Below are 112,283 nucleotides of genomic sequence, written 5' to 3'. Positions count from 1 at the left end.
CTCAGACGTTGAAGACGACCTTACAGAATAAGGAACAGTTTTAAAAAAAAATAATGACCAATGAATACTTGAATTTTTAAGTTGATATATTTAATTTCACCATAATGGCCATTTTAAATATATGTTATTATTTGCCTTTATAAAATTAGGGTAACAAAGTAAAGGGAAACGAAAAACGAGAATTTTTGGCCTGATGCCTATTATTGCCAGAATAAATATTGGATTGGGTAAAGAATTTTCTATATCCATTTTTCTCGCGAATACACCGGTTTATATGAATGACATAAACATACAATTGCCAGAACACTATACCTCCCCAGAAACAAAAAAAGAGATTTTTTTGCATTTCCCAAAATATGGATAGTGGACCAAATAATGCCATTTCTCGCGGTCGTAGCGCGGTCATGCGTCATGTTGGTAGAGTGACGCAAGTTTCAGATCCAAGATTTCGCGATTTGAGAAAAAATAATCTTTATATTATAGCGAATTTAATAATATTGCAAGCATTGCTTTTATCTTATAGAGAAAAATATAAATCAAATAGCGAAACTGTGATCTGAAATTTGCGTCACCCTTCCAACATGACGCATGACGGCGTATGACCTTTGAAGCTGGAAGGATAAACATTATACATACAGGACCAAGATTAGCTTCAAATCTCTTGAACAACTAACACACCTTTACAGAGTTATAAACTTTTCAGTGGGCCAAAAAAAAATAAACAATCTATTTGTTATTTTTCAGAATTTGGAAATCCCATGTGAAACCAACAACAGATACGTCATTAGATAATATTATTGGTGAGATTACAAATTTGTAAATGACAGATAATAATGTTAGCGAACAATCAAAAGAAGGGAAGGTATAATGGTAGATGTATATAATTTCATTTTCAACTTCATACGATCAGCCTGGTGTAGCTAGACTTGGGTTGATTCATTCAACCTATAAGTTTTAAACAATAGATTCCTGTAATAGTAAGTGCCGGAATAAAAAGCGTAGCAACTTTATAATTGTTGCCAGAAAATAATGAGACCATTTAAAACCTGCTAATTTAAATTTTTGACATTTATTTTTTTATAATATAATTTATCTGCTTTGTGGAATAAAAATTCCCAGGAAACAAGGTACACAATTTTAAGAGAATCATTTCAATAATAATCAAATCCTTTCAGCAAGTATGTCCTTAAGTATCCTATACTTAAACAATTTGAAACAATGTATGTACAATTTTGTTTAGACTTATAAGATATTATTCTGCTTAGGGTAAGGCGGGTTGATCTCTGTGTCGGGGCGAATCCGGTAATATTCGACACACTTTCATTAAATGACATTTTTCTCCATGTTTTAATCGACTGACAGAAAAAAAACATAAAACCAAAGTTGTTTGTTATTAAATTGCATATAAAAAAGTATAAATGAAATTATTGTGAGATGAATTTTTAGGGTACTTATTTGGTCTCAAAGTCGGAAGAAAACAATTTTTTTCCTGATTTTTTTGGGGTCGGAAAAAGATTGGGTTGTACAAAAACTGGTAAGAGCTAGAGCTTAGTCGTATTCAGGGGACTCAATAGCATCTAATGGGCTATCCATTTCCGTTGAAAACTTTAAAAAAGCTTGTATAGTTTTTTCACAAATCGACTTTTTCTGAGGCGGGGTGAATCCGGTTTTTGCTTTTTAAAAGCGAAGCTTTTCTATAATTAGGGTCGGTCCGTCCGTACGTCCGTCCGTCCGTCTGTCCGTCCGAGATAGTTAGCTTTTATTCGATAATTTAGGCATGTTAGAATTGTCCTATCGATTTCAAACTTTGCATATTGATTCCTTTAGTAGTTAGGTACGATTTAGAAAGCGTAGCAACTCTATAATCATTACCAGAATGTCCTTACGTCCATTTTAAACATGTTGATTTTTCTTCTTTTTTAACAACAAATTTTTATGTGATATAATTATCCGTTTGATCTGATTTTTGGTATATTGATTCGAAGGACAACAAAGAACAATATTTTAAGCGAAGCAACTCTATAATCAAGTCCTAAAGATGTAAGTATGTCCATAAACATTATCCTGTATCAAGCAAGTTTTTGACAAATTTACTTACAATTTTGCTTCGACTCTTATACTTTTATATTCTGATTATTCAGTTCAGACACTATAAATGCGTTAATGTCCGTTTGTCCTAAGGTTTTTGATTCCAATTTTGACAAACTTCCCAAAGTCCTAGGATAACATCCTTTTAGGACCTGTTAGACTTTTCCGAGAACTTTCTACTTTTTATCCCATTTTTAAAAGCGAAGCTTTTCTATAATTAGGGTCGGTCCGTCCGTCCGTCCGTACGTCCGTCCGTCCGTCCGTCCGTACGTCCGTCCGTCCGTCCGTCCGAGATAGATAGCTTTTATTCGTTAATTTAGGCATGTTAGAATTGTCCTATCGATTTCAAACTTTGCATGATGATTCCTGTAGTAGTTGGGTACGATTTAGAAAGCGTAGAAACTCTATAATCATTACCACAATGTCCGTACGTCCATTTTAAACGTGTTGATTTTTCTACTTTTTTAACAACAAATTTTCAAGTGTTTTAATTATCCGTTTGATCTGATTTTTGGTATATTGATTCCTGTGACAACAAGGAACAATATTATAAGCGAAGCAACTCTATAATCAAGTCCAAAAATGTAAGTATGTCCATAAACATTATCCTGTTTTTAAGCAGTTTTTCAACAAATTTACCTACAATTTTGATTCGACATTTATACATTTATGTTCCGATTTTTCAGTTCAGATACTATACAAGTGTTAATGTCCGTTTGTCCTACCGTTTCAGTGCTTCGCTTTTATGGATGTTGTCATCCTTGTTATATAACTTTTTCCTTAAGAGAGAGAGAGATAGTTAGAGAATAAATGTACTACTGTTGTAAGACATATTTTTGTTCTATTTTATTATCATCTTATAAAAAATCTGGTCAAATCCCTTATTTGATAGTTAAACCACAACTTCCCATAGAAAAATCTTCATGTTTAAATGGACAATGGACTAAGATTCAGATGATCTACAGGGATAAGAAATGGCCAAAAAAAAAGGATGGATATCCCCAAAGATAATACACAAAAATACCTCTTTAGATTATATTTCATGGAAACGATTGGACACTTAATTTAATGAACCAAACAATGAAAATCCAATAAAAGTCCACAAAGTCGTTAAGCCAACAAATAAGAAAACGTTATAATAAAATTTTATCAATCAAAGACCCTCTCTCCTTATGACTACATACCAAAACTCTATAATCATTACCAGAATGTCCGTACGTTCATTTTAAACATGTTGATTTTTCTACTTTTTTAACAACAAATTTTTATGTGATCTAATTGTCCGTTTGATCTCATTTTTGGTATATTGATTCCTGGGACAACAAAGAACAATATCATAAGCGAAGCAACTCTATAATCAAGTCCTAAAAATGTAAGTAAGTCCATAAACATTATCATGTATCAAGCAGTTTTTCAACAAATTTACTTACAATTTTGTTCGACTCTTATACTTTTAAATTTTGATTATTCAGTTCAGAAACATTTAAGTGTTAATGTCCGTTTGTCCTATCGTTTCAGTGCTTCGCTTTTGTGGATGTTGTCATCCTTGTTTTTCAAAAAACCCAAAAAACATCCCATTAAGTTTTGACACTTTAATGTTTGTTTGTCCTACCTTTTGCTTCGTTTTTATGGATGTTATTATGACATTGTTAAATTAAATCGTTTTAAAAAAAATTGCTATTTTATTCCTTTTTTATAATGATAACATAAATGGTAGCAATTATGAAAATATTTTGACCATGATTATACATCTTAAGGTAATTTCATAAAAATTCTTACAATTTAAGATTTTTAAATATAAGATAATTCAGATTAATTTAAACCTTGTACAAAATCCAAAATTGAAAAAACTTAAATTTAACAATTAATTATATTACTATTATGATTTTCTGAAATTCCGCAATTCCTTTTAACTGCTATTATCAAATGATAATTCTTCGATAAACTGCTAATCTTTGTTTTGTAGATAACTTTTGCTTCTTTTAGTGAACACTAAATATTGATTATGGTGTTTTCATAAAACAGTTTTTTACTCAACCTTATAATACTTAAGTTCTCAGTGTATTAGGCCTCTTATTTCATATTCTCAATTCGTTAAGCAAATAATTTTGTAAATATTACAATTAAGACTATAATCAATACAGCATTTGAAATTTAATTATGGAATAAAAAAAAAGATTAAAATATTACATTTTTTCTGTATTGCATCAACACTATTTTTTTTAACCCTCTCATCTTTTCATTGATTATTGATTATTGTACTAGTTTAAACCACCCCCCTCCCCCCACTAGACATTAAAAACCACTCCCCTTTCTTTAATCACCTGTGGATGGACGACGGACAACAACCAGGGAGGAGGGGGACATTGTGCTATTTATTAAAAAACTTTATAATAATGTTCTTACTCGTTAACTCACCAACATTGGGAACTTTTATTAAATTTTGATTGGTTGATACATTAGTCCAAACGTTTCAACTACTAATTGTAATCTACAGAAGGGGTGATTTTGTGTATCATTATTGGTGATATACATCAATTTATGAGCCATTGTATTATCCCTTAAGATACCTGGACCACAGCCCAAAGTTTCCCCCCTTGTTTCTTCCTCCCCTCCAACCTTTCTTCTATATATTTTGGCGGTATCATTAACCCTTGATGATGATTTTGCGATGCTTTACAAGGAATTTGAATACCTACAATGCTTATGATTTTTAATATAAAATATAAAACTTTTTTGATGTTCAAATGTTGTATATTTGCTAAAGATGAAAGATTCTTGAAAATGTCATTCAAGGACAAGTTAAGAGATGCTTTATTGTACCAGGAATCAATTTTTAAAAAATTCAAATTCATTGAGTGATCAATAAGATCATATCAGATTTTAAAAAGATATCAATGTAGCATTATAAAGTGTTTACATTTTCTAAATTATACCATGCCCTATTGTTTTAGAAATCTTCATAAAGAGAGGGGTAGGTTTCTGGTAGAATCCGTAAAAGTGTGTGTTTTAAGGCTTAAAAATAGTATTAGAACGACAATATTCACTAAATATGTGTATTTCTTATTGAAAAGAACTATAGACAAACATTTTTTTTAAAGTTAACATAAATTTTTGTCGTTCTACTACTGTTTTTAACTTATAACACATAAATTTTACGGATTTTACCAGAAACCTACCCCTCTCTTTATTAAAATCAACAGTACGATTTTTATATGTTTAAGACAAATGGATGGACAGAGAACATATATCCTATAAGTGAAAAAGCCTGGCTGTTAAATAAAATAGCAAAATCTTGTGCAAAAATTTATTTCTATCATAAAAAAAACTTTTCCATCTAAGACCAACCCATCCCCTCCTTCCTTGTCAACAAACCCAATTTAAACTTCTTTTGACCCCATTTATATGACCCTTAAGAAATTATTGATCTTTATTTAGATCTATTTTTAGAAATCTTTGAATTCTGCCGAAATTTGGGGATTTTATAATCTTTTCCTATCAAGTACTTAAAATTTAGCCTCGTTTCATTATTTTAAATCTACAACTATACCAGTATTTTTGATTGTTATAGCTTGATTATTACCAATTTTATCTCTTCTTTTTTTCATGTCTGTAAAATGAATTTAAAAAAGCCAAATTAAACTTAAATTTTGTATGCAAAATTGTTAAGCTAGGTAAGGATCGAAGAAAGAGAGAGTTAGGGCAAATGTTAATAAATATTAAATTGTATGTGTAGTATATATATATGTATATGTGCTTTCTCAATGTTTTCTCTAAGGAAGGAGAGCCATTGATCGTCGGGCGCATCATGCCGCCTTTGCACCACTGACACTTCATGGTGAGCCATTACTTCCACTTATTGTCATGTCATAAAAAGAATTTTTTTTAAAAACAAAAATTTTTTTAAATCTTTAAGTAGTAATTATTGTTAAGCTATCTAAAAATTTGCGACACTTATTAAATCTTCGAGATATTTTGCGGCAGTGATGACATTCCTCACTTAGTTTCTGTGACCCCCCTTCCCTCTTACTCCTTTCCAAAAGGTAAACCATCAGGAGATAAGGAAGGGAAAGAAGGAGAGAGAGAAATGGTTGAAATTATGGGGAGGATAACCAGACACTGTTTGGAATTTCTTACTCAGTTACTTCCAGAACCTTGCGCCAGTTTCTTGGCCATGGCAAAACTCTTTACAAACTATGCAGGGTGATAATAAAGTTAGATTTGTCCTTGTTTTATGTAGTAACTAATGTGTGCGCAAATAAATTGTAACATAATTTTTGTGAATCTGTGATAAAAAAAAAATAAAATAGTTTACAATGAGCATTACGAATTTTATTGATAACCATTTGAAATCTGTGTTTCGCCGGTTTGGTGAATTTGTTGCCTGTTACAAGTTTTGGTTTCTGATAATTCCAATCCTTGTTTGTGGCGTGCTTTCTGTTGGCCTTCTAAGGATCCAATACTCGTCAGATCCGGACCACTTGCTGACGCCGGATAACGGCGAGGGTAGGCGGGAGAAGGCGATAGCCGAAAAGTACTTTCCCACCAACTTCAGCCGGTTTGATGCTACGCGCAGCATCAAGTTCGGGTTGTATGGGTATGTGATGGTGACGGGTCTTAAAGGCAAGGACACTGTCTTGAATCCTGAAGAGTGGGCTGAGGTGCGCGCCATTCAGGACCAGATACTTAACATAGAGGTTGAGGACAGCAATGGCGTGGTGTACAAGTACGAGGATATCTGTGCCAGGTGGCAGGGGAAGTGCTATACTAATTCATTGCTGTCTGTCGCGGATACCTTTGCTGTCATCAATCAGGGAATATTTAGGCAAGAATCATAAATATTTTCAGTTATTTGTACTTGTAGATTTAAATTTTCTATGTGGCTCCAGTTTTAAAGGTCGCTTTGTATTTGTCCTAGGTACATTTTAAACTTTCAGGGCCTGCTTTTCCTTACCCTAACAATTAAGGTGATAAGACGAATATCTTACCAGGACTTGAGAAGCTACGCTGTGATGGAGAACCAAATCGGTTCAGTGGTTAGCGCGATCCTTTAGGACAAATAGACATGCACACAGACACATATACCCCTTTACAATCAAATTTTGCTTTCTCTTCTATCTGTAAGATATCCGATAATTATATAAATTATGGGAGGATGTCTGTGTGAATTTGACCATAATTTAGTGTGCAACTTTTACTTTTACAAAGATAACTATTTCCATAAGAAGCATAGCAATGACAGTGAACTAGATTGATTAAGATACAGTTATTAAAAGCGAAGCTTTTCTATAATTAGGGTCGGTCCGTCCGTCCGTCCGTACGTCCGTCCGTCCGAGATAGATAGCTTTTATTCGTTAATTTAGGCATGTTAGAATTGTCCTATCGATTTCAAACTTTGCATGATGATTCCTGTAGTAGTTAGGTACGATTTAGCAAGCGTAGCAACTCTATAATCATTACCAGAATGTCCGTATGTCCATTTGAAACATGTTGATTTTTCTACTTTTTTAACAACGAATTTTTATGTGATCTAATTATCCGTTTGATCTGATTTTTGGTATATTGATTCCTGGAACAACAAAGAACAATATTATAAGCAAAGCAACTCTATAATCAAGTCCTAAAAATGTAAGTATGTCCATAAACATAATCCTGTATCAAGCAGTTTTTCAACAAATTTACTTACAATTTTGCTTCGACTCTTATACTTTTATATTCTAATTATTCAGTTTAGACACGATACAAGTGTTAATGTCCGTTTGTCCTACCGTTTCAGTGCTTCGCTTTTATGGATGTTGTCATCCTAGTTAAACTTGAAAAGCAAAGTTATATTATTTAGGAAAAGATGTTATTCTTAAATTTTTTTCTTAGCGGGTATTGTCAAATAGTCAAGCGAAATAACACAGATTATTGATTTGATTTTGACCAATATGTTTTTAGTTTTTATAATTCTGCCAATAGACTATGTTACAGTCAACTAACTTAGGACGGGCGGACCATATGGTTATAGGGTAGCTACGCTATCAAAGATATTAATTAAGATGTCATTTTTTTGTGAAAGTTATTTTAGACTTTCACTCTCTCACAACCACTCCCCCCCTCCTCCCTTCTATATTTTAATTAATAAAAAGTCCGCAGTGATTTTTTCTTATTTTTAGATAAATTTGACGGGCTCTTTCCCTAAAACTGATTTTTTTTTCTATAAATCCAATAATTTTCTATAAATCATTTGCAATTTCATTTAATAAGATAGCCCATTTAATTAAAAATTTCTGAAACCCTAAATAAAATAAGTAGTTGACTAATTTTTCTCTGACTAAGTGACTAAATACGTATAATATAATTATTTAAAGAGTAGCTGAGCTTTCAAAATTTGTATAAATAACGGACAGAAGTTATTTAACTGTACTTTTTATATTTTAAAGAGGGAAACGTTTCAAATCATTTACTGACGAAAATTCTTGCCAAATTGATACAAAAACACAAAACTCATAAAAAAAAGTATTTTGTCCGATGTCTTTTTTTCACTCAACTTATATGATGAAAACAAATACTGATTTATTCTAGTTTCAAGATGTAGATATAGATTTTTATTTCGATTGAGCTTCCTAAAACCTGCACAATGAAAGCGTTTTTGGATAGTTAAAATTGTACTAAATCCTTGGATAAGGCTTCTATCCACTTAATTAAATTATTTAAATAATTGAAAATAATTATGATATTGAACTGTAGAGAACCAGTGGAGAGCTACTACAGCAGCCTGTACAACATGACCCAACAGTTCTCCTACCATTTCGGCTCCAACTTCACAGTGCAGGACCTGGTAGAATCCAAGAAGGATCTGCTCAATAAACTGGATACAATTGAGCAACTTACTAACTCTTCTTATGAGGATATTAACATTACTTTGAAGCTTTTCAAACAGGTAAACTTTTAATTAAAACAAAAGTTTTTTATTACTTATTCGTAGTAGGTATAGGTTCCTAGAAGTAATGCCAACCGTGATCACTTTTTCGATGTACTATTAAAGCCTGGAAAGGGATATTGGACTTGTATTGGTTACCAAAGTTTTTAAACACGTTCTATCATTCGTTCGAATTAATCTTTATTTAGTAGTACGAACTAGCTATATGTCTAAACTTTTTTCAACAATAATTTTTTTCTATATATAAAGCTTTAACGGGGTTATATAGTCTCTTTTAGCATCTAAAATATATAAAGATTGATATTAATGACGCAAGTATTAATTAACATAATTAAAAATCAAATATACAATGTATTAGACAGTAAAGCTTTTGTTTGTTAAAATCTAGCTGACTAGTTTCATTTATGTCTGTTTCCTGAGTGGTTTTATTTTATGTTTATTTTTTTATGAATAGTAAAAATAACTCGCATTGTCTGGGAAAAAAGTTGAACTTCCAATGTCAATTCAAATTAGTAAGAAAATTGCGGTGAACACTTTCATTTTTTAGTAGCATAGCTGCTCTGTCATTCCAAATATCTGTCTGTATGTCCGTCAGAAATATTTTTTGGGAAATTCTAAGCTTTAATTTAAGATAAACAGCTTAATACTCAATTAATATGCGATTTACTCGGCTGAATTTAATGATAAAGGGATGATTTTTTTTATTCAAAAACTCCTGAGAATATAGCCTTCAACTTTTTCTGTCCATCGGTGTGTTTTTATTGGTACACTGGTCGACATTGGAATATTACTCTGGTGAAATTATTTAAAGCGAAGCTTTTCTATAATTCGGGTTACGTTCGGTTTGTCCGCCCATGCGTAACAAATAGCTCTTTCCGTTAATTTATTCATGGTAAAATTGTCTTATCGACTTCAAACTTTTCATGATTATTTATTAGACAGTTAGGAAAGATTAGAGAACGTAGCAAGTCTTAAACTTCTGTTTATCTGATTTTGTCCAATGTAAGCGAAGCATCTCTAAATTTAAATCCTAAAATGACAGTATCCAGTATTTTACTAAAAATTTATATTCAATTTTTTAAGACTTACAAATTAACTTATTAAACTGCTATTTAAATTTTGACACTCTACAAGATGTAATATTCGTTTGTCCTTCCTTCTTATTTTACAGCTTCGCTTTTATGGATTTTGTCATAGGATTGGTAGAGAAGTTATTACACAAAATTTTTTATCTGATTTTGTCCCCGTTTATTTTGCATTATCTGACCAAAAACAAGTTTTTGACAAGAATTATAATAACCAGCGTTGCGGAGCCGTTTGATTTTGGTGCGGCTCCGGCTCCGGCTCCAGCTCCGGCTCCGACCTAAAATCAAGAAAAAAATCAAAATGTTTTTTTTTGCCAAGTCTATTTTTGACTTTTGAAGGTTTTAAAAGTTCAATTTTTGATAAAAATGGACTTAAAAAACTCAAAAGGGGCGTTTGCAAACGACACAACAGAGTAACCAAATTAAAATTAATAAAAAAATCTCTGTTTTTAGCTAACCCGGAGCCGGAGCCGTTTTTTAACGAAAATTACGGCTCCAGCTCCGGCTCCAGCAAAATATGGCGGCACCCGGCTCCGACTCCACAACGCTGATAATAACCATGTTGACTTAGCTCCATAAATGTCCAAAGGATACAAATATACATATGTGTATGTATATACTTTATGAGTGTGAAAGTAAATTGCAACAAGGTTGACAACACCCATAAAAGCGAAGCTCTGAAATAAGACTGAAGAACTAGCGAACATGAACAATTGTAGAGTTTCAAAACTTAGTAAGCTATAATGATTCAATAAAGGGTTTCTAAGTTTGGGGGGTGTAAATAATCTTTTACCGCCCCCCCCCCTCCACAGGACGTCTGCGTATGTACATTGTGGTAATTATTATTTTGCTACACTTACTAAATTGTATCTTATCGTTACAAGAATCACCAGGCATTGTTTAAAATCTAATATTTAAAAAATTTTATTTGTTCTGTACTTAATTATTCATAGTGTTGAATTTGATGTAAAAGACTTTTAGAAAACATAAAAAAATTTAAAAGTCATTCTTTTGCCATTATTTATTTAAATTAAATTTGGACACAATGATGTGATAAATATAAACTATTATTCAGTAAATTCATTATTTGATTAAAAATTCTGATAAAAAATAAACATTTCAAAAGCAGATACAACAAGAATGGCCAGGACAACATCATTATAAGAGAATCAGACGTAGTTGATATGTTTCTTCTGTATTATAAAGCAAAAGGTCAATTTTAAAATGATTTACAAATACAACGATTTCAGCTATGTGTTACTGACGGACTGGCTCTAAAGTTGGAAAGCTTTGCCTTAAAATTTAAAACGTTTAAAAACAAATAAATGAAAAAAGAACAACATTGAGTCTAGTCAAAGTTTCTTACATTCCAAGAAATAATTTTACTTTGTATTTTTTTTATTGTAGTTGCTAGTCAAAATTTGTGTCGTGATTTAACACAACAACAAAAATACTCAAAAAGAAAAAAATATTTTGCTTTTAAATTTTCCACCAGTTAAAAAAAATATATATTTGTTTGCAGTATTTTTTTGTATATACCAATTACATAATTTCATCGAATAAAAGATAATTCAGACATACCTATTGATAATTGAACAATTTAAAAAATACGTTTTTCTATAAGAAAATATTTTTGTATTTGTAGATCTCTGTACCATTAAATTTTATAAGTATAATATGCTTCAACAAACACAAGATTTTAAATACTTAGAACATCCACACTGAACTAACATTGAATAAAAAGATTATACCTAACAATTTTTTAATATTTACAAAAGTATAAAAACAGATTAATTTGGGCTTAAGGGGATGTAAATCTATCCGAGTAAAGTTTTCTTTCTTCTTACACTAAAAAAGAATTATTTCTTTTTTCAAATTTTTAATATATTCTCCAAAAATGTCCATTTTGAGCTATTGTGGAAAAAATAATCCAATTTTTACTTTGTTAAAAAATTATACATCTTAATGTATTTTTTTGTGGATTTAAAACTAGATAGAAATTATAAATGCCAAGAAAATTTATTCTAAAAGCGTAGAGAAAAAGCGTAGCAGGTAGGGAAGAGTGACATTGGACTGTTTATGACACTAGTCCCCAAAGTTTATAAAAACGTTTTCTCATCAACTTTTGGGTTCCATTATTGAATATTGATTGGTTGTTTCATTAAGTTAAGTGTTCAAACGTTTTAACCACTAATTGTTATCTACTGTAGGGATAGTTTTTTATGTATTATCATTAAACTGGTACACTAATTGATCGGCCATTGTCTTATCCTTCTAGATTCTTGGGGAAAAGGCATATTAAATCCGTTTTTAATATACAATTATCAACATGTATGAATGGTATTAACTTCCCCCCCCCCCCCGGACTTCATTGATTGCAGAGCAGCTGCGCTCTAAATATTGCGATCTAAATATCACCAACAAATCTAAAACACAAGAATATACCTTGCAAAAAAAATACATGAAAAGATCTGGACTCATAATATACCTCTGGAATTTTAATTGCGATTAAAGAGTAGCTTTTTTCCTCCAATAACCGAAAATCTAAATAGACTTAAATGTTCTAAACTTAACTCCCTCCAGTACAGAATTACTGACTATCATTTATATATCATTTACCCGCGACCGTGGCTCAACACGTAGCGCATCCGCTCGTCGTCGGAAAGGTGATAGGTTTGAATCTCGGTCCGACACCGCGTCATAACTGAAGATGTTAAAAAGGGTTCCTACTGCTGCTATGTCAGATGCGCAACATAAATAGTAGGGGGAATGCCTTTGCCCGAAACAGGTGCAACTCATTACCATGCACAGTTAGGACTTCTCAGACAAAGGTCGTGCAATCAAAGGGTTGGTTGTCTGATGGGTGTTGATACCCTAGGCGATTGAGCGCGTTACTCTGCACTTTAAGACGCAGAGTATGTTCAAAGGTGACGTGGAGAGGACTTGTGCCTGAAGCGTCACCATGCCCCTAGAGTCAATAGTCAATCATTTACATAGAAAAGATTAACTTTGAAACTGAAATAAAAGCTAGACTGTTGTAGTGGTTTATGTGATTGCATCATAGCGGATGATCAAGTTTTAGTTTTTGTACCTATTACATAATAATAATAAAAAAAAACATATTTATGTATTATTCTCACAGCTTCTTCGTTGTTTGTTCGTTAGTGCGTCTATCAGTATAAACCCCTTGGTCGGTTTGATAGTTATCAGGAAGGGAGGGGACATTTGAGCTGTTCCTTACACTAGTTTTTAATGAATTTTCATTGGTTGGTACTAAAAACCCACAAAAAAATTCTGATAAACATAGATTCATTTATAACTCGACATATGACAATTTCCTCTAAAGATCATTTCGGACCCTTCTAAAGAGGTGTTGACACCCCCCCCCCCACCCAAATTCTTATTTACATTTTTTTGTTTTAAAAAAAATTATTTTTTTTTGGGGGGGGGGGGGGTGGGCGTGTAATTTTTCTTTAGGGTCCATTTCTCTTGGGAGGGTGGTGGTACCCTCCTCCAAAATAGTTATAAACCTTCCTGGGACATATCAAAAGCTACCCTGTTAGGAGAAACCGATCGGTTCAGCGTTGAGCGAGATCCCTTGGTACAGATAAACAGACAGACATCCTGTTACTTTATTTTTAGGATATATGTACATATATTTAAATTCTTATATAGTATTTTCCCTCATTTTTGCAATGCATGTTTGCCTCGGAGTTAGTGAAAGTGTGGTTTGTCTTTTCAGGTTTTTCTAGCCAAGCTTTTATATGCACAGAAATGCAGGTCTATTTTTTATTATATACATGTTTTTGTATAGGGACTTGAGGACCTAGAATCCCTGACTATGGGGTTGTACGAGCAGTTTGAGACCCACTTGAAGCCAGCCCTGGAGGCCATGAACCTGCCAGCATACTTTGGCGGGTTAACCTGGATGAACAAAGGTCTGGAAGAGGCTGATTTGTGTGGTCTTCTTAGCATGCCTATATTCAATAATGAGAGCAGGTTATATGTCCTTTTTATACATTTATTATATTAATATACATTTACTTCTGCAAATCTAAACCAAGTCTACTTTTTGTCTGCTAAAGCCCTGCTAATAACTTATTATTTTAGTTTGTGCAACAGTAACACGCCTGTTGAGTTTGTAGAGACTGTGATGGAGGTTACTGGACAAATATCTGAACAACATGCCAATGTTATGGAGGTTAGACATTTAGATTTTTATTCCAAGCCTTTTTACATCATTTTTTAACTCTCGAAAATATAGACCACAAACAAATAGTGTCTGTTCATTTTGCAAATTCATAGTACAATTATGAATAAACTTTTTTATTTATTTTGTAGGGGACTCCAATTTTGTTGTTGTTGTAAAATTCAATCTTTTTATTGCTGTGACAATACTAACTAGAATGAACGAGATAAAAATTTTATGTATAATAGTTTAAGTACAATAAAAAAAAACTATAAAAAAAACTCCATAAATTGTATTTTTTGTTTTGATATTTAGATTCTGCTAAAGAAGCTGCGATCACGTCTAATGGGTGCACTAAAAACCATGAATGTCAAAGAATCAACACAAAAAATCCTAGAAGTTCTGAGAGAGCTAAAAGTTCAAACTTCAGAAGTAGTTAAAAGGTAAGTAAAACTGAAACATACATTTTTCTTAAAACAACGAGAATGATAACAATCATATTAGCAAATTCAAAGTATTTTAGATTAAGAAATAATAATAAACTAAAATAGATAGATTTAAATTTGTATTATATGCCCTGCAATCTGACGACTAAACAGTTCAATGATAGAAAACAAGGATGACAACATCCATAAAAGCGAAACACTGAAACGGTAGGACAAACGGACATTAATAATTGTATAGTGTCAAAACTGAATAATCATAATATAAATGTATATGAGTCAAATCAAAATTGTAAGTAAATTTGTTGAAAAACTGCTTGATTTAGGATATTTTTTATGGACATACTTACATTTTTAGGACTTGATTATAGAGTTGCTTCGCTTATTACATTATACTTTGTTGTCCCAGGAATCAGTATACCAAAAATCAGATCAATCGGATGATTAGATCACATAAAAATTTGTTGTTAAAAAAGTAAAAAAATCAACATGTTTAAAATGGACGTACGGACATTTTGGTGATGATTATAGAGTTGCTACGCTTTCTAAATCGTACCTAACTATTAAAGGAATCACCATACAAAATTTGAAATCGATAGGACAATTCTAACATGCCTAAATTAACGAAAAAAGCTATCCGTTACGGACGTACGGACGGACGGACCGACCCTAATTATAGAAAAGCTTCGCTTTTAAAAAATAAAGAAGTAGAACATTATATGTATCTATAATACAAAGTAGCTTGATGTCTGTCCGTCCGTCCGTCCGTCTGTCTGTCTGTCTGTCTGTCCGTCTGTCCCTTAAGATCTCGGTAACCACTGAACCGATCGGATTCTACTCTTTAGTTAATATACCTACTGGTCCTGTGGTGGTTTTAGGCTATTTTTTTGGGGGATGGGACACCCCTAACCTCCCCAAAAAATGAAAAAAATCCCCCCCATTTTTTTTCAATTATAAAATTAGTGTGGAGTGGGGGCATCTCCAGGTACTTAATTTTTTTTTTAATTATTTAAAATTACTGGGGGCATCTCCAGAGGTACTTAATTTTTTTTTCTTTAATTACCTCTTGGGGCAAAGCCCCTAGAGGCTCGGGGCGAAGCCACCAGTTAAATAATTAATTTAGAAAGTTGTCGAGTAGTTGCGCTTCAAAAGTCTTGAACTAAAATGTAAATTCCAAAAAATGAATTAAAATTCTTTCTTCCCCTAATAATAAAACAAGCATTTTAATTTTGAAACATGAGCTACAGTGATTCTCAAAATAAAACTTAAACGATGACAATTATTTCATATCTTAAAATGCAATAAATTTATTCTTCCCTGAGATACCAACGTAGTGAATACACAGAACTTAAGTATAGAAAAGCATCGTTTTAAAGATTTGAAAAAAATCTGTAAACATAAAAAGCAAGGATTTTTGTTTGGTACGATAATTTCAAATATCGTAAATAATCCTGTGACTATTGATAATATTCCCGTTTTACCGTCTAACACAACGGAATTTGTAAGCATATTTTTTTTGGCAAAATTGTGGTTGAGTTTTTAGCTTGCAAGAAAACTATAATTGAAATTTCTGTTGATTCTAAAATGACAAATACTGCTGCAATGTTTGTAATTGAATTTTATTTTGCAAGTAATAATGCGCAGCGCAACACTTTTTTACACTCAAATTATGATACAGCAAAAATACGCCAGTCATTTTTGGAAAAATTTCTGGAAAGTTGCAGAAATGCTATTTCTTCTTAAATATCATGAGAATGCTAACTGTGATCAACATTAAAAGAAGATTTTTTTAAAATCTGCCATACAATTTTGAACTTCTTTAAATAACGATTAAAAATACAGTACAAATATAAAAACTATTCATCTTTCACATTTTTAAGAGTAAGATTATAACAGATCCTGACTTTAAACAAACAATTAACAATATTGAAGTGTTCATTACAGTTTCAAAACAAACAAAATCGTATTTGTAATGTAAAATTTAAGTACATCGTTTGAAATCTGTATACTTGCCTTATTTAAGGATGGCATTAACTTCTTTAAGCAGATACCTATTGAGTAGATAAAAAAACCATATCATAGAATTTATTGATTCGAAGAGCATGAGAAAAACACCAACGTAAGTTATGGATAGATATTTTTAAATGAATCTCATAAAAAAAATATATTTTATGAGAGATTAACGTTGTTCTTAAACCTAACACGGTTTAATGGACAAAATGACCGTCTAAAATTGATAATAGAGTTGCTATCAGAAAAGTCATTAATAAATTGGATCATTCTAACAGGCCTGATATTATAAAATTAATTATATTTCAGATTGGAAAGTTTGGAACATTCTGGTTCTGGTTCTCCAATAAACCAGCTTGTAAAGGCAGAAGCTGTCCTTATAGGTAATATATTTACAGTAGCGCCGCTACATTTTATAGTTTTGGTTTTTGTAGATAATTTAGTTAGCAAGTTCACCCTGCAAAAATATACTACAAGAATCAGAGGTATTATAAATACTAGGTATCTTCTTTTCTTATCAATTATGTTGTAGAATAATTCAAACGCCATTGCCCTGTCTTTCCCATAACAAATATATTTTGTTATAATTTTTTTCTTTAATTTCACAATGGCAAATTGGCCACTCCTTTTTGTTACACATAACCTATAAACCTTATGAAAGTTTGTTTGTAAAATACAAGTTTTATTTTGCAAAGTTTCCTTTAAAGGCCCCATTACTGTGCTTAGTTTCGGACCAGAATAAAATAAACATTTTTAAAGTGCATATATATATATATATATATATATATATAATATATATAGACGAAAAATTTCTGGTAAACAAGCGGCTGCGCTCTTATTCTAATGTAATATTGATTTTCCCTACATTTGATTTTTGTTCTTACTTGGAAAAAGAAAGAATTTAGTTCAGTGAAATTTTTTCTCAAACGAGGTTATATTAACTTGCTTGGGCGACCTACTAACAACAACAATAGCTAAAAACCTGCCTAAGACCTTTATAATGTGTAAACTGCTTAGACGAGTGGTTCCATATATTACTAGACTATCATATAGACCTTCAGCTAATAAAGTATATATTTAGTGTTTTTATGAAAACACCCTAAAAGCCCAATGTGCATAATTATTGCTGGGCGCACTAAACACATAAATATGTCTAGATACAGAGTACACACTCTAAAAAATTCAATCCAACGCGACGTATGAAACTTTTATTTTAATTTTATTTTGCTAATCTTAAACTTATTACCTATATCGATCATCCTGTGATAAAAACTAGTGAGGTACTTTTGTCTAAATCTAAAGATCTCGTAAATTGTATTAGCTTTATAAAAGGAAGGGAGATAAACTTTCCTTTACAGATATAGATAAAAATTTGACCATGATTATATTAAAGCTTCTCTGATAATGTCTAGCGGGTAGTAAGTACCGACAGATACACAGACAGATAGAAACAACCTGCCTTATGTTGTTAAGAGAAGTTTTTTGAAAGGAAATATCTTTCAAGTGTAGCTTAGGGATTATATACTGCAATATTTTCTCTTTATACTTAAAAAATTTCATGGATAATTTATCTCAATTCATTATTTGAAACAAGTTTTTTAAATTATAAAATCTTCCTTAAATGGTTGTAATTTTTTCTGTGGTATTTAGCAAAATTCAAACTAAATAGGTTTCCTTTAGATAGGATACGCCATGTGAAAGGTAGTCAGTTGAATTTTCAGAAGTTAGGAATTTTTGCCCATTTTTGTGATTCCAGCTAATAGACTTATAGGTAAATAGGTAAAGTTCAAAAACAAAAACAAAAAGAATATGATTAAGCAGGGGCGTCCAAACTTTTTATTTTGGGGGGGGTAACATTTTTTTAAGGGGGGGGTAATTTGGTTTTGGGGGGTGTAAAATGGCGCGCGAAGCGCGCCGCAAATTGTTTTTACCCCCCCCAAAATTTTTACCCCGGGGGTAAAATTTGCTTGGGGGGGGTAATTACCCCCCCTGAAATCTGTTGGCAGGGGTAAAATTTGTTTACCCCCCCCAAAAATTACACCCGGGGTAAAATTTTTGGGGGGGGTAAGTTAAATTTTATCAAAAATTTAGTATTAAAAATGCGCGCGAAGCGCGCAAAATTTTTTTTTGTTAGAGATTTTCTATTTTGGGGGGGGGGGTATTTACCCCCCCAAAATTGTTTGGAGGGGTAAATACCCCCTCCTAAATAGTTGGGGGTGCCTACGGCACCCCCAGGGTAGGGGTAAATTTTAAATGGGGGAGGTAAAATGAAAAAAATTTTGGGGCTGCCTACGGCACCCCCAAATTCGTTTTGGGGGGGTAATCGCCCCATTACCCCCCCCCCTTGGACGCCTATGTGATTAAGTCATAATAAAGACATTAAAATGGGACCTAGTGCTGCTATGTTAGGCGCGTGATATCAATAGGAAGAGTAGGTGCAATGCCTTGGCCCAATAAACCTGCGCTACTTATTAACATGCATTGTTTAGACTTTCAGACAAAAATAGTGCAATCAAAGGGTTGGTAGTCGTTAAGTAACCCGATACCAATCGGTCGAATGGACGTATTTCACCTCCATTATAAAATGCAGAGTATGTTTCAAGGTGCGTGGAGATAGCTAGAACCCGAAGCGACATCTCTCCTACATGCTGAGTGCATTTCTTTTCGATTACTAATGGTTTCCATTTGAAGGTGTGCTTCTTGATTCTGACCTCTATCCTGAAATTGGTGAGGCATGGGAGGTGGAGTTTCTTAAGACCATCACAAATATGAAGCTGCAACACACATATGCAAATCCTCTCGTGTCAAACAGTCTTAAATATGAAATGATTAAGGTAAAAAAATTTGTAAAGAAATTACTTTATTTTATTGTTAATTTTATAACAATGAGGGATAGGACAATGCAAGATATATTAATAGATACCCCAAACTATTTTGTATTAAATTCTGCCTGTGTTAGCATTTAACTATTGTGGCGGAAATACTACTAAGTTTTCTCTCCCCTATAATTCTAGACTTTTTTTGCAATATTTTCGATCCTTTAAAATTACCTCTGTTGTTTTGATTAATTAAGGAAAACAGAGGCTAAAACTGATTGGAAATAAAATAGAGAATCAATGGGGGGGGGGGGGGGGGGGCTAATTCACTTGCAAATTAGAGCCTTTAGCAACTTTTCTAAAATTAATTTATTTCATTAATGTTAATTATAAAATTGTGATTTTGGGGACAGGAGGGCACCAAATTGGGTCCTCCTACCCAGCCCTTTAAGTATACAATCCTATCCTAGAGGAAACTAATGGCTATTTTAGAGCTCCAAGACGATCCAACCAATTTTGATTGTGAACATATTGTGTATGATAGCTTTCAGTATGGCAGTTTGTTGTACAAGAAATATTATTCAAAGCAAGGTAAAGTTTTATTACACAACATTGTAGATTAATAGAATAATAAATTTTAGAGCGTTGCTCAGATTCCACCTATTCTGACGGTTAACATCATTTGTATGATTGCCTTCAGTATGGCAGTTCTTATTAGAAGAAATAGTGTGGAGAGTAAGGTAATGGAATGCCTTAGAATGCCACAAATGCTTCATAAAATATATATTTATACTAATACGCCTATTATGTGGTTGATGGTTGATAATACAATTATAGGTCAAATATGTTTCTGTTTAATTTATTTAAATTTAAATTATTTATAGAAATGTATTTAACAGTTGTAGGTAAAAGTTGATAGTTTATTTCTTAGTTAAATACAATGAAAAGAAATTTTAATTTAAAAATTGTGATATGTAACTTTTTAAAATCTTTTGCTTTTTAACACCTAGCATGAAACGCTTAATTTGTTATTAAATCATAGTCTTGTTTATTTATTTCTGTCACTGTTATTATTTAAAAGGTTTGTATTTTTTATTTATGTTTACATACAGATGAAGGGTTCGAGCCCAAGCTTTAGGTAAACGTATTGACTTATGGTAATCGCAAAGGATCCAACTAAAATTTCACTATTTATTTTAACTAGAACAAGATTAATTATTTTCATAAGTAGCACAGAGAGATAACGAACACATAAATAAATTATGGTACAATTACTAGGTTTAAACAATATACAACTGACATTATAGATTTATCCCTGAAAATGTACCTTAAATTACTGTTATTACCCTTTTGATCAAAATCAATTAATAAACTACGTAATACATTGCTTAATTAAAAATTATTGATGGTTCACATAATATTTTCAAATTTGCTTAGCCGTGGCTTGGATTGGCTGGAGTAGTTTCAACAGTAATGGCCACCTTCTCAGCTTTTGGTCTACTCATCCTCTGCGGGGCAGAATTCACAAATTTTAATTTTGGCGCCATTTTCATCATGATTGGTATAGGTGAGTTTTAAATAATATATTATATCAGCTTAGTCAGTGAGGAATGTGTAATTGTATGTCATGACTTGTTGCATATTATATTTTTGAAGTTTCTTTCTCCTTTCCCTTATTTATCATTTAATACTTACCTGTTTATGTGGGTGGCCTCCTTTTAACTCTCCTTTATTTTTTACTAATATATATTATGCATCAAACTCAAATTCTAAAATTTGATTCAACAAACAAATAAAAAGATTAATTTTCTTCTGTATAATCCATGACATGCCGAAGGAGGTATATTGAATCCAATGACGAAAATAAAGGGGTGGATACATCCCTCTACGCCCCATTACACGACCTCGTAAGCTCGTTGCAATTCCTGTAGCCAAGGGGGTGTCAAGTTTAAAAAGTCCCCCTCCCAAAAACAAAATACTGTGCTCGTCACTGCTGTTCATAATGTCTTATTGAAGAAGAAAAAGAAGATTAAAGTCAAATGCTTTGTTTAGGTCTTGATGACACTTTTGTTGTGTTAAATTCATGGCAACATACTGACAGAAAAGCAAGTGTTTCAGAACGGATGGGCGTTTGTTTAGCTGAGGTAAAAAAACCTATATTTTTGTAGCGAAGCTGCTATAAAATTCAAAATGTTCGTTTGTCTCAAATATTTTGAGTTAAACGTGTTTTTTAATGCTCCAGTTAAATACGGTCTGCTATATAATAAGCTTCATCTATATTTTTGTATTCGCTACTTATGTTTCTTGTCGTATTTTTTTTAAATTAGAGATTACAAGAATCCTAAAATTAAAATTTATATTGAAACTTGCTATTTTTAAAACTTTTTAAAATTACTTTTTTACTTTAGTCTGGAGTCTCTATATTGATAACATCCCTGACAGATGCCCTGAGTTTCTTCACAGCTATTATGGCTCCTTATCCTTATGTCCAGATATTCTGCCTTTATTCAGGTAAACATTTTTCAATTGGAAATATTTAGCATCAGTTACATTAATCTAAGAGGTTTAGCATTCTCCCCCCCCCCTCTATCCCATTTTTGGGACAGAGGAAAATGACGTGTGACATCATAAAAAAGGAAGGTTAAGAGGAGAAGTGGAAAGGAACCCCTAAAAAAAAGATGGATAATAGACGTATTTTTATGACTTTACATATGACACTTTCAGTTAGGCCACTTTTTCCTTTATGAGGTAAGGTTTCTTACTTTTTTTGTGGTTTTTTTTTACCATGCATTTAATGTCTAATAATAAATATTTCCTTGAAGGCACCTGCATCGTTTTCCTGTTCATGTTTCAAATCACCTTCTTCAACGCGTGTCTGGCGTGGTCTGGCGAACACGAGAAAGATGGCCGCTCCGGGTTAACCCTAACAAAGGTGACCGGAAATGGAGATGTGTACAAAGGTTGCCTCTGCTTCAAATTCGGCGAATATCAGGTATTAAATATATTTGTTAAAGTAATTTGATTTTCAATTGTTCCTTTTTTTAAAGTTAACTTTTTTAGAATTAAGGTCTTCACTTTTGTCCGTACGTAACGTTTAGGTCTTTTCATTTATTTAGGCATGTTAGATTTGTCATATCGGTTGCAAACTTTCATTGGTGATTCATGAAACAATTAGGACCGATTTAGAAAGCGTAGCAACTCTAAATCGCTTAATCTTAAACATGCTGATTGTGTACTTTTTTTTACATCAAATATAGTATGCACAAATTATCCTATTCTCATCATTTGTGGAATAATGATTCCCAGGACAACAAGGTTCAATATTTTAAGCGAAGCATCTCAACTCCTAAAAATGTAAGTTTATCCTGAAACAGAATTCTATAGAAACATGTCATTCTTAATTACACAGTATTTATGTTCTTTTCATTGGTTTGAAATTATTAGTCAAAGAGTGATTTACATTTTTGTGCAACTTTGAAATATTTTAGGTTGATGTTCCTAATTCAGAGGAGAGAAAGATGAAAATTGATTTGGCTGAACAGGCTAGCAGGTATACAAGTATTTTGTTAAAAACTGTTCCTATCGAGCGCTGAACCCCCTTCTCTTGTTATTTTTAAATAAATCAGGGGAAATGTTTTTTTCCCCATACCTTACCCCTATAAAGCCTATGCCAGCTAACCAATAATCGATATAACTGTTTTGTAGATTTCAGGATATTCATGAGTAAAATTGAACATTTAATCAACTATTCCAAACTCTTTATTTAATTGCAAAAACGTTGCATTTTAGTTTTGATTTCATAATAGTTTTTACAAAAAAAAAGTACTTTATTTTTACAAATATTTCATATCGTCATCAAAGGGGAAAATATGAAATTATTGTTTTAAAATTTATTTTTAGCTTAAAATATGCAGATTTTATAGTAAAATTACGTTGCAAATTATGTTAAATTTTATAAAATAAATAGATAATATTGCTGTACATTTTTTGTTTACATTCCAAACCGGTTTCTATATCTTCAAACTCCTATAAAAGCACAGGTAGTTAGAGGTAAAATTGTAGTCTGATATGTAAAGTCCTCAAGGTAACAAGTAATTAGAGGCAATCAGCTATCACATTCTACTTTGGTTAGGTAAGTCCTTTTAGTTATAAGGCATGGAACCCAAATTAGTTTGAAATATTATTTATGATTAATGTTCATTTACCCCAGGACATTTGATTGAAATCCAAAAGCTTTACTAGTTTTTATTGTACTACTTTAGATTATTCTTTACTTTAAGCTTATTTCTTTATCTTAATAAGCATTTTCTCAACCATTACATTGATTCTTTTATATGTATTTTGGTTGAGTATATCAAAAGTAGTATTTGATATACTCAATCTTTTGCTACTAATTCTAGATATTTAGGTACAATTTTGTAGTTGCTGATTTTAGCTACAGCTTACTTTGAGTTAGGATATCTAGATGATACATTCACACCTATTTCTCACCTGGAAGGACTCATTTTAGGGTAAGAATAGTTTTGTTATTTGTGTATTATTTTAATTGTTGTTACAAGTATAGGTTTAAATCAAGTTCATTAGTATTTAGCCAAGTTAAGTAACAAAATTAAATCTTGCAAATAATCTTTATTTCTTAGTTTTGAATGTTTAATTTCAGTCATTTAAAATTGTTTAAGTGAATCTATTTATTATCTGTTATTGTTTATCATATTTATTAGCATTTCTTTTGCCTTTAGCGAATTAAGTGTTAATAAATCTGTCTAAACTGACCAAGCTATATTTGCTTGATTCACTTCACTAAGTAATTATAATTAATATAATTAATATTTCAGAAAAACTGTGTCTGACTGTTAAACCTAATGTTTCTACCTAGTGATTTATATAATTTCTAAATGTTTAATATGTTTTGTAAAACTTTAATATTGTAAATAAATTAGTTGAATTAATCTTGTAGTTATTTGATGCAAATATTAATACGTGGTTTATTTCAATTTAATCTTTAAGCTCTTTTTCAAAAAACCCCAAAACATTTTTCCTAAAATGAATTCACCCCTGGAAAAGAATTTTTTTTGTTTCAAAGATTAAATTAAATTTACTTGCATATAATATTTACATAAATAACTAGGATGTCAACTAATAATTCAATATTAAGTAAACTTTTGAGTTCAGGTTCAAAATCTGTAGAAGATGTTAATATATTTTCTACTGTTCACCTTCTTACGATTAAAAATCTTCAAAGTCTATATCAAGCTGATCAACTTAAGTTTTTGAACTACATGAAAATAAAATGCAAAAAGTATAAGAACAAAATTAATTCATCAGATTCTGTCCCATCAATTTTATTGGAGTGCCAAAGAAAAGAAGTGCTTATGATTGGTTGTAATCTTTCATTAATGGCTAATTTCATCCATTCCTGCTCTAATTTAGCAGATTGTTTAGTAAATGCAATGTTGACAGTGGAATCTGAAATTAGACATTTACATTGTTTGTGTAATGAAATCTCTGATGGACTTAGAAAGAAGATGGAAGAAAGTGGATATGTTTCTGTTGATGACAATGTAATCATCAATGGATTTACTGTTAGTAGTAAGGAAATTACTGCGGAAAGTGAGGTACTTGAAGATCTGTTCAAGAAACCTACAACTCAAATTGTTTCAAGAAGAGTAATGCATCAGGACATAATGAACACTGATGTTGATAACACTTATTTAAAGGATTCTTTACTTGTTCCTTTGATAGATATTGATGTTGATAATACAAGAGTTATTGATATTTGTAATCAAACTTCTAACAATGAATCACTTGTTAGTTTATTTACTTCAGGTATTGAGTGTTTAGTTCCAACACCTTTAATTTGTCATGAATCAAGTTCAAGCTATCCAGGAGGAATGAAACCTGAAATTAATAGCATTATAGATTCAAGCAAAAAGTACTTGTGTGGAGCAATTTTAAAACCTGTTAATGATGGCTGCTATGGATCTAGCACAGATGGTTCTGATGAAAAATTAGATGATACAATGATCAATAATCTTATTGATTTAGATACTGATACTTCAAGCATAAAGGACAATGGTTTTGGCTTCTGTAAATCTGTGTTAGCTGATTCAAGTTCTCAAAATGATTCTGATGAAATTACAAGTTCTTGGGAAGAATATTTTAAAGTAAACCCTTTAATTATGGAGAAGTCGTCTGATTTTTTTCCTGGAAGTTTGGATGAGGATCCTTTGGATTCTAAGAAGGATGAAGAATGGACAAATGATTCAGGATTTTTTACTGATCAAGACAGTAAAGATGATAGTATTACTAGTTTGATTGATGAAGATTCAATTGATGTTTCAAAGTCTGTTGAGAATGACAATACTGATCAACAGCAACAAAGTTCAAGTGTTCATATGATTTGCATAACAAGGTTGGAAAAACAGTTCAATGAAAACTGTAATGATTTTCTTTTAGGTCAGGCAAGAAGAATTAAGAGACTTGATTGCTATAAGAGTTCACCTTTTAATGAACTTGTTGAATCAAGGAATGATATAATTTCTATTCTTGATAACATTTCTGTAACTCTTCAATTCCTAGAAGTGGTTGATGTTTCCAATGATGACATTAAGCAACAGCTGATTGAAATTGAAAACAAGTTTTGCTTTCTTGAGTGCCAATACAAACTCCTTATTGATGTCAAACTTACTGATACAGATGATAAAGTTTCTGCAAGTATTAGCAATGTGTCTGGTGATAATTCCTATGGAATAGATGAGGATGGTGATGCACAAGACTCTGATTCCTGTTATTCTGATGCTACTGATGTTTATTTTGGAAAGGATTTAAATGGTTATTATCAATTGATTCTTGATAATTCAATTTTTAATTTTAACCTTAATCAGTGTTGCATTAGAAGCAACCAATATTGTAACTTTTTTGATTTCCACATCACTGATATATCTTTTATTCAAGAGGAAGATATATCTAAAACTCAAAAGAATTTTTCAAGAGAAGAAGATTATTGCAACAATCCCATGATGAATGTACAGAAGGAAGAACTGAATGATTTTATTTTCCTTCAAGATGATGAAGTCAAACATCCTACTGCTTGTGATGTTATTGATCATATTGTTAGTTTTACAAATTACAATGCTAACAGATTATTTTATGTCAACCCTGCTGAAGATTCTGATGAGAATGAATCTGCTGAATCAAGAAATAATTTCCTACAGAATGAATATATTTATAGGACTGTTCTTGTAGATATTTCAACAAATGGTAATAATCGAGAACAGAGGCCATTGTTGAAAATGCTTACAAATCAAATTCTTCAACCAAAGGATTTGATAAGTTCAAATATTGATATTACAGATTTACAAGATTCTGTGTTAATTCCAATGAAGATTAAATTTGATGATTTTCAAACTGATTCTAATCATGTTTTTACAAGCTCTACTATCAAGGATTACAATTCTAATATCTTAGAAATTTCATTTGCAGATAATTATGAAGCTGCTATTATGAAGGTCAACACAGTTGTTGATAAACTTATTCATCCAGTAAACATTGAGGATGAATTTACTTTGTCTGTCCAATCTACAGATCAAGAAACTGATTTTGCCAATTTTAACTCTTGGTATAGTTATTTCCAGGAGAATCCTATTTATCTAATCAATGAAGAGTCAGATTTTACAACAGATGTTCAAATCAAACCATCAAATTCACATTCTATGAAATCTGTTGATAAACTTTTGGAGCCTGTTGATGAAATTACAGATATTGCTGTTAACATATCTTCAATGGAAGAAAATTATGTTAATGAAAAGAAAACCAATGATGTAACAGTTATTGATTATGAAGATATCTCAGAAACCAAGTCTGATCATGTTAGCAAGATGATTATATGCTACATACCTATTCTGGCAATCCCACATCCTACTGATACCCCACCACCAAATCTTGTGGTATGCTTTATCTTGATGGTGGAATTGATAAAGCAAATTGATAATGCTGATTAAACAAAGGCACAATTTATTTAATTTTGATTACTAGATTACCAAATCTTTCCAATGATGAAAATTATTTCCTAAGAGTATATTCTTGTCTATAAGATTCAGCAGTAATATTTTTTTATTATTACAAACTTTGTTAATTAGAAGACCAATACAATGTTTCCCTTCAATCTTTCATACAGCAAAAGAGATCATGCTTACATTTTTGTTCATCCTGCTAATAACAAGTCTAATGAAGATTTCAGGTATATTGAGATGGGAACTGATTTTGTTGATTTTATGCAAGTTACTGTTGATGAAATGATTGGTGGATCTTGTACAAAACTGGTAATTAATCATACACCAGAACCAACTGATAAACCACCACCTTAAGGTATTTGATAACTTTGTAATTATCAAAGTTTAAGCTCTTGCTGAAAGTGTTGCAAATGATTAAATTGATTTAATGAAAAAACCAAATGAACACTTTAAACTTCATGTGTTGAACCATTATATTATTGTGTAAAATCTATCTTTAGATTCAGCAAAGCATTTCTTTTAAAGCTGCTGCAACTCAAACTTTGCTGCATCCAAGATCGTTTAATTATCTTTTCATAAAGCATTTAAAGATCATTTAATCTTTATTAATGAAATTTTTTATGTCAAATGAGATTTTAGCTGATTAAATTTATCCTTTGTTACTCTCTGTATTTTGAATTGTACATTATATTACTTTATTTGTATTATATATTCTTAATTATAAGTAATATAAACATCTCTGATTTTTGTATTCAAGTCACTTGACTTTTTTTATTGCTTATCTTGAAAACATTTTGATAATTTATTGAAAATATTTTGAATTTTTTGAAGATCCATGAGAATCAATTTCTTCAAAATAAGATTGGATGTATCTTACAAAGTTTGGTCATTCTCCTTGTATCCTTAGTATATTATGTTTTCTTATTTGTATTGTACAGAAGATTGGTCTAACAAATTTTTAATGGCCTTTAGCCTAAATACTAACAAATTTTTAAAGGTCTTTAGCCTAAACACTAACAAATATGTTTATGGCCTTTAGCCTGAACACTAACAAGGTGAAGGGTAAGCCAATCTTTTAGTGGTCTTTAGCCGCATATATTGATATTGTATCTATTCAATGCCTTTAGTGTTGATATTTTGTATTTTATATGTTCAATGTATTACAGAATTGAGATGTACCAACATTTGTAGATACAGGTTTGTTACTGGTCATTAGATTGATTCACAAGAGCATGATAATTTGTCTTTATCTCTGATTATTCTGTTTTAAATATTGTTTTGGTATAAGTACCATCAATATCTATGTTTCTAGTATTTGTATTTATACTTACATTATCTTATTTAAGAGATTTCTGATACCAAATTTCACTTTTAATTTATCTAATTTTTGAGAAATGTTTGCAAAATTTTAATTTTTACAAAAATGATTTTTATTTTGTTTACATTTATTCTTCATTGTTTTGATCACATTGAGATTTTAAGCAATGATCTGATGCTTGCGTTGATAGTTTATCTGATCATTTGATTTTAAAACTATTCTTCAATATCTTTATCATTGAGATTCAAACTAAGAGTTTTGAGTTATTCTCTAAAGAATTAGTTCTTATTTCTGATGTTAAATAATTCATTTAAGATGCTTATATGCAATATTGATTAAAATGTTTGAAACTCTAAATAATTGTCTTATACATAGTTAATATATTGAAAACAAATTGAGTTTGAGAAGACAAATCAAAGTGATACTGTTTAGTCTTGGCCATAATTCAATACTCCAGGAATTATCTATTTATATAAGCTAAACATGTTCAATTTTTCTCATCTGCTGTTGCCCAGTGTTTTGTAGATTTCAGGATATTCATGAGTAAAATTGAACATTTAATCAACTATTCCAAACTCTTTATTTAATTGCAAAAACGTTGCATTTTAGTTTTGATTTCATAATAGTTTTTACAAAAAAAAAGTACTTTATTTTTACAAATATTTCATATCGTCATCAAAGGGGAAAATATGAAATTATTGTTTTAAAATTTATTTTTAGCTTAAAATATGCAGATTTTATAGTAAAATTACGTTGCAAATTATGTTAAATTTTATAAAATAAATAGATAATATTGCTGTACATTTTTTGTTTACATTCCAAACCGGTTTCTATATCTTCAAACTCCTATAAAAGCACAGGTAGTTAGAGGTAAAATTGTAGTCTGATATGTAAAGTCCTCAAGGTAACAAGTAATTAGAGGCAATCAGCTATCACATTCTACTTTGGTTAGGTAAGTCCTTTTAGTTATAAGGCATGGAACCCAAATTAGTTTGAAATATTATTTATGATTAATGTTCATTTACCCCAGGACATTTGATTGAAATCCAAAAGCTTTACTAGTTTTTATTGTACTACTTTAGATTATTCTTTACTTTAAGCTTATTTCTTTATCTTAATAAGCATTTTCTCAACCATTACATTGATTCTTTTATATGTATTTTGGTTGAGTATATCAAAAGTAGTATTTGATATACTCAATCTTTTGCTACTAATTCTAGATATTTAGGTACAATTTTGTAGTTGCTGATTTTAGCTACAGCTTACTTTGAGTTAGGATATCTAGATGATACATTCACACCTATTTCTCACCTGGAAGGACTCATTTTAGGGTAAGAATAGTTTTGTTATTTGTGTATTATTTTAATTGTTGTTACAAGTATAGGTTTAAATCAAGTTCATTAGTATTTAGCCAAGTTAAGTAACAAAATTAAATCTTGCAAATAATCTTTATTTCTTAGTTTTGAATGTTTAATTTCAGTCATTTAAAATTGTTTAAGTGAATCTATTTATTATCTGTTATTGTTTATCATATTTATTAGCATTTCTTTTGCCTTTAGCGAATTAAGTGTTAATAAATCTGTCTAAACTGACCAAGCTATATTTGCTTGATTCACTTCACTAAGTAATTATAATTAATATAATTAATATTTCAGAAAAACTGTGTCTGACTGTTAAACCTAATGTTTCTACCTAGTGATTTATATAATTTCTAAATGTTTAATATGTTTTGTAAAACTTTAATATTGTAAATAAATTAGTTGAATTAATCTTGTAGTTATTTGATGCAAATATTAATACGTGGTTTATTTCAATTTAATCTTTAAGCTCTTTTTCAAAAAACCCCAAAACAATAACCTTACCTAAGTAATAAATAATAAAAGCCTCCCCCCCCCCCTCCCACTAACTTTCAATTAATTTAAATTGGAAGGTAAAGGGGTTTCTGTACTCAACAAGGCACCTATTGCCAAAAAATGTCTCAGACATCAGGACTAAAACATTTTAAAACTAAAACTTTTCATAAACTAATCTTTAAAAAATTAAATTAAGTATTGTATTGGCTTAAAAACCGATGTATCTTAGAAACCCCAATGTTAGTTAATATAAATAAATTTTAATTTAGAGTTTTGCGGTACATACTGAGATCCAGATCTGCAAGAGTTATTGTTTGCTTCTGCTTTATAGGTAAGCACATTTTTATTTCATAACAAGAAAAAGAATAAGGAATAACAAGATTAGATTAAATTAAAACCTACCTATGCCCTTTAAAAATAAAAAAATAAGTTTTCTTTCGTGTAGACATTGAACATCTAGAAATCAATTTTGAAACACTCTAAGTAAGCACAAAAAAAAATAAAAAATGGCCAAAATACGCAAAATATCTCTAAAATAGATTTTAATTTGAATTCGAGGAAAAGGTAAAAACTATATGCCTTTTTGAAAAAGCTTTATATAGAAGAAAGATACAATAATGTAATGACGTGTGGAAATTTGGGGGGTTCAGAACGAGTAGGCTAAGCTAACCCAACCAAAAAGAAGGGATAAAAATCAATAGTGCATAACATTACTGCCCAGATAAAGACCTAAAAACATAAATTATAATCATTTTAAACTCTTTGTTAAGGTCAAAAATGCAATAATTGTTAAATTTTATAATTTCCAGGTTACATGATTGTATCTATCTACGGAATCATGAACATCCAGGTGTACTTTGACAAGACCAAGTTGATAAACTATGATTCCACAATGACAGATTTTGTTCGCCTGGAGGACAGACTGTTCAGGGACAAGGCATTCACTATCAGGTAAAAACAATAAGATATCAAAAACGGACAAACATAGTAATGGACAAAGTGATTTATAACGTAAATACAAAACCATAATCCACATGGAAATCCCATTTTTCACAAGGCAGAATATACAGACAGACATGGACTGGCGTTTAGCCTATAAAAATAGCTTTGCATCCCAGATTTTTATAAAGATTCTTGTATTCAAATAGTTTTTACAAATTTTAGTGTGATCGTTGAAGGAGAGATGAACTACACCGACCCGAACACCAGGCGCCGCTTACAGAACTTGCTGCACGACCTCGAGGCCCTGCCCAAAATCAGCGATCACCTAACCAAATCGTGGCTTCAACACTTTGAGACAGTCGCCTCGGCCAAGGAAATATTTCTAAACGAGAGCCATTCGTATGCCAGCGAAACAGAGTTTGTTCGCGATGTGTACGAGTACTACAAAGACAGGGACACTTCGTTTTCGTTGGACGTTGCCTTCAACGAAAATAACACACGGATCGTGGCGAGTAGGTTTCTGGTTCAGGGAGAAAAAATTAGGTCAACCTCCGACGAAGAAAAGTTGGTGCTTGATATCAGGCGTGTTTGCAAACAACACACAGATGGTTCATTTGGGGTAAGTTTATTTGCGGTTTCCCACAATCTGCCTAGTCGAGCATCGAAAAACCTCCCTTTTATTTTTGAAAAATTTAAAATAAGGGGGAGGGGGTACATTATGGTGTGTTTGTATTATACCTTAGGCTAGGTTAGGTTATATTGGGTAGAGGGTAAGGTTAAGCCTCCCGTAGGCATTGTCAATCTAACTTAATATTAAACATTATTCATTGGAATTTTTTCTTTAAAGATAAAATTTTTACTTTGTATTATAATACTGAATTTATTTATTTCAGGTGACTGCATTTAACAGCTACTTTATTTACACTGACCAATACCTGACAGTGTTCAGCCAGACCCTCCAATGTGTCGCCAGCACTGGCATCATTGTTGTCGCCATCTCTTTACTGCTCCTGCCCGACCTTCTGGCCGCTGTTGCCACGGTAATCAGCATCATCAGCACTTTGATTGGAACCATTGGAATAATGTCAGTCTGGGGCATTGCACTGGATGGTATTACACTGATTAATTTGGTTATGTGTATTGGCTTCAGTGTGGATTTCAGCGCTCATTTCGCGTATCATTACATTGATATTAAGAAAAGCAGCAAGGACAGTGATGTTGTTGATAGAAGTCTTGTTTCGGTTTTCAAGCCTATTTCCCAAGCAGCTGCATCCACTATATTAGGCTTACTGGGCCTTGTGCTCGCACCCAGCCCTGGCTTTATTATCTTCTTCAAGATTATCTTTATTGTTATTGTTCTTGGAGTTATTCATGCGCTGATACTTCTTCCTTTCCTCCTACAGTTCCTGGTGGATTCACGTTCACGACTCAAGCGTTCTGACTCACCTGATCCGGCTGTTCTTCTCAGTGTCAAGAAGATCTCGGAGGAGGTCGTGCTCAAGGCCAAGATTGATGAAAAAGGAGCTTTTGATAACCACGCATTTGATCACTCAAAATTGTAATATTGGCGAGTTTAAATGTGCTCAAAGAGACAATAGATGAAAAATATTTTTTTCTTTTTAAAAAAGATATCCTTTATTGTATTTAAATCATAGCTTATTTGCTAAAGCAATTTCAAAAACTCAGAATAACATATTTGAAATTTATTTATGCATTACAAGTGCCATTTTTTTTATCAACTAATTATGTTAAAAAAAAAAATAGTAAAATTGACAATGCATTTTTCTTAAATCTCACTTTTCAATATATAGAATACTTATATAATATCATTTATATTAGGTATTCTTTTAGAATTGTATATTTAAAACATTTTTAAAAATCACATTGGAAAATAAGGAATTAAAACTGTATTTTTTGTTTTCTTTTCCTTCTGGCAGCTACAAAATTATTAAGCATATCATATTTATTATTTTTGTAACATATAATATTCATTGCCAACTTTAAAAGGCTTCATATTTAAAATTTTGTGTCAGTAACCATGTTAATTGTCATCTGTATACTATATGTCTTCCATTATGTAATCTTATTTCTGATTTATGTATAACATTGGGCTATTCATGCATTTTTATATTATGTAAGAAATAAACTACAAAAAATTGTTTATTATTGATTTTTTTTTATCTAGTTGCACATCCCTTTATAATGTCTTAAATCTTAAACGAATTGCACATAAAATTTGGTGATGCGGCTGCTACTCTATAATATACAAATTACAGAAGTCTATAGGGATAAGCCAGTGGTTGATAAATTGATGCATCACATCCTCAATCATGATACTCATAATTACTTCTTCTGTAGCTTACAATTAGTGGTTGAAAAGTTTAGAAACTTAACTTTAACTAACCAATCAAAATTCAACAAAACCTTTGAAACAATGGGAATTTTCACCCACCTAGTGCTTTTCGCCACTTGCCTACACCCTTCTTTGGTCCCTTAGTAAACTTCCCTGAAAATTGTGTGATGGTCGGTTAATTGGGCAATTTCTCTCGGTAGGGTACAGTTGTACACAGGGGTAGCTATTCTAACAATCAATTCTACAAAAAATCATGAAACCTTTTAAAGTAAGGTGGAAGTATATTTTTTTATGTTATTGAAGTGGGGTGGGTAAAAAGGGGAGGAAAAGGGGAAGGGGGTTGTGGGGAAATTTTCCTTTAGAATTGTTTGTCAGAATCACATTACCTTTCCTATGGGTTGTATCCTTTTCCAATACAGTGATAAATCTTCCAGGGGCTACGAAGCTGCAACTTTAAATTTTTAAGAAATCCATAACGTTCCAGCAATTAGTGAGATCTTTCACCACAGACGAGCATACCATTACTTGAAGTCAAGGACTTGCTACCCCTCTCCCCTAGTACCAAGTGACTGTATATTTGAAGCTGAAGGAGTGAAGTGGTAGAAAAATAGCATATATAAATTTCAAGATTTGAATTGAAAAATGGAAAAAGCTTATATCATCACGGGACCTAGGTGAAGCTTCCCTGGAAGGGAGAACTTATACGATTCATTGGTTAGCGATATCCTAACTGACTTACAATTAAATCTTTCTACTGAGGACAGTCATATATTTGGTTAAAGCACTTAAAAAGCTCCACTCCAAATGCATGTAGAATATACGTGGATATTATGAAAGAGGAAAAATGCTAACATAGGTCAGTTCGTTCATCCAATAGGAGGGGAGAGGTTGGAAGGGAGAGAATCATTATAGTTTAGCATGCTGCGAGTTTCACTTTATTTGTGAACATAAAAATTTGGCGTAATATTATATGTAATATTTATATGTGAAGCAAAATTAAGAAAAATCTCCCTAAAAATAGATAAAAAATCATTAAATCATTTATTTTTATTCCAAACACAATACACATTGATAAGAAATATGAAGAAAAAAAGAAGGAAATATTATTTAAAAACCCACACCAGGTAGAAAAGGAAAAGAGAGGGAAGGGGGGGAGTAAGTGAGTGGAAGAAGATGGGTAAAAATAAGATCAGCTGTTTGTGTGTCTGCTCGTACGTCAGTCTGTCAGTCTGTCTGGCTTTCTCCAAGGAAGGATATTTATTTCTGCTGTTCACTACACACATACACTGTGACTCTAAAACACTTGTAAGATTTTCATTAATAATTGTAACTTGACGTATAAATGATTTTTGAAATTACAGTTACAAATACATATTTTCATTATTTTAGGATTCTATTTAAGAAAAAGTCATTTAAATTTTATGTTTTTATTTAAAATGGATCATTAATTTTCATATTAAAGTTAAAACATATGGCAATTTATTTCATATGCAAATTCGACTTAATATATATTTATTTAGAACATGTTAATTATATTTAAAAATTTACCTAAATTACTCTTTTGTGCTCTTAAACTGAATGTTGTATATGCGCGCAGAACTGTTACTTATCCCGTCCGGCGCACTTAAATGCGCGAAAAGGTTATTTTTCAAGATTTATAATTGTATTGTACATTTTTAGAGTTTAGCTAATTCAGATTAATTGTGTGTTGGCATTATTAAGCCGGTTATAACTATAGTTATACATGTACGTTCAGCCGTTTTGCCGTACAAGCCTTTAAATTTATTTGTTAGCTTTTAGGAAATGTATCACAATATTAATTATCATCATACAAAATTTAAGTACTACCTAGTTAAAAGTATTAATATAGAATTTTAAATTTCAGAAAATTAGAAATGCCTTGAAAATGATGGAAGAATGTATAGAGGAAACGGGGGCTGTAGGGGATAAAGAGCCGGCCACACAAACCAATAATGCCTCTGAAAATGAAGTAGTTATCAATAGTGAAACATTACCTGAAAATAAAGATATAACATCAGAGAATGACAACGTCAAGGAAAATGAAGATGAGCAAACCACTGCCAATGAGTCTAGTAGTGATCAAGTGGAGTCTAAAGACGAGGAAAATAAAATGACAGCCATTATTTTAGGTGAAAGTGAGGAAATTACAAACGTGGATGAAAATATTAATAATAATAATAATAACGAAGCTAGTGGTGGGCTAAGTGTTTCGGATCTTGAAAGACAAAATGTGGAACTTTTAGACAGGAAAAATATAAATTGTACCTACTTACCCAGTTTGTTTTAATCGTCATATATGGTCACCTATTCAAAACGTTATGGTAACTTTTTTCTCTCAAAATTACATTGACTACCTAATGAGATCTATTCCTATACTCATTTTCTCGCTTTCCTTACGAGATGAATGTGATTTATTTTTTGAAAAAAAAACTCATAATTTTCTCTATGCAATTAATGATACCTAGACTGCCAATTTTTAGGACTATGCACATTTTTTTTGGCTAAACTAATTTATACTTTGTTAACTACAGTATTGAAGAGCAGAAGCGAGTTATAGAGTTGCTACGACTAGAGCTTACCAGAAAAGAGGAGAATATTGTTAGCACCGAGGCTAAGCTCCAAGAAACTAAGGACAATGCTACTAAAGAGCTCACAAAAGTCCAGGAGGAAGGGTCCAGAAAGTTTGCTGAACTTAGGAAAGCTTTTGAACATGCCAACAAAGAAAAAGAGAGTGCTGTTATTAAATATGCCATGGGAGAAAAAGATATTATCATAGCACGCAAGGGCAAGGAGGTGGCTGAAAAGAAACTACTAGAAGCTAACAAGGATAAGGAAGGTCTGAATTATAAAATTAAAACTTTAAGCACTGAACGTGTAAGACTGCAAGGACTCTGTGATGTCCGTGGTCAGGAGACATTAGCTGCCAAGAGAGAGGGAGAGAAGTGGAGAGAGGAGTGTAGGATGACTGAAACAAAGCTCAACAACATGACTGCCAAGATGAATGCTGAAATAGAGTCTCATAAGGAAACAAAGGAGAGCTTGGATAGAACACTAGCTCAGTTAGCCGAGGTGCAGGGAAGTGTGGGGGGTGTAAAGGCTGAATATCTGGATCTTATCAATAAACAGAAAGAAAAGGTAATACCTACCTATTTAGTTAAAATTCGGTATTAATATTTTAACTAACTACCTATTCAATGTACTTTGGTATTTTCAGCAGGGGTAGGAGGAGAACTGGCAATACTAATGTTGATTTTAACTTCATACGAAAACAACCGTCGCCTGAAATTGACAATATAATGTAAATAGCTTAAGTTTAGGTAATGCAGATAGGTCTTCAGTATTTAAGTCGCTTCTATGTTGAAAATGCCCAAATCCTTTATTTAAAGAAGGGAAGCAAAAAATCTAAATTTAAAAAAAATAGTTTAAAAATGGAATAATGCACGAACGAAGGCAACTTGTTAAACATATTTTCATTAAAAAATGAATCAGTATATTCAAACGATATTCAAAAACCTAGTATACATACCTACAAAACAATAGTTTTAGATATTTGTTTACTTTAATCATTCGCTCTCTTTCGAACATCTCGGGTTATTAGTTTGTATTTCTTTAAAAAAGCTTTGGTACACAATTAATTATATTATTTTTCTTTTTTTAAGGAGAAAGAAATAAAGAGAGTCGAGAAGGAGCAAGAGGTTAAGCTTATGATTGATAGCGTTGCTGCTGAAGAGTTGGAAAACCTTAGAAAAAAATACAGGTCAATTGTAGAGGAGAACAATCAGTTATCCGTCAAAGTACAGTCCGGTGAAAAGGAACGGTTGTCCCTGCAGTCCGGCCTGTCGGAATCCAAAGAAATGGTCCAGAAACAGAAAGCTGAAATCCTAGATATGTACTCCAAGTGTGCTGAACTAGAATCGGTGAAAATGCAACTGGATAAAGAGGTAGAAAAATGTACAACAAAAGACAATGAAATAACAAGGTTGAGAAGTGAGGCTAAAGAAATGCAAGCTGATATGACTTCTTGTAGAGCAAAGGAGGCCGACCTCCTAGATTTTACTCAAAAATTAACAGATAAAAATGTTACCCTGCAATCCGAGTACTCCAGTCTTGAAAGTAAGGCAAAAACATTAGAAGACGAACATTCCAGGTTAGTAAAATCATTGGCCGAGTCACAACGACGAACAACTGAGCTAGAGACGAGGCTGAGTCTTGAAGTTGGAGAGTTGACATCACAGAAACAATCTTTGGAAGCTGAGCTGAACAACAGAGTTCAGGAATTTGGCAGCGCAAACCAACAAAGCGTTGATGCCAAGAACGAGGTTGAAGTTTTGCGGCGGCAGCATGCAGCTCGTGTGAGAGAGCTTACAAAAGAGCTAAATGCACTCAAACGTCGGCTGGAGGAGGCGCGCGGTGAATCAGGATCGCCTGTTGGACTCAGCGCCAGCTCAAGAACAAGCAGTAATACCTCCCTAAACAGACCTGATTACCATCATGACCCACATTCATCGCCTCACCTGCTGAAGCCGTTAAGCAGTCCACGGCTGGCAGGTCCTCTATCCCCTAGTCAGGTGTCACTTAACTCCAATTCAGATCATGATGTTCATGATCTAAACAGCATGCCTGATACACAGGTCATGATAGAAAAAATTGTCAAATTGCAAAAGTCGTGCGCGAAGCGCCAAGAAAAGGTTGACTTTCTGGAAGAACATGTAGAGCAGCTTTTAAACGAGGTGAAAAAGAAAAACAAGATAATTCAGCACTATGCCATGAATTTGCAGCCAGGAGCTCTCATCTCTGAGGAGAGTGATATTCACAAGGGAGTTATCACACAGCAGGGAGGTATCATGTCCAGCATCTACGGATCCAAGGTGAAGGATTCAGGTATGACTCTGGAGCTCTCACTGGAAATGAACAAGAAGCTGCAGGCTGTCTTGGAGGACACTTTGCTTAAGAATATATTTCTTAAGGACAATATAAACACACTTGGGATGGAGATACAAAAGATAAAAAGTGTTCATAAAGTTGATGAAAGCTGAAAAAAAATTCTTCCATAACAAAATGTGAAATAGATATTTTAACATTGTATGTTAAAAAATTACAAGTACCTTAAGTGCAATCAATTAGATTTTAAAGACTTTTTTGTTTAACAAATATGTTTGCCAATACCTCTGGCAGCTAAACTTATGATTCATAAAGAACTAGGTAATTTGTTTTAAGTTTAACATTTGTCGTTTTTTATGCGCTGATTTTACAAATAAAATTTTTTCGTTCTTGATTCTCCTTTTAGTAAAGAACTTATAAAAACCAGAAAATGGATTATTAAAAAAGCCACTTTATTTCAATGTGATATTTCCTATTCATTATTTGTGATTTATGCATTTGTTATGTTATACCTATACAGAAAATTATTTTAAAGTATTAAGAAACCCATTAAATCTGATTGAATATAAACTAAATATGAAGATCTGATTGTAGTCATGATAATAGGTTGCATTTTAAATATTAAAATAATAGGTACACAAATTTTAAATGTATTCTAAATAAAAATATGACTATCTAAATTGTATTTTATTGCAGATATCACAATCTAATCATAAAAAATTAGATTGTTGAAAAAAAGTTTGGCTGGTGGGGTGCTAAATTGTAAACGGATGGACATCAAGGATTCTAAACAACAACAATATAAAGCAGATAACCCAGACAATGGTCAAATAGTTGAGAATAATCTTGAGGATCCTGATGATGAAGTTCCCAACTGGCTGTATGAAGAGGATGATCCTCGAAATTATTTTATGCCCGTGAATGAGCTGAAGTACACTGATGAACTAACTGTACGAAGAGTGTACAGCCTTGCTAGACTTCTGTCAAGTCTCTTGGAGAAGATTGGATTGTTTTACTGGACCACTGGTGGAACAACCCTGGGAATTGTTCGTCACGGAGGATTAATTCCCTGGGATGATGATCTGGATGTTTGTATACTGGAACAGGTACTATCGTGTATATTTCAAGATAATTCTTTTTAAATATTTCACCTTTATCTTATTGATACCTAAGGAAATCAGGTAGGTAGCAGTGTTCCCCATCTGAAAATGAAGTATTGGAACAAAGCTTTAAACAACTATATCCGCCCTTTCATCCATTTCGGTGTAGTGAAGATTTTAACTTGCTTCGCTAGCTATGGATCTTTCATCTCTTAACTTATAGGATCTTTGAATACTTGGTATATTTTTCTTATTTAAGGTTTTCAATATTTCATTTATTTTTGCAAAATGGCTTTTTTTTAATAAACTTATTTTTTAATCTTGACTAACTTAGTTTGTTTCCTAACTTATCAAATAACCTCCTAGCTGTTGTCATGACACCTTTTATTTTTTTATATTTTGCTTTTTAACCTTGTTTTGGTTAATTTTTTAATACATATTATATACCTAGGTAGTTAAAAATATTTTTTTTTAATGTAGAAGCTTTAAGAGAACACTGACAATGACAATAGTTTACTTAAACAGCCAGGGGAGTCAAATCTAAACTTTGATTTTTAGTTTGTGTGGCGTGAGTTTCTGTAGATGGATTGTTTAAACTTGGAATCCATCAACCTTCCTCAAACAATTAGGAAGGTCTAGTGTGGTTCTATATATTAACTTTAATTTTACATAAGTGTAGGCCATCTTGTAAAGACGATTTTTTTTTGTTTATTTCTGCTTTTTTGTTAACCTTTTTCTTACAGATAATATTTAGAAATACAAAATCAATAGTTTCATAAAGAGAATTTAATCGAAATTAGGTATTATATATTAATAATGGTAGGTATTTACCTTCTGTTAGGCTTTAGAAACTAAAAGTGTTTTACACTGGATATATTAAATGCAACCTTATTTTTTTACCACCGAGTTTTCATACTCATGCAGTATCTACTTGTGTAATAATCTTATCAAGATTATAATACAAGAGCAAAAAATAAAAGATTCTACCTATTGACCATTAAAACTTAGGAAATTTTTTATATAAAAGCATTGATATATAGCTACCTTCCTAGTATGCATTAATTCTTCATAAAGAGATGCTAAAGATTATTTTCTATAAAAAAAACCTAACAAATCACCATGCTATTGCTAAATAACTACCTTAAACTTAAAGTTTATTTCTTGGAACTATTCCTATTATTCCATGCATTGAACTTTGCATTATTTTTAGGACGTACAGAAATTTTTGAGTGCATCGAATGTTTTTGAAGAAGCAGGTCTTCATGTGCAGAAGTCTCAAGAATACGCCTTTAAGATATTTCATCTGACTGATTCAGAGCCTGTCCATAATATTCAGTACTCACATAGGTACATACATTTTATTTATTTCATTTAAATACAAACAAATATATTTCTCTATCTTTCTGTTGAGCATAATTATCTCAATAATTTTTTTTATGGAATATACCTAGGTTTTTAAAATTAAAATTGGAATTCATGCAATTTTACTTTGATATTTTCTGACGGTCAAAAATATTAGAGATTTGCGCATACCTAAACCCTTATTATATGGGCAATGTCTAAAAAAAACTGATCTTTTGTTTTAAAGTTTCATATTTTTCTCACCTTAAATTCGTGCCTTAAATTGTGTAGAACACAAATAAAGAGTTTATTTCCGTGTTTATTACCACGTAGTTTTCCACATTTTTTGTTGTTTTTTAATGTGCAAAAATTTCATACTCTTGCATATTATTATTCATGTTTCATCTGTTTTGTCCGCTAAGATTTCGATAGCCGTTTTCTAATCCTATTAAATATTTTCTTATTTTCTTTTAGATTTCCTTTTTGCGATGTATTTGTGATGTCAAAGCAGAAAGGAGGTCTCTACGGCTTGTGTGATAAGACTGGCAGGAACGCCTGGCCCAACGAGGTGTACAGCCAGGCTCAGCTGGACGGAGTAGTCTCCAGGAAGTTTGGCAACACTCACCTCAAGTGTCCAGGCTCGCCAGAAATCTACCTAGCCAACACGTACGGTGAACTGTGGGATCGTAGGGGTGCAACACATTTCTTTAATCATTCCAGTGCTGGTCTTCTTAGAAGTGTTCAATTTGATATGGAACAAGATATGTTTCTACCTGCCCTGCCATTTGAGTGATATGAAATAATAAGAAAAAATATAAATAATGAACTCCCTAATAGAAATAATATCTAAAACATTCGATGCCAACCAGCTCGAACTAAACTCAGCCCTATCATATTTAAATAAAATCGCTGACGAAGATTTTACAAAGTGCATCCTATCCCTTGTTGAACTAATATGTCTACGGGAACCCCTAGTGAACAATCAACCAATTGTGCCTTACAAACTACAAAGTTGCCTTCAGTTAAAAAATATCCTATCAAGAAAGCCAGACACCTGGCATGGACTTCCAGAAGGGATCAAACATGCGGTTAGATGTTCCATCCTGTCATGCTACAAGCTGGATGGTGTCAGGCATATTGGCCTGTCCCAGGTTGTCTTAGCTATGGCCAAGCTGGAGCTACCTCAAAACGGATGGAATGATTTGATCCCAAGCCTGCTACAACTAGCATCTGTACCAGGTTAACTTCACTAATTTAATTCTTATAAAAAAAATAGCCTAACTCAAGAAGTATTTTTAAATAATAGTAATTGAATATGTATAAAAATAAAAACTTTAGGCCTCTTGATTGAAGGTGTTAGTATGTTGACCCTCCACTTTCCATTTTAGTTTCAAAAATAAAAAGTAAAAAAAGCTAAGACAGACACAGACAAACATCCTGTTACTTTCATTTAAGGATAGTAGTTTCATTTTATTTTCTAGTCCTCTGCTTTTCTCATTATTCTATTTTTTTATAAGAGAAGATTCTAAAGGCTCAATAGAATTTAATCTTCTTTGTTCTGTATTCTTTATTAATTTTCTATAATGCCTATTGACAAGAGATAATTGAGTTTAGACAATAGTCTAGGTATCAATAGGAAGAATGATGTAAATAGTCTCCAACTGCTCTATAAGTCTTACACACATGTATGTTTGTCTGTCGATAATACTGCAATGCAAAATAATGAAGTTATAACTACGAAATTAGCACCTAGCTATCTCATATAGGTAAATGTTCTCAGATTTACAAAACTTTTATTTTAAAGATTGATTAGCCACTTGAGTACACGGTAATTTTTGAAACTCCCCACTGTACATACACCAGGAAGGGGATTTGAGACTGTAAAATTAAATTATACTGGTTTCATGGTTAAATTTGTTGCATTATAAAACTTAATCCTTCTTGATTGGTTGGTTGAAACTTAGTGTTCAACAATTTAATATATTGTACCTAGAGGTAATTTAGTTAAGCATCATAGGGGATATATTTATTATTTTAATTTATTGCCCATTGTATGATTACTTTAGATACCTGACGTACATTATTTTGTTTTATTTAGACGATGGTGGATCAGTAGCCATGCAAACACTTGGATACATATGTGAGGCTATTAATCCTGATTATCTGGAAGCTTACAACAATCAAATTCTTACTCTTCTAGTTCACACAATCAGGTAAATAAGTTCAGATAAATTTTAATAAAGCTTTCTTAAATTGAGACTTATTTGCCAGCAGTTTGAGTGATTTTAGGCAACATAAGAATAAACACTAACTTGAACTCACCAACATTTCAGCCATTTTTATATAAAAATTATCGAATTTAGAAAGGAGTCAAATATGATATATTATATAATTTCAAACATTCTGTATATTGTTTCAGGAGGGATGATATAAGCTTGAGGACAAAACTGGATGGTCTGAACGCGCTCAACAATTCTTTTGCCTTTGCTGCTGCCAACTTTGCAAGGCAGGCGGAAAGAAACTTTCTTATGCAGGTTAATTTTTCATTTTTTTGTTGTTAACAGAACCTTTTTTGCATTGAGGTCTTAAAATAATACCACAAGATCATTTTTGGCCATAAACTACGCAACAGAGACTAGTCGAAATATTTCAGATAAAAAAGAACAACAAACTTTATTAAAGCAGTTAAATAAGAAATCATTTAGGAGATTAACGTAGATAAGCTATAGTATACCTATATAATATTCTAAAAGATCTAACCTATAATTTTCGAACGTGGAATTTTATTTTCTTTAAAAGTTACTTTTAAAATTATTTAAGTTAAATATTGTATTTGAAATTATTCTTAGGTTATTTGTGATAGCACCCAACATATAGACAATGAGATAAAAATCCTAAGCTTGCAATGTCTGTGTAAAGCCCTGACCCTGTATTATCCCTTGATGGACTCCTACCTGGCCGTGGCCGTCTGGCCTATCGTTATGTCTTCCTTGTCAGCTGATAATAACAAAGAGGAAGTTGTACTGCAAAGCCTAGAGGTTAGATATTTTTAGTTGTTACTCTATAATATGCTGTTGCTCATGTAGGTCTTCATTGCTCGTTTTTTTTTCAACATTCGAACATGTTTGATAAATATTTTCGTTTTCACTTAAGTTTTCTTTTTTGTTGGTAATTTTTTAATGTTTACTAACAAGCAATATTTTTTTTATCATGAACAAGTACCCAACGAAATCTTCTGGGTTTATACTTGACTCACTGTAAATCATTTCTTAGTGTGAGACTGTTGTTCATGAAATTGCCCATAAACTAAGGAAGCATCTCTTATTTAGTCCTCAAAAAGTACCACTGTATTACGGTGTCTGACATAGTCCAGACTCGAAACCGATTGCAATCTGGCAAGCTTTTACTGAGTGCCAAAATTAAATGAATTTTTATTGTATGAAATCTATCATATATTTTTCTCTTTTCAGGTGATAAACTCTGTTTGTGATGGCGAGATAAAACTTGCTAAGGAGAGCGAAGAAGATTATGAGGATTGTGATACTAATGGTGATGGAGGAGATAGAGAATCTGAATGCTTACAACCTGTTCTACCTCAATTATTAACAAGCATCACTCAAGGTATACCTTAGTTTTATTAGCTTAGCAACCTAAGAAAAAGCAAAAGAAGATGCAATAAGCTGAAATGCCTTTCATTCAATCTTTTATTTTCTAATTATTTTTAGTGTTCCTATCAGCTGGTGCTAGTTTACCAGTTGACTGGAGTGTTGGTCAGGCCACGCAGATCACACTGCGCATGTTAACCCGTGCATCTCCCAACACAATGGTCCGGCTACTAGTACCTAATATCCTACAAAATCTTGGCCACACCGAGGTCATGGTTCAGAGCTGTGTGTTGACCTGCACAGCAGCTCTCATGGAGGGGACAAGTTCTAGTCAAGTGTTGCCAGTCATACAAGCTTTTCTAGGTTTAGACTCGTTGGATTATTTTTCATAGATTCAAAAATTATATTGCTAACAATTTTTATCCCATTATCTATAATACAAAGTAGAAAATATTATATTTTTCCAAATTGAAATAATCCAATAAAGTATCAATTTAGATTCAATACCTGTAACGTTGTTTAACCAAAATGTTAAGGTAGGTTTTTTGTTTGTGTCTTAATAATTAAATTTTAAATTGTTGATAATTGCTAGCGGTGAATGAAAAATATACTTTTAGATGAATATTTGGAATTAAAGAGTAGCTTCGCCAACATATAAAAAAGAAGTATTCCATGAAATGGGTCAACTAATTATTATTGTAGGTGAGATATCATTCTGGATCATTAGTTGTTCAGCTTTGCTTACACCAATACAATACTCTCCACTCTATGGGAGCTCTAGACTTCCTCCTACCCATTCTCAACAAAGCCCTGGAGGTGAACATGGATGATCATGTGAGTGAACACATGTGCTGGGCACTGCGATACCTGGCAGAAAACTTGGAAGCTGAAAAATTTGGTCCAGTGGTTGCTCCTGTTTTTATTCACACAGCTGGATTATTGTATAATTTGGCCATGGACGAAAAAAATAAGGTGAGTAATATACTGAGATAAAATGGGTAGAATATATAATTGTATATATCCAATATAAGTTATTCTGCAAATTAAAAACCTCTCTTTGTAACTAGGACACACATTACCACATTAAAGGGGTAGTTTCACGAAATGCATTTTAACTTAATTTAGTGAACCGCATATTTTATCCTGGTTAAATGGTGAGGTAAACTACTTTTATATGACATATATTTGAAAGAATTTCAATTTTCTACCTCGTAGTTTTTAAAATATCAAGACTTGAAAAACGTCTTTTTAAATTGCATATATCACAAAAAGACAATTTTCGAGTCTTGATATTTTAAAAACTACGTGGTAGAAAATTGAATTTATTTCATATATATGCTATATGAATGTAGTTTAACCCATTAACTAGTAAAAAATATGCGGTTCACTAAATTAAGTTCAAATGCCTTTCGTGAAACTATCCTTTTAATTTAACAAAAACAATTTATCCCATAAGAATAGGTTGCGCAGCAAATACAAAAGGGGACTATGCACGAACGAGAGCAAGTGATTCTAAGCAGTGATACTAAATATATTTTTTTTAATATAGGTAGGTACTAGGTATATGTTTTATGTAGTTATACAAACTAGAAAAATATAAGTTTCACCATGGTCTTTATGAATAAAACTTTGAAATGTTGGGCATTTTTTTGATGAAATATCGTCAAATGTTTTGCTGAGTTCAGAAGTTCAAATAAAATAACATGCCAAAACATAATTAAATGCTGTAATTTACGAAAGTACACTAATAGAACTGTTTACAATATTACAAATTACTTTCCCTTTTTCTAACTTAACATTTTTCATTGAAAAAGTTTACTTTTGTGTCACGTCAGTTTGAACTCATCGAAACATTTGATGATATTTAGCCAAAAATAACGTAATATTTCAAAAAAAATAATATAAAAATATGGTGAAACTTATATTATAAATTGATATAACTATATTAAACATAACCATAGGTAGTATATTCACAAAAAAAATAACATTTAGAATCACTGCGAGAAGGTGCTTAGAATCACTTGCTCTAATTCGTGCATACTCCTCTTTACCACAAAGACAAATACTTAAGTGGTAATTTTGTTTATCAGCATTATCAATATATTGTCTATTGTCTTATTTCTGCATGTTCTGTTTATGCACTTTTAAGTCACTTTGGTTTTTGGCCGAGTGTACTTTTTGGATATGCCCTATAAAAGAAAGGTGTGTGAAGGGAGCGGGTGGCGGGTTTTTATCTGTGTCCACTAAAAAATATGGAATTCTACTGGTAATTTCTATAAAGTTTAAGTAAAACTTTTCTTCTTGTTTAAAAAGATTCTGCGGACTTGATATGAAATTCTTGACAATTATTTTAAACTTTGATGAAACTTTAAATATATCTACAAGGGGTTTCAAAGTATTTTTCTGTGTCTGATATACTTTTCATGTTATAAAATATTTTTCATAACAGTTTTAATCACTCTGGCTAAATCTTTGAATTAAATTGAACCTGAATATTTTGTGCGCGTACTAAGAAACAATTTTAAGTACCAAAGTGATAAGTTTTCGATATTTCTTGCTGCCTAAGTACCCTAGAAAGAAATAAGGAATTATTTGTAACAGACTATTTGCCTATTCAACAATTAAGTGATCCAAATAATGATTCAGGGCAAGAGTTTGGAGAAAGTAAGCTATGAATGTTTAATAAGCTGGCTTGGTATTTGTCCCGAGGAGTGTGTCCAACATCTACAAATTATAATAATATCTCTGCTTGATAGAGCAATGTTTCTACCTCATTATAGCCCGTCTTTGGTAAGCTTTTTAAATTATCGGATTTTCATTTAACTCGGCCCTTTTTAGCAAGTTTGTACCCTATAAAAGATATTTCCATACTGAAAAATAACATCACACTTCTAACAGTACCTCATCATTTCTATTACCCAATCTTAGCAAAACAATATTAACGTTTGCATCTCGCTAAGTTTATGAAGAAAAAGCTGACTCATTCAATACATATTGAATTCTCTAGTTTATGAGAATTTTAATTTGATATTGAATTTCTAAACAAATATTGCTCTTCTCTGCCTTTTTACTGGATTAAGGTTTTGTGGCCGCAATTAATTTAAATAGATAAGGTCTCTTTCGCCCATTTAATAAACGTAAAAAATACATTCAAGCAATATATGATAATATACATGAGACCAGAACACTAATGAAACTATAAAAAAAACCGAAACAAAATTAAGAATGTTAAATTAAAAACTCCTTTTCCATTGGTACTAAAAGTCTGAAAAATCATAATTTTTACTGATGGAAAGAATTTAATTAATTTTTTTTTATATTTCTTACAGGTTTATACATGTACAGCTGTGGGCATAATCTTGTCTAAGCTGCCAGAGGATGTACTGCAACATAAATGCATGCTCTTGTTTTCTCAGGTAAGTGACTGTAATAGGACCTGTTTTTAGGAAGAAATATACAAATATTTAGCTTGGGGGATGTTTGTAAATATACTGATCACTTTGTTTTAAGGGACCTTTTTTTCGCTTTTCTTTATATGATCGTCTTAATATGAGAATCATTTTTTTATGGAAGAAAATATTGGTTTATATTTAATTGAAGAATAGAAGAAAATTGTCTTTAATACGATTCGATAAACGATTATTATGACACAGAACCGGTTCTAATCCAGCGGATATTAATCGGGTTTTAATCCAAACCGGAAATTATATTATCATGACTTTAGAAACTCTGTCTTAACTTGATGAAAAAGAACTAAGAATGAGGGCAGGTCAAACTTTTACCCAATATTTGTTAACATAATTCTTTCTACAAAAATTAGACGACTTACAAATTTAAAGTAAAGATTAATTTGTCGTCTTTTGTACTCTCCTTATTTGGTATATGGGTTTTGTTCATTTAAGATTGTAATTATTTGTATAATTTTAGTTGTGCCAGTTGTTGAAACACAAGACAGGGGTAGAAGAAGAAACTGTTGTTGCCCTAACCAGAATTTTAGACAGAGTTCCATTAAGCTTTCTAGAATGTCCTGTTCAACCATTGCTAGCTCTTCTTTTAGGCATTACTTGTATTATTACACATAAGAACCTGAGTTGAGTATTGATTAAGTATTCTTCCCAACTCAACATTTAAAATGCTAAAAATCTCTGAATATTATTACCTTGTACATAGGACCTTATCAATTATGATAACAACTTCTTAGATGTTCGTAAATTCCTTTAAGCCCATTGTCCACTCCAAATGTAAATCTACAATACATAGGTATACAAGATATTTAGAACAGATCTATCAAAAGATTGTATGACACAAGCATGACTGACACTGATTTTAATACCTATCATAAAAAGTTATGTCTCACATAACAAAAAAATTATCATTAAAACTAGGGTTGGCAATCCGAATCCGAATTTGGATTGTTAATTTTTATGTCTTTTGTAGCACTTGAAAATTTATTAAAATGACAAAAACCAAAGGAGTATTTTATTGTTTCTACTAGTAAGATGGTGGGGAGCACCTAAAGTTTTCTGTATTTATTTTCACAGTAGCTTTTCATGCTGGTTTTTATCTAGGTTAGGTTAAGTAAGGGTTAACAAATGGCCGCTTTAGGGGCTATAATTTTTTTTATTTATAAAAAGGCCCTTAAAAATATTGCTAGAATCCGCAATCCACAATCAGAAAATCCGCAATCCGAAAAAAATAAGAATCTGCAATCCATGGATTAATCCGCTTTTTTGGGAGCGGATATTTGTAAGAATCTGAATCCGAAAATTGGGTTGAATGTCAACGGAACCCTAATTCAAACAAATATAAAGAAAAGCCCTAAAAATTTGGGAAAAAACTTGTATTTATAAGGTATATTGATTAAAACGAATATCAAAAAGGTTTTATTTCGCTAAAAAAAGAGAAAATTATATAATTAATTGTCTGAGAATCTTATAATATAGAAGTGAGAGGATTCTATTTCCAATATATCTGACTCCTATATTAAATTAAAATTTCTCATTCAACAATTCTTTTCTTTTCTCTTCTTTGAAAGAATAAAAAGTTTAGATAATAAATAGAAGATTACATAAATGTGTAATAAGGCGGCTGGCTGCGGCTGTTATAATTTTGTCTAGCGGCAGACAATTTAGATAAATGTATGTGGATTTTATTACTATTTCATCATACTTACAATCATGAATATTAGATAGCCATCCAAAATTTGTTGTATTTGCATCTTATTGAAACATGAATTTTTTTTTAAAGGGTGAGCAAAAAAAAATGCGTAGATTTTTAAAATTCAAATTGCGCGACTTGTGTTAATAGTAGAAAAACGTTATGCATACCGCTAGAACCGCTATGAAGTCTATTTTTTGGAAATATAAAAACGATTCATGTGCTACGTATAGTTTAGGAGCAATGTGGTAAAATGTCCCAACTGCCTTAAAACTTGACTTGCGAGTAAATCATTAAAGATTAAAGTATATAAAAAATATGTACCTTTTTAAAATTCAAATTGCGCGGCTTGTGTTAACAGTAGAAAAACGTTATGCATACCGTTAGAACCGCTATGAAGTTTATTTAATGGAAATATAAGAACCATTACTGTGCTTCTTATAGTTTAGGAACTACGTAGTAGAATGTCCCAACTGGCTTAAAACTGATATATACCTAAGATTCTCCAATGAACACTATTTAAGTAACACCACACTCTACAGGTTTCCAGCCATTTTTAACTTTGAAATACAAAACAATTATATAGACAAAAGTATTAAAAACCCTAGATACTCAATACGAGCGAATGTTCTGTAATCATAAAAACATATGGATAAACCAATCAGCAATTAATAATCAAATTAAAGAACATCATCAAAACATTTAATATTAATTTTATTATAGATAAAATTCATATATAAATAATCTTCATAGACAAATGAACAGTTGCACATTTCCATGGATAAACAAACTGAAATATAAATAAATACATTTTAATAAATCAATAATATGATAAAACTAGACATTTAACATCAAATACAGTTTCTTTTGATGTTTTCTTTCTTCTTACTTTTTCTTAGAAGAACCTTGCTTGGCAGTCTGTTTGCGGCACCAATCCTCCCACACGGACATCTGCATTCCCTGGACTCGAACCTTGTCCTCTGCCTGCTCCAACTTACGCTCCAATTCCTTCTTTTCACTGCGCCACTCAGACTGAGCCTCGCGCCACTCAAGGAGCTCTCCATGATGCCTCTCTGCCTGGCGTGTGATATATCTCTCCGCCTCCCTACAACGAAATTCACACGCCTTCTCCGACCGCTCACTGATCTTGGCATCAGACCTCAGCTTGTCCTTCAGCACCTCAAGCTTAACCAGATGATTGTCCCTTTGACGCAACTTGTCCTCCGTCTCCTGGAGCTTCTTCACCGCCTGCCTCAGCTTCTCCTTGAGGTCTCCTATCTGACTCACCATACCTCTGAAGGTTTCGGTGTCGATGGACATCAGGGTGTAGTTGTAGGGACGGGTGACAGAACATTTTTCAGAGTCCCAGGAACGGGCACGCTTCCTACCTCGCTCCTGCTTGCGACCTCTCTGCTGAGCAACAGCCTTACCAACACCCTCACCATTCACAGGCTCCTGCTGCAACGCCTTCGCCGCCTCCACACGCTTAGCCAACTTCTTGGCCTTCTTCTTCTCCTTTACCGCCATCACCCTGGTCTTCAACTCATACCCTAACGAGGTCAAAAGTTCACTGGCCACATCATCCTCTGTATACTGGTAAGTATACCACAATGGGAGTGGAGCTTGGTCCACCAGCGGCTTCACAACAGCCACGTTTTGGTCAAAATGACCGTGAAAGCTGATTATCCGTGACCGGTAACGGCAAACCCCCATCGCTGACAAAACAGATCCAAGCGCTGATTTCTCCACGAAATCCTGGTAACACAGCCCCGAGGTGACCCAGTCCGAACCCTGTCGTTGGAGGAACGATTTGTGGAGGTTCAACATCGGCAGCCCCTCTTCCTGCGACCTTCTAGCAATGTGGCGGTTGATGTTGTTGATGGTATCCCAAGTAACAAACGAGCTTGGTAAATACCTCATGGAACAAATGGAAATTATGTGGGCAGTCCCCTTGGCGGCCTCCAGCGCTTCATCTATCACCTTGATGATCTCCCTCTCCGGGTGCAAGCCAACAAAAAGTTGGAAGGCTGATATAGACAGCCGTTGCGGCTGTCCTTTCTCCATATAGGAAAAGATAAGCTCCAGCAGCCTCTCCGGACATAACTCGCCACAGTAGCGCCAGTTGAGTTGCGGTGGCACGCTGTCCGGTTCCTCGACGTCACTGAGATGGCAGTGAGACGTCCCCGGGCTGACCTCCAAGTCTCGCACAAACTTCAGGCTCGCTGCGTCGCAACTGAAAGAAAACACTGTATTTAACAGGTGTCAAACTTTACTTTATTTGTTTATTTATTGCAATCCTATTAACTGATACTTTTAATTCTCTTTTAAAGAATTTGTAAGAGTTTTGTTGCTAATATCCTTTTTAAAGAAATTTTTGCTGAAAGAATTGTCAATTTAAAAACACAAATTAAAATAAAGAAAATTATATTACAAGCTAAATTTATCAAGCTGTAACAAATTTCATCATAATAAAAATTTTTCTGTGTAAGAAAATGAATAAAAACTTGCTTATTAGAACGACGCAAATAAACAAATAGTCTTATTTAAAAAAACAAGAAATAAAATAGTATTAGATGTCGCAGATTAATATCATTTAGATATAAGAATGAAACTAAAGAAAAACTTGCAAATTTTTATATGCTATTAACTTGAAAAACAACACAATTATTTTATAAATTGTTTTGTAGTTTCCCTCAAAGCCTTCGTTGGGTTATTTAAACCCTAAATGCTTTATAAAATTAGAGTTTTGCCGAAAAATAGTATTTAACTAACAAAATATCGACATAATTGTGTTAAAATGATAATTATTTAATTACCTCATGATAACAAACAGTAGCTAAAGCACAAAGAAGGATAAGTGATGGAAATAAACAGTTAAAACCGAATGATTTTTCTAAAAATATCTTGACAACAAGTAAACGTTCGAACGCCATCACCATATTTTCTATACTGAAACTCTTTCCGCGTTTGGTTTGGTGTTTTTCCGGGAATTATTTCCATACGCGCCAAATTTGAAAAATGATTTTTCCCCAAAATTTCACCATTGAAGTGAAAGTTGTCACCTTATGCTCGGCGGGTTTCTTTTTTTAAAAACAGAATATTTAATGTTTACGAATTTATCGCCATTATTAAAATATTACAAGTAGTAAGTATGCAAAATAAAATTGTTATTATACAATAATTATTTACAGTTGTATGTAAAATGGTGTATGTAATCTTTTTAAGATCTCATAGCCATTACCACATCATTAGGAATTTTACCTTCCTGTAGAGTCTTGGTAAGCAATTCAGCATTGGCACCAAGCTTGGTTAAAGGATCTGCAATTTGATGAGGTCCTCTTACCCAAATCAGCTGATCTAGCTCTTTACTCTTAATCATTTGCTTTACTACTCCAATCTCCCTTCTCAGCTTTCTTTCTGCCACATCTGTCGTAGAGTGTACACTCTCATAAGTGTCCTTGTTATCTATAATGGCTCTAACAGACAGGTTACAATCTTCACCTAGCAGTTCTTGCATTGTCCATTTGAATGCAACCGCTGCATCTAATCCTCTTGTAAGACTGATAGCTTCTGCCGCCAGTGTTGACGTCACCACTCTATCAATCTTGTTCGCTCTCCAGTCAATTGGTGCACATTTGCCATTGTTTGGATTGACAAGAAACAGTACATATCCTTGTGTACTGTCAGTACCACCGTTCAAGTTCCCATAGGAAGCATCAGTGAATAGCCATATTTCTGCCTTTGATAGATCACCCAGGTTTGAGAATCTCAAAATAGCTTTACTTTCCTTCAAATTAACCAAGGTTTTCTTGGCATGTTTGAGATCAGCAACTGTGCCACCCTTGAAATGTGTTGAGCATGCAATCATGTCAAATGATAAATCTGCTCTTGTTGATCTCACTGTCCAGTTTAGCTGTCCAGTCATCTTCCTTAGCAGAGACAGCTCATCAAAGCTCATTTCAGACTTCAGCTGCCTTAGCCTTGCGGGCTCAATCTCAGGAATGTTAACGTTATCAACATATTCTGATTGGTCAAGTGTGATTCCATGTTTATCCTGTGTGATCTGGAATCCAGTGTACATAAAACTTCCTCTCTCTGACTTACCAACTTTGAAAGTGCTTAGTATTGCTGGCAAAACAACTTCATGGAAGTGCTTTCCTCCTGCATTCAGGAAGTCATCCACATGCAGACCAACTAGCGCTTCTAGCTGTCCATCAATAGTCAGGTAAAATAAACCAGAGTCATAGGTACATTTCTTGAATCCTAGCTTTGTCAGCACATCTTCAACTTTAGTGTACCATTGCCTGCTAGCATCTCTAAGACCATACAAGCATTTATGTAATAGCCAAAGTTTACTTAGTGCATTCGCTTCCTTTGGAGGTTTAACATACACTTTTCGGTTCAGCCTTGTGCCTTGTAGAAAAGCCGATTTTACATCGACAGTCTCTATCGCCCATCCTTTAGCTGAGGCGATTGCTAACAGGGTCCTTAGGGAGTACTTCTGCATAGTTGGAGACTCCTTAGGATACTCATCTTCCTCTTGAAACCCTCTTGCCGTCAATCTGGCTTTTACCTCTGAACCTTTTTGTGTCAGAACCCAAGTAGTGGTTATCCTTGTTTGTCCTACATCCTCAACTTCTTCATATGTGTCAAAATCCTTTAGTTTCTGTAACTCAGCAGCCTTTGCTGCATGACATTCTGGTGTATCTCTCTTCTCTTTTGGAAGCATTACAGCTAAGACTTCCTCTTGCAACCATGTTGCCAAGATTTGTTCTTCATCAAGTTCCATAATGTTGTTGGTATCTGCAGTTTTCACTGTCTTCCCATTGTCTAACCTAACCACATGTGTATCATCAACTTTTTCAGTTTCCTCTGTCACTAACATTGCTTCATCTTCATTTTCTGCTGATTTCACTTCTTGATGTGCAAAGTCAGCTGAGAATTGCTTGCCATTATCTAGCTTTACATTGTACCAGTGTTTGTACTTCCCAGCTTTCTTTCCAGCTTGACTAATGACAACTCCTCTCTCCCATTTTCCATTGTCTTTGTATTCAATTCTTTGGTTCGGTTTGAACCTATCTGGGCTTCCAATAATGTTTCTGTTATCATTAGGTGAAGCTGCAGCTTCATTTGGTGAAACTTCATCTGATGTCGTTTCATTAGACACTTCATTTTCAGTTGTGTCTCCTGCTGTATTTGCAACATCTTGTCCTACATCCTCAACTTCTATAAATAAATACATTTTAATAAATCAATAATATGATAAAACTAGACATTTAACAAAAACTTGACTTGCGAGTAAATCATTAAAGATAAAAAAAGGGTGTGCAAAAATGCGGACATTTTTAAAATTCAAACTGCTCGGCTTGTGTGAATAGTAGAAAAATGCTATGTATATCGTTAGAACCGTCATAAATTCTATTTTTTGGAAATATAAGTACGATTTTTGTGCTATTTCTAGTTTAGGAGCTGTATTGATAAATGTGAGAAACGTGAAAATATTTTTTTTTGAGTTTTAAGTCAGTTGGGACATTCTAACACATAGCTCATAAATTACACGTAGCACGTGAATAATTCTTATATTTCCCAAAAATAGAGTTTATAGCGATTCCATAGGTATGCAAAACATTTTTCTACCATTAACACAAGCCGAGCAATTAGAATTTTAAAAATGTACGTATTTTTATTTGCATAACCTTTAATTCAATCTTTTATGATTTACTCGCAAGTAAAGTTTTAAGCCAGTTGGGACATTTTAACACATAGTTCCCTGACTAAATGTAGCAGAGGAATCATTTTTATATTTCCAAAAAATAGACTTCTTAGCGGTTCTAACGATATGCGTAACATTTTTCTACTATTTACACAAGCCGCGCAATTTGAATTTTAAAAATCTACGCATTTTTTTTTGCTCACCCTTTAGTATAGGGCCCCGTTGGGGTAAAATGCTGCATAGTTTTTGTTTATATGCCCTGCCGTCAGAAAAATTTAAAACTCTTAATAATACAAATAAATTAAATTCTGATGCAGACAAAACCTTGACACGTGATAGTGGGATGATGTTAAGTTGTATTGGTCTAATAAGTGATATCTACAGGGCCAGTTCTGATAACCAACAAGTACCTTCTCATCAGTATTCTTCGCAGCTTATCATATCTCTTTTACAAATATCAAAGGTAATTACAGAGAAAATTCTATAATAAGTTTTTACACTTTCAATCGAATAGCTATGTTTCTTCTGTGTGTGATGGGTGGGGGGGGGGGGGGGGCAGGGGTTGAAGGGAGTCCCCATACACTTGAACAACAATATTTATATTATAATTTGTACTTTAAAAAGTTTATTGTTAGAAATAGGTCTCTTAAACATTTGTTTTTGCTTTGTTTCTAATTTAGGGAAAATAAAAAAATTATGTTTGTAAATGTTTTTTTTTTTAGGACCCATCTAATGGCGAAGATGTACGAAGTGTAAGCCTTGGTACAGTTTCTGACATTATACTCTGTATTGAATCTAACGCTCTTGAGGTTATCCCCACAATTATCCAGGTTCTTGCCAGTTTTCTACCTGTCCACCCTCAAGGTCATCCTGGACACCAGCTTACCAAATCTATAATAGAAACATACTCAACAATTATCCAAGTGTTCCATCAAAATAATGAGTTTAGAGAAGAGTTTATATCGAAGGAGGTTGATAGAATTGCCATGTTTATACAAGTACTGTATGGTATGCCTGGTTTCTTCAATGAGGATGAAGTAATGGCTGTTGCATGTGGTCTAATCGGTACATTTCATTAGTTATCTTATTATATAAAGTAGTAAGGTTTTTTTGTCTTATTCTTAAGATCTCAGTATACACTGAAACATTTGGTTTATCTATTTTAGGTAAGAATCACATAGGGCCGATGACGATTTTAGGCTATTTTATTTTCAGATTTAAGGTTTTATGCCAATTTTCTGGATTCTCTCTGTCCCTTTGAAATAGAGCCCCTAGATGCTATTCGCGCAGCCGCCAGCTGAATTAACTGATAACTGATTTATAAGCTGTAGCCAACAAGGGAATATAATTTGTGATTCAACTGTAAATTAATTCTCTAACACTGGCTTTTACGTCTTTATTTATTTTAACTGTTGGTTTTCCCTTACTCTTGGAAAGTTATGTATGTACTTGTACCTATTGGAAGAAGGCAGGAAAAGAATTATTCTTCCTTTAACTTTTCTCATCTTATTCTTTAATTTTTTTCTTCTCTTTTTTGATATTTTTTACAGCATTGTGTAGTACATACTGAAGTAAAATGAAACTTTTTATCCTAGGAGATTTGTGCAAATACTTTAGCGAGGCAGAATTGAGTGATTACGTGGCCAGCTTTACTAACATCCTCTCCATGGGCACTGACTCTGGAGAGAGTAAGACAAGAAGGATTGCTAGATGGGCCAGGGATCAGATGTCAACAGGTTCCACATTAAAATTATTCATTTTGAAGAAAGATTATTAATTTTCTTGTGGAAAGTGGTATTTATCTTGAATATTACCTGCTGCTCATTTAACAAATCTTTGCGTTTCTCAGCCATTTTTGAAGGGATTTTTTTTATGTATGGGGTTTAAAAGTCTGTTCACGAAATTACAGTCCATTTTTTTTGCTTTTAAAAAATTAAATGTGACCACTTTTACTTATCTTTCATACCTAATATATTGTTTTCTATGCTAGGTCCGAGTGCAGGGATTGTGAAGAAGGCGAGGATAGAATCAGACAATTGTATGGAGACCAGCTGTAACACAGTGGTGCATCAGGCCACAGCTTCATACAGGGTTTCACTTTCCTGTTCTACCAGCCAGTTTATCACACAAAATATTGGTAAGCTATGTCAATTAGATCAACAATGGTTAGGTAGGTTAAAGTTAATATAAATGGTGATTTAAATTTTCAAATGTTATTCGAAATATCATAGTTAACATTTTATTCACATATAAAATTAGAACACTTTGTCAATTTTTTTGCACATACTCTTACAGAGTAACTAGAGACATCCAAAGGAATACCTAAGTAAGAAGAGGACAGAAAAATAGCTAAAAACCATCTCAAAGATTAAATCTAAAATGTGGAACATCCTAAAACAATTCAGTATAGCTATTAAAATCCTAACATTCAAATTATTAAAAAATTATTGGATTGGATACTAATAGAGTTTAGTATGAACTCTAAAAACGTAAAAGATAATTGAGTTTTAAAAAAGAATTTTCTCATTTATGTACAAGAAATTAATATCTGTACCTACTAATTTTATAATGTGTGCTAGTGAATGTAATATTAAATTTCTAATTAACTTGATGCGATTAATCAAATAAATAGAAATTTCTTTGATCTTAGTACTCATCGTAATCATTTATTTTCTTTTCTATTTTGTTTTTAGATTATTAGTTTCCTAACTTAAATAAGGAATGAAATATCCTAGTAGTGACAGATAAAAATGTAATAGTTATTCATCCAGGGAGGAAGGGAGGGGACAATGGATCTAAAATTCATATTTCTGACAGTCTTGGACTTTGGGTACCAGAATACATGCAACTTTTTTTTATTTTCGCAAATTTCAAAGACTTTGGGTACCAGCGCAAAGAATACGGCTAAAACAAGGGGGGGGGGGAAGTTTGTACACTTATAGGAAATGAAATTCAGTACCAAAGTTTGGGAGGGTCGTATGGGCTTGTTTTTAAAGTTATTAACCTAATTCTTTTTGTAGGCTCTCTTATATGACTTGATATTTTAACATAACCGAATCTACGAACCATTACAGATTTCATTTTGGGACTTTCCTTCTAGGGGCTTGTGGAGCAAAAGACCCCAAAAACACTAAAAATATGAGTTCTGACCTTATTTTTAAATATATCAACCTGATTTTTTTAGGAACACTTTTTTTAACATAACCGAACTAAGAAACCATTACAGATTTCATTTTGGGTCTTTCCTTCTAGAAGCTAGTGGGGCAAAAGACCCCCAAAAAATATTTTTAGAGATATTGAGCTGATTTTTTTCATGAAAACTTTTTTCACTAATAATTTCATTTTGGCACTTTCCTTTTAGGGGAAAGTAGGGTAAAACACCTCCAAAACAAAATAAATTGAGTTCTCAGGTTATCTTAAAAAATAAGCTCAGAACTCATATTGTTAGTGTTTTGGGGGTCTTTTGCTCCACAAGCCCCTAGAAGGAAAGTCCCCAAATGAAATCCTTAATGGTTTCTTAGTTCGGTTATGTTAAAAAAGTATTATTTTTAAAAGATCAGGTTGATATCTTTAAAAATAAGCTCAGAACTCATATTTTTAGTGGTTTTGGAATCTTTGCTCCACTAGCCCCTAGAAGGAAAGTCCCAAAATGAAATCTGTAATGTTTTCTTAATTTGGTTATGTTAAAACAGTATTATTTTTAAAAAATCAGGTTGATATTTTAAAAAATAAGCTCAGAACTCATATTTTTAGTGTTTTTGGGGTCTTTTGCTCCAAAAGCAAGTAGAAGGAAAGTCCCAAAATGAAATCTGTAATGGTTCGTAGATTCGGTTTTGTTAAAATAGTATTTTTATATAAAAAATCAGGTTGATATCTTAAAAAAGAAGCCCACAACTCATATTTTTATGATTTTTGGGGGTCTCTTGCTCCACAAGCCCCTAGAAGGAAAGTCCCAAAATGAAATCTGTAATGGTTCGTAGATTCGGTTATGTTTAAATATTATTTTTATGTAAAAAAAAGCAGGTTGATATCTTCAAAAATAAGCCCAGTACTCATATTTTTGTGTTTTTTGGGTCTCTTGCTCCACAAGCCCCTAGAAAGAAAGTCCCAAAATGAAATCTGTAATGGTTCGTTAATTCGGTTATGTTAAAAAAGTATTATAAAAAAATCAGGTCGATATCTTCAAAAATAAGCCAAGTACTCATATTTTTGTGTTTTGGGGGTCTCTTGCTCCACAAGCCCCTAGAATTAAAGTCCCAAAATGAAATCTGTAATGGTTCGTTGATTCGGGTATGTTAAAAAAGTATTATAAAGAAAAAATCAGGTCGATATCTTTAAAAATAAGGTCAGAACTCATATTTTTAGTGTTTTGGGGGTCTTTTGCTCCACAAGCCCCTAGAAGGAAAGTACCGAAATTCAATTTTCAAAGTTTTCCGTGTATATCAAGTCATATAAGAGAGCCTACAAAAAGAATTAGGTTGATAACTTTAAAAACAAGCCCATACGACCCTCCCAAACTTTGGTACTGAATTTCATTTCCTATAAGTGTACAAACTTCCCCCCCCCCCCCTTATTCCCAAAGCAGACGACTCTTACTGAACTAACCAATACAAATACCAGCAGATCATTTGAAAAAATATTTAAAACAAGTTTATTTTGGTTTTTAAACAAAATAGTTTTCTTCTAAGAATGGGTGAGATAAACCAGAAATTCTACTGTAATACTTCAGTAACTATCCATTCTAATCAACCCCTTGTCAAATATGAAAATAAAATGAAAAACCCCAAATATAGTGCCAGTACTAAGGTCATATCTCTATGATAAATTACTGACTATTTACAGGAAAATAAGACAGGATAACCTAATGTTAAATACTTTTCTTTCAGTGTTTAATAATTTCTTATTATACAAATCTAATAAAGATTGCTCCAACTAAATTTTTGGAATTTTCCAGATATATCTGGTTTTGAAGACATTGAGTTAAAAACTCTAAAATTGAATTAATTGCCCATTGTCCCCTCCCTTCCTCCCTGTATTCATCGCAGCGTGTCATAGACAACTTTCCGCGGATAGTAAAACAAAAAATTATAGAATTAATTTCGGTTTTGTTAGCCCCGGGGGACCAATAGCCCGGGATAATAAAACTGGTATTACTATTAATATGGTTTTCTTTTCATTTTACTATTCGTAAAAAATTGTCAACAATACGATACATGATTTTTCAGTATGGCTGAGAAACGGTTCTAAACCAAGGGGATATTAATCGGTTTCGAGGCCATACTGGAAAACCTATTTCTAACGCTTTTAGTTGCTAAACTAGAAATGGGGACTTGATTATTAGGAAATAAATAATATCATAAGCGATGTTTTAAGGACAGTAAAAAAAATCACAGAAATCTTAAAACTTAAATAATAAATATAGCTTCTCTTTATTATATTGTCAGGGACAAGGGACTATGACTCTGAAAAACAATTATCCTCCAGCCAATTCCTTTTTTCTTTTCTTACCCACTTCCCTTTTGTTACATCACCAAAAAATTTATATCCCAAAATTACCAACAGTAACAACTTTCGGTTATTTCAATTTGGTATAATCTAAAATATATACAACACAATGATTTTACCTACTAATACCTACATGTTTCAAGGAATCAATATATGAAATTGATAGCTTTCAGGGATGTAATATGGACTGTTGATGTCCAATTTTCCTTGGTCTAAGATTTAGCTTTTCATCCAACTATGTTTGTTCTTAAGTACGGTGAAAAAGATTTAATTCTTGAAAAACTTCGCGCATGAAATAATTTACCTAGAGGAGAAAATGATATTTTCTGTCTTGACACAACATAATTAATTATCTTTGCAATTAGAGAATACTTCTAATATATGTAATACTTTTTACCACGTACGAATAAAAACTTTTTATTTTTTATATAGATGTACCTATATATATTTTTTTGTTTAATATTTAAGCCATTTAAATGACCTAACACTGAAATTATTCAATATGGTATTATACGATCCTTATACATGGATGCAGTATATCCAACACAACAAAATTCCTATTATAAGACAATCAGATTCAGAATAGAGACTCATAATCGGGGAGGGAGAGGACATTATATTATACTAATCCTAAAAATTTTTAAATAACGTTTTCTTATTCGTTGGTTTTCTACTTTTGGGGCTTTCATTGAATTTAAATTGGTTGGATCATTAAGTACTGTCCAACCATTTAACCACTAATTGTAACCTACAGAAAGGGTAGGTAATTTTGTGTAATATTATTGGGGATGTACATTTATTTATTGCCCAATGTTTTATCACTTTAGATCCCTGCTGATAATACAGAATTTATTAAAATTTCATTGTTCAATTTTTTTTATCTATTACAGAGGAATCCTTCACGCTGAACCTGAGTAAAAAATCCTCAAACCCCACAACACCAACAACCTTGAAAACATTACAACAAGACGTCAACTCCAACTATGTTGAAGCAACCATCCGTATTCCATCCAGAAGTAATTCAACAACAGTTAACCAAAGTCCAACCGCCGGAGACAGTTCATGTGCATCTGTTCAGGAGCTTCGCAAACTTGGAAAGCGTAGAGCTTGCTTTATTGGTGATAATATTGAAGGCAAAAAGTTGAGGGACCAAGATGATAATGACGAATCTTTTTGGTAAAACAAAAATGTAAAAAAATTAAAGGCATTAAATTTCTAGTCAATCGTAGACGACAGCTAGCTTAGCAGCCGCCAGTTTTACAGCTGAATACAACTAGACTTTTTTTTATATTTGCCATCAAATTATAGATATTTGGGGTCAATACCTTAGCAGTTTTATGGCATCTCATTGGGAGATACAAAGCCTTGTTCAATAGTTTAATTGAAATTCCTTAGTCTTAACAAAATATTTCTTTATAGTATTGCTTTATATCTATCGTCGGTCTGACTTAAAAAGCAAAAATATGGTAGGGCTTTTTTACTTTTATATTCTTAAAGTGTTTTATTAATAATAATGTTAAAGTTGTCATGCAATATAATGTATACTATTATATTTTGTTAACGAAAATAGATTTTTTACTTAAGCCTTTTTTTCATTTGCAGGTGCGGTTATCAAAACGTTGTGTGTATTTTGAATACTTAGTTCCAATCATGCTTATTTTGTTACAAGCTTCGTTTGATATTTAATGTCTTTAATTTTTAGTGTGTGCCAAACAGGCAAATATTCATTTAATTTTCTATTGTAGAAGGGATAATTTTGTTTATTATCATTGGGGATGTACATCAAATTATTATCCATTGTATTCTCTCTTAAATGATTCTATATTTTGCGCTCTTAGCTATGCTAGATTGTGTAAAACTAATTTTGTATTCCCTTATATCAGACATAAATCATGATACATGATGCTTTTCAACTTTCACCGGGGATTAGGGATATACAATATTGGTCCAGGAATTCTCAAAGGTCAGCTAAGTCTGAAACTTCATTGCTATGCCCCTTGGAGAAGATAATTTCACATTTTTTTTTTTTCAATCATCCAGATAAAAATTAGGGGGTTGTTTGTTTATACATATCTCATCAACAATAATGTGGGATGCAAAGGGATTTCCAGTTGATATTCCAGTTCCGCACACCCTTGCCTGCAAACAATGCTATACAAACGCCTTCCTTATCCCTGGCTTTTACAGACAACTAATTAAAGTTTGAAACAGGCGACACTAGGAATAATTTACTATTAGATTCAGTCAGGGATTTTGAGGGATAAAATAATGAGCGAAAATTTAGGTACACTCCTAAGAATTATAGACAAATCACCCTTCTTTAGATGAAAATTATTGATATACTGCTAGTTCGGAACCAACAAATAAAAAGTCTATGAAATTACCAAAAGATTTTGATCCAACAAGTAAGATAACGTGGTAATAATACTTTTGGTACCAGTGTAATTTAAAGTCTAATACCCCTTCCTCCCTGTGTTTATATCTAATTAGCTAACAAAATACATGTTTTATTTTTTTTATACTTTCATACTTTACTTAAATAATTTTACAGCGAAGCTACTCAACAAGATCAGCTGAGAAAGATGTTGAATTAACTTGTTAATATTACATCAAATGTTTGCAAAAAACAAAATCATCAAATGTAATTTTGGTAAAAAAAAAGACTTTTTTTCACATGTGACCAAAAAACTATTTAGTATGCCTCCGTATTAGGTTTACTTACCTGAAAAAAAAATTCTGAACCATTTATAAAATCAACAAGTTATTCTATTTGTAGCCCGTACTTTTAACCATGGTCATCAAGATCTGTTGCCAGATTTAGAAAGCTTGTAACTGCTGGATGATTTCTCCATAGATGTCTTGCTGTGAGGTAGGTAGGGTTGTTGGTGTAGTGTTGAGACGCGAGTCCTGCGAAAACGTAAGGCCAAACGAGTAAAATTCTAGAATAGCTTCACTCTTCTTATATAAGATAGCAGCTCACAGGGCTGCTCTATACTTTATTAGTATAAAACACACTAGGTTACAAGAAATTTTAAGTTTATTTAACAATAGCCAACCAAATACTGAAGAACATGATAACATTCAGCTTTAAAGATAGATTACAAGGCATATAGTTGGTTTAGCCAGGTAAAACAACACAGGATTATACACCTTTACATGTATTTGGGGGTAAAGCTGAAGTGCAGGTGTCCGTCCACACATATCATAAGAATAGTCGTCTACAAGACTTCTCCCAAAGAAGCGCAGCCACTCGGTTTAAGGTCTGTCCACAACAGTTGAACAGGTGCTCTGTTAGCTGTCACAGTTATGGCATTTTTCTATGCCTGTGCCAGTTTTATCTAGTTTTATGTTGACCCGGGCTTCGGTCTTTGTCAGGATGTTTCAACACCCTCCTCCTTTCTCATGCTCGGCTCATGCACGTCTCTGCAAATTTGCTGACATGTGACTTTATTCTTTTTAAAACCTAAAACTCAATTATTGATTGAATGCATTTGAATTCAAACTAAATGAAAGTTTAATGAAAGAAATAAATCTTTTAATTTGATTTAATTGTTTGGAACTATGAGTAGGAAATGTAATGATATTTTGCACTATTGGATAAGTCTCTATTGTTAAGTGTAAAGCTAAAAAATGGTTAGATCCTTAAAATAACCAACTTAAGAGTTTTTGTTATATAAAAGGTCCCAACAGTACCTTAATACGAAACTGCCTTTGAAATCCTTATTTTTGAGAAATCTCACTCTTAAGTGTTTGTTATGAAAGATCCAGGAATAAGGTATAGCCAACAAGCAAAATAATCTAATATAATATTTTGGCCTTTGGGGGCAGATAAAATGGTCGCCAATTCAACTATGTGATGCCCACCAACGACAGCTGAAAATCACGTATATGTTTCATTTTTTTTTCTCTCGAACTAATTTCGTTGTTGGTATAAGCTGTAAAGTATTCCTTGTCAGAAGCTCTTAAGTTCAATGCAAATCGAATTTTTAATAATAAATCCAATTTTATATGTTTTTGTTACATAATATATTTCTTATCAAAATTTATTTCAGAATATATAAGAAATATGAATATTAGTTTGGATAAGGAACCCCTTAGAGTTTTACATAAAAGTTAGAGACTAGAAGTGGAAGGCTCAACATCTTTTATTATCAGATATTAGTCGAATGCTTTGATAAAGTCAACCTTTAAAAATCCCAATCATATTAATTTTGTTCTGCACAGTCTGAAAAGTGTATTTGCCCTCACGTGGACGAATTTCACATTTTGTAATTTTGTTTTATAATTTGAAATCTAACTCTTTCAAAAATTTTCTTTTCATGTTTACCTGTCCAGAGACAACCTGGAGGCCTGCAGCACCTGAACCTGGAGGCCAAATCCAAGTTTTTTTAAAAATAGGAAAACTACATCCCAAAAGGATTTTTTTTTGTGAAATAATTTATCCTCTCACTCCAAAGACAAAGCCTGTAATCACTGTTTACGCAAAAGTGTGAGTACTTACCCCCCCCCTTGTCCAATATTTTGACACAATTGATAGATTGTCTTGCACTGTTCTTGTGGATTTAGATATTAGATAATGATGAGATATGAAAACGGCATATCAATATCATGTGAGCAATGACCACTTATTATTTCAAATTGGTATATAAAATTAAACAGTAATCCCATGTTGATATAGATTTATCAATTTTGACACAGTCATAGGTAAACTTAAGAACTGAATTCATTCGATAAAAATATTACATGATCTGAGCTGTTTTTTTTGGGGGGGGGGAGGCTACCTTATTTTTTTCTAAGACAGTTCCATTAAATGAGCTGATATTAAATTTATATTTGTTGGTTACAGCTGGTTTTGACAGCGACATAACAATTTGAAGAAAAAAACTCCTTGGTTGTTTAACCTGAAGCGCATGGTATTGAATCCATGCATTCAATTTGCTTATGTAAAAATGCATCTCAGTTTCCACAGTTTTTATGAAACAGCAAATATTTGCTGTTTTCATTTCAGCAAATAATAGTTGCTTTATTCGCAACTTATACAAAAAAAAGGCTAGGCATCTCTTAGTTATCGGCAACAGTTTAAAGCCTGGACTACGCTATAACTAAAGATTTAACTTCTTCATTATCAGACTCATGATAATTATGCACAGTAAGGCACAGACAATGGGCCGAATGGCTGTGCAATCAAAACGTTTGTCGGACAAGTGGACAAAAGCTGGTTGTATCATTTAAAAATTAAGTTGGGTTGATTTCCACTTTTTCACCCTCTCCAGAAACACATCCTCCTGGTAAAATCCTTTGCACGCTATCTTAGTTTTAATGGAATCAAGTCTTGTCGGCAATGCGAGGTTACCATCAGATAAAGGCCCTTTGGTAGGTCTGCCCAATATCGTACCTGACTCAAACACCAATTTGAATTAACATCTTGTTTTTACGGGTTTCTTCGTTTATCCGGCGTGATCTCAATATTTTGCTATAAGTATTTAAAAGGACTCTCCACAGAAAAGTCAACTTTGGATTTTTGAAAATCTAACCTGAAATTATTATTCTCTGTTCAATTTTAGGCATTTTTTGTTTTTGTGGCATCGCGATCGAAGCCCTTTGAAATTTTTTACCTCCTTTAAGTGAATCCTCCCGCCATTTAATTTGTGCTGCTTTAGCTTTTATTTTTGCCGCCGTTGCCGCATTCATCGCCCTTCTCCGCCGCTACTCCGCTATTCATCGCTTTTTAATACATGCTCCCCTCTCCCTTGTTCAGAAATTAAATGGAGGCTGGGGGTGTTGTGTATAGCTACGTACGCAATGTATAGCGGAGTAGCAGCGGAGAAGGGCGATGAATGCGGCAACTGCGACAAAAGATGATTATATTTGGCGGAGGCGAACACAAAATGGAGGCGGCAGGATTGTCCAGTCAAGGAAGAGGATAAATCGTAGAGCGGCCGGTTGCAATGGAGCAAATGTTCTTTAGCGGCAAACATATATTGAGTGGAGGAAAGTGTAGTATATATTGTTCTAGCGGCAGTACAAATAGGCGGCGGACAAAATTTTCAAAGGGCTTCGATCGCGATGCCACAAAAACAAAAAATGCCTAAAATTGAACATAGAATAATAGTTTCAGGTTAGATTTTCAAAAATCCAACGTTGATTTTTCTGTGGAGAGTCCTTTTAAGTAATTTTTGTGAAAACAGGCAGAGTTCTTTATCTCCCAGGGAAGAAGAGGGGAATTAAAGACAAATTGATCTATCTGTACTCAAAATTTTAGTTCACAACACTTGTACAATATGAATTTTAGGAAGGCTTATATTTTTGCAATTTGCCTATCCATGAATTACTGTTTATCATCCCAAATTTAAGATTTTGTGATGTCCCTCTTTACCTGGCCTGAGGGGGGAACTTTGTGCATTTTTCCGGCAGCAAAGTTGCATACTTTATACATAATACATCATTCTACCAGTTTTCATCAATTACATCAGCTACGCAAAATATATCAGTTGAATCATTTTAAAATTTGGTGCTTTTACTTTACATCAGCACTAGCGGCTATGCCCCTAGAGGCTTAGATAGAATACTAAAGAGAACGGAGAGGGGGAAAGTTCATCCAAGCTTCACTGTAAAGGAGATCAATATCTGTTCTGCGGTTAGCAAGATCATACTTTAACCATCACGGTCACAGAGACATCCTGTTACTTTTCTTTTAGAAAGTTGTCACTGTATAAAATAACCAGCGGCTACGCCCCTAGAGGCCTCTAGGGAGGAGATATTACCTTCGCCCCCCCCCCCCATGCCAATTTTTAATTTTAGTTTGGAGGGAGGGGGAGTAGTTTTTCTAGTGGTCATTTTTCTTGGGAGGGGGTGTTACCCTCCCCCAAAATAGTTATAAACCTTCCAGAGGCATATGAGAAGCTACCCTGTAAAGGTGAACCATATATTTTCAGCAGTTAGCGAGATCCTTTGGTACAGACAAACAAAACGTATTACTTTATATAATAGGATTATAGCTTTGATTTAATTTTTGGCCTTCAACGCACGGACGAATAATCTGAGTATATGACAAAAATATAAGACATGTATGATTTTTATTGTAGAATTAAATATTTAATCATGATCACATACAGCAAAAATTTTTAAACACATTTTTAATTTTATAATTAACGACACAATATTAATACATAGCAACTTATCTACAAATGTAAATATCAGGTCAAAAAGGATAAAAGATTTAAATATATTTGTATCTGGCAAAGATTAAGATTAGTAAAAGATTAAAAGCTAGAAATACATATTTTTAAAAATAGATAATTATTTGAGTGAATACGTTTTCTGAAATTTTAACTAATCATATTTTTAGGTATAATAATTATACATCTAGTCAGGGGCGTCCAAGCTTTTAATTTTGGGGGGGGTAAAATGGCGCGCGAAGCGCGCCGCAAATTTTTTTTACCCCCCCAAAAATTTTTACCCAGGGGGTAAAATTTGCTTGGGGGGGGTAATTACCCCCCCTGAAATCTGTTGGCAGGGGTAAAATTTGTTTACCCCCCCCAAAATTTACCCCCGGGGTAAAATTTTTGGGGGGGGTAAGTTAAATTTTATCAAAAATTTAGTATTAAAAATGCGCGCGAAGCGCGCAAAAATTTTTTTTGTAAGAGATTTTCTATTTTGGGGGGGGTAAATACCCCCTCCTAAATGGTTGGGGGTGCCTACGGCACCCCCAGGGTAGGGGTAAATTTTAAATGGGGGGGGGGGGGGGTAAAATTAAAAAAAAATTTGAGGGTGCCTATGGCACCCCCAAATTCGTTTGGGGGGGGGGTAATCGCCCCATTACCCCCCCCCCTTGGACGCCTATGCATCTAGTACACTTTTAGTCTGCTTGAGAAGCCTAAGCAATTGTTTTGATGATAAATAAATTCTAAAACAGAAAAAGTGCTTAACGGTTAAATTTTATAAAATCAAATGAAATATTGAAATTTTTATGTCATAAAATATAAACTTTGAAAAAATTAAGAAATAACATCATATAATTTTTATATTCCCATTAATATTTTATCAATGTAAGTCAAATGTGGTTCGCTGATCCCTGAATTTGTTTAAACGTAATTATAGTTATTTAATTAAATTCTATACAGTGATTTGGCATCTAAAATATAATTTGTATTCCAAATAAATTTCTGTTGGATTAGAAACAGTTCTGAGATATACTAAAATACATGTTATGCCTTGAACTTTTCCTTTGGTAAAAAAATTAAAACGCTAAAAATTAACTAGAACAGTTTTTAAATAAAGATAGTTAATTAAGATCATAAGAGAGACTTTTATTTTAGACCAGAGAAAACAGTTGGGGGCAAAAATAATTTTCTGTAGGGGCCTTATCTAAAAAATTACTAATAATTATTTATTAGGAATTTTTGTGCTAGTTTAATTTGATAGCAAAAATTTGCATCTTTTGTACTTTCAGTGAAATAATAGAAAAAAAAGGAATAAGTGAAATGCAGGGCAAAGCAGCAGATAATAAGTCGCCTCAAATCAACGCTTTTTTGGTAATGTCTACTAAGCAGCCAATTGATAGATAAAAGGCGGTATGTGTGCGGCTGCCAAGCCCTGCAAAATGATTTATATAATATACCTTGTTTATAGTATTTTAATATTTAAATGCATCAAGTACGTTTTTACAATAATATCAATAAAAAGGGCTAAAACAATACTTTTATAATTTATTTTGTAAAACTTTTTTGTTGTCAAAGAAAAGAATTTGTTTAAATGCAGGTTTAGCACAAAGCTGATTATTTCTTTAAAAACAATTAAAAATCTATTAAATTAAAGTAATTTTGTAGTTTATATTTTTACAAAGAATAAATTGTTTGTGTTTAATGTCTGTTGGGGAGGAAAGCCGGATCCATGGATGCAACCTGTCAATAATTTAGTTTTGTTATACAATTTCAAGTTCTGATACCCTTTTTAAAAATGGCAAATTCAATGTAAAAAGACACTTTTTAACACTTTACAAAAAAGGCAACATTCATAAAAGCTAAGCTCTAGAGCAGACGGTTAAACAAACGAACATTGACACTTGTAGAGTGTAGAAATTATGATCAGAGGTATTCGTTACGGACGTACAAATAAGCCCTTATTTTAGAAAAGCTTCACTTATTAAATATTTGACTTTTTGAAAACCATGAGGAGGTTGCAATTGTTTAAAATTATTTTAACCCACGGTTGTGCTACTTTAAGGTACTGGCATTCCTGTTAAACTAAATATTTAGTTCCGTCGGGTACAAACCGGTTTTAAACCATGATGAAAATAAAACCCAGTATGGTTCTATTGAAGTTTTCCATAGAAACAAAAATCCTAGGATTGACCTAATTGGCAATTGGGTATTCAGTGCAAAAAAACAGTAAAAAGTTGATATGACCTTTTATTTTCGTAATTCTGGACAACTCTCTATAAACCATTACTAGAAGTATTAAAGATCGACTATATACCTTAGCGGTGAGGAACGAGTGCATGAAGAATAGAAGTTCCTTCAGCTTGGGACATATCACCTCCTCTGTAACTTGGTCCTAAAAAAACACAATAGGCTCTAGTAGGAAGCAGATTATAGTGCCTATAAAAAAAATAACGTCATACAGTACAAATGACCAAAGATAGGCCAGTATACATTTTAATTGACTAATGGTAAAATGTATAATGACCTATCATTGGTCATCATTATTATATCGCGTTGCTCCTTTTTTTTCATCCAATGGTATCATTGCTTTCTTTACTCCAAGGACATATCAATGCCCTTTTAACCTTAACAAAGCAAGTAATTATAAGAAGTTGTTGATTATGAAATGTCTGAATTACATAGTACATGAAACAAAATATAAAATATTTTGCATATGAAAGAAAGGACCATTAAGACACAGGAAAACAGGAAATGAAAAAAGAACAGGTTAAAAAGGTTCAATATGGCCAAAGACGTCCAAGCTTTATGAGGGGGTTTCAAAGGTTCGAGCGGGATAATCTATGTATGTTTTAAAATTTTGATGGGGGATAAATTGAGTTTTCAAAGTTTGTGGAGGCATTAACCCCTTACCTTTGACGTCTATGCAATGGACAGAAAATGAAATGATCCTAGAAGAAGGAGGATGGGTGGAACATCATAGGATGACTTGTACTGTTGATTCGTTTTAAAATGCTGCATTTAAATACTTATTTTATAACTTTACTTGATAAGAATATTTCGAAATGAAACGTTAAGGTACAATATTTGCATATTGTCTTACGATATTATATAACTAAATTAAATTTATGCAATATTATAATTCGTACTAGAAATATTCATTGAATCAGCAGCCGCGGCAAGCTGCAGTTTCCTTTTTAATTCGCAGCCGCCATCAATGTTTACACAACCCTTAGCCTATGGGTCTTTATTGAATAATACGCGTTTTGGACAGTTCTGAAATTTAATCATAGGTTTGGACACTGATAATTTGAACCAAGGTTTAAGGACGTTTATTCCAGGGCTCGGCAGCAACGACGAAGCCTCAAATTAAAACCAGTTGGGTTGCATTGAAATCTTTTTTTGAAACGATGGATTGTCATATTTATGTTAGGTTTCAACTTCATGCTAAAATTAAAAAAGGGTTGATTTCCCTAAAGCTTAATGGTAGTTAACGCGCGACTGCCGAGCCCTGATCTCTTCCGATTATGTAATATTATTTTGTACCTTTCTTTCTTAATTCAAAAATGCATTTAAATTATACAGAAAATAAACTTAGATTTACTAATGTTGTGAAGTTTGCAAATGTTTTGTACTTTTTACACAACAACTTTAGTCTTAGGTGACAGTTAAAGTCTTGGATAAACTTGTCACGACTAAAGACGACAAAAATGGTAAAAATATTTATGCTCAAAGTCAGTAAGGTCTTGCAATTATAGGGTTGGTTGTCTGTCAGAGTTTTTTTTGTTTAACTTACCTTTGAACCCATTTTGACGAAGTGTAATTTCAGGGTTGCATTACCATCATCAGAGGACCCCTTAATTAAATAAGGATGACAACTTCCATAAGTAACGAAGCACAAAAAACCATGAAAAAGTCAATGGTCTGTAATTTATATAGAAGCATTACACCAGTCCAAGGAAATTTTAGGATATTTTTAAAGAAGAATCAACTAATATCCCTTTAAAAGAAAAAATATAATGGAAGCCGCTAATGTTTAAAGTTTTGTACGAAGTAAAAGTAAAAATTTCCATAATGTAATTTATGTATAGGTAGAGTATTCTTCGTGAAATTGAAGTATCCTTTGATTTTGCCGCCTTAAAAACAAAATCAAAGTTAATAATTGATATTTCATTGTTTATATTATCTGATCGAAACTGTTAGGATTATTAAAATAAGCAAAATTGCAATAAAAAAGTTCAAATTGTTGTCAAGATTGATGTTGGTTACATAAAATGAACACTTTAATATTACAGACAGTTTTTGCTTGAGACAGAAAGAATATTATTTAGTAAAAACTGCAAAGCCACGTCTGAAAACTTTTCAACACAATTTATTAATAACTTTATTCAATGTCACGCATACTTTTACATTTTTAAGTGGAGCAACCACTGTATTACTATAATGTGTCCGTACGGCCGTCTATTACAAATGGAAAGTGAATTAATACGTAAGTATTATCCTATTTATTATATAAAGTTGTAAGGTTTTTTGTCTATCTCGCTAACCGCTAGTTTCCCTTTAGATTTCTCATTTAACAAACCAGAATATAAAGATTTATCAGTACTTTTTGCTTTACTTAAACACCTAAAAATTCATCATGATAAATTTTTCTCAAAACTGAAGTTTAATTCTTTTAACAAAACACAAGATTTTGACAAAGAAATTTCAAAGCTCTATGCAGATCTAGATAAATATAAAAACCTTAAAAAAATTGATGAAATCAAAATTTTGATTAGCCAACAGCAAGAATTTTTTAGAAACTTATCCTTTATAAGAGCAGAAACTGCTTTCTTAAGAGGTTTGATATTAGATGGCAATAATAACTCTTACACCTTCAGTCATTGTCGTAGAAAAACTAAAAATGAGCATAACTTAATTATTGATAATGTACTAACAAATGATCCATTAACCATTGTAAAACATTTAAGTAAAATGCATGCAGACATAGTTGCACCTTCTAATGTTCCTATCTCTTCTTTAGATACACTATTAACAGAATTTGACATTAGCTTAGATGAAATGTACCCCAAAATAACAACACTTTCTTCTCCTCTATGTACAACTAAAGAGTATAGAGATGTGATAAAATCAATGTCAAACAATAGCTGTCCAGGAATCTCCACTGAACCAAAAATTCTTTATGAATTTCTTTTTAATTTCGTCCCTAACTTTTCAACTAGAGCCTTTAACCACATTCATTGTATTGACATTGATAAATCACCTTTCTCAAGTATAAAAGATCGCAACATAGTTTTTATCAACAAAAAAGGATCTGATCCAAAACTGGCAAAAAATCTGAGAGGCATTTGCATGATGGAAACTATGTATAAGATTTCTTCTAAATCATTAAATTGTAAAGTTAAACCTTATTTAGACCAAATAGTACATCCTGATCAACATGGTTTTATACCAGGAAGACATATGCACACAGCAAGCGTTTCAATGACTGCTACTATGAACTACATCAAAAAACACGCAATAAATGCACAATTAGTTTCATTTGACATTCAACGTGCTTTTGACCGTGTTTTACCGGAAGTGCTTCATAGAATACTTAAGCATATCTTTCCTAGTGGAAACTTTGCTGATTCATGGATTAATTTAATTTCTAAGGGTAGATTTAGAGCAATTGCTAACAACTGTGTGTCTGAGTTTATAGATATCATTTTAGGGACGCCTCAAGGTGGTCCTTCAGCTGCAACTTTGTATGATATTGTTCATCATATTTTTTGTCATGCCTTGACAGTAAATTATTTAAAGCTATTTCTTTGCATGTAAATTCAAAAATTATACCTGCAGCGGCTTTTGCAGATGATTCTTGGAAATTTTATTGCTTCAAAAATAACACAGATGTTGAAAAAGTTTTTACCTTGCTTTCAAAATTAGAAGAAACAACTGGATTAAAAGTAAACTTCACCAAAACTAAGATATTAACTAATGGTATTGAACCTGCTAACCTAGATATAATTGGAAAAGTTCAACCTTATTTTAAACACCTTGGTATAATTATTTCTTTTGATATGACACAAGGAGCAAAACTAACTTATGATGAACTAATCCAAAAACTAGATAGGAAGGCAAAACAGTATCCACTATTTAGTAACTATAGTATAATAAAACGTAGAAACCTTTGCATGTCACTTTTAAATTCCATGTGTTTTCATATTTTTCGTGTATATTCACCTAATAGTACTCAAACTAAAAAACTATGGAAAGTTATGTCTAAATTCTTGTGGTCATCTAAATCGAATGAAGGTATAAGCTACAGATACAAGGTTGCATCTAAACAAATTGAGCTTAATCTTTGGCAGGGTGGTTTAAAGATCTTAAAACCCGAGAGTCAAAGCATCTCAATTTTTATGCCAAGCCTACTACATCTCCTAAACCATGCCCGTCTATATCCCTCTTCTTCCCTGGGTATACTACTAAAATTTTACAAAGTTGACATCAATTTTCTACTTAACAATTTTGGTGTAAAGTCACTACAAAAAAATCGCAAATTTTTAAAACTCCTCTACCCAGGATCAACCAAAATATACTTTGACAAAACAGTACAATTTTTGAAAAATCTAGAATTAAACAAAAACACAATGCTTAAAACATTGATTGCTTCTTCTTTTTGGGCAAAGAGGTTTACAAAAAATCAGATACAAATTTTAGCAGATAACTCACTTGTAACTTTGTTCGATTTACTTGAACACAGAAAAATAGGAGATAGAATTATGCTTTTACCGACTATTCGTTCTGACATTCATACTTTAATACAAGATAGTAGACTAGTTAAAAAACTTCAATCTTATGTAGAAGTAATAAGTAGTAAACAAAATATATTATGCCTAGATACAATTGACCAAAAGAAATTAAGAAAGATAAGATTACCTCTTATAAATGTTAATGATTTTAAGCCTTCCATTTTATCATTGCATTTTAAATGGTTGCAGAGAGAAAAATACGATCAACATGCCCCAAGTATTAAAACAAGGAAAAGAGATGGTCTTTATTTTCCAGATATTGAAAGTTTTGAAAACAGTTTTAAAAAAGTAATGTCATTACCTTTAATTTTGCATTATAAATCTTTCTTAGTAGAACAGCTTAATAGAACCCTTGTAAGCAGAAAAAAGTTAATGCATTTTGGCTTACTTGACAATGCTATTTGTCCAAAATGCAATGCAGAATCAACAACCGAACATGGGATTTTTTATTGCTATTTTGCTAAGTATTTTATTCATGCATTGGCACTATTTCTAGACCAAAAATATAATGATGGGAATCCAGAATTCATTTTTTTAAAAGAAAACTTTTTCCTTTTTAACATCATTTATCCTCAATTCAATGATAAAGATTTTCTTCAAATTTCAACAATCATTTTAGTAGCCAAAGACAGAGCATTGAAATCTAGCAAGGACGAAGCTATAAAAAAATGGACTGTTAATAATTGCTACTCTCAAACTCTTTTTGTTGCCCAATTTGCCATAAAAATTTTAGAAAAAACTTCTTCATATATTAACATTGCATCTGAATTTTTGAATTTTCTTTTACAATATAAAGATAATATTACTTACTTTCAAACCTAAAAATGTTTTTTTTTCCAATGAAGTAAAATTTTAACTATTAATACAAACAAAATATTAAACATATTGTTTCATTAATGCGAAATATTTTCTGTAATTTTATTATAAAAAAAAAATCCAAAAATATTATAGTTTATTTCATGTTCTTTGTAATTATATTGAAATAAATTAATTTATAAATAAAAAAAAAAAAAAATAAAAACAATGTAGCTTGTCATAGGTCAAGTGAAGGTTTATAATCACAAACATCTTTCCAACAAAAATCGCCCCCAATTTTTACTTTTCAAAACTAAAATTAAAAATGGACTTGTTTAAGTCTTTTCCTATTTTCCAAATGATATTCTTACGATTTTCAGATTCTAAGCCCCTTGAAGCTAGGTACGAAGTCGATACTACTTAATTAAGAAACATTTAATTAAAATGAAGGCATGAAAAAGTCTGGAAATTGTAATTAATTAATATCCAGCTCTAAATTATATTTATCCAGGGATACGAGGATAGGACAATTGGAGAATATTGTTTATTAATTCATATACATTCACAGGCTTTTTTGGTGCTTTTCCACTAAGTATATCTCGAGTAATGACTCCCCCCCCCCCCACCTATTACTTTTAAAATAAATAGTCAAATTTAAATGGGATAGTTTTTTCCCCATGAATAACCTTTATGGGGGGGGGAGGGGCACTAATCATGCGGGGCCTATTCTTGCAGTGCCATAACCCTGCAGGGAAACCCAGTAACCCAATAAATCCTATCATATTAAAATTTCTTTGTATGAGTTGACCCATCCCCCTGTACCTGGATTTAATTTACCTTAAGTTGTGAGAACTGGAAACTCCAGTCAGGATCCAAAGAGTTGAAACCCTTCAGCACAAATCCTTCCTCCCAGTCTTAAAAGATACATGAATTAGATCTTACTTTAAGGTTCAAATTAATCAAGAAATGTTTATTGTCAATATTTTTGCAAGGTGCTGTTATTCTGCATTTTATTGTACTAAGATATGTTGTAAGTGACAATGGAGAATAGTTATTTATCCCATCGAATTATAAACAGCTTTCCGCAGATATAAAAATGTAAAATTATAAAATTAAAACTGGTTGTACATTTTTATATTCGTAGAAAACTGGATATAAGACAATGCTATGCATAATTTTTCACAATGGCTGAGAACCGGTTCTAATCTACCGGATATTAACTAATTTCGAAGCGGTACTGGAAAACAATTTAAATACTTTCACTGTGTAGTGTGTAACCCTAGAGGAAAATAGTTTTTAAAAGTTTTATTATAGCTGCCGTACTTTTCATTACGATTAAAAACTTTTCAAGGAAAATAAGCTTTTATTAGTAATAAATTATCATCCAAACTAGCTAATATTTTGTTAAGAATTATATTCAATAAAAATCAATGTCAAAAGGATTGTTATAAGTAAATAATATATATTTATCAATATTATTATAGACAGTTTTTCGAAAAACAAAATAAATTCTTAATTATTCCTGTTATGTACAATTAAACGATACAGCTTAAACAAAGTTTGATCAGAGCTATCCGTTACGCACAGATTGACCCTTAATGTAGAAAAGGCTTCGCTATTTATGAATATGATTATATATGAATTACCTAAAGATAGGGCTGAAGGTCTGTTCTTATAAACGACATGGAATGTTTTAGCTCCCAGCTGAGATATGGCTATACAACATTTCATTTCATTTTTAAGAAAATATTTTAGTAGAAAAGCTACAATACAAATAACTAAAAGACAGTTGGTCTATCGTTTAAATGTTCGGTTTAAGTATTGCATATATTATGAAATAGAGCAATGTAAAGACTGTTATTTATTTTGCTAAAGCAACAGTTTATTTGCATGTCTTACTTTTTTCCAGTAAGACCTAAGAACGGCTCTACCATAACTCGCAAATTTAACGAGATTTTAAAAGCAAAATTTGCTTTTGTAAAGTATCATTAACGTGACTAAAGATTTAATTTAAATGTTGAAGAATTAAAATGAAATGAAATGTTCCTAGACAGACAGCTCTGTGCCAGGCAGACTCTAGTCTCAACAGCTCCTATAAATAAACAAAATATATATCTGATAGTTGATGTGAAATAACCCGCGAAAGTAGTGTAAGCGCGGCGCTTGTTGTCGGAAAGGTGGTAGGTTCGAATCTCGGCCCAATACTGCAGCATAACCAAAGATGTTAAAAGTGGTTCCTACAGCTGCTATGTCAGGTGAGCCATATAAATAGTTAGAGTAGGAGGAATTCTATCTCCCAAAACAGGCGCATCTAATTACCATGCTTAGCTGGAACTTCCTGACAACTTAAGCAAGATTTGTAATCAGAGCATTAAAATAAGATCTCGTGGTGTATTTTCAGCCTAGTAATGATGGTAATTTGGAAAGTAAGGATTTATTTTGTTTTGTCTGTATGTATTGTCTTGTATGTAATTGTCAGAAACCATTAGGAAATGCATTGACCCGTAAACAGGAGCAATATGGACAATATGAAAAGTTAGGGCTTAAAAATTAAGTTTATTAAATCACCTTAACTTCTACTGTTTTACAATTTATCTATGAATTAAATTTTCATTATAAAGTTTGTAACTCAAACTGCACGGATATTTTTGGTTTCACAAATATTACCATACTATCATTACTAAAAATAAAAGGAAGTGTTTCTAAATTGACATACTGGCCCTTATTATTGAGAAGCCTCGCTTTGTAAAGATATTTGATATTAAAATTGTACCTGTCTTGTTTCCACACTGAGATAGTGGGACTGTTGTCCAAAAGTTTGAATAAGAAAGCAGTGCTGGCGTTCATCAACATATTCACTCTCTTTAATCACACGAAACATTGCTTCAAATACCTTAAAAAAGCTCTTCGTCATAAATAATGTTTTTTGAGAGTTGCACGAAACACTCCTCCTAACCCTGAAACCTAGCTGTTGCTCGGGACTAACCTAGAAAGACTACATCCTATCCTATGGCTACTATAAAATGTTTTGTTCAACTTCTTTTAATAAAACATTGTCCGCCTGTATTAACGGCCTGGCTCAACTATCAATTTATGTCTTAAGGACATACAAACTAGAAGATAAACTTATACTGTAGTTGCACTTTTAACTTATACTAAAATATTTCCTAGACTTTAGAGATGTCCCTAAAAATAGTATATTTAGTCAACGACTGTGTATTTTGACTATTATTTTCTTTTTCATCACTTGAAAAAAAAAGGACTGAAGTATTTAATAATAAAAATGACCAACCTTATATTTGACTGGAGGTTCCCCTTGTCTCCAATCTTCTAAAGATAGTGGAGCAGTACTAAGTATATACACCTCAGAACCTTTCAATACCAAGAATCTGAAATTTTAAAATATTATTATCAATGTATAAGAAATGTTTAATGTTCTATAATTTCATTTGTAGATAGGCTTTTTTTAGGTTTAATTTGATGCTTTTGGAGCTATTTTTATGTTAAAATTATGTCCTTCAAGAATCACTGAAAACCTTTACCTACTATACATCAAATGTGAAAAAGAAACACGTAGAAAAATACCTTGGTTTCCAGTTCTGCCATGCCTGGTCCTTTGAAAGCACTCCTTCAGCCACCCAGCTCATGTAGGAGATCTGACTATCACACGGGAAACATCTATTCAACTTGCTTCCCTTAAAAAATCCTCGTCTCATGACATTGTAAGTATATCATTAAGAAAACTATATACACTATATATTTATATCTTGTAAGAGTTCAGAATATTATGATCACCTAAGTTATTATATTTTTACCTGGTAAGAGTTAAGTACAGCTATATAGTCACCAATCAGTTTGATCCACTGGGTCAACAAATTTGGATCGTCAATATGTACAACTCCTGAACAAATTTTGGTAATACAAAAACTTTAATGTATTTAATAATTATTTGAAAGGTATTATCAATAAATAACTAAATGTGGCGCTTCTATTTGATCATACATGAAATTATGCAATGCTACTTAAATCAGCCAACTGATTTTAAATAGGTGACCTTCGGACTTTGGCATGTGGTAGCTGCGCAACTATCAATAGTACAATAGATTATCCTTATTTGCTTGTGTTTAGACATGCAAATATTTAACATTATTATACTAATTAATAATGTGACATTGAGGCAAAAAAAAACATTTTCCTCTACCTTTCAGCAAGTTCAAAATCATAAGTTTAAAGTTTATGGGACAATTTTATTATTTACCTGTGCTGGACCCATCCATCCCTCTCACTTCAAATGCATTTGGTCTGAGTTTATCTGTTCCGAATATGTACCTAAAATAATATAAGTGTACAAAACTGAGCCTAGTTACTATTGGAGCTATTCATCTAGGGAGGTATAGTTTCAAGATTTTCTCATCCTCTGGTTGTGTAAGGAAGAAAATAGGATTTTCTGTTTTTATTTGAGGGAACAGGGTTGGGGGCGGTATTTTTGTTGGATACATTTATCTAATTAAGCCGTCATTGATCATACACGAAATACCACATTCAAGTTTACAATACATACCTCCAACTACTTAGTAGTTAATTAATCATTAACAACAATTATTAGGATAATTAATCTATTTTTCACCTCAGTAGTTATATGTTTAGCAAGTCTATTATACCAATTAAAAGTTGATAACAAGACTGATTTTATTAAAACTTGTTTAAGCAAAGTTTTATTACTGTCTCTATAAGTTTTTTTCTTTATGAAATAAACTTTGCAAATATATTTTATAACTATATCTTTAGATATTTTTCTGAATAATCTAATTTCAATTAATTTATCTTAAATGATGACAACCCTATTGTTGTTTGAGATATCTAAGTTTAGATAAAACTAATATCTAAGTTATAAAAGAGTCATAAGAAATGCTATACACTATTGCTTGGCAAGGACGCTTTCTATAGTGCCTACATTTGGTCAATTAAAATGTATACTGGCCAGCCAAATTTAATTTTGTCTGTGTATTGGCCTTTCATCGGTCATTACTAATTTGTATTGCTTGGCGTCATATTTATCAGGCAATAAAAAGCTTCTCTGGCTAATTCAAAAATACGTGATTTGAATTTATCCAATAACTAGCTTCCTTTTTCAAAAAGGTGATATTTTTTGTGATTGCAATATTTAATACTTAAGACTTTAACAAAGCGTTGAATGATATGCAATTATGTAAACATTCTCATTAATGGACATAGTAATATGATGTTTTTCTTTACACATATAATGTATGCTTAAACAAATACAGACAAATTGTGTGTAATTATTGTAAATGTGATTTATATAAATGTGTGATATATTATTTTCATATTATAAAGTAGAAAGTTTTTTCTGCTTGTTAAGATCTTGTGAACATCATTGTGTAAACTTAACACAGAAAATTTGTTAAAGCAAATTGTATAAAAGAAACTAAAATATCAAATCTTTTAAACCTTTTAATAAAACAATATAGAATAGTTAACATTGTGAAAGGATACTACTATTTTTATAAATGAGAATGAATTCTTAACAAAAACTAATGAGAAAATTGTTGTTTTTATATGAAGTATTTCTACCTGGTTGTATAAGCCTTAGGCAGGGGAACAGTCACCACATCTATCTTTATGTAGTATCTCTACCTGGTTGTAAAAGCCATAAGCAGAGGAAAAGCCACCACATCTATCTATATAAAGTATCTCTATCTGGTTGTATAAGCCATAAGCAGAGGAACATTCACCACATCTATCTATATAAAGTATCTCTACCTGGTTGTAAAAGCCATAAGCAGAGGAACAGTCACCACATCTATCTATATAAAGTATCTCTACCTGGTTGTAAAAGCCATAAGCAGAAAAACAGTCACCCCATCTATCTATATAAAGTATCTCTACCTGGTTGTATAAGCCATAAGCAGAGGAACAGTCACACATCTATCTATATAAAGTATCTATACCTGGTTGTATAAGCCATAAGCAGAGGAACAGTCACACATCTATCTATATAAAGTATCTCTACCTGGTTGTATAAGCCATAAGCAGAGGAACAGTCACCACATCTATCTATATAAAGTATCTCTACCTGGTTTTATAAGCCATAAGCAGAGGAACAGTCACCACATCTATCTATATAAAGTATCTCTACCTGGTTGTAAAAGCCATAAGCAGAAAAACAGTCACCACATCTATCTATATAAAGTATCTCTACCTGGTTGTATAAGCCATAAGCAGAGGAACAGTCACACATCTATCTATATAAAGTATCTCTACCTGGTTGTATAAGCCATAAGCAGAGAAACAGTCACCACATCTATCTATATAAAGTATCTCTACCTGGTTGTATAAGCCATAAGCAGAGGAACAGTCACCACATCTATCTATATAAAGTATCTCTACCTGGTTGTATAAGCCATAAGCAGAGGAACAGTCACCACATCCATCTATATAAAGTATCTCTACCTGGTTTTATAAGCCATAAGCAGAGGAACAGTCACCACATCCATCTATATAAAGTATCTCTACCTGGTTGTATAAGCCATAAGCAGAGGAACAGTCACCACATCTATCTATATAAAGTATCTCTACCGAACACAGTAATAGTGTCTGACTGATTATGACGTAACAAAAAAAAATAGCCAATGAGAGGCCGTTATTGACCAATGGTAAAATTTATAGTGGCCTCTCATTGGCTAATTTTTTTTTACGTCATAATCAGTCAGACACTATTACTGTGTTCATCTCCACCTGGTTGTATAAGCCATAAGCAGAGGAACAGTCACCACATCTATCTATATAAAGTATCTCTACCTGGTTTCAAAAGCCATAAGCAGAGAAACAGTCACCACATCTATCTATATAAAGTATCTCTACCTGGTTGTATAAGCCATAAGCAGAGGAACAGTCACCACATCTATCCAATTCTTCTTAACTCTAAATACATAAGAAGGGATATTTCATCTCAACAAAAATTATTTTCATAATGAATTTAAAATCTTTGAAATAACGATTCTATTCAAGATAAACGGCTGAAATTTTCAGGGATTGAATAAGGTCAAACTCTGCATACTTCTATGAAGTTGCATTGAGATTTGTTGTCATCCTTGTTTTTCAGATTAAATATATGTACCTTTCTGCAGAATACATCAAATAGTTTATAAATTAGATTCCTAGTTCTGTATACATGCAAGCATATTTAAAATAACAGCAAATTCTTAAAATATAAAAGTATTTGGAAAGATTTTAAAAATTCACAAAAGAATTCGAAACGTTTTGGAGAAAATGTTGACAATCAAAAGCTAGGTTATCTGATGGATGTTAAAAACTAGTACGGGTGATTATTTGATTGGTGATGCAAGGTCCTTTGAAGGCAATATTGGCGAAGGAACCGCAGTAAGTTCGACAATGTAAGTACTTAATAGGAAAAGATTTTTAAAATGAAAAATTATTTTGTTTCATGTAAAAAGGCTGATAGTTTTTTTCTTTTGGAACCCATAGATCCATCGAAATTGAGAAATTGCTTTTAATATAAATGACGAGAAATCATATTATTTTTAGTATAAAATTTAAATATCACCTCTCTTTATTTATAAACCAACTGATGATTTGTTAAAATTAAACAATGTAACACTGTGCATTTGACAAAATAACATGTTTAACTAAACTGTGTTGATCAATCTATGAAATGTAATAGTTATTTCTCGCATCGTATTATAAACAGCTTTCCGCGGCACCTCAGGGCTAAAAAAACTGGTTTTAATCTTATAATTGTACATTTTTATATTCGTAGAAAGCTGGATATAATACGATGCTAGACATAGATTTTTCGTATGGATAAGAACCGGTTCCTAACTACCGGATTCGAATGAATACGAGAAAAACTATGTAATAATTTTAAAAGATTACCTTGGAATTCCAATCCAATTACCCGAGCTATCAGAATTAATTGATGATGGAGAGTCAGGCACCTACAAAAAAAGTTTATTAAAATATCAAAATAAAAATTCAATATAAAACATTAAAATTGATTCGTTTGACCGCCTTAAACGACCATATTGGCAATGAAAAGCATTTTCCTAATTTGTTACAAAGAATTATCAAGTAATCAATAATGCATCTAATTCTTGAAATGCCAGTTTCTTTTCACTTTTTTTAAAAACAACGATAGTTTTTGACTAGGACGTCCAAGCTCTTAGTTTTAGGAGGTTAAAATGATGGGTTTTGAAGGTTTGAGTGGTTTAATATGAGGAGTTTCAAAGGTTTGAGGTGGTTTATATGGAGGGTTTCAAAGTTTGAAGGGGGTAACAACACACCTATACAACCCCCATTGGAAGTTTATGGTCTTGGACAAGACAGGGGGTTTCAGGTCTTGTTCTATTTGATCAGAGCTTGATAAGACAGAAAAAAATATTGAGGTTAAAGAAAATTGACTAACAGAATATCATTCAGGTGTTTGTATTTTAGATAAGCAAATATACATTTCTTTATTATCATAAAACATTCTACTGTTACTTACGGTGGAATGTGATCTAGATGTTGAGCCAGGGAGGCAGGAACTGGGGGTATCCTCCCCCCCAAATCTTGATCTTGAGCCAGGGAGACAAGCACTGGGTGTATCATCCCCCCCACACATTAAATTACTCATCTCATCACAGTCAGGAATAAATCTGTAACAAAATTACAAGTTTACTCTAGTTGTAAATTTTGTATTAGGATCTAGAATTGCATACTATTTTTTTCCTCACAAACTTTTTTTTTCTCGGACATATAATAAACATAATTTGTTGTTTTGGTGAATAGTCCCTCAATTTCCAAATATTAGAAAACACATTTTTAAATAAAACTTTCATAAACATTGAACAACTTCTATAATTTTTTTTATAATTAGTTAGTCATGGGATATCAAAAAAAAATATTTAAGGATGAGAGATTATAGAAAATTACTCAAGGCTATATCTGAAAAGGTATTTTTTTGTAATTTTGTATCGATATTGGACATAGCCAATAAAATAAATAATTTATAATGTGTGTGATTGTTGAGGGCAATCACAACTTTGCATTTACCAACAACCATTACAAATACATCTCGCTAATACACTAGATGTATGCCCCTAGAGACCTCAAGGGGCACTTAAAGTAGGAAAAGAGAATGTAGACCCCTCCCCCCCCTTTTAATTTTAAAAAGATTTATGTAAATAAATATTTTTTGGGGGGAGGGGGATTTTTTTTATTTGTGATTTATCTTTTTTGGGGTCCTTTCAATAAAACTTTTGGGTTTATAATATGCAATGAAACTTATTGACCATGGACAATTTTAAGCATTTTTATTTTTTTAGGAAAGAGTATTACTCTACCAAAACCTCTAAAACCTAACAAATTTTTACTCAAAAGCTTCACACGTCATAGTTCAAATCCCTTACTTTGACAAATAAGGTGACACGTTGTTTTTACCCACCATCTTAATTTTTCCCCCTTAAAAAAAGAATTTGGAAATAAAATAGCAATTTAATATGGAAGATATTGTAAGCCGCATACAATTATTAAGAAATATTTACAATGTTGGACTTCATACAACGCAAGTCCTTTTTTATATAATCAATAAAAAATATTAAATATTGGATTTTTATGGAGACAAATTCAAAATACTGGTCAGATTGCTCTTACACTGTGCTCCTATTGGTCCACTTTAGTAATTAAATATCTACACTTGTATATCTATTTGTTTTACCTTCCAAACTGTTTGAGAAGGAATGGTGTTGTCGCCTTGTAATGTTTCAAGGTTAACTTCACAGAGTCTCCAGAATTCTAATAATGGATATAGGATAAGTATATATTGTGACAGGGAAATAATGTCGTCAATTTGTTTTCTAATATAGTCCTTGTATATTGGTCAATACTTTCCTCAATGGTTAGGGGAGGGGATGTGGTAAAGTCATAAGAGGGGGGATCGTTATATTAGACAGACGAAAGAAATATTTTATCAGGGTATGTGGGAATCTCTTACAATATCCACGTATTCTATATCCAATATTCTAAAGAAATGTATTACAGGAAAATGCAAAGTTAAAACAAGATTGATTAAAATTAATTCAATGTACGCATTTTGAATTGATAAAACATAAAACGAGTTTAAGATTTGTTGTCTATGTAATTTTTTAGCTACCTAATAATTTATTAAGTCTGCCCGTAAGTCCTCGCTATGGAGGAAAATTGAATTTCTCGGTTGCTATTTCAGATAGTCGACTAGAAATTTTCATAAATAGATTTTCTATGCCAATAAGCATCCACTACATAATTTACTTGTTCCGTCTGTCTGCCAATCGTGATACAAAAACATATAGAAATATATGTGAAAGGTTACGTGATTATTCTATAATTTCAGTCTTTTATAGCCCACATCATTTTGTACGTATTTCTATTCATGATTTGTTGTGTCTTGCTACATATGTATGTTGTCAACCTTGTTCAATATAATAAAACAGCAGGGAGTAAGGGAGGGGACAATGGATTGAATATTCAATTTTTAGGAGTCTCAGACTTTGGGTACTGGCTTAAAGGGAATGTGCAAGAATTTAGCCGTTTCTGACTGACTTTGGGTACTAGCGCACAGAATGCCGCTAACTCGTTTGTTAGTTGTGAATATTGCAGACAAATATCAATAAACTTAATTTGTTATGATGTGGCTGGTTTTAACAATTTTTTTTCTCCAGAAAATATCATTTCATAGATAAAAAAAACTTTATTGTGATATTTGTTTAATAAACAATTTAATAATCCAATTAAATTTTGGGTTATGGGGCTATGGGTTGAATGGGTTCCAGGGAGATTTTTTCTAGTTTAAATTACATAATGGTTACTTTAGTCTGATGCGCTGGTAATATAATTTTCAAATAAATGCTTTTTTCTTGGAACTTTCATCTTATTTTATTGTTTTCTGTATTGTATTAAGTCTTCCTTTAAAATTTCCTACATATTTTCTGGATTAATCTGGATTTCAAGGTCTTTCAGCAAATACTCTTAAATTGAATAAATTGCCCATTGTCCCCTCCCTTACTCCCTGATAAAACAGTCAAGATAAAGTATTGCAGTAGATATTGCACTTTGAGAATTCTACACATAAAAAATGGTTGCTTACCTGTAAAAGAATTAAGGCCTCGTCGTGACTTGTGTTGGATAAAACTCTGTCATTCACTTTGATTATGGCATCCCCGATATATATATCCCTGAAACAATTTAATAATCCTTATATAAAGTAACAGGATGTCCATCTGTTTTATCATTTTTAGCCAGGGATCTCACAAACCGATATGGTTTTCCTTTACAATGTTGGTTCTCAACGGTCCTGGGAAGGTTTAAAATTATTTATGTTGCGGGTGTCACCACCTTCCCAAGAAAAATGACACCCTGCCTCCCAAAAAAATACTTTTTCGTTTTAGTTAATAAAAGTAAGTACGGAGTTTTAAAAAATATCAAAAGGATTTTAAACAAGAAGCTGGTTTTCTGTTTCCAAAATAATAATTCCTAAACTTTAGCAGACATAAGTCTGAAATATTCAATATTTTTGTGAATTTATTCTATTGTTTAAATTAAATTGTAAGAAGTGTAGATTCTATGTAATAGAGATATGTCTCCGTACTTCCATCCTTTGGAAGTTGTACAATGGGGATTAATAAGTAATTTAATTCGATGCTAAACATTTCCAAGCAAATATTTGATTTACAATCCATTTTATGCTAAAATGATCCATTGAAAAAATTTAAAAGCTTTTTTTAGTGCCTATAAAATGACGTCATACAATTTAAACGACCAATGCTAGGCCAATAGTATGACATCATTTTTTATAGTCACAGCTGTAAAAACTTATATTAAGTTATTTCTGAACAAGTAAATTATAAATATCTATAAAAATGCTGCACAATTTGTAAGAATGATTACCCTTGTTTATTTTGTGTTTATGATAGTGAATCTGAGAATCGCATAATCACATGAGAAATAAAATGTTAAAACCATTTTGTTTTTTATCCTCTTCATCTTCCACTCTACTCCATTTCTAACCCTTTCTTCTCCTTTTTCGCCCTCGGTCTTTCTTTCTCTCTATCTGTCTCTCCATCACCCTCTGCCTCTTGTCTCTTTCCCTCTCTCTGTCTCTCTGTATTTCTATCTATGTCTCTCTCTGTATTATCTATATAGTTCTATTTCTTTTTCTTTCTTTGTATTTTAATTTCTATCTTTCTAATAACACTATTTTTAATTTTCTACAATCTACTATCTTATATATACATATTCAATATATGCTATTCTGTTTTATAGTTCTTTGTTCTAACATCTTAAATATACTCGTCTTGTTTATCTATTTATTTTATATTATATTCCGTTTTCTATCCAATGAATGAATGATTTGATTGTTAAGATTGTCTGCGATAAATAAAGGCAATTTGAGAAGAAAAATAAACCATGAAAAATATTTATTCACGAGCTAGAAGATTATTTTCTGTCCCTACAACAATATTTTATTCCTACTGAACACGTTTATAAATTTATCGCCTACGGGCCAAAGTTTGAGATCTAATCCAAGAAATATGACAAGTCATAACTTTATTTATGTCCATTATTGATCCTATGTCTTCTCAATGGACGATATAGATTTCCTATTATTAGGACAGAAAATTACTACCATCACTTCGATGTTGTAAGGCCAGTTAATTCTTAATGTACAATTAAATACAAACCAGAAGCGTAAACATGGTTTTGCTGGGGGTGTAAACCTTGAGAGGATGAAAAAGAGGTAAAACTACTCAATTTTGATATCAAGGTGGATGTTGACAACAAGGACTTTCAAGGCTTTTTTTGAGGTGGGTAGAATTAGGGGTTTCAGAGGTTTGAGGGAGTAATCCAATGTAATTTTAAAAATCTTGAGTAAGGTAAAATACAAAATTTTAAAGTTTGAGAAAATTAAACATCCCTTTACCATCCTTTACCCCCTTTAAATCTATGGTTTACCCTCCTTTCCGAAGACTCCTTAAACAAATAAACAGTAATCAAATTCTTAATGAGCTAAAATTTTACCTCCAAGCCTGTACAGCTAAATCCTGAGGTATGTAATATAAACTATTCTTGTCTGGATATTATTGAAAATAGTGGTGCACAAATAATTCTATTAATCTTATTTTTCCAAGTTAATTCAATATCAGCCTCCACATAAAGAAAATAAGAATTTATTAATGCTTTCTTTTAAAAAAGATTTTTTATATATGCATGTTTTAGCTTAACATGAAGAAATACAAAATTTTAATATAATGCACGAAGTAAATGTCTCTAATCGTCTTTTTGATCTTTAACTACTTTTACCTGGATCTCAAAACCAAAAAGCTCCGCCCTAAAAACTTTTATGTCCCAGCGAAATTTAACTATGAAGGAAAGCTTATGCCTATGAATTTCCACCTGTCAAGATTTACCTATTTTATAAACTTTAGAGCATAAAATTACACTATGAATATAAATAAAATAAATCAATGATATAGATCTTTAACTAGTAAAAAAATTTAAGAGATTATAATGGAGTAGACAGATAGACAAACAAAAACACTCTATATTGTAAATGTTGTCCAATTTCTTGAACAAATAAGGCTTTTATTTTATTCATGTATTTTAAAAGAATGATATTATAGTGAATGCATATTTAATGAGGCAAAATATTCAAATTTGTATGCAATAACTTTGTATTGTGTTTATACATACAAATGTGGAGAAATTAGTTTAGTTATTTGTCTGTTCCACTTTATTTGTTTTTTTTTTATATTTATTTTGTGTCCATTTTATATATTGGAAGTGGACAAATCAATTAAGAGAACCTATTTAAGGTAATCCCATTTTTTTTTTTTTGGGGGGGGGGGTTCTATGGAGTTGGGTGGTGGGATGGATCAGTAAATGGTAATAAGCCTTCCCTAGACATAGCGAAATATTAAGCTATAGACACACGGACAGACAATTTCATTTATATAAGGAAAAAGACAGCTCAAATAACCATAATTCGTTTCAAGACCCTGCAGTTATAAAGAACCAATTTATTTGTGTTTTAATTTTTTTTCCTACTGCAGAATATTTAGGTAAATTATACAATTTGTCGATTGTCTGTTCATTTTTTGTGACTTCAAACTTATTGACTTAATTGAGCAAAAACAAATTTTCAAAATTTAAGAGAATCAAAGTAAATTTCCAATCTTTACCTGGCAGCATCCTCTTGGCTGGATACTCTGGAGATCAGGATGGGTAGATTGTGTTCACTTCCTCCCTTTATAGAAATTCCAAGATTACCATCATCTGCGCGGGTCAACTCAACCTCCCTGAACAATTAATAATTTTCAACAAAATGTCAACACTGATATGTTTGATCCCATCAGGTATAAAAATTATTGTACATGAGTCCTGAAATGTCAGGACAGCAACATAATAGCTGGCCTGAGTTTTGAAATGACAGGATAACTGGTCTAATCTTCCCAGGTAATACATTATTGTCCTGGAGTGACAGGATAGCTGGCCTTATCCTCCCAGATATTAAATTATTGTACCTGAGTCCAGGAGTGACATGGTAGCTAGCCTTACCCTCCCTGGTATAAAATTATTGTACCTGAGTCCTGAAGTGACAGGATAGCTAGCCTTGTCCTCCCTGGTATAAAATTATTGTAACTGAGTCCTGAAGTGACAGTGTAGCTGGCCTTGCCCTCCCTGGTATAAAATTATTGTTCCTGAGTCCTGGAGTGATAGGGTAGGTAGCCTTGTCTACCCAGGTATAAAATTATTGTACCTAAGTCCTGGAGTGACAGGGTAGCTAGCCTTATCCTCCTAGGTATAAAATTATTGTACTTGAGTCCTGGAGTGACAGGGTAGCCAGCCTTGCCCTCCCTGGTATAAAATTTTTGTACCTGAGTCCTGGAGTGACAGGATAGCTGACCTTGCCCTCCCTGGTATAAAATTATTGTAACTGAGTCCTGGAGTGACAGGATAGCTAGCCTTGTCCTCCCTGGTATAAAATTATTGTACTTGAGTCCTGGAGTGACAGGATAGCTGGCCTTATCCTCCCTGGTATAAAATTATTGTACCTGAGTCCTGGAGTGACAGGATACCTAGCCTTGTCCTTCCTGGTATAAAATTATTGTACTTGAGTCCTGGAGTGACAGGGTAGCCAGCCTTGCCCTCCCTGGTATAAAATTATTGTACCTGAGTCCTGGAGTGACAGGATAGCTGACCTTGCCCTCCCTGGTATAAAATTATTGGACCCGAGTCCTGGAGTGACAGGATAGCTGGCCTTATCCTCCCAGGTATAAAATTATTGTACCTGAGTCCTGGAGTGACAGAGTAGCTAGCCTTGTCCTCCCTGGTATAAAATTATTGTACCTGAGTTTTGGAGTGACAGGATAGCTGGCCTTATCCTCCCAGGTATAAAATTATTGTACCTGAGTCCTGGAGTGACAGGATAGCTAGCCTTGTCCTCCCTGGTATAAAATTATTGTACCTGAGTCCAGGAGTGACAGGATAGCTGGCCTCATCCTCCCAGATATGGAATTCCTCCCTCTGTAGGACCAGGTATTCACTGCAGAGCTTGAGCCTGCTGGACAAGGGCCGACTCTTTCCATCACTCACGCTTACCTAAGAAAATAAAATATAGGGGTTTCTATCAAACAATTATCATTATTGATGCTGTGAGTATTGGTGCAAAAAATATGACGTAACAAAAAAAATTAGCCAATGAGAGTCCACTACCATTGCCGCCAGTGGTCAATAACGGCCTCTCATTGGCTAATTTTTTTTAATACGTCATATTTTTTGCACCAATACTCACAGCATCTCATTATTTTATTTCGCAAAAATTAAACTGAAGAAGAACCACAACGTAGCTCAAAACAAAAAAAAATTTCTTTGGGAAATATTATTGTTTTGAAACTTTGTAATTGATATTATATAGGGACAGACTTGTTGTATAGTAGATTCTCAACAAAACAGTGTGATATGAATTCTTAATATACTTATAAATTTTACCAAGGAGTTCCAGAAGGATTTTTTTGTTTTAATATGTTTTTAACCATTTTATGTCTTAATGAAAAAAATGCAAAGGTCAACCCAGTACTTCGGATCAAAAACTGCTCAGGGCTTTTTTATTGCTATAGTCGAGCCATATTAGAGATATTGCCGGACACGCAGACAAACTTCAATTTTCTTTTTTTGTTATTGTTTTTGTAAAAAATTATATGATGACTATAAAAAGAATCTTTTATTGTCTTTTCTTCCAATAAAAATACTTTTTTATTATCTTTGCTAACAATAGACATTAGACCTGTCCATTACTTTAAAATTAAAGCTTTTTTGTAACCAAAGGGTTCGTGCCGACTAAGTAACTAAAACTTGGACAGTACCTTTTCAATTGTAACAGAACTATTATAATAATATGTAAAAGCATTGTTATTTCCAACTCTTACTTTGTAAATGCTTTCCTAGCAATTAACAGTATTTTTTCAGGATAGAACAACAAAGAAAATTCTAAATGAAAACTTTGAGCATGTCTACTGGACACTTATACATATTTATTTTATTGTGAGATGGCCTCTGTTATCCTCCATATTAAGAGAATATCAAAAATCCTTGATAAGTTGTGTATTTCATTATCTGGACTCTGTGTAATACTAGCGGCTAGGCGCCCCTAGAGGCCTCTAGGAGGAGCACTTGGGGTGAGCGATGTATTGCAAAATTTTTGCATATTGAAATCGTCCTATCAAATTGGAAAAACTTTATTGATTTTATGAGAAAATACATAGAATATGTCTGGTTATTCAATGTTTTTTTTTTTGTTTTGTTTTGTCATCAAAATATTTCTTTATGGTAGAGCAGCTATTTTATCATTTGGGTCTTTCCGTATCTATTACACACTTTTTAAATCTGGAAGATAGAGGTTGGACCTTTCTGTGTAGATTCGCCAAAACCTTCCTTGCTTTGAAATGTACAATGTGAGAAAAATTTTAATTCAAAACAATGCAATGCAATGTCTAAAATTTTGATGAAACGAATTAATTAAAACTGTTTTACTCCAAACACATGTTTGAGTCTTATCTAACTTTTAATGGATGTTTTCCTCCTTGTCAAGTGAATATTGATCTAAGACCAATAGATCAGAAAATAATAATGTACATAATATTCAATCTTAGCTTGTCAAGTGACTAGTACATGCTTTATATCATATGAGTATGCACATACATATTTGTAGTGTTATATAGTGTAAGGAGATACTTTCATATTAATGAGAAAAGAGGATAAAATAATTACATTGAACAGAATTGCGACATATTTATTCATGTTTGTATGTAAGTTTATTAAGATCTTGAAAACGGCTGGACCAGTTCACAGTTCTCCTGTATCTTAAGTTTGCAGTTTAAGTTGAAAGACTCGCTTATCAAATGCGGTCCGTTCGTCCTTCCTTCCTTCCAAAACAAAAATGCTTCAGGGGTTGCTAGCTACATCTACATTCAGCCACGAGGCTTTTTAAAATCTATAACCGCATTCATCTCTTTAGATGAAGCAAGCTGCGTGGCTTCAATGAAGCTGGACAGCTTAGAGATGGAATCGGTCACTATAATTCGGAGCACCAAAATATTAATGCAAACACCCTCATCTCCAACCACTCTCAACCACAGATGAAAAATAAAATTCAGCCGCAGCCGAGCCTTGTGTAGATCTAGACGTTTATTTAGACATTTTAGAATCATTTAACAGATTTTAAATTTTTAATATATTACAGAAGTATATAATTCTTATAATTCTTAATTACATCATTAATAAAAGTATTTTCAAACCTTACATATTAAATTTTTTAATAAAAATATAAAATATGTTTTTTTTTACTCAGACTTAAAATGAAAATGCAGAAGTAAGTCTAGGATTATGTGATCAATGATAACTATTAAGGATAAGTATGCTCCCACAATTATAACGATTTCAGATTCTAAAATGTATTAATACCATACTATCACAGCTATATCTATACCAGTAATTAGATGTATTGCAGTGTTAAAAGATCATAGGAACCACATCGTATGAAGCGAAGCAACTTCATAAGCTGTTGATTTTTTGAAAGATAGTATCTTCGAAGATCAAATGGCCAATCAGCGAATCTTTTCTATGATTAGTATAACTATTAATTATTATTAATTTAACGCATATAAGAATAATCATATAAATTTAAAACTTTGCATGATGATTCCTGTGATAGTAAGGTACAATTTAGAAAGTGTATTAACTCTATACTCATTACCAGAAAGCTTGCAGGTTAATTCTTTACAAGATGATTTTTAATATTTATTTTTCTTTTCGCTATTTATGGACCTTCTTGACCCAGTAATATTTACTATATATTCGTGTTCACACACTTGAGTTGGTAAAACACGACAATCAAATAAATTGTCCATGATAACGGATTAACAAGGGCACTCATGTTCATAAGTAGATCAGTAATAGTAACATCATTTTCATGGGAAAAGCTCAATAGAGTCAATTTTTGGTTGGCAATATCAATTAATCAATAAATATGACATTTTTGCCTGTACATTTTGTTTAAATTAAATCAAGTTTTCAAATTCTCACAATAACTTTGTTGTCGTTTATATACAAAAGTTCTCCTTTATCGTGAAGCTTCTCATAGGTCCTGGGCAGGTTTATTAAGTTATTAGGAAAGACGGACGAATGTGCGTACTATCTATGAATATAAAGTTGTAACGCTTCTTAAAATGATGTATATTATATTATGTATGAATTGATGCATAGCAAAACTGATATTTAAATTTCTAGTGAATCATGGATTTTTAAATCATTAAATCTATGAATGCATGGTCGGTCAGTAGCTCTATAATGGTATGTTGTGATCTCTTATTGTAATAGCTATTTGTCGCATCGCAAACAGAACGGATAGTAAAATTAAAATCACAAGAAAAATTCCAGTTAGCCCCGTGAAAATTGTTTATAACAAGATGCGCTACATGATTTTTCAGTATGGCTTAGAACCGGTTCTAATCCAGTGGATATTAATTGGTTTCAAAGACATTTTGTAATAATATAATCCTACTCTACAACTTCCTTTTTTTTGTTGTAAAAATTTAATTTCATATTAATAATCAATGTTATCTACTTTATAAAAATATCTGTTCAGCCATTTTACAATCTTGGTTTGTTTTATTGTGTCTAATTCTAACAAGAATAAAAGAGCTTATTTTTTGTTGAATTAAAATTACATTTTTAATTTATGTTCATTTGATGTAATATATGTATGTTATGAAAACAAATTAATTCTTTTTTGCTTTAAATACCTTGTCTCTTGTTATACTCCTACATTTAAAACGCATCAGGTTATAAAAGAAGGAGTTATTCAAACTCATGAAGAAAATAAATCCCTAAAACCTACACCCTCCCCAAACCTTAACAAAAAATCCCTTCAGAAGCAGTTAAAGCTAATATTATTGTGAATTCTGTGCAAAAACGCATAAAAATGAGTGTAAGATTAGCTGAGCACACCTGCGCATGAAGCAATCATATTTAAACACTTCAAGCATATAAATTATTATTAATGTATTGAGTCCATAAAAAGACTAGCTGCGCCTATCATATTGGTACAGTTATAACATTTGTAAAGCAAAATTCATAACTAATAGTCTATTTAAATTTATGAATAAGTACATAATAAATTAACTTTTTTTTGGTATTTTGATGACATATTTTTTCGTCAATGTAGAAATCTTCTTTAATACAACTAGTGGCTCTGCATTCAAACATTGAAAAAAAGCCTAAAGAGCACCCAAAGACTATAATCTTTAAAAAAAAATGACCAAAAACCACTCTGGGACCTATGTGAAGCTGATCTAAAATGGAGAACTCAATCGGTTTAGTAGTCATTGATATCTTAAGTTTCAGACATAAAACCTTGGCACTTTTTATAAGATTAATTTATACCTTAAACTTATGGAAAAGATATATCTTTTTACAATTTAATGAAAACAAGGATGACAACATCCATAAAAGCGAAGCACTGAAACGGGAGGACAAACGGACATTAACACATGTATAGTGTTAGAACTTAATCATCATAATATAAATTTATAAGAGTCAAAGCAAAATTGTAAGTAAATTTGTTGTAAAACTGCTTGATACAGGATAATTTTTATGGACATACTTACATTTTTAGGGCTTGATTATAGAGTTGCTTCGCTTATTAAATTATACTTTGTTGTCCCAGGAATCAATATACCAAAAATCAGATCAATCCGATGATTTGATCACATAAAAATTTGTTGTTAAAAAAGTGAAAAAATCAACATGTTTAAAATGGACGTACGGACATTTTGGTAATGATTATAGAGTTGCTACGCTGTCTAAATCGTACCTAACTACTAAAGGAATCACCATGCAAAATTTGAAATCGCTAGGACAATTCTAACATGCCTAAATTAAAAGAAAAAGCTATCCGTTACGGACGTACGGACGTACGGACGGACCGACCCTAATTATAGAAAAGCTTCGCTTTTAAAAATGTATATAAATCATTTTAACAATGGTCATATGTTGACAAATAAGACAAGATTAATATATATTTTTTGCTATGAAAAAACTTACCAAACCATAATGAAACTTTCTAAGGTTTGATATCTTGTCCTTTTTCTCTCCGCCCACCATAGTGCTCATCTGGAGAGGTTACAGGCTCGAGCCCTACTCTTCCTGGCCCACTCTCACTCACTCCCTCACACTCCAGGAGGATACAGGCTCAATACTCGGCGTGAGGGATGATTACTTTTGTGGTACATTGGGTATTTGTGGCTCCACTTTAAAATCACTTTAATCAATATTTTGTCACTAGTGGAATAGAATCTTGATTAAAAATGAGACACAACACAGCAATCACTGAAAATAAATACAATTAGTAACATTAAACCTATTAAGCAATTTGACAAAGCTTTTGATTCTATTTACAGAATGTATGCATTTGTCCACGAGTATCTCGTAAACGGATCTCATGCAAGTGTGGTATCAGTACTAGGTATTTCTAGAACTAAGGAGCAGGGTTGGAGGATAACGGGAGGGACTGGATTTCTTATTAATTGGATCTTACACCAGATTAACCTGTATTCTAATAAAGTGAAAATTGTAGCTGGCTAAAATAACGATCACTTCCATCCCCACCATTTACACTATCCCCTCCCCTCCTACTGAATGAACGACAATTTTTCCCGTGTTATTATATCCACGTATATTCTACATCCATTAGGATACCACTGTTTAATGTATTGTTCTTCAAATTAGCTTTATTTGAGAGAGTGATAATATCCTCCAAGGAAAAATATCCCGAATCTATTCGTGATTTTAGAATAAAACTATAGTAAGGAGGGAAAGGACATCAGATTAAAAAAATATTCTAAAGAAAGCTGGGTAAATGAAAATGCAAGTATCTTTGTATTTCTAATTGTAATTACAATGCAGAAGGAATATTGGTGCAGAAGGATGGGGAATAACCTCATTATTTGACATTGGACCATCCTCTACCCCACACTAGAAAAAGAAAACTGTAAGATAAAAAGTAAGCTACTGGACTAAATGACTATGATACCCCAAGATTATAGCCTATAACCTTTGTATGACCAGACCAGAAGGTATGTCCTTAAATGGCAGAGCTCAATGAATGGTTAGCGAGATCTCATGCTGCATCTGGACAGACAGTCATACGGACACTCATTGTTCTACTTTGTATAATCGATAAGTGAAAAATCAAAGAAGAAGTGTCATTTGCACGAATAAAGTTTTTATTCAGTACTAAAAGTATTCTAAATGCTTTACTAGTATTATATGTAGGCCTGATTGTTGTAATGATTAAGCAGGAGTAAGGTTACTATAAGCTTTTACTATGTAAAAAAGGATTTTGCCTGAGAATGTTGATTATATGGTATTGTATATATGAATAATATGTGGTATATGAATAGGTACAGAGTATATCTCATACAAGGATGAAGAAGGCATCATATTCTAGGCTTGCATTTTTTTATCATCAGGAATAGTAAAAGGTAAAATATTAAAAATAATTCTACACATAATTGGTTCATTTGGTGTTCCGATGAATATAAAATTTTTGGTAATACAAAATACAACTTCTTCTGTTTAAAAAAAATTGCTTTTGAATTAGAGTAAAGTTTGTAATAAGTTGCAAAAAACAAGATTTGAATCTATGGAATAATCTATACTCAGTAATGTAGCCACATAATCCTAAAAATTCCAATAAAATCTTTTATTTCACCACGGCATCAAAATGCATTAAGATTATTTGACAGCAATTTGGCGTTTTTAATTCTTAGCCATAACCTATAAAGAGGCTATGCAACAAAAACAATCAGAAATCAGAAAATAAACAATTATTTTAATTTAAGTTTAATAAAATTAGACTATTCTTCCGAGCCTGAAGACACCAATAACAGAAAATGAATACTTTAAAAGTGATTGTACATATATTATATATAATTCCTAACTTTATGTTTATCAAGTAATAAAAGGAAAAATTCTAAGTTATATTTATTTACAGTAATTATTTAACCTTAAAATTAAGATGGAGGTTTAAACTTGTAATTACTTGATAAAACTTTCAAATCTCTCAAGACTTTCCTTTTTAAAGAAGCAAAGATTTTCTACATTTAGGTTGTGTTCGTCTGTCCTTAACGAATAGTCTAGTCAAGTTAGAATCGCCCTATAAGATTTTGAGGATTTCTGTAATAATGAGGTAAGATTTTAAAAGAGTTGTTACAGAGTAATTTAGTTGCCCTACATTTTAAGCAATTTGTAATCACACAATCTAACATTATTTTTTTTTCAGAAACCAATTCAACTTTGCTGTTGTTCTAAATTTACTACTGTTTGTCTGACTTTCGCTTTTATTGATGTTATCTTGTTATTTAGAAGTGTTGAATATAACTAAAATTTTGTATGTAATTTTTAAACCTTTTCTTTTTCTTTATTTTTAGCCAGGTATATTTTTACTTTCTAGATGTAATTTATCATTATCATTGCCACTAATAGACTGACGCAAAATGTAAAGTCTGATTTTTTCCTCTCCAAATATTTGAATATCACTTTTAGATTTGGAGTTTAGAAAAAGAGTTAAAAGAAATATCTTAAATTTTGACAATATTTTTTTAATACTCTAGACATTTGCAATAATAGTAGCAAAATGCCTTAGCACATTATGGAAGTAAAAGGCAATTATAAAGATTTGTTATGTTATATTGTAACCTATTTAAGAAGATAAGATTTGAGGCCAGGCTAAAACTCTGCATTTACATAGAAAGAATTAAGAAAATGGATCTAGAAGAGGTATTTACATTTTTTGTTAAAAGTGAAGCTACTCTGTAACTAGTGCTTGTCTCTCCTTGTGTCAATTCTGTAAACTGACACACTCTTTTTGTTTACTTGTGAATATTGTTAGATTTTAGTTTTTGTTTTTCACTTAATCTTTATTTTATAGTTATTTTTTTCTAAAAAATTACTGATATTATCTTTAATTGTTCGAATATATTTTTTACTTGTTATGCTCCTCTACTTATTGATATAATCATTCTAGTTGATAAATAATTATATGTCAAGCCAAGTAATAACTATATTCATTATTCATAAGAAGTAGCCAGGAATACCTATCAACAATATAAACAAATACAAAAACAAGGATGTCAATATTCAATAGAAACAAATCACAAGAATATAAACCATTTTACTACATCAATGAGAACAGATAAGCAGACGGTCAGATATTCTGTGCCTCCAAAAGCACCATAGACAGACTGGCAGGCAAAGTAATTTATAAACTAGAAGCCTTTAAGCTCAGAGGGAAATTCATAAAAAATCGTCGATATTTGATAGATGGCTGATTAAATAACACTTTCCTCCTTAAGACAGACGTAAGACAAATAACATAAGTTATGGAGTAGCTTTACTCAGAAAAAAAGGTTAAAATTTTTTTAACACTTCTAGCAAAGGTCTAGGTTTGTCATAATGCAATTATTTCAATTGAAACATTTATAAATAATGATTCCATTTTCAAATTATTTTCTTAATCAATTAACTGATACATACTTTTTACAGGCAGGGTTACAGATGTTTTATGTTTTTTTTTATTCAAAAACATTTTTTACTGTTCATTAGATGTAATATTAAATACAAAATAAAAAAAATATTTTGATGTTGAATTATTTCAATTAATTCTTAATGATACAATTTTTTTGGCAGTAATTTAAAAATTACTATCTATTTTCACTGAAACGCATATAAACCCATCTGGTTCTTAAGACTATGTATGCTAGGATAAAGGTAGAAGAGGTAGCTTCCAGAGCTTTAAATAAAATCTGGACAATTAAAAACGTTCTGTCAGCCAATAGTAAAATTACAAGATTTCAGAAAAAATCTACTAACAAGGATGACAACATCCATAAGTAGTAAAGCTTAAAAATTATGGATAGACATCGTAAAAATAGGCGTCGAGAAAATCACACGAACTTAAAAATCTAGGAATCTATCTAGCACCCAAACCAATAGATACATCTTAATGAAACCTGGTGGAAATATGTAGAATGTAAACTTATTCAATCCCTGATAATGTCAGCTGTCTATCTTTAATAGGAGCCGAAAAAATCATATTTCCCCCATAGTGTTACGGACTGACTAACTGAGTGACTGACGGACAGACAAAGTAAATTATAGAGTAGCTTCTTTACTAAAAAAAAGTAGGGTTGCAGCTGCAAAGAAACAGACAAAGATGTTTAATGCATGGCAACAGCTGCAAATTATATTAACAAATGTTTTGGCGTAGAAAATATTTAAGTTCTGAATAATAATTATATAAACAAATTATTTTCGATTTTGGTGCTTAGCACTTATACCCACCCCTTTTAATTTTTTAATAAATTAGAATAATAAATTAGTTTGAAATCGTAATTTGAAAAAATAGGAAAATATCTTTTAAATTGCAAAAAAGAAAAGCAAAATGGTAATTCTTTGGATATGATATTCCTAGCGTCCGATTTCATAAAGGTAAAATCGTTGCAAATAAAACCAACCTCTTGAATATCGATTTCCATTGTTGTTTCTTTAGAATTAAAACAATTATATAAGAAAGGTGAAAGGTAGAAAAATAGATTTATCAACCTAGATGTTTAATCTGACACAATAATCCGTCTAATTTGAAAGGGAATTTCTAGCACACTAAGATTTTGTTTATAATAAGTCACTAGTGATTAAATCACATGAGGCTAGCGTCAATTTTTTAGACGATATAATAACCCAAGGCAAAAATTTTATCATTATAAATTCAAGTTTTCAAAGCTGACTTATAAGATGTCTAGAATAAAAAAAGAACCTCCCTTTCGTACCATAAAGTGTACACTTTGTAACTAATAATGTGGTTGGATTATTCCTATTGGTTTAATTATTGATTGGGTATCTAGACTTTCTATATTTTTTTTGAAAGGTATTGAACTAGTGATTGCGTAACACTGCCTACCATCTACTTTTATTGTACACACAACCATACAACACCAAAACAAGAATGCCATTTTCTTTTTGATGCGAAGGATGCCAACATTAATAAGGAGATTAATCACAAGTAAAAATAACAGAAATGTCATTATAATATAAGGAAATGCCAAAAAATCTTATGGACAAAAAACAGTTTTACAAGGAAAATTTTTTCTAAACATTTTACAAACATTAATTTGTATCTTATATCTTTAATAGTAGCCAGGTATTTTTTTCTCCCATGCAATTCATGTCCACTAAATAGAATTATTGACATACAGACGGGCAGTTTAACTAATGGAGTACGTACGCTTTGATTCACAATAATTTAAGTAATATTTCTTTAATCGCAGTAAAAAAAGTGTCTTTATAGCTATACGAACAAAGAGAGGTATAGAGGTGCTTTGCTACCAACAACTCAACCACAATATCACAACCCCCACATCCCCTCTCTTGGGAAAAACATCATAAGAAAATGTTTGCAGAAAAAGTTTAGTAAAATTTGCAAATGAGTAAATACAATGTCATGCAGTGTGTACGTACAACACCTCACACAACTCATAAGGTTTACATTACTGTATATGGATAGTACTATCAACATTTATAATAAACATAACTTACCTGGTCAAATTATAACAAATATTCACTTATTTTCACTGCAAATTATATGTCATCAATGGATTTATTAATAATAAGATGCAAAAAATTTGTTGTGGTATGATTGTGTGTCTATCTTGTGCGCTTTTGTGAATTTCACTAATGGTTGCTTGTGAACAGCTTTTCTCTCAGAATATATGTACGGTTGAAGTTGAGGGCTTGAGGTGGGGGTGGGGGGATCTCCCCTAACCAACACTTTTGGACTCTTCCAAACATTCTCTTTTTTTCAGTTTTACCTCCCCACAATGTTATGTACTTCGTAACTATTCTCTTCTTAACCCCCAAACTCTATTTTTCCTTCTCTTTCTTTTTTTCTTTCTCTGTCACCCCCTCCCCCCCCCCTTATGCTATCAAATTCTCCGTTAAGGCCCAAAAGCTCTGACAATAATTATTTAAATCTTACCCTCAAAAATATCGCTCACATTCAAATAGAATTTTAATTTTATTTCAAAATTTACTTTTTAAGTATTATATCTAGAAAGATCTTTTATATTAAAGCTAGGCTTTGATTATAATACACACATTTCCTTGTTCCCTTCCCTTTTTAAATTGGCCAGTTGCTCCCCTCATTTTTGGTACCACTTGATTCTTTTTAATACAATTTAGGAATTGGGTAACTTGGGCCAGATTATTTCAAACTATCTTTAAAAATGTTTTATATAATCGTTTTATTTTATATTTTCGTATCGAAGCTACACAATTATAAAGGTTAATGTTAGTAAGAATCTACATAAATTGTTATAAATATTCATCGATTATTGACTATACCTGCCAATAGTTTACTTTCGTTTAATTTTAGTTTGTTATTACTGGTTTAAAGAAATATTTATTGCCAGCCTAAATTACCATCAGCATTTCTACCTTTCTGTTATCTTTCCATACTATTCCTTCCACTTTAGATACTAACTTCTTTGTATTTTACACCTACTCCCTTGGGATTGTATGAGGGGGAGGGGGGAAGGGAGGACTAGACGATGACTCTCAGAGGTTTTCAGAGCCAAACTACTGAGGTTAATAAAGGAGAGGTGGGTTAGGAAATATAATGGTATTGAGAAGGGTGTGTAAATATGCCATATGATTTCATACAATATAGTAAGAGAGAGAGAGAGAGAGAGAGAGAGAGGGGGGGGGGGGGAGTATTAAAGTATAAATTTGTAGAGGCCTCAAGAGTATCAGCTTGAAAAAAGATTGGGCCTATTTCTGCATAATAAGACCAATAAATCTTTTTTTTTATCAACCCTCCAATTCTTGCACTTTATTTTTTGATTTTTTCATTATAATTTAATTGGAGAGTAATTAACTAAAATAACAAGACGTTTGTCTGTCTGTATGCCCGTTAAACTATGCTACTAATGCAGCTGGAACGATCATTTTTAAAAGCAAAGCTTTTCTATAATTAGGGTCGGTCTGAGACGGATAGCTTTTTTCGTTAATTTAGACATGTTAGAATTGTCTTACAAATTTCAAACTTTGAATGGTGATTCCTGTAGTAGTTAGGTACAATTTTCAGAAAGCGTAGCAACTCTATAATCATTACCAGAATGTCCGTATGTCCATTTTAAAGATGTTGATTTTTCTACTTTTTTTACAACAAAATTTTTAGGTGATCTAATTATCCGATTGATTAAGTTCAGACACTATCCATTTGTCCTATCGTTTAGGTGCTTCGCTTTAATGGATGTTGTCATCCTTGTTTAAAGAAAAATCCATTGACATTGACAACTCCCCCCCCCCCGATTTTGGTAACCAGAAATTTCCCCTTTAGGCTAGGAGCGAAGCACAAGATAAGTCACATGGTGTTAGGGTTTAATAAGGAAAGCAAAATAAATTTTTAACAAAACTTTTGTCAGAATGAGCTAAATTTTGTAATCTACGAAATGTGTACTATTCTATAGTGATCGGAGATGAGGGGTTAGGTAAACCCCATGTCTGATATTGTACTGTTGTCACTCATTACAATATTGTAAAATTATTTAATTAATTTACATTTGAGTATTACGCCCCAATTAGAGTACAAATTATACACCAAAGAGTAATTATGGAAAAAATAAGTAAACGTGATTAAATTGAACATGTTTTCATCAAATAGCAAAAAGAATAAACATGATTAACTTAAACATATGGACTTCCTATTCCCAAAATTGTACTTGATTGTTACAGAAATCATCATCATTTAAAGGTTGATCAATAGGACGGTTCTGATATACCTATTTTTAAGATCGCATTAATTCAAATATAAAACAAATTAGGGTATATTCCCTGTCGTGGCAACGCCTCTTAAGGGGCGTTTCGTCGTATTTTCACAGTAGTTTTTCCCCTATTTCTATTTCCTCTAACCCCGCGGGGCAATCACCTAACCCAACTTAACCTAACCTAACCTAAAATAACATAGAAAAAGCTACTGTAAAAATTCGACGAAACGCCCCTTAAGACGCGTCGCCACGAAAGGGACTATACCAAAAAATTATTTGGGCTAGAACGCTGATTTTATTTTACTCTGCAAATAATTTTGTCCTTGATCACTGTAACCACTGAGCTTATATGCAATAAAATTTATTTTATCCAACTTTCTTTCATTAAACTTTGCTCGTCTTACTTTTATATTTAAAAACTTTTCGTAATCCTTAATATTGATATTGTTTAGCTTCTGATTTCTAGAAATCTTAATCTTTTGATGTTATTTACATTTTTTGCAAGAGTCGTTAACCCCAGGCCTGTGCAAAAGGTTTGCAAAGTGTTTACAACCTTACGGTTCTTACCAGTGCTGGATAGAATCATAAATAAATTTCATAAACGATATACACTGCACGCTTAGTAATATATGCATATGAACAAGGATGACAACATACATAAAAGCTAAAGATAAACGATTATCTATATTGATAGGGTAGAGTGATTTTAGAGAGACACCCTTTCCAGAATATTCCTTATTAGCACGGGAAACCCAATACAAGATTTAAATTTGCTATTACAATTCTAACATGATACATACTCACGTACGGAAATAGTCTCTGCATAGGAAAAACTTTGCTTTTGAAAATGCATCCTATGGAAAAGCAGCTAAAAATTTTTCTTCATATACGTTTGATTATTTTTAAGAAAATCATCTATGCCTAGAATTTGCATAATTAAATTCAACATGAATATTAAATATACAATCAAACTTTTCGTTCGTAACACTTTATGCCTAACCACTAGGGTACGCCTTAACCCTATGGGGCCCATACCTGTGAGGCTGCCCTGTAACTAATTAAACCTAAACTTGCCTAAAGTAAAACAAATCTAAGATTACTTATTTGAAGGACAACCATACACCCAGGGGCGTCCAAGCCCTTTTTTTTGGGGGGGGGGGGATAAAATAACGCGCGAAGCGCGCCTCAAATTTTTTTTACCCCCCCCCCAAAATTTTTACCCCGGGGGTAAAATTTGCTTGGGGGGGGGGGGGGGTAATTACCCCCCCTGAAATCTGTTGGCAGGGGTAAATTTAGTTTACCCCCCCCCCAAATTTTTGGTCTCTTGGTCTCTTTTTGGTCTCTTGGCAAACTGCCAATCTCTTTAAAGAAATTATTTTTATCTGCCTTACTGATGTGCGTATATATTTAAATGTATTAATTCATAACAATATATTTATATATGCCTATTCGAAGTATGTTATATAACTTTACTGTGGATACATTATGGATTAGATTAGAGGCGTATATAAGGAAGGTGGGAGCGTGCGCTCTGATTTTTATAATTGTCCAAAAACTTCAAAGACCTGAGAAAATAAATCGATTTAGAGAATGATTAAAAACTTTAACTCTATAAAGAGAAAAAAGTTCGATGAAGGCAATTTATTTTTTTGATTAACACCTTCTTGATTTATTGTGTGTAGGGGAGGGGGGCACCGGCACCCCCATATGTACGCCCTTGTGATATTAGATAGATACAGATGCATCTTGTGTCTTACAACCTGTAATCATACATTCTCATGCTTACACACACACACACACACACAAACTCTCACACAAACACACAGACACACACACAATCAGTGGAAATTATACGCCCTATATACAACACTATCAAACTTACGCACAAATAAATTGCGTACACCAACACACACACACACACACACACACACGGATAAAGACAGACCTATGATTAAACTGACGCATATTGATGCAGCTCCACACAAACTTGCGGAAAACATTCACACAAGTGTCCTTATACACACTACACAATTCTTTAAAGATCAAGGTCGAGAGGGGCCCAATGTTTTATAATGATTGTGTGTGTGTGTGTGTGTGTGTGTGTGTGTGTGTGTGTGTGTGTTTCGATTTATGTGTACTATAACAGCTATCTAAAAAAGTGATAGGATCTGCGATATATTATTACAAATCGTTCGGACATTACACGAGCAAAATTATTAAATCTTTCAAACCAAAATATTAAAGGATTTTATTAATTTCAAATTAATCTATAATAATAAATCCAAAATTTCAAACTAGTGGTTCATTTTCCAATATTTAATTTTACATATTTAAAATCTGCCAAGAAGAACAAAGCATTATACATTAGGACATCCTAGTTGTAAATAAGCAGTGTACCTAACTTTTACATATCCAAACAAACATTTAAAGACAAAACAAACTTTTAATTACAAACCCATTAACAATATAATAATTCCGATCAGCCAAAATATAAGGCTTCCCTAAAAAGCACATCCCCTATTCTACTACTATTAGTTCAGAGATTTAGAAGGACTTACATATACAATTACACATCCTTAAACCGAAGAATCGTAACTATATATTTTATAAGCAGTAATATATTTACAGGGATTTAGGGGTTTGAAAATGGACGATGAATTGATGTAGAACCCCAATAATAAGAAGAAAGTTACCTGTTCTGTAAATTAAATATATTGTTAAAAAAGTTGTTATATTGAGCAACCCAATAAAATTAGTTCCTTTTGGGTTTTAGAGTGGTTTTGTGCTATTTCTAGTTTAATGGGGACATAACCCCTTGAATCTTGATACTAAGAGGCGCGGTATCTATTGTTGGTATATTAGATTAAGAATATAAAGTACATAAGTAAGTACATATTATTTAAATACCCATGTTTATTATACTAGTAAACCTTCTAATCCCTTCACGATCATATAAGCCTAATTCTAATCACAACTCTAACCAAACAAATCTAAATTTATTGCTTCTATTTCTCTATTCAACAACTAACGGCTACGCCCCTAAAGGTCTCTAGGAGCACGCATAATGTTTTTCTTTAATCTATCTTAAGATCAGCTGTTAACTATAAAGCAATTTTTTCTGCCGCAAGATGGGGTTATTTATATTTTTTTGCGATTTCTCTTGGAGGGGGGGGCGGGTGGGTGGTTATACCATGTCCGAAAATAGTTGTAAACCTTCCCAGGACCAGGAGAAGCTACCCTGTAAAGGAGAACCATATCGGCTCTGCGGTTAGCAAGATCCTTCGGTACACATAACAGACACACAAACAGACAGGGATCATGTTACTTCATTATAATGCACATATTCTGTAACAAAGGTCGTGTTTATAGAAACTTTGATGCAGAGCTGCGGATTGTTGAATATGGCAGCTTGGCTGTAGTTAGTTTTGAGGCAATCAGCTTGACCTAATACGGCTGAGTTTAAGATTGCCTTATGTATGGTAAGCCCTGAATCAAAGAACATAGTGATTTAATTTACAGAACCCCCTCTAGCCTCTCGGGGTTCTGTATTCGAAGACGCAGAGAATGGCTAGAAAAATAGCTCAAAACCATCCCATGACTTAAATCTGAAAATATAATTGATTAAAATCATCAAAGGAGCAGACATATGTATGTCATTAACTATTAACCTGTATATAACAATTTTGCTATTTAATATTTGGTGTGATATTAAATAGTTATTATGATTACACAGTAATTTTATATATATGTAGAATGTTTATGATTTTTATTTTAATATGTATGATATCTTTTTCTAAAGTTGAAATATATCATTTAAAACAAAACACAACACAAAATTTTTAAACTAAAACTTTATTACTTTATTTTACTACTTACTAATTTGTTTTTAGATTTTATGATGATTGACCCATTTCCTACAAAAGCTATGCTATGCTACTATCTAATAAATTAGCACGACTATGCTATGCATTTAATTTTTACATTATTATTCAAATTTTGGGTGTTTTCTATGAATAAGTTTGAATTGAACATATTTAAACCTTGAAGTGTATGAATCATCATATCTATATCTAGACATTTAGCCTTCATTCTTATTCAGGGTTACAGTGATAGGACGACAATATGCCATATAAATCTTGTGTCGATAACTAAATGGATAATGTTAACTATATGGCAGATAATAGAAGTAGTCTTGGCTAAAAATGTTATAATTTTGGTTACATAAATATTAAACATATTTATATGGGCATTAAAATTTAAACAAAGTCATAAAGTAAAAAAACCCCGCGGCATTGGCGTAAATCATAGCTTGCCAGTCTTGGAGGTGTCGGGTTCGATTCTGGATCACATCTCAACTCAAAGAATGTATTTAGAATGTATTTAAAAGAACTATTATAATTACTCTTGTCTACTCTAGTTTTCAAAAATTCAATCAAACCAGCTGTTTAACCTATTTTAATTACATCTCTTTTACATAATAACTATATTTGCTACTATTGAATATAATCTTCCTTGTTTATTTTGGTTCAAACATACGCATCCCAAGCACCACGTAGTAATAAGGATAATTGATTTTGATTTATGTTTGAAACATGACATAATTTTTCACAAATATGTTGACAACTAGGATGTTAAATGTGGGTTCCAAGGACGTTTTATGGCGGTTTAGATAGCACTATATCAGCCTAAATTACCATGTATGTAATACTCTATCTTATTTTTACATGACGACTATAGAATCTGCTTTAAATTAAGCGTGCAATACAAGTGATTTAACATTAAAAAAATCACAATTATGAACACTTTCAAATTTTAAATAAACATTTCAAGTGGATGATAATGATGTTTAAATCAGGGCTCGGCAACTTCCGCCACCATCAGCCACTCAGCTTTCTAAGCCACCCTGAGCATCACCCAGCCTGAGCCACCTTCAATTGCTGCCGACCTCAGCCATCCACGGTCTTTATAGAAGCTGCAGAAGTAGCCACTCGTACACATGCAGCTCAGAAAAAGCAGCTGCACAAACCACGGCGATTGAAAAAATCTGTAAAGGAGAATCAGGCACTCTAAGCTGCTGCCGCTATAAAAAAAACAGAATTCATAATGCAAGGTTTGAAATCGAGAGAACAATTCTAATTATGGAGAAGAGCTATCCTTTACGTTCGTATGAGCGGACGGATCTTCCTCAATTATAGAAAAGCCTCGATAAGAATTTTTTTAGCAAAATTGCCGAACTCGAACAATTTCGAAATTTTATAGATTTTTATAAGATTACAAGTTGGACATTATAAATTAACTATCAGAGCTTTCCGACGCAGACGGTCCCACGAACAGAATTCTAATAAGAAATACCTTTCCTATTGCAATAAAACTAATGATTTCCACAAAACATAGCGTGTCTTGTGATTTTACCGATGGGAATTTGTCAAATTTTTCTAAGATTCAAACAAAGAGGTTTTGACCATCCTATTACGTGATTTAGAATTATTTGTGGTTTAAAGCATGGTCCGGCAGCCGCTGGAGGTTTAATAGCCGCAGCTGCCAAATTATCAAATTTCTATTTTATTGTCCAAGACGGTTAGTGAAATAAATTTTCCAACTATAACGCTTAAAAATGAGCAATGAGGATAAGAACATCTGTAAAATCGAAGCTAAAATTAGAATGTCAAACAATTATCAGTATATTTTAGAGTATTTTTGCTTCCGAAAACAAAAAGTTTTAAGCTTGTAAAAATTTAAATAGGCCTACACAGGCAATATTTTTTTATTTCATTTGGCTGTTGCACCCTGACCAGTTTTCATCTTGTTTGGAGCGTGACTTTTCTATGGTTAGTGACTGTATTGTGTCTGTCACATTGAATTCGACCGAGTAAATTAAGACCATTTCATTTACGATTTTAAAAAGTTTCATTGACCCTTCATCTAACAAAAACATAAAAGCAGAGTTAGTCTGTAACTAAAAGCTGTACTAGCAAATTTTAAAGTGATCTAAAATCAACTGAATGAAATGTCATTTTAACTGCGAATTCTAAATTATGATATTAATTAGGAGCTTCGCCCTTATTAGTAATGACATCCTTGTTTTGCTACGCCCAAGATTGATTCCAAGATTTGATTTCATCTGTAAAGCAGTTGTAACATTTTTTAGCCATTTTTAATTGCATAATTTTTTTTAGATATTTAATAATCTTGTCCTTTTCAATATTGTTGAGCGTACTGAATTAGAAAACGCCTTGCATATATATTAGCAAGTTACTATTTTGAAAATAGGCGACAGAATACCTATAGGACATGTCTATTCAAAATTTGACCGCGGCTTCAAAATTTTGACATATCCAGACAACTAATTGGTTGAAAAAGAACGGGAATATCCATAAAGGCAAAGCTCTGAAATAAAACGGCAGAACAAACGACCATGAACACTTGTAGAGTGTCAATGCTTAATAAGTTGCTAAGCGTACCTAAAATCGTATCAAACTGTAACAAGAATCCAAATTCTAACATATCTAGATTAACGGGAAAAGCTAACCGTGACGTAAGTACAAAACCTAACTTCACTTTAAAAACGCAGCTAAGGATGTTAGATTTTAGCAGTCAGCAATTGAATATGGCGGTTTAATTAAATTATCCAAGTGACTGTTTAGTTTAAAATCTCGAACGAATGCAAATTGTTCAAAAGTATATTTGCTTGTTGCTCCTGAAATTAATGCTTTAAAATATGCGATTTAAGACGCATGCAACTCAATGTAAATAAAGACAAACCAAACTATTTTACATAGAATGTATTTTGAGAATATTTATTACAAATATCTTATTAATGATGATGTTTTGTTTATTTAGTTACATATTTAATTATGTATCATGCTTTAGTAATACAATTTCATCTTATTATTTTAATTTTTATAGTTTTACAAAGAAATAAATAGTATCTTATATCACAGACATTAGAAAATTTAACTTTTCTTGCACATCCAAGTAAAAATAATTATTGCCTCTTTTTTTGACTTTTCATATGGATAATGAAGGAATGGAATAAAATGTGTTTTTTTATATACTTATAATAATCAAACTACAAAAGCAAAAAATATTATGATAAAATATATTATAATTTAAAATGCTTTGTAAGTTGATCTGTAAGGAAGATAAAAAAAGGATAAATCCCATATGGTACTGTTAGACAAATTTATAACATCTTGAGAGAAAAGTGGGGAAATTTTTACACATACTCACAAACAAACACTCACACACACACAAACACAATTGAATTTATAAATTTATGTCAAAAGTAATTTTTATTTTAAAATTTTAATTAAATTATGACATTTTGTAATGTTTTTTAAGTCTTTATCGATTTTTTAGGAAGAAGGTATTTTTGAACTCTTGGAATAGGAATGGATAATTATAATTAAATAATGCAAAGATATAAAAATGCTTACAGTTTCATCTTAGATTGAAAAAGATTTTATAAAAAATAATATTCTTTAAATTCAGAAACTAATGAGCATAAATTCTTCTTCAAAAATAAAATGAAATGGTTTGAATATCATTAACCTATCCGAGTTTTTTTTTCTAGTATTCACAGTTTGTTGTCTTTGAGCTTTTACATAATTTACAATGCAGAATGTACGTACTGTACACTTGAAAGTTCACTGAGGTCACATACAGGAGTCTTTTTGATAAAAGTACATTGTACTTTGCAGCAAGCAAGATAATTGTAGCCAATATGTAATGTCAGGTTCAATGT

General features: G+C 32.2%; 7 protein-coding genes and 2 long non-coding RNA genes across 10 annotated transcripts in view; 6 read left to right on the top strand and 3 right to left on the bottom strand.

Annotated features, from left to right (window-relative positions):
• Window positions 1–5,404: 5,404 nt before the first annotated feature.
• On the top strand, window positions 5,405–33,842 carry LOC145316800 (patched domain-containing protein 3-like). 2 transcript variants are annotated; one of them, XM_080157541.1, is made up of 17 exons: window positions 5,405–6,913; window positions 8,821–9,013; window positions 13,913–14,097; window positions 14,209–14,299; window positions 14,603–14,730; window positions 17,050–17,123; window positions 19,432–19,574; window positions 20,049–20,147; window positions 20,994–21,123; window positions 21,609–21,700; window positions 21,965–22,067; window positions 22,379–22,548; window positions 23,045–23,106; window positions 31,009–31,070; window positions 31,549–31,690; window positions 31,904–32,300; window positions 32,575–33,842. In XM_080157541.1, exons 1-17 carry the CDS (start codon window positions 6,405–6,407, stop codon window positions 33,241–33,243), a joined length of 3,249 nt encoding a protein of 1,082 aa, XP_080013667.1. In that variant the 5' UTR covers window positions 5,405–6,404; the 3' UTR covers window positions 33,244–33,842. The 2 variants fall into 2 exon arrangements, with proteins under 2 accessions (XP_080013667.1, XP_080013668.1); XM_080157542.1 differs by lacking the exon at window positions 20,049–20,147 and adding an exon at window positions 20,198–20,296 and having other exon boundaries at window positions 6,203–6,913.
• On the top strand, window positions 23,615–24,067 carry LOC145316802 (uncharacterized). The gene is made up of 2 exons (XR_013878703.1): window positions 23,615–23,688; window positions 23,965–24,067. It is a non-coding gene; the product is annotated as an uncharacterized LOC145316802 (long non-coding RNA).
• Window positions 29,765–30,217, top strand: LOC145316801 (uncharacterized). The gene is made up of 2 exons (XR_013878701.1): window positions 29,765–29,838; window positions 30,115–30,217. It is a non-coding gene; the product is annotated as an uncharacterized LOC145316801 (long non-coding RNA).
• Window positions 33,843–36,473: 2,631 nt separating the features above from the next.
• On the top strand, window positions 36,474–39,633 carry Golgin104 (coiled-coil domain-containing protein 186). Its single transcript, XM_080157538.1, has 2 exons — window positions 36,474–37,190; window positions 37,715–39,633. The coding sequence occupies exons 1-2, from the start codon at window positions 36,807–36,809 to the stop codon at window positions 39,089–39,091; spliced, it is 1,761 nt and encodes a 586-aa protein (XP_080013664.1). The 5' UTR covers window positions 36,474–36,806; the 3' UTR covers window positions 39,092–39,633.
• A 73-nt stretch (window positions 39,634–39,706) lies between these two features.
• LOC145316799 (uncharacterized protein RT0683-like) lies at window positions 39,707–42,170 on the top strand. Its single transcript, XM_080157540.1, has 3 exons — window positions 39,707–40,042; window positions 41,247–41,383; window positions 41,852–42,170. The coding sequence occupies exons 1-3, from the start codon at window positions 39,707–39,709 to the stop codon at window positions 42,168–42,170; spliced, it is 792 nt and encodes a 263-aa protein (XP_080013666.1).
• Window positions 42,171–42,198: 28 nt separating this feature from the next.
• On the top strand, window positions 42,199–62,940 carry LOC145316794 (importin subunit beta-like). Its single transcript, XM_080157537.1, has 16 exons — window positions 42,199–42,616; window positions 43,476–43,590; window positions 43,797–43,911; window positions 44,227–44,415; window positions 44,848–44,998; window positions 45,103–45,345; window positions 45,481–45,518; window positions 45,685–45,954; window positions 47,629–47,772; window positions 48,312–48,398; window positions 48,910–49,039; window positions 56,170–56,315; window positions 56,575–56,917; window positions 57,448–57,588; window positions 57,843–57,989; window positions 62,248–62,940. The coding sequence occupies exons 1-16, from the start codon at window positions 42,199–42,201 to the stop codon at window positions 62,535–62,537; spliced, it is 2,967 nt and encodes a 988-aa protein (XP_080013663.1). The 3' UTR covers window positions 62,538–62,940.
• On the bottom strand, window positions 50,895–53,071 carry LOC145316796 (uncharacterized). Its single transcript, XM_080157539.1, has 2 exons — window positions 52,956–53,071; window positions 50,895–52,372 (listed from the first exon to the last, which is right to left on the bottom strand). Exons 1-2 carry the CDS (start codon window positions 52,958–52,960, stop codon window positions 51,025–51,027), a joined length of 1,353 nt encoding a protein of 450 aa, XP_080013665.1. The 5' UTR covers window positions 52,961–53,071; the 3' UTR covers window positions 50,895–51,024.
• A 7,251-nt stretch (window positions 62,941–70,191) lies between the features above and the next one.
• On the bottom strand, window positions 70,192–102,477 carry LOC145316787 (gamma-1-syntrophin-like). The gene is made up of 20 exons (XM_080157522.1): window positions 102,312–102,477; window positions 96,762–97,046; window positions 91,627–91,760; window positions 90,341–90,457; window positions 87,250–87,337; window positions 85,843–85,919; window positions 84,631–84,781; window positions 84,021–84,082; window positions 82,989–83,048; window positions 80,365–80,435; window positions 79,922–80,007; window positions 79,692–79,801; window positions 79,399–79,495; window positions 78,880–78,999; window positions 78,156–78,198; window positions 77,753–77,824; window positions 76,944–77,020; window positions 72,314–72,373; window positions 70,835–70,912; window positions 70,192–70,260 (listed from the first exon to the last, which is right to left on the bottom strand). The coding sequence occupies exons 2-20, from the start codon at window positions 96,828–96,830 to the stop codon at window positions 70,219–70,221; spliced, it is 1,614 nt and encodes a 537-aa protein (XP_080013648.1). The 5' UTR covers window positions 96,831–97,046; window positions 102,312–102,477; the 3' UTR covers window positions 70,192–70,218.
• An 8,829-nt stretch (window positions 102,478–111,306) lies between these two features.
• LOC145316786 (putative chitinase 10) overlaps window positions 111,307–112,283 on the bottom strand; it is a 6,172-nt gene continuing 5,195 nt past the window's right edge. Inside the window, exon 2 of the mRNA XM_080157521.1 lies at window positions 111,307–112,283. This exon is cut by the window's right edge and continues 182 nt beyond it. The gene's annotated coding sequence lies outside the window, so the exon portion shown is untranslated.

This window comes from Acartia tonsa, chromosome 4 (genome assembly GCF_053477335.1).
Source record: "Acartia tonsa isolate MP-2025a chromosome 4, ASM5347733v1, whole genome shotgun sequence".
Lineage (NCBI taxonomy): Eukaryota > Metazoa > Arthropoda > Copepoda > Calanoida > Acartiidae > Acartia > Acartia tonsa.
Note: the sequence above shows the minus strand (reverse complement) of the source record. Positions and strands in the feature narration are given on the sequence as shown.

Excerpts from the sequence above, each read along its gene's own strand:
- LOC145316800 (XM_080157541.1), top strand. The coding sequence starts at position 6,405 with ATGAGCATTACGAATTTTATTGATAACCATTTGAAATCTGTGTTTCGC. Across the intron at positions 6,914-8,820 it reads ATCAATCAGGGAATATTTAG|AGAACCAGTGGAGAGCTACT; the intron begins GCAAGAATCATA and ends ATTGAACTGTAG. Across the intron at positions 19,575-20,048 it reads TTAAATATGAAATGATTAAG|AGCTCCAAGACGATCCAACC; the intron begins GTAAAAAAATTT and ends TGGCTATTTTAG.
- Golgin104 (XM_080157538.1), top strand. The coding sequence starts at position 36,807 with ATGGGAGAAAAAGATATTATCATAGCACGCAAGGGCAAGGAGGTGGCT. Across the intron at positions 37,191-37,714 it reads TCAATAAACAGAAAGAAAAG|GAGAAAGAAATAAAGAGAGT; the intron begins GTAATACCTACC and ends TCTTTTTTTAAG.
- LOC145316799 (XM_080157540.1), top strand. The coding sequence starts at position 39,707 with ATGGACATCAAGGATTCTAAACAACAACAATATAAAGCAGATAACCCA. Across the intron at positions 40,043-41,246 it reads ATGTTTGTATACTGGAACAG|GACGTACAGAAATTTTTGAG; the intron begins GTACTATCGTGT and ends CATTATTTTTAG. Across the intron at positions 41,384-41,851 it reads AATATTCAGTACTCACATAG|ATTTCCTTTTTGCGATGTAT; the intron begins GTACATACATTT and ends ATTTTCTTTTAG.
- LOC145316794 (XM_080157537.1), top strand. The coding sequence starts at position 42,199 with ATGAACTCCCTAATAGAAATAATATCTAAAACATTCGATGCCAACCAG. Across the intron at positions 47,773-48,311 it reads CTCATTATAGCCCGTCTTTG|GTTTATACATGTACAGCTGT; the intron begins GTAAGCTTTTTA and ends TATTTCTTACAG. Across the intron at positions 57,990-62,247 it reads GTTTATCACACAAAATATTG|AGGAATCCTTCACGCTGAAC; the intron begins GTAAGCTATGTC and ends TATCTATTACAG.
- LOC145316787 (XM_080157522.1), bottom strand. The coding sequence starts at position 96,830 with ATGAGCACTATGGTGGGCGGAGAGAAAAAGGACAAGATATCAAACCTT. Across the intron at positions 87,338-90,340 it reads AGCCAAGAGGATGCTGCCAG|GGATATATATATCGGGGATG; the intron begins GTAAAGATTGGA and ends AAATTGTTTCAG. Across the intron at positions 79,000-79,398 it reads AACCTCCAGTCAAATATAAG|GTATTTGAAGCAATGTTTCG; the intron begins GTTGGTCATTTT and ends AGCTTTTTTAAG.